The 144,179-nt window shown below is 40.6% G+C and overlaps 3 protein-coding genes across 4 annotated transcripts in view; all 3 read right to left on the reverse strand.

Moving 5' to 3' along the window:
- Window positions 1-6,449, reverse strand: part of ccbe1 (collagen and calcium binding EGF domains 1) — a 35,283-nt gene extending 28,834 nt beyond the window's left edge. The window contains exons 1-3 of one of the 2 annotated variants that reach the window (XM_089021029.1): window positions 6,427-6,449; window positions 791-1,512; window positions 641-724 (exon numbers count right to left, since the gene is read on the reverse strand). In XM_089021029.1, coding sequence (XP_088877155.1) covers window positions 641-724; window positions 791-1,008 — 302 coding nt within the window. In that variant the 5' untranslated portion in view covers window positions 1,009-1,512; window positions 6,427-6,449. Of the gene's footprint in view, window positions 1-640; window positions 725-790; window positions 1,513-1,719; window positions 1,830-6,426 lie in introns of those variants that run through there. The other variant, XM_089021028.1, reaches the window with a different exon arrangement.
- A 14,092-nt stretch (window positions 6,450-20,541) lies between these two features.
- On the reverse strand, window positions 20,542-93,950 carry hcn1 (hyperpolarization activated cyclic nucleotide-gated potassium channel 1). Its single transcript, XM_089020606.1, has 8 exons — window positions 93,322-93,950; window positions 80,682-81,105; window positions 52,663-52,824; window positions 47,709-47,927; window positions 41,277-41,423; window positions 37,340-37,580; window positions 29,667-29,831; window positions 20,542-21,854 (listed from the first exon to the last, which is right to left on the reverse strand). Exons 1-8 carry the CDS (start codon window positions 93,678-93,680, stop codon window positions 20,800-20,802), a joined length of 2,772 nt encoding a protein of 923 aa, XP_088876732.1. The 5' UTR covers window positions 93,681-93,950; the 3' UTR covers window positions 20,542-20,799.
- Window positions 93,951-117,044: 23,094 nt separating this feature from the next.
- Window positions 117,045-144,179, reverse strand: part of LOC148884493 (putative E3 ubiquitin-protein ligase HERC1) — a 49,676-nt gene continuing 22,541 nt past the window's right edge. The window contains exons 38-80 of the mRNA XM_089020294.1: window positions 143,309-143,534; window positions 142,953-143,223; window positions 141,984-142,666; window positions 141,629-141,842; window positions 140,765-140,934; window positions 140,356-140,439; window positions 139,979-140,165; window positions 139,781-139,908; window positions 138,714-138,931; window positions 138,386-138,645; window positions 137,724-137,776; window positions 137,458-137,652; window positions 136,386-136,551; window positions 136,082-136,316; window positions 135,449-135,683; window positions 133,731-133,996; window positions 133,517-133,644; window positions 132,517-132,647; window positions 132,120-132,347; window positions 131,835-131,962; window positions 131,487-131,686; window positions 130,454-130,568; window positions 130,246-130,374; window positions 129,968-130,066; window positions 129,660-129,833; window positions 129,142-129,426; window positions 128,681-128,746; window positions 127,665-127,790; window positions 127,451-127,589; window positions 126,128-126,309; window positions 125,888-126,043; window positions 125,681-125,803; window positions 124,672-124,773; window positions 123,957-124,124; window positions 123,714-123,852; window positions 123,471-123,640; window positions 121,630-121,799; window positions 121,378-121,543; window positions 120,210-120,286; window positions 119,870-120,122; window positions 118,422-118,574; window positions 118,043-118,348; window positions 117,045-117,479 (exon numbers count right to left, since the gene is read on the reverse strand). Of these exons, the coding sequence (XP_088876420.1) occupies window positions 117,294-117,479; window positions 118,043-118,348; window positions 118,422-118,574; window positions 119,870-120,122; window positions 120,210-120,286; window positions 121,378-121,543; window positions 121,630-121,799; window positions 123,471-123,640; window positions 123,714-123,852; window positions 123,957-124,124; window positions 124,672-124,773; window positions 125,681-125,803; window positions 125,888-126,043; window positions 126,128-126,309; window positions 127,451-127,589; window positions 127,665-127,790; window positions 128,681-128,746; window positions 129,142-129,426; window positions 129,660-129,833; window positions 129,968-130,066; window positions 130,246-130,374; window positions 130,454-130,568; window positions 131,487-131,686; window positions 131,835-131,962; window positions 132,120-132,347; window positions 132,517-132,647; window positions 133,517-133,644; window positions 133,731-133,996; window positions 135,449-135,683; window positions 136,082-136,316; window positions 136,386-136,551; window positions 137,458-137,652; window positions 137,724-137,776; window positions 138,386-138,645; window positions 138,714-138,931; window positions 139,781-139,908; window positions 139,979-140,165; window positions 140,356-140,439; window positions 140,765-140,934; window positions 141,629-141,842; window positions 141,984-142,666; window positions 142,953-143,223; window positions 143,309-143,534 (7,890 nt within the window). The 3' untranslated portion in view covers window positions 117,045-117,293. The remainder of the gene's footprint in view (window positions 117,480-118,042; window positions 118,349-118,421; window positions 118,575-119,869; window positions 120,123-120,209; window positions 120,287-121,377; window positions 121,544-121,629; window positions 121,800-123,470; window positions 123,641-123,713; window positions 123,853-123,956; window positions 124,125-124,671; window positions 124,774-125,680; window positions 125,804-125,887; window positions 126,044-126,127; window positions 126,310-127,450; window positions 127,590-127,664; window positions 127,791-128,680; window positions 128,747-129,141; window positions 129,427-129,659; window positions 129,834-129,967; window positions 130,067-130,245; window positions 130,375-130,453; window positions 130,569-131,486; window positions 131,687-131,834; window positions 131,963-132,119; window positions 132,348-132,516; window positions 132,648-133,516; window positions 133,645-133,730; window positions 133,997-135,448; window positions 135,684-136,081; window positions 136,317-136,385; window positions 136,552-137,457; window positions 137,653-137,723; window positions 137,777-138,385; window positions 138,646-138,713; window positions 138,932-139,780; window positions 139,909-139,978; window positions 140,166-140,355; window positions 140,440-140,764; window positions 140,935-141,628; window positions 141,843-141,983; window positions 142,667-142,952; window positions 143,224-143,308; window positions 143,535-144,179) is intronic.

Genomic DNA, 144,179 nt, shown 5'->3' on the forward strand with positions numbered 1-144,179 from the left:
GAAGAAAAATACTAAACGATTAAGAAGAAATTATGAGATTAACTCATTCACTGCTGTTCACAAATGTATTTGGGAATTGAAAATATGACAATTCCCGAATTTGTTCAGGTTTTGTTTTTGTTTGGGTGCAGATAAAGCGCTGGCGATGGCCTTTGGCGATGTTGTTTCCCTTCCACAAGGGGGCAGAATTTCTGTTTTTTCCATGTTGATGCTTCAGCTGTTGTTAAAGCGCTATATAAACCAATATGTATGTATTGCATTGTATTTGGGACATCATTTCAAGCTCACATAACTCCAGACCCATATAACTGAGTAATTAACTCTTTTTTTCCCCATGAAAGAGGAGAGTCTAAGATTTCTTGCGCTGCATTGAATGTATATGTCGTCCAAAAACTCAATCTTACGTGGGTCTTGGAATTCAGATTTTTTTCCGGAAATTTCAAAGCTTTAAATTATAATGCATGGTAAAATCCATATTGTACAAAGTTGTAATGGTCAAACAATCTCAAAAACCAAATGTACTGTCTAATAATAACCCGACATGTTTACATTTAGCGTCAAAAGTAAGTTTTGGGACACATTAAGCCTCCTCTGATAATTTGCTGCAAATTAGTGAGATTAAAGTCAAGAATGGACTCACCTGTAACATGTTGCAACTTCCCCAGTGGATTTGAGGCAGGAGTACTTGGTGGTGGAGATGTTATCTGAGCATTCTTCACTGTCCCTGTCAAAATATTTGAAGTCGTAACTATAACATACTAAGAAAGTTAACACACCCGCCGAACGTTACCCGAAGCGGGCGTCCTCCTGCCGGTGTGACAGCGGCGAGGCTCCAGAGAGGAGCAGCAACCATGTGACGGCAGCGAGCAGGTCGCGAGCTTGTCTGGGAATCATGACGCTCCAGTCACCGCGCCAACCGCTCGCGGAATGAACGCGGTGTGGCTGTGCGGGGGGTGTGCGTGGATAGAACCTGTCACACAGACAGCCGCAGAGCCTCCCCCTCGACATGCTCACATTGTTGGTCAATTGAGCTCGAAGCTCCACGGTGGCGTTTTGCGTGGATTAGTTTTCATTATTTGACTTTAATACCGCATTTGTTTTGGCTTCAAGTGAAAGTGCAGCGAACTTCAGGAACTCTGCTGACACCTAGCGGTTATCGTTGGAAGGTCAACAACAGAACAACGCGATCAAATGGGAGAGCACGATATTATTTTAGAAAAGAGAAAATATTTTAACGGCAAAAACTTAGCAAACTACAGTTTGTTAGATTTTGTGGAATTGGTCAATGGAGGGGTAGTCGTTTTAAAACACTCTCCAAGTAGATTTTTATCTGGACAGTCAGGTTTTTCTGCAGATTCAAATACAGGACAAGTACCGGTAGTTTACATTTTTTAGATAAATATTGAGCTCATATTCTACACAGACATTTGTGGACAGTGAACTTGGTCAATGAAAAAAAGTTTGCGAAATCTGCAGGTTATGTGCTGTTTGTGTGTAAAATTAAAGGACAACCTACTACACAACTACTACAACTATTTTCAAGGCTCACCTCAAAACCCACTTGTTTAAAATGTTTTCAATGTATAGTTCTATCTGCTATTTTATTATGTATCATTTTACTTATGGTTTTATTGTTATGTGCTTTGTTTTATTGTTTTTATTGTAAAGTGTCCTTGGGTGTTTTGAAAGGCGCTTGAAATAAAATGTATTATTATTAACCGACGTCTCGGGACAAGTTGTGTCCATAATTTGTGAAATCACATCAAATGACTTCTACTGAGCGTATTTTACAAAGATTCCACCGCATATAGCTATATTTTACGTTTTAAGACTCACGCTGAATATTAAGGAAGTCTTGTTTTTGAGTTGGTGACGAGTCCTCACCCTGCGTCACTGAAGGAACGCCCCTGACTGAGAAAGGACATACCTTGCATCACCTCAATGCATTTTGTGGTACTTTGTTTTCGTCTGAAAACTTCGTGTTGATCTGTGTTGATGGTGAAATTAGAAGGTAAACACATAAATAACGCAATGGTGAATTGTTGTATGTTAAACCGAGACAACTCTTTGATATTCGTTGAAAAAAATTCCAAGCTGAAGAATAAAACTATTTCCAACGGAGCTCTGGTGCCATCTTCTGCATTTTATGTGACGCTACACATCAGACGCTACACATCCCTCAAAATGACCCAGAAAATCTTCTTTAATCGATTGCAAACATGTATACTTTCCTCTTCAGAACTATTTGAATCATATTCATAACTGGATGAGTAACAAGAAAGCACATTCTCAGAATCTGAAGCCATTGTTTTGATTCTCGAGCAAGGCAAGACGCCTTCGCACGACGTCACGAACTGGGGGCGGGACTTTCTGAAAATGCCCAATTTTTTTCTGATTTTGGACACTAAGTCATTTTTATTGGTGTTTTGCATTTGACTAAAAATATCAGCCTGCATGTTTTGGGTATTTTAGATGTAATAAAAGTTTTTCTGATGTCAGTTAGGAAACAAAAAAAGTGATGTCAGTTGTCCTTTAAATTTTACTTCGCTGTTGTTTTGTCAACATGACATCCATATGGTAGAAAAATTTGTGATCATCTATAAATCCCTGCTAAATGTCAAAACGCTGCAGGACTGACTTTACCTATTTTTTCAAGCTCAAACACAACGAAATAAACACAAAATCTGGGTGACCAAACTGCGGTTCCAAGCTCGAGTGCCGTCAGTGGCCAGGTAGACCTATGTGTGTCATTACCTGGCAGCCTGCGGCCTGTAAGGATATCTGCGTGAAACCAGAGGTGCATGGTATCGCTTTACAGATGCGACCCGAAAGCCTCTTGAGTCATTTATTTTTGTTGCTTAGCTGAGTTGCAAGTTGACTCAACATTACAACTAAGATTTAAGCTTTTCTTGACTTGAAATCAGCCATTTTGCAGCTGCTTCTGAGAAGCTGATTGACAGTTATTTTTCTATTGTTGATGAGGCTCATGTACTCCCGTGATCATTTTTGTTATCATTAAGACAAAAAATAAAATAAAACAAGCTTTTATCGGCTGGCTGAGTTGAAGGGCCAAATTTTGTCTCTTCGGGCCAAGTGGTGTTACTACTACAGTCCTGTACCTTACTGGCTATGTTTCGATACCACTTTGACAAAAGTGGCATTTCAGTCATAGTGTTTAGACATTCACTGTACTAGCATATGAAATACATTAGCTGTACATGTATTTCATGGCTATTGAATAAATGCTCCATCCATGCCAGCGGAAGCAAGATTTGAGTAGGTAGCTGCAGTACTGCCTCCCTCCACCAAGTGCCACTGTAAACCAAGAGATCACTATCCCCTCCTCTGCCCTTCATTCCTCTTCTTGTTTCAACACCCTTCGTCATCAGTGGGCACAAAATGGATGACAGCTTTTAGTGAGAACAGGGTGCGTCACGATCCCGGCGGGCCGCAGTGGCGACGCTGTGCCATTTACCTTGCACCTGTTTCCATGCCTCAGCAATCTGAGCTGGCCGATAATGAGGGATGCTGCGTGTATAGTATATGCCACGTAACACTGCGAAGCCTCACAAGCTGACGACAACGGGGCAAGGATTTTAATTTTAAAATACATTATCGCTGCACTATTGTATATATATGTGTGTTGCAATAAACAATATGGAGTTTACATAACAGCGGTTGGAGATTGATGAATCCTATTGAAAACCCGTGGGATCGGCTGGGTCACCAAGAAGAAGCTTGAAACTGCACCCTAGAGCACCTGCCGGCTGCCATGCCTTAGATAAGTCAACTTGTCAAAGACATGAGACGTTTTTTTTGGGCACGGATGGGTAATTGAGACATAGTTTGTTGTTCTGGTGTTCCGCCCATGATTGTTCGCTTTTGTTTCATCCTTCTACTTCATGGAAATGTTATTAAATAGTATATTTTATTGAAAATATTAGGGCTGCGACAAACTAAAATTGTAAAAAAAAAAGATGACTCGGCTAAATGACAAGGATATGGATAATTTTAACTAACTCACTGCCCGACGTGCAAAAAATGTGACCACTCAAGTTCCAGGGTTTTTGTCATTGTCACTTGAATTCCAGAAACCACAGAATACTGAGTTTTAGGACTATATACGCATTCCATGCAGTGTGGGGAAACCCTGGATTGTCTTCTTTATCAGAAAAAAAAGAGTTAAGACCTAAATTATATGAGTCTGCAGTTATATGAGCTTGAAGTGGGGCGGCTGTACAAAATACAATACAATACATTCATTTATATAGCGCTTTAACAGTTGAAGCTGCAACAAAGCACTAACATGCAAAATTGGGAAATGCTGCCCCCTTGTGGAAAAGAAAAAAACATTGCCAGGGGCTATGACCAGCGCTTTATCAGCACCCAAGCATGAAAAAAAAAACCCGAACAAATTTGGGAATGCTGCTCTATGTCATATTTTCAATTCCCAAATAAATTCGAGAATGGCAATGAATGAGTTAAATATTACATTTTATTGAAAATATTAGGGCTGCAGCAAATTCATATTTTGACAAATTCATTGAAGACTCGGATAAATGACAAGGATTTTGACAATCTCAAAACGATTATTCAACTCTCAAAACTGACTAATTCATATACAGTAATAAGCAACCGCCGATTCATTGGTGCACTTCCACAAAATTTAAAACATCAAGATACTGCAAATAGAAGATTGCAGATTTCCCCATTGTGGGACTATTCAAGGCTTTCTCATTCTGATAATAACAAGACAACCTTCCTTGACAGTTCTGCGTTCACGCATGTCAAAAATTGTATCCCACGTGAGACGTCTCGTCGATTTTTGTGACGACTCATGGGCCCTGTGCATTTTGCACGCCCGTCTGCAGCACTGCAGTAATGTCGACCTGCACATGCCCAGACAAGAGCGGTGGGGCTCAATGCTTGCTGACTTATGGCAACAGCATACGTCACCTCGCTGCGCTCATCTAACTTGTCCAGCCGTCACATACTCACGAACACGCTATGCTGGCCATCAAGCAGGGAGCACATGAAAGGTGTGGGACACTCTGTATTATTTATTCGTTTTGATATCAATATGACATCAAGGTCACTTGGGTTTGTGTGTGTTTTTTTTTTTTTAAGGAAGCTGCTAAGTGCAGAAAGGACACAGCCGGGATCATTGGAACTCGTGTCAGTGTGTGTGTGTGTATGTGTGCCTCTCTCTCTTTTTTTTCCTCAAATAAAGCCACAAATTCTTTTTTCATTACCCTTGACTAGCTGAGCACTCATCAGTCCTCACTCGTTTCTGATCCTCTTACTGCAGTTTAAACATCACAGCATGCTACGCTAGCTCAGCCTTTCTATCAGTATGGATTTTTGGATTAAAACCACTGGCGATGGTGTTAAAACAAACACATGCATATGATAGATTTAAAACGCCAATGCACTCCTAACTGTGGAAATACTGTCGACCCCACTGCCCCACCATTCAAATCAAATTGTAATCAAACTAAACAGAAGTCAGAAGGTGTAATGTGATAATAAACGCTGCTTCTTCGTTATTCGACAGCGGGTAAGTCAAGAACGTCTGTCATTTCAATGCTTGGGTGGTTTCCCTGCAGCGCGTGCACTGGCATCATCTGTGCAGCCAGCGACTCATCTGCTGCCCAAAGAGACACTTATGATCTTATCGTTGTCATATTTGAACTCTATTATCATAAGATTATGCATTATTTTTCAAGCAAAGCATGGTTCAAGAGTTTTTGCTTGAACTAGAAAATTTTTCATTCTTTTGCTCTTATTAAAAAATGTAACATGATTAACAGTAAAGTTGTTTTGTCATGGCAAATAAATTACCAAATTTCCCAACGTGAACCAAAAAAATTCTCATGATAAAAAAGCTTATATGAGGCTGACATTGTATTTTGATTGTCATTAAAGTTGAACATGGAAGTCCAATTGTAAAGACTACAAGAAAATAAATAGAAAATCCCAAAGCCGATGTAACTCTTTATCAAGAGGCGACATCAAGCGGCAGATTGGAAACCACCGCCACATAACTATACGAGTTCTGATCAATATGAATAACGTCCCGTTGTCCTTGGGATCACTGCGTCCCACCCGTTTTTATTAGTTTTTTGGGATGAATGGATATGGACGTACCTTTTGTAATCACCCTTCCTCTTCCGGCACCATATCAGATGTAGATAACAGGAAAGAATTCCTTTGAAGCCGTTGTGACCAGGTAGAGAACAGAAATGGGACAAGCCCAGGTTTCCATTTAGAATGTCCTAGCGCCACAAAAAAAAATAAAAATAAATATATATATATATATATATAATCAAGTCAGAATATAGGAATTAATTTGTGTGAAGGGGTGGGGATAGGATTTTCATTGCAAGTGTATTCATGAAACAAATAACTCACATCTTAAAGGACAACCGACGTCTCCGGACAAGTTGTGTCCCTAATGTGTAAAATCACTTCAAATGACTTCTACTGAGCGTATTTTACAAAGATTCCCTCGTATATAGCTATATTTTACGTTTTAAGACTCGCGCTGAATATTCCGGACGTCTTGTTTTTGAGTTGGTGACGAGTCCTCACCCTACGTCACTGAAGGAACGCCACTGACTGAGAAAGGACATACCTTGCATCACCTCAGGACTTTGTTTGTTCTGAAAACTTTGTGTTGATCCGTGTTGACGGGGAAATTAGAAGGAAAACACATAAATAACGGGATGGTGAATTGTTGTGTGTTGCATCAAGACTTCTACGGTGTATTTGACATTCGCTGACAAAACCTCCCAGGAGACAATTTGCACAGAGCTTTGTCGCCATCTTCTGCCTTTTTTGGGTACTGTGAGTACTAAAGAGTTTGTCACTACATTTCTCTCCAGATGCATCAAAATGAGCGGAATAAATTCTTTAATCAATTGCAAACATGTATGCTTTCCTCTTCAGAACAATTTGAATCATATTCATGACTGGATGAGTAACAAGAAAGCATCTTTTCTGAATCTGAAGTAATTGTTTTGATTCTCGAGCAGGGCAAGACGTCTTGGCATGACAACACGAACAAGGGGGCGCGACCTTCTGAAACTGGCCACTTCCGGTTTCAAATTGAAGTACTTTTTAGACACTTTAAGTCATTTTTATTTGTGTTTTGCATTTGACTAAAAATATTTTGCGTGTTGTGGGCATTTTAGATGCTATAAAACGTTTTTTTGATGCCAGTTAGGAAACAAAAAAGTGATGTTGGTTGTCCTTTAACTCATTCACTGCCACAAAAGGACCAGTCATATGGCCGGAAAGAATACCAACTACATTTAGTGCCAGACGATGTGTCCACTCCAATGCCAGGGTTTTTGTCATTTTAAATCAAATTGCTGGACTCACAGAATATTAAGTTTTAGGACTATATGAACATTCAATAAATTGTTAGAAACCTTACTCTCTTCTTTCATCAGAAAAAAAGAGTTAATTCCTAAGTTAAATGGGTCTGGAGTTATCTAAGCTTGAAATGGGGGCGGCAGGACAAAATACAATACAATACAATACATACCTATTGATTTACAGTATATAGCGTATTAACAACATCTGAAGCTGTAACATGGACAAAAGGCAAATGGTGCCCCTAGTGGAAGGGAAAAACATTGTCAGAGGTCTGACCAGTGCTTTATCGGCACCCTCCTCAAGACAAAAAAAAAAAAACAAAAGACGGACAAATTCGGAAAACTTTAGCAGCTAATGTTTCTATGGTTAAAATGCTAAAGTGACGTGTTTCTGCAAGCTTAAAGCAACATTTTTACTAGATGGAGAAGTCCATTCATTGCCTTTTTTTTGTCGAGACAATGGAATACTGCATCCTTTGCTACTGAATTCACTCACTTTGAATATAAAATTAAAAAAAATCTCATCAAACCTCTTAATACTACAACTTAATTTCCAATGACAATTTAACATTTCCAACAAGAATATTTAGAATAGAAAGGCCAAAGTGAACTCTCTGCTTTAATACCTTCGGACGGGCAGAATGTGGTTGCGGCTGGAGATGCCGACGAGCAGATGGCGGCAACGAGGCAATCCATGCAGGGAAAATGTGAATTAGGAGATTTTTCCGGCAGGCCTCTTTGCACTAATGTGACATTTCACAGATCCTAAACAATGCTGCCCAAACACCACATCTTGAAAAAAGTAGGGGAGGAAGAACGCTGTTATACAAGAGGATTTTCCACTGCCAAAGTTTGTGTGTGTGTGTGTGTGTGTGTACTTTGCTTTTCCCATGCGATTAACGTCTTCTTCCGCTTTGCCGTGACTCCCACACAGACTGCTGCCATAGCCCTGGGGCACCTTGTGGACCGGGGTGATCTGAATGAGGAAAAAGATGATAAATAAATGGTTCCGGTGGCCATTGGCCGTGCAGTGGTTCACGTAGCTGACTGGGATGGGATAAATGTGACGCGCATCCAGATATTGTGAACATGTTCATGCTTGGTAAACAGAAAGATATCGACAAAAAGAAAAAAAGGTGAAGCTGATTTTTTGGGAGAATATTTTCAGGCGAAAAAAATCCTAACATAGGGGGAATTTCTATATCTCGCTGGCTTTTTTTGCACCTGTAATGGGCAGCATTTTCACTGCCCTGCTTTGTTCAACGGAAAGGTTGCTGTTGGACAATCTGCGGCTGGATGGATGCATGAGGAGCTCGCGATGACAAGAAAGGAGCGCCAGCGCAGAGCGCCGATGCGTTTGTGGAAACGCTGCGGCTTGGAATTGAAGCGGATTCACATGGGAGATGTGAAACGGTCTCTTTTCGTCAATGGATGTTGCAGCTTTGTGTTTGCTCTCATAACATAGCTTGTAGCAGACGTGAAACATTCCTCCATGACGTCCCTGATCCACTGGTGAAAAGGAGTATAAGGCGCAGGGTCATCTTTTGAAGAAAATCACGGCTTTAGGGTGCTCCTTATACACCGGAAAATACGGTTAATATCACTTGTGCAATAATAAAACATGATTCCACCACACATGATATGCTTTTAAAACATGCTTTTTTGAAAGCTGACAATATATTTTTTCTTTAATTTTAGTGAGGATAATGTCATAGAGTGGTGTTATTGAAACCGTTTTGATACAATAATTATGAATATTCACAAAAATGAAAACTTTTCAAACCTATCTTGAGTTGGAAAAAAAAATCCTATATAATGCCTTTTATGATAATGTTGTTGCATGTATCCTTATGGCAAGACAAAGCCCATGTTATTGTTTGTGTCACTGCGTTATGATATAATTGCGATGGAAAGGCTCCCATTAAAGATCACTGGAATAAGTCAAAATCAGGAAATGTACGGTCACTTTGGACATCATCAACAATCCTGATGGTTAGTGTTGTTTAGCCAGTTGTCAATCACCGGCCACACCTCCCTGAAGTCTTTGCACTTTTCCCCTTGTGATTGATTGAGCCTTCACTTCCGTCACTCAAATTTTTAAAATGTCAGAGGGAGGCAAGGGTGGATGAATATTTTGGGGGAAAAAAGTCAAACAAGGACAGCTGAAAGTCAACACTCTGGAATTTCAAGGCTTACTTACTGGCGGATGACTCATCACCGTGCAATTTATTGAGATAAAATTCATGATGGAAAGTCAAAGAAATAAAGCGGGCTCATTGTCAGAATATTTACAGTATTTTTTTTTTTTACAAATAATGTATCAGTAGTGCTTAGTTTATAATCACACAAATATGGTGAAATCCATATTTTAATGATTTGTTGTCATATGATGACTTCTTCTTTAATAGTTTGTAAACTCTTAGACTGTTTTACCATTAATTACGCTAAAAACAGTTCGCATATATTGCGGGTCAAGCAGCGTAGTGACCCACAAGCTCCAGCAGATGTAGCTGGGGTGGTGAAAATGTATGCTACTTAGCATTTAGCACGATTTTGTAAGTCGCCACCTAGAGGACTGGAGTGTAATAACATCAATATAGATTTCAATAATAATAATTGTAATAATTATAATAATAATACATTGCATTTATAAGCGCCTTTCAAAACTTTCAAGTCACAGGATATTTTTTGTGCGAGTGAGCAGCGGCAGCAAAACACGCGACAGCGTTCACTCAACCCAGTAACAATTATCTCGAATTGAATGGAATTGGCAAATCCGATGGCAGACATGTTTGGGGTTGGTGGTCCTCGAAAGATCGACTGAGCGGATTTTTCTTTGGAGAATTTTTGTGTCAGTGAACAGAAGAAAAGATCGGGTCATCTAAGGAGACTGCACCACATGCATCAGAGGTACTCAAGATGAATGATGACGCCATTAATTCATAAAACAAGAAAGAAGGAAAGGAATAAGGCTTGGCTAGTGTGACCTTAATGCCTCAGATTATATCTGGATTGGACATCTGTCATGCGAGCATCCCACCGAAGAACACAATATGACTTGGGGACAGATTAAAATACATACAATCTCAGCTCCATCAAGTTGGAGAGGACTTGTTTGAAAATCTTAGCCATGCAGGGGATCCCCTCAACTCCACACATTTTAAATAAGCACATAAAGCAGTATAATATTGCATAATGAATTGCATCACATCTAGATTTATCTTTGGGAGCAAATTAAAAACAATAAGAGAAATGGAAGCTTATTCCGTGTAAGAGAAGCTTGCGGTTTAGACAGAGGTCATTTGATTCATAACGCCGGGCAGATTTGTGCATGCAAACATCTCACCACACATCCAAGCGGACGTGCGGTGAGCAGACGGGATCCGCGGGTGTATTTGACCCAACCCCTCACGCGATATGATCATGATATTGTTAATAAAGTCATGGATAGGCCAATCAAAAGTGGGAGTGGATGGGGATTTGCTTTAATCTGGCAGGAGGTTTAGCCCTGGTGGGATTATTTACTGTCATGCAGGAAGCTTTAAGGTGTCACATGGCTGTGGCGTAGGGTGTTTTTGTTGGTTAACCAATTTATATTCGAAGAAGTGGCAATGATGAAAAAATATTGTTGACATGCAGTACCGTACATCTTCAATTTTCTTTCAAGCATAACTATTCGCACGATCATGCAATTTGAAAAAGCTAGCGAAATGATTATATCTGATAAAGCATATTTATTTTTGTCCCATGATGTGTGGCTCTCGTAGGCTCTCATCAGACTGACTTGCAGCAGCGCACATGCTCTTTTGGTCTATAGCCAGGCATCACTAGTTGAACATGCAAATACGATTTGCTCACATCATTACAGACATCACAATGATCCGCAATGAACTCAAGAATGAAGAAAGTTTTGTTTTACCGTTTCTGAATGTGGAGATGGGATTTGCCTCTTCAGAGCAGAGCTGGATCTATTCAGTCAGAAAGTTGTTGGGCACCCCAAACCTAGAGAGAAAAAAGCAACTATTTTCCCAACCTTCATAAGAGAGTTTATGAGATTACCTAGACAATACAAACAATATAAATGCGATGAAAATGTTTCTTCAGCCTTCATCTGTACTTCTTTGAAGGTGTCGGCTGTTTCGCTCCTCATCCAGCGAACTAAAGTTGTGCTGGTAACTCAGGCCCTATATATATATATATATATATATATATATATATATATATATATATATATATATATATATATATATATATATATATATATATATATATATAAAACTCCCTGAAGCTAATGTGATTACTTCTTTTGTACTGTCTGATTATTTTTTTACGAATAGCTCTGATTGTCCCATTCACTGTGGTATCACCTATATAAGGCTAGAGCTACCAGCACAACTTTAGTTCACTGATGAAGCTTTTCGGATGAGGAGCGAAACAGTCGACAGCTTCAAAGAAGTACAGATAATGGCTGAAGAAACCTTTTCATCGACTGACCACTCCAGTACGACAGAGCTTACACAGATGTAAACAATATAACATGCAATAGCTTTCTTGACTGACTTTCTAAACGAAAAGTTGAACAATTGTAAAGGGTCCTTTTTCATCATTTCCCCCTACCCCTCATACAAAAAAGGTTTGATACTCTGAATTAAAGCCATTTTAATGTCGCAATAACTTCCAAGCGAGTCATTTTCTAAGGCCGCAACACAATCTGAATGCTCGCAGTGGTCAAATCTCACAAGGAGGCAAAATGCTTTTGTCTCCCTCTTTTGTGCAGCCGCTTGGAGCGCCGATTCCTCTCGTAAAATGATGTGTGCGTGTGGATTTTAGGGTCATGAGATAACAAGAGGCCCGCAACCTCCATGCGGAGGTCAGCAGAGATGGCGGGCCTTGACACGCGAGGTTAAACGCAACGTGAAGGCAAGATGCCAGCTCCAAAGGTCAACTTTGCTCACGACGCATCTGGCAGCCGCACGAGAACCGAAAAATAAAGAAGGAAATAAGGAAATATGACTGAGAAAGAACAAAGAGAGGAATCAATGAGGAGTTAATGGGTCAACAGTTTGATAGGAATCACAGTTCTATTTGATTAAAAAAAAAAACATGAAAACATGCTAATGTTATCAGTAACATTATTGTGTTCATATTTTATGTATACTTTTCATATTTTACTCATATTTCTTTTTTTATCCTACTCTGTCTTAGCAAGTTAGCTTTATATCTAGAAGTGTTCTTAAATTAAGATTTTTTAACGTACAAAAACAAACAACGCAAAACATTTTGACCAAACGGTCACCCTGTGGAACATCACATTAACGACTTCTTGGTGCCCGGTGCCATTGTGCAACCACCTGAGGAAGGTCGATCACTTTCAAATGCCACACTACTCATTTCTGAAGAAAGATTACCTCCGGGTGTGTAACTGTGCTGATGAAAAATGATCCAAAATGTCTCCTTCGTGGGCGTTCCTCCATACAGTTGCACACAATTGCAACCTATGAGTCTTGCGTCCTTGCATCCAAGTCAATGAAGTGCCCTTACAGCAAGGACGTATAACACGCATGATGCCCGCCCGACCCTGCGAGCTATCACAGGTAATTGAATTTAAGGGATACCATCACAATGTGGGGAAAATGTAGTGGTACTCTCAATGTCGGCCAAGGTGAAGACAACAACAATTCTATGGAATCATCAGGACTTGATGAGCAGGGACCACCATCACTCTTCGACTTCATGTTGCCGTCAATTAAGACCACAGCCGCTGAAGAACATCAGGTTCAACGATCAATACAACGAACGAACACAGAACTGTATTACTGCTACGGATACGGACCTTCGCTTGACGATGAAAATTCAATCAACCTCTTAAGTAATATAATGTAAAACAACGATGCATTACAGAAAGACGGGCGCATTTTAGGTTTTATTTTTCTGTGTAAAAACACCATTACCGTACCTGTACAGTACTGTATTAGTAATAGCACGAAAAATAATCGAACCATTCTCTTCCAAAACACCATCTTCAAACGGGAATATAGTATAAAACGGGAAATCAGTTCACAATTCAGAGTTAACTAATAACATGACCAAAAATATTTTATTTTAAATTAAATAAATCATACTTACTAGAGATGGTTATTTATAGACACATCCACATCGTTGTGCTCATAATCAGATCCAAGCTAGCTGTCGTTGCTTCGGGAACCGCCAATAAATCATTTTACAAGTTTCCAATCACAACATTCGCCAACATATCGTCAAAAACTCCACTTTAACTTGAACTATTGACCGTGAAAATGTCATTTTGATAATTTCTGACTTTCGTCCGGCATTGCACACCTGAATGTAATTGTTTACCACCTTGTTTTGGTGAGCAGCTAGCTCCGATCAACCAATCAAAGAAGGCGAAAATAATGACATCATATGTTGCCATTAAAAAATGGCAAGAGCTGAATTTAATTCTACTCGCGTAAAAAAAATAATTACGGTTTATTTTATATAAATATAAAAAATATATAGATGACATTGAGTATAATCATTTTAATGTATTAATTTGTTCAAAAATTCCGTTGGATTGTCCCACGCAAATGTGTTAATTATTAGTGAAATACGAAAACGTACATCACACTCGCGCGCACGCACACACACGCGCACACGAATTTGCGTTTTCACAGAGATTTTAACACCACAACACAATTTATACAACATTATAACTTGTAGTATGAAGTAATGTCTGCCAAAAATCTTACCTCAGTGCTTCCCAGTGAAGATGGAGATCCAACAGAAGGCCGGCACCATGTGGCTTTCCCAGCGGCCCACCCAAGCTTTCACTCATTGCACACTTTTTGGGTGGGGTTCAGTCAACACACCAGAAACACCCCGGAACCTTGTAGCATGTCAATTAAGATGGTGACAGTTCTGGGGGGAATCTTAATGGGGTTCGCCTGCCATTTTGTGGATGCGGAAAGAGCACAAAGAAGTGACCCAAGGGAGGGATGTGGAGGAAGGGGAGGGGGGCAAGTAGCAGGCGATGCTCTTTGCTAAGAGCCATATGGTCCCTGGATAACTGCAGAGAAAGCTGTGTCACTCTGTGGCAGGATATCAAACCCGGGGAGTTTCGTCATGTTTTTGTTTGGAATCTTGGGTGGGTCCTGTCTGAAAATATTTGTCCTGTTCACAAGTAATGTAATCATAAAGGTCCCATGCTTTATAAAGGCTTCATGGTGAACAGATGCAGCCTGAACAGAACCAGCCTGTTAAACTGTCATCCTTGGGTAAGAAATCTAGCTTTGGGAGGAAGGGAGTATTTGTGGATATCTTGTACAGGGGAAAAGAGAGTACTTGGTACGCTACTATAGAAGAGCTCATTAGTCAGGTTACAAATCTATCAGTTCATGGAAAGGCCACATATTAAAATGTCTACGTTCTATATAACGAGACTTTACTGTATTATAAAAATGGTTACACAGTTATCTTATTGAATAGATTAGTAGTCCTAACATGTTTTGTATTACCCACCTAGTTCTTGTTATTTTAAAATGACACTACTCCAGCGTATTAACGGATGTAGAATTGAGCTGTATGCTTTTTTTCTTTTCATTGATTGTATGGACCTGTGAAAACATAATAAAACTGTAAATTGAAAAAAAAAAATCAGTCGAACCACAGAAAAAGTCTAAAGTCTTTTACACTCGTAATGAATCTTTCACGGTAGAAAGTCTTTCACCGAGTTCCCAATTACGAACTGAATGACAAGTGGCGTTTTGTTAACTTTGCGTTTTTAATTTGGTCCCATTAACCGTGTTTAGACATGCTAATAAGGTCACTTAGCTTGATTAAAGACAGCTACTGTGGGCTAAAAAAGGGGTGTAGCTTAAAAACAAAGTCAGTTCATAACCAGTTGAGAACAACGTGTTTTTTGCTGCTATTGTGTTCCAAGCCTAAAAGACACACCTGATGTATTGTTTTAATATTAAAAATATCCTTTTGATGGAATCACTAAGCTCGGAATTAAGGAAGGAAGTGATCCCTCAAAGATAAACTGTTAGGATAAATTGAAGTGACAAGTTGAAGAATCAATTTCCCGTACGTACAATTACTTTTCATGAAGGCCAAATAAGGTCATGTGTGATAACACGGCAGGCGCATAGCGACGCCATCGTTGGAATCTTTATGCCAGACAACTGTGAGTCGTTTGCTGTTGATGCTCCCAACAAAGAAATCGATTATTTGACCTACAAAGGAGGGAATGTGTCTATTGGGTAAGGCACCTCGATGACTTTGGTTCCTGGAACTTGAAAGATAATGAATGGAAATCCCTTCCCAAAGGCATTTCCGATATTTCAGTGAAACTGCTGATTCCGTCAAAACTTGTCGATTCAATCGCGACTCGCCTGCAACCAGGGAGACCACAACACACACGCTCGTTTGAAATGACAATATGTCCTTTATTTTCTATATCTTAAAGGTTTATTATTTACAAACGAAACCAAAAGAAAAAAGAAAAATCAAAAGGATTTTTTTGACAAACATTGTTTGTCTGCATATTGTTGTAAGAAAGTTTACATGAATCTTTCTTGTCCTCCGCAAAGAAACTCACGAAACTGAAATGTGGCTGTCGTCCTCTGCTTTAAAATCTTTTTGCATCTCTATATTTCTTCCGCCTGAAAACCAAACAAACCGACGAACGACAACGAAAAATGCAAAGAAAATGGAACCAAATCAGAATAGAGATACAAACATATGTGCTGGCTTGTTGAGGGTCTCTGTACGCGTTTAATGTGTAAGCTTGTTACGTCGCCATTAATGCCCGTCTAGTAGCTGTGATCGGTAGAGTGAGGAAAGAAAAAGAGAAACATAAATAAATAAATGAAAGCACATAGCTGGGAAGCACTCCCCCAAACCCCCTACGAAGGCAATTATATGTCAAATAAATAAATAAATAAATAAAAACGAGAAAATAAATACAAATAAAACTACAGTCTTGCAATGTATTGTCACTCATTCCGATGAAACGACGGCAGATTCATGTTTAAGTGCTCGAGTTGGAAACCTGCCTCCCAAAAAATAAAATATGTTCAGCTTTCTACTGGAAAAGTGCAATTTGTAAAGCAAAGACAATTACTTTTTTCTTTTTTTTCTCTTTTTTTTTTGTTAGTTGTTTTTCTTTTTTTGCTTTGGCCGGCTTCAAAAAAAGAAAAGGTAAGAAAGGTGCTTACAATGAGTACATTAAAGTTGCGTTAAAGGACAACCGACACTTCCACACAAGTTACGTCCCTAATTTGTATAATCACTTGAAATGACTTCTACTGAGCGTATTTTACAAAGATTCCACGGCATATAGCTATATTTTACGTTTTAAGACTCGCACTGAATATTCCGGAAGTCTTGTTTTCGAGTTGATGATGATGCCTGACGTGATGTCACGTCTGGAACGCCCCTGACCCAGAAAGCGACACACAATGCATTTTGGGTACTTTTTTGGTCTGAAAACTTCATGTTGATGGCGAAATTAGAAGGAAAACAAATAAATAACGCGATGGTGAATCGTTGTGTCTTGCACCAAGACTACTATTTGATATTAGTTGACACAAATTCCCAGCAGACAAATCAGCCCATTTCCAGCGGAACTTGGGCACCATTTCACATCGTGTGCATTTTCTGGAACGCTACATTGGAGTCCTAATGGCTCGAATTGAGGCGGAAGGACTTCTTTAATCGATTGCAAACATTTATGCTTTCCTCTTCAGAACTATTTGAATCATATTCATAACTGGATGTGTAACAAGAAAGCATCTTCTCTGAATCTGAAGCCATTGTTTTGATTCTCGAGCAGGGCAGTTTGTGACGGTGTATCCTGGCGTAACGTCATGAACAATCAAAGTGTCCTTTTCTGACTTTCTGAATCTGAATCAATTTAAGTCATTTTTATTGGTGTTTTGCATTTGACTAAAAATATCAGCTTGCGTGTTTTGGGTATTTTAGATGTCAGTTTTCTGATGTCAGTAAGGAAACAAAAAATGGTTAGATGCTATAAAACGTTTTTCTGATGTCAGTCAGGAAACAAAAAAATTGTGTCGGTTGTCCTTTAAGATTGCACCAACCCACGTATCACAACCCCCCCCCCCCCCCTAAAAAAAAACCTCAACGTTGCAGATAATAGCACAAATACAAGAAAATAAAGCTGCTTGAAAAAGCTAGATGCCGTGAGACATTTGGCCGTCGTCGCAAAGTCCTTTCCTGTCTGAAGAAAACGAACTAAAAAAAAAAGAGACATAAACACAAGAGACATAACAGTAAAACGGGTCAAAGAGGAAAAGTCAGGATGAACCAAAGAAGGGCGGAACATGGCTGTTGTTTAGGCACAAATACGTTAAGAATGTCCATATGAAAAGTCGATGCTCGCACAGACGACATCGAGGCGGACGCACGATGAACATAATCCAACAACATTTAACGTCAACATTGTTTTGGGGATTTTTTTTTTCTTTTTTTGTGACAGTGCATGCTTTCATTGACGGCGACGTTGGGATCATATCAGTACAGTATCGACACAAGCTGGTAGCCAAACGCACATTCCCGGTAGGGCTCGGATAAGCTTCACCGCCCGATTGACGGAATGCACCGGAAGCTATAAACTATCCTGAATGATCAGATCAGATGATCAGATGTGAAGTGCAAAGAACCGAGATCTTTGCTTGGACGGTTCTGCGGTTGTTTTTTTTTCGGGGGGGTTGGTTTAGCCCAAGGGTGTCAAAGTCATTTTTTCCCGCGGGCCACATTGTAGTTATGGTTTCCTCTCGAGGGCCGTTATGAATTTGGGGAACCCATTAGAATGTTTAAATCCCTTCAAATATTACATATAGAGCACACAGCAAATTAATGAATAACTTGTTTTCAAATCTGAATTCAAGAATAATGACTTTTATTGTGGTTGACATCGAAAAATATGAAATTTTGGCTCAGATTTTAGCAATCATCATGGAATTTAACAAGTTTGATTTGCTTTCGCGGGCCGAAAAAAATGATGTGGCGGGCCGGATTTGGCCCGCGGGCCTTGACTTTGACACCTGTGGTTTAGCCTATGCGAGCCCAAGGGGAAAGATTGACATGATACATTGAACCTTAATGCAAACAGCAGCAATATGCAGCCTGTTTTTTTTTATTATTTTTGGGGGGCAAAGATACAAATCCCGAATCATTTTTAAATTTGTAAAAAAAAAGCCAAAAGTTTTTAAGTTACATTTTTTAAATTTTCTGTTTATTTTACATTGAGGTGACAGTTGTGTGCTTTTGGATGAACCGTCATCTATCATTTATTGTTAATAGCGCTACATAACTAAAATTGAATAGATGTGCAGAACGCCGATGCGGATGTGGAAATGTCACGGCTTGGAATTGAAGCGGATTTACGCGGGACGGGAGATGTGAGACAATCGTGTTTGTATTCAACATTAATGTGCACATTTTACCATGACGTCCCTGATCCACTGGTGAAAAGGACATTTTGATATTTCATCTCGAACTGCTTCATGCAAAAAAGAGGGCACAGACAGTGGTTAAGATTGAATCACTGTCTGTGTCTTTGTGTTGTCATATTATTATTATTTTTTGTTCTTTTGACTTCAAGACGCCGTGAGACTGGCTGCCTTTCCAGCAGCTCATGCATTTGATTTTCTACTTCTTTCTTTCCTTTCCTCTTCCTTTCATAACTTTGTTGCTGTGAAATGTAAATTTCTCCACTGCGAGACCAATAAAGGCTAATCCAATCTAATGCTACAAAAATAAAATAATAAATTTGCTAAAGTTGCTCATATTTTTTTTAACCTTTTTCACCATTCCATTTTTTGCCCCTCTGCCTCCCTTCCTCATCCGCCCAAAACAATGGCGCTGTCATATCGTTCGAATGACGTCAACAGCATGCGCCGAGATTCGACTCAAAACTAAAATTAAATGGGGGTTAAAGATAAGGAAATATGTAACGGCAACAAAATTCAATTTAGTAAAACGGCCAATGTAGCATTGCTTAAAAAGATCACTTGATATTGTATGTGTATACAAGTTAGTTCATTTTAGATGTGTTCATGGTATTTTTTTTAATATATTTTTTTACTGTCCAAATTGTGTCAAAACTAAATTTGTGTAACAGGGCAAAACAAAAAGAAAACTCACTTTTGAGCAAATGTGGATTTTCATTGAGCCTGTTCATCGGCATGCTGCAGTCGTTATTTTTTAAATTTTGAATTAAGGTTCGTTTATCAGCTATGTCGCTTGCAGGTGGGTTAGCTAGGTTCCCCGACACAGTAAGACAATTGTTTATGATAGAGAGAATGCACCACACAGTATTTGTAAATACTAGCTCTACAAAAATTATTTACAGCACATGGAAAGGTATTTTTTTATGTCACAGTCTATTGCATAATGGTGATAATTCTTTAGTTTATAAATATTATAAATATACACATAGCTTTCGTTTTCTCTTTTGTCGTTATGTCACATTTCAACCATCCCAAATGAGGAATAGAAAACAAACGCACCCGTCATCCGTCCTTTCGTCCATCCGTCACGCGTGTCTTAAAGCAGCATTTTCTGTTCCCTTAACACTGTTGAGGTTGCACACACTTTCTGTTTGTTTCTCAAAGTCCAGAAAATTCCTTCATTTCGGTGTGTGCTTTGTTTTGTTTAGTTTTTTGTTATTTTTGTAAAGACTATTTGCAAGTGTTTACTCTGGATGTATGATTCCACAGTGGCGCTTAATGCTGCTTCTCCCCCTTCCTCGGTGGAAAAGGAAGTCACAATCCATAATGAAAAAAAAAAAAAAAAAAAACTAAAATGTATAAATCATACATTGTATATAATTCATTATATTTCTCAGAAAGGAAGACTTGTATTTTATTTTATACTATACAGCTTTTTCCCCCAATTGTCATTGCGAAATATATTAGAATTGGATTTGAACAGTCACATGAACTCTCTCAACATTCATTCATATATATATATATATATATATATATATATATATATATATATATATATATATACATACATACATACATACATACATGCCACGTTGGGGCATTTTGTGTATATATATATATATATATATATATATATATATATATATATATATATATATATATATATATATATATATATAGTCACAGTACACACACATATACACACACATACAGGCCATATACCAGATGTGTATATAGTCATCGTTATGGCATAAAATAAAAAGATTATCCGTCTAATATACATTCTTAAGTAGGGTGACAATGTGCCTAAAATATCATACAAGGGCTGCCTGCGTATGTACACGATTTCAATGAGGTTATCTGAGAAGGGAAAACAATGCCAAAGTAGTTTGGAGCTCCTCCCCGGTGAAACTAAAAATAATCCAAAAGCAAAGAAAAAAGGATCATAAATTGGACGCGAAGCGCATTTTGTCTTGCTCAGTCTCTGTACTGCTGAGGACAGAATCTCTCCGAGAGCCAGGGGATTCCCGATGCTGGCCCGTTGACGCCGAGGACGCTGCTGCCGCCGCCGCGGCCGCCGGTGTGGAGCGCACAGGGGGCAGGGCCCCTGACGACATTTGCCGGAACAAATTGACCCGCTGGGGAACTGTGGTGCGGATGCCGCTTTGGAGACTCAAGCCCTGGATGGCGCCCGCCGCCGCCGCCGTCGACGAGGGAGGCGCGATGGAGGCCAGCGAGTCGCCCGACACCTGGTGCGCCCGTGGCCCAAGAGAAGCGTCGTGGGGCAACGACGGCTGCGAGGCAGATAAGTGTCGCACGTCTCGACTCAAGCTGCCGGACTGCAGCGCCTGCGTGCCTTTGTGAACATCCCCTCGCTGGGGCGAAGGGACTTGTTGCTGCTGCTGTTGAGGAGATTGCTGCTGCTGCGTCGAGCCAGCGCCCGCCGCCGGCACCGGCGGCTGCTGGCTAAGTTGCGACGGCTGTCCGACGGGCTGCTGGATGAGCGACAGCTGGGACGCCGCGGGAGAGCCGTACTGGAAGCTGCGGCTGGCCAGCGGCGTCTGCACCGGGGGGCTGCACGCGGCGGTCGCGAAAGACATGACGGCCCCCTGGAGCGGCGTCTGCGGGTTGGCGGAGGACGAACCCAGGTGGGAAACGCTGGCGGCGGGGTAGAGGGCGGCGGCGGCGGCCGGCAGCATGCGGGCGGCGGAGGCGTTGGCGATCGCCGAAGCGCTGTAGGTCAAAGGTAGCGACGACTGCTGGAACTGACTCATCCCAAAGGCGGCGGAGAAGGGCGCTTGCGCCGGCGAGTTAATGATGGAATTGCCGGACATCGGCGTGGAGTTCATCCCGCCGAGCGACTGCTTGCGGTCCACCATCATCACCATCTCCCGGTCCTGACGAATGATCTGCTTCAAGATCTCGTTTTCCTGCGTGTTGAAGACGCCGGCGTTCAAGTCCTTCTGGAATTTCTGCAGCAACAATGAGTTCTTCTTCCCTGTCGAGGAGCAGTCAAGAGAGGTGAGCTGGCCTGGCCGAGGGCGGGCATTCCCGACGGGAACGCCAAATAAGATTGAGATGCAGTTTGAAGACTTGAACGCTGGCGCAGAGTCAACCAAATCTTTTGTTCGTACGTTACTCATTTTTCAGTCATTGTATTTTAACTTGAGTGCTTTTCCAACAATTTTGTTGTTGTTTTGACTTCAAAATGGCGTCCTAAGAGTGGCTGCCTTTACAGCATCTCCTGTATTTTGTTTTTCTACTTCTTTTGCTCCGTTCCGCTCTTTCACAATTTTGCTGCAATGAAATGTAAATTTCACCACTGTGAGACCAACAAAGGCTAATCTAATCTAATCTAATCTAATCTCTAACCTAATCTAATCTCTAACCTAATCTCTAATATAATCTAATCTGTAATATAGTGAAATATAATATCGATTCAAATGTAATCAAATGCAATGTAATCTACTGTAATCTAATGTAATTTCATTGAATATAATATAATGTAATCTAATGTAATCTACCCTGATATAATCTCCAATCTAATCTAATCTAATTTAATCTCTAATATAATCTAATCTGTACTATAGTCGAATATAATATCGATTCAAATGTAATCAAATGCAATGTAATCTAATGTAATTTCATTGAATATATAATAATAACGTAATCTAATGCAATCTAATATAACCTACCCTGATCTAATCTAATCTAATCTCTAATCTAATCTAATCTTGTCTCCAATGTAATCGAATTTAATCTAATCTAATCTAATTTACTTTGAATCCCTACATTTGAAAACACATCCATACTCTGCTTTTTACTTTGTAAAAATGGTTGAGATCTCAAAGGCTGGAAAAAACAAGGGGGGGGAGTTAACTGGATTATTGAACAAACTTGTTTAATCTTGTCGGTTATGAGATTCTCGTGCAAGATTAATAATGGACAATTTTCAGCGCAAAGGTGTCCAACTCATTTTTTTTGCAGCGGGTCATATTGCATATTGCGGTGTCATCGACTCATTTTGCCATCTCTAGACTTGATCAGTGATGACCACACAAATATCCTCATGTCTTCAAACTGCACCTTTGACTCTTCAGCTAAACTCAATCGTCACGAACGGGAAGTGTAAAGTACAGCGAACGGCGATGGTGACGATGGGAGACTACTGTGAGAGGAAAGGGGTGAAGGACACATAAGGAGACAAAGATTACGTGTGGCGTCGTCTGGCAGAAAAAGTGTTGACGTAAATCGGAATACTGATGAGTCGCAGCCACGCGTCATCAACTCTGGACACTTTCCCCTCACAACACAACGACACGTAAAAGTCACAGTCTATTCAAACCACAAAGACTTCACACACGTCACACAAGGACACCACCTACCATTTTCATTTCTTTGGAGAAAGTAAGGGAGGAAAAAAAGGTCTATTGGACTACTTTTACCACAGAGTGCTTTTGAGGTGACGTTCATATTTATGGATGAAACATTAAATCGTGCTTAGAACTGGATCGCACAATTAAATTCAAACGTGCATAATTCCTCCCATACAGATTTTAAATAGATCTCGCCGCAGTGGGTGTCATACGCATCGTTGACGCCCCCCCCCCCCCCCTTGATAAATAAGTCTTGATGAAACTCAATGCTTCTCCGCTCCGGACTCCATTTTTTTTTCTTCCCCGGCTCAAGGCTACCGGTATGCTATCAAACTCACGGCGGTTTTTAGAAGGATTGCTGTCAACCTCTGTGGACTCTGGTTTCTCACTAGCGGCTACAGCTAGCACCACCGATTACCCATTGACTTACAAGGCTGTTTTTATGGCGTTTTTAAAGGTGACAGGATCTAGTTCTGCGGATTGGAAGAACAATAAACAATTGATACCATTCATATAGCGGTAAAATATGTGGTGTCCGGGAAAAAAAAAAGATCACATTTAACAATATTGAGGTATAATTTTGATTTACACTATGTGCAATACATTTTAATTCAAATGTAACCAAATTGAATTTCCCTTGATGCAAGTGTCATTTTTAACGTTGAAAATGCCAACAGCATTGCTGTGTTAGAAGTATGAATTTGCTGTTTTCGTTTCAATCTCTTTGGGACAAAGAAAAAATGACTTAATGCCTGAATCAAAAACAAAAAAAAAAACAACAACAATAAAAAAATATTTTCTTCATTATTTGTGTTTTTTCTTTGCAGTTTAGATAAGAGCGACTAAACAGCGCCTCTGCTGGTTACAGCTCAGTGGTGCACTCCATTATCACGATTTTTACATTTTCATGCATAACATAATAATAATAATAATAATAATAATAATAATACATGATAAATATTCAGTCATAATTGTTACTAAATATATCAGTCTATACTAATATTTAAGTCAAAGTCAAGTCAAAGTCAGCTTTATTGTCAAATATGCTAATTGTCATTATTAATATTATGACTACTACTATTACTTTTACTACTGCCACTACTATTACTACTATTACTTCTATAATTACTACTGCTACTAATACTACTAGTACTATCAATACTACTTCTATTATTATTATTATTATTATTACTACTACTATTACTATTACGATTACCATTACAATTACCATTACGATTATTATTACAATTATTATTATTATTATTACATGTTAGGCAGTCATAATTATTACTAAATATATCACTATGTTAATATTTTATTGTCATTATTATGTTAGGGAAAACCTAGGGGTGACTGAGTAAGTGATAAAGGAAAATATGACTTGCATCTCTAATTTCAATCATTATTTACATTTTTAAAAATGTCATTATTTTTATGCACTGTAAATCAGTTCAATTGAACAATATTTTGGTGAACACAACAAACTGAATTTTCTGTTCATTCAACTTAATATTGTTGGACAGTGTACATACTTTATCGAATAAAGTTCTCGCAAAATTTGAGAGTATGACTCAGGAAAAATAACAAAGGAAAAATATAACTTCTTTGTTACACTAAATAATGAAGGGGTTAAGTGATGATGAAAAAAAATATTTGAGGACGAAATATATAAATATATAAACCCGTTCACGACACACATGAATCCCCCCCCCAAAAAAAAAAAAAAAAAAAAAAAATCTGGTACATATCACACAAATAACACAAAAAAGCACAAAAAAAGCATAAAAAAACAAATATGAACACACTGGTAACAAATCAGAAGAATAATGGCGAACCCATGTTAATCAAACAAGTCAAGCGTGACTGAAATTGTAGCCAATGTGCCTCATTAAAACAAAACAACTATACAAATAAATATGAGATATTTTTTAAAACAACACTGTCATTTTTATTTGTAAGCATGGGAAAACCTGCGATAAAGGAGTTCCCCCCTGTTCCATATTGGTTACATATGAAAATATTCCAAAAATAATGGATATTTACTTGGAGGATTTGTACATTTAAAGCGTTTGGCCTTTTGATTCTGGAACAGGAGCTGAATTAATAAGGAATAGTCCACCTTAATTCAGAGCTCAATGTTCTAAATCGATTGAATAATGGTCAAGCTGCAGAAAATCAACTCCTTGCTTCTGTCCTTGGATACGTGTGACTGGTGATTCTTTCAAGTTGGAACGTGTGACTGAAACAAGCAAAGTAGCTGTCTTCTCCTCACGCAAAAGTCAAACCATTTGCCTCTATCATGAAATGGAACAAAAACAAGATGGCGGCAGGTTGCATTAGCAAAGTTTTACTAATCTACAGATTTTAATACCCTTGAGGGGGGCGAGGGTCAAAATAATTCAAAGATCAATCAGACAATCCGGGTGGCTATTTAAAAAAAATGGCATGTGAATGGTGTGTTTTTGTTTCCTGGATTGTCTCCCTCGTTGTCGGGATTTCAAGTGGATGGTTGGAATTATGTGTATGTAGCCTAGTGGGGAGGAGGGAAGAGGGGTGGGGGACAAGAAGTTTTTGGAGGATGAATTTGGGAGCGGCAGGTCCAACTAAGCCAGCCTCTAGTGGAACACATTTTTTTTGTTTTTCGTAATTAAGCCGCTGTTTGAATGTTGCAACTGGAAGGAAGTGTTTACCTGGTGCCGACTCGTCGGCCAGGACACTCTTGAAAACGAGATGAGCTCGTCTCAAGACGGACTCCTGGTCAGGTGATTTTTAGATAGATAAAAGATCACGTCAAATGTGCAACATGTTACTTGTTTTTTTTTTTCTCTTCTTCAAGAAGAGCAAGGCAAGCACGTGACCAAATGCAGTTGATAGATAAATATGGAGAGAGAGAGAGAGAAAGAGAGAGAAACGAGACAGGCATGACAATGCACGCGTGCGTCTTCCCTTGTATGAGGCAAACTCCCCTCTTTGGTGGTGGGCGGGACAGGAAGTGAAACCGTTCTGAGAGGTGTCACTCAGAGTGGGCGCCTGTCTATTTTCCTTTTTTAAAAAAAAATATAAGGCGGGAAAAGGGGCAAATGCAGACTTTCACTAAGACCAAGGGGCATCATGTTGAAAAATGTCAACGCCTTACTCCAAAGTGACGAATGCAACCCTGTCTCCTCGGACTCACATCGTGATACTGTCATGGGAACAGGAGAAAATTCAGATTTGATATTAATACAAATATTAATCCACTACTGAAAAGGATGCTTTGATCCTCTCCTCTTTCATGTAGAACTGCTTCATGTCACAAAGAGGGTACAGCAAGTGCTGAAGAATGAATGAGTCTTTGTGTCTTTGTGTTGTTATATTATTTGTTATTTAGTTTTGTGTTACTTCCGGGTAGAGTGAACGCTGGTGCGAATGGCTGCCGCTGCTCACCCGCAGAACAACAACAAAAAAATGATTATCCCGTGACTGTAAAGTGTCCTTGAGAGTTTTGAAAGGCGCGTAGAAATTAAATGTATTAATATTACTATTAATAATAATATTACATTTCATTTATATTGCTGCTGTCGATTGCAAATTTCCCCATTGTGTGAATATTAAAGGGTTTCTTATCTTAACTTATCTTATCTATATTTTGATATTTTATATTGAATTTTGTACTGTGTACTGTTAATCTTTTTGTAATCATTCTCTATATTAATCAATATGTATTGTATTGTTTTTTTCTTTACATCCCCTTCATTTCTGCTGCTGTAGAATGAAAATTCCTCAATTGTGGGACAAATAAAGGTTTTCTTGCATTTTGTACTGTTAATTTTTAGGGAAATAAGAATTTGCTATATTAATCAATATATTGCATTTTATTTATTATAGTACCTATGCTTGTCTGTGACTGTAAATTGTCATTGAGAGCTTTGAAAGGCGCTTAAAATATAATGTATTATTATTATATGCATTGTATTGTTTTTCTTTAAACCCCCTTCATTTCTGCTGCTGTAGAATGCACATTTCTTCACTGTGGGATAATAACATCTATTATTATCTTATCTATATTTTTCATATTTTATATTGCATTTTGTACTGTGTACGGTTATTGTTTTAATAATACTCTATATATAAATCAATAGGTTTTGTATTGTATTGTCGTTTTTCTTTGACTCCATGTGGCTGTTGACTCCATGAAGACATCTCAAATAGACCCTTCCTTGATATTGCATGGTTCCCGAGGAAAAAAGGTTGCCTTCATGATGTGAAACCCGCGTGTCATCTTGGCTCGAGTGGCACTAATCAATCTGTTATCTTGCACCAGAGCAGAGTGTCCTGACACGGTGACGTAGACCACAATCGCTCATATTGAAGGACGCACAAATACATGGACATGACAATGAAAAGAAAACAGGAACAGGAACACTGACGACGTAATAGGCACACTGCAAACTATACCTATTAGCGCATCAAAAAAAAAAAAGAAGATTGAAAAAGTAGTTTGCCACCATCGGGTGGTGTTAAGACTTAAATCACCGTGTGCTATTTTTGAAAGGTGACATAGGACAACACCCGGATACACGGTGTGCTTCGCTTGCTTGTGTGAGCGCGTAATTAGCCGCAAACAATGCTGAGCTGAGCGAACGGTTGGAGGAAGACACTGGGCCTTCTCAACTTTCGCCAAAAAGGTCGCCCAGCAAGCAAAATGTCTTCCGTATGGTAATAAGGTTAACATCTAAAATTAATTAACTCATTTACTGCCAGATGTGCAAAAATGTGTCCACTCTCTTGTCTCATCAGAAAAAGAGTTAATTACTAAATTATATGGGTCTGGAGTTATATGAGCTTGAAATGAGGGTGGATGTCCAAAATACAATGCAATACATATATATTGGTTTTTATAACGATTTGAACAACAGCTGAAGCTGGAACCAAGCGCTAACATGGGGAAAAAAGGGAAATGATGCCCCCTTGTGGTAAAAAAAATATTGCTAGTCGCCATAGCCAGCGCTTTATCGGCACCCAAGCATGAAAAAACAAAACCTGAACAAATTTGTGAATGGCGCTCTACGTCATATTTTCAATTCCCGAATAAATGTGTGAATGGCAGTGAATGAGTTAATTGGGGTATACATGGAAAATACAATTGAGACAATCTTCTTTTTATTGTCTCTAAGTGATTTTATATAATATCTGTGAGCTCCATTTCTGTGAGCAAAAAGAGTAAATAGGCAATCAGGATTACTTTAAAAATATTATTATATATTAATAAGTTTTGGGTGATATCAAATAGGTATGCGGTGCTCTACGTCATATTTTCAATTCCCGAATAAATTCGTGAATGGCATTGAATGTGTTAAAAAAAGGTCTCAAAACGATTATTCAACTCTGAAAACTGATTAATTCATATAAAAAAACAACCGTCGATATATCGGTGCACTTCTACATAATTTAAAACATCAAGATAATACAAAAAGATGGAATTATTTGTTTTCTACGTCATATTTTCAATGTCCGAATAAATTCATAAATGGCAGTGAATGAGTTAATTTCATGTCCATCAAGGAGGTTCCAGTGCAACGACCAATCCAAAATCTTGGTGAAACCCAAATGACAAATTTTAAAAAATCCCTGCTGAAAAACAATATCCGGTTTATTTCATACATGTGCCCCTTTTGATTTCATACCTTGTTTACTATTTAGTGGCCAGGTTCTGTCGATGTATGTTTGATAAGCAAGCGAGCGCCGTTCTGGCTGAGTTTCTAACTGGATTATTCGAGAGATGGGGAAAGTGGGGACCTTCCAGCCTGAAGCGACTTCCTGTTTCCTGTCGCTAGCTTTGATTTAATGTTAATTTGGAAAAGGGGTGGGGAACCTTATTCCTATTAGGGGCAATAAAATCCTCCCAAGTCTGTACAATGTGATTAAAAAAACTAATGTGATGCAACAATCGAACAATATTTTTGTTAGCATGATGTAATATGAGCATTTTTCTTTTTCTTGTTTGGGGTATTCAATTCATATTTTAGGTTCCCCACCCCCTATTTAGACCTTCTTATTTGGGGGTGGGGTGCTGCTCATACCCGGGAGTCCAGATGAGTGGGGAGAGGGCCACACAACACATGCATGCGAGTTTAGCCAGCTTCCATCCACTCGCGGTCGTCCATTCAAGGTGGGCGGGGTCAACGCCTCCCCCACCCCGACCACCAACAGGATGGCGGCATGCGCTTCCTCCCCAATTAATCAACCATAAAAAAAATTGTTTTTTTTTTCAAGGATTAATGCTGATTCGTGTTAATTCATCACACAGCATCACAAGGACATGCGGTAGAAGATGACGGACACGATGCTTTCATGTTTGGAAGGCGGCAAACGACACGAGGGTTTGATGACGGGCAAAAACAAAAACATAACAAAAAAAACAAGATGAAATTGCCGACGTGAGGACACCTTACCGATACGATCCAAGCGGTCGATGGCGACAGTTTCAAAAGCCCGACGCATCATGGGGTATTCCTCCAGAACTTCATTAAAGTGGTCCACAGACAGCGAGAAAAGGCGGCAGTAGGTGTCGGCTCGCACGCTGGCTGTCCGTCTACCCTTGGTGAGAAGGCAGATTTCTGCAGGGTGATGAGAAAACAAGCCTTTTAACTCATTCAGTGCCAGACAATGTGCAAAAATGTGTCCACTCCAGTGCCAGAGTTTTTGTCATTTTCACTCAAATTGCAGGACCCACTGAATATTGAGTTTTACGACTACATAAACATTCAAGACAGCGTTAGAAACCTGAGACTTACTTCTTTCATCAGAAAAACAGAGTTAATTCCTAAATTATATGGGTCTGGGCTTATATGAGTTTAAAATGAGGGTGGCTGTCCAATATACAATGCAATACATACATATTGGTTTATATAGCGCTTGACCAATAGCTGAAGCTGGAACAAGCGCTAAGATGGAAAAAAAGGGAAACGCTGCCCCTTAGTGTGAGGGAAAAACATTGAATGTAGCTTTATCTTAATAGCGGTGCATAGCAGTTCTGTGCTGCACTTTTTATCAGTTGCATTTGCAGACTGCGGCTTAACTAAACGTCTAAAAATTAGCATGTAGATTAACCTTCAAAATAAATGTATAAAAGAAACCACATACAGTGGGTTCAGTGTAAATAAACTGTCACTTAAAGGACAACCGACGTCTCTGGACAATTTGTGTCCATAATTTGTAAAATTGCTTCAAATGACTTCTACTGAGCGTACAAAGATTCCACCGCATATAGCTATATTTTACATTTTAAGACTGAATATTCAGGAAGTCTTGTTTTTGAGTTGGTGACGAGTCCTCACCCTACGTCACTGAAGGAACGCCCCTAACCGAGAAAGGACATACCTTGCATCACCTCAATGCATTTTGTGTTTGGTCTGAAAACTTCGTGTTGATGGCGAAATTAGAAGGAAAACACATAAATAACGTGATGGTGAATCGTGTGTTGCGCCAAGACTTCTACAGTGTATTTGATGTTCGCTTACAAAACGTCCCAGGAGACAATTTTGTCGCCATTTTCTGCCTGTTTTGGGGTAATGTGAGTACTAAAGAGTTTCTCACTATTTCATTACGGGTTCAATTTGAAGTAGTTTTTGGACACTTTAAATCATTTTTATTGGTGCTTTGCATTTGACTAAAATATCATACTGCGTGTTTTGGGTATTTTAGATGCTATAAAACGTTTTTCTGATGTCAGTTAGGAAACAAAAAAGTGTTGTCGGTTGTCCTTTAAGCAACACGAAAACCATTTGTCATCCACCGCACGGCTAATGGCCTCTTAATGCAATGCAGTCGGATCCTGTCAAGCATCACACTGCATCGCTGCATTGCACCAACAGAGCTGACTCTTTTTTAGTGGTGAAGGATTTCTGCGCAATGTGAAGGGAATGAACTCTTTCGGATGAGCTGATCTGCTGACTCAATACCACGTGTCAGCATGTCTATAGCGTTTGTCTCTGTATTTGCCAGGAACATTGGAAATAAGCATTGTATGTCAGTCAGACATACCTTTCATTTTGTGAACATTTACATGGCGATGGTATTTGGCATTTATTTTCATGAACGTTTTCCGCACAAAAGACAGACTAAAAAACAAACAGATATTCCATTTTATTTGGCTTGCGTGTTATTCGTGAATTCCTAGTTATGAAACAGCATTCATGCTAAAATATGGACGTAAACATTTTTGACTTTGGAAGGATTTTAAGCAAATATAGTAATTTTCTAAAATTAATACTGTTTAAAAGATGAAAGTGGCTGTTGGTAGTCTGTTTATTGTTAAATCTGTAAAAACTAAACTTGTGGTGTTTCACGTCCACATTTCATGATAGCTTAAAAGTTAGCATGGGTTCTCCGACTTTCCCTGTTAATTACTCTTTGCCCTAAATTATTGATAACAATATTAGTCATAGGAATTTCTTATTTGAAGCCATGGAGGCAAGTATTAACTTCGAGTAGCAGCTCTGTACTGGAAAAGGAATGTTCTGTTGTGTTAGCTATTCACCCGCAGATAGCAGCTAGCAGCTAGCAGCCAGCTAGCTGATTGGATTGACCTTTACTAGTCTCCCAGTGGAGACATTTACATTTCACAGCAGCGAAGTTATAAAAGGAAAGAAAGAAGTTGAAAAACAAAATACAGGAGCTGCTGGAAAGGCAGCCATCCTGAAGTCAAAAGAACAACAAAAACTAAATAAATAATAATAAGAAGAACATCACAAAGACACAAATCATTCATTCTTAAGGACATTCTGTACCCACTTTGTTACATGAAGCAGTTCTAGATGAAAAAGGAGATATCAAAGTGTCCTTTTCACCAGTGGATCAGGGACGTCATGGTGGAATGTGCACGTCTACTACAAGCTAAATGTTGAAAGCAAGCATGAAGCTGTATCATCCATTTAAAAGCTCGTACTTTGACAGAATTTGCCCAAAATAGCCACAAATCAGGGCGAGCAATATATAAATGTAAAACAATCCCTGTTTTCAAGTTCAATTCTTCCTGTTCAACAATGCATTCAAACCCCCTGATAAATTTGAGCAGGATATTGTTCGCACATTTGACAGAGAGCGTCTCTTCTTTTGCCTCAAATCAATCTTCATCATCGGACTTTGTGCTGTGATCTTTGGCAGGAGCGTGCTGTGAAAAGAGAGCAGGGTGTGTGCGCCGCGTCGGAGCAACACCTTCACGCTGAGGGTGTGAATGGTGCGGATGCTGGAATGAAACATGGAATTAACGCGTACCATTTTCAAACGCAAGGTGATTTCTAAAATGGGAGGCTTGAGTGAAGGCTGTGACATTTATTTTGCAATCATACAAAAATAGAAAACCAGTGAGCATAGGGAGGTTCTACAGCTGCCTGTGCAAGTTGGGTTAAAATAAAAGATAAGATACAATTTTATAAAATTGAGAAATTAGTCACCAATGAACATTCATATTCATTCACATTCATATATGGAACGCAAGACGATTAGGGCCAGCAAAGAAAAAAACAAGGTTGGCAAGATTCTCACTTTATTCTCAGAATTCTGACTTTAAAGTCAGAATTCTGACTGTAACTCATTCACTGCCAGACATGTGCAAAAATGTGTCCACTCTAGTGCCAGGGTTTTTGTCATTGTCACTTGGATTCCAGGACCCACAGAACATTGAGTTTTAGGACTACATCAACATAGCGTTAGAAACCTTAGTATCTCTTTTTTCATCAGAAAAAAAGAGTTAATTCCTAAATGATATGGGTCTGGAGTTATATGAGCTTGACATGAGGGCGGCTTTCCAAAATAATGGTTTGTAAAGCGCTTTAACAACAGCTGAAGCTGGAACAAAGTGCTAATATGGAAAAAGGGGAAAGGCTGCCAACTCGTGGAAAAGAAAAAAACATTGTCAGAGGTTATGGCAAGCGCTTTATCGGCACCCAAGAATGACAAACCAAAACCCAAACAAATTCAGGTGCTATACGTCATGTTTTTAATTCCATTATTACTTTATTCTCAGAATTCTGATTTTAATCCCACCAAATCAGAATTCTGAGATTAAAGTCAGAATTCTGACTTTGAAATCAGAGACCTGAGATTAAAGTCAAAATCTCAGTAATATTAATTTTCTTCCGTGGCCATAAGCCTCTTCCGCATCCCTGTACTATATGTGTTTTACTGACATATATGGAGAAAATTATTCATCACTAATTCATTGAAATTATTTCAATAAAAATATGAGTTGCCATTGCAGTAGGCCAAGGAGTGATTTCCCTGTGCTAGGCCTGTGCATTATTGACCGTGGTCGCTTTGTAACCTACTATCCTCCTCTGTGTCCAGCTCATTAGCATTCTAATGGTGTCCCATGGCTGCGTTTTGTTCCTCGCTCGCCCTCCTCCCTTGGCTTTGCGTCTTGGCGGACTGCTTTTCGCCCTTGCTGCATTGGCGCATAAATCATCCAAAGAAAAAGGAAGAAGAGAAAACAAGGAAGGTCCCTGCCTTGCTTTGTTCAGGCCAGCTGTTCCTGACCGACCGACCGACCCGGGGCTCGCTCATCCACATGCACGCGGGTGGCATTACCAGCTGGGTGGCCGGGCTACAGCAGGTGGCTAGCTACAGGCAGGTAACACGGCGAAAACCCGTGCTATGCTCTTATAATTTTTGACAAACGCATGTACCCACCCCAATTCTGATTAAATTGGGCTATAAGCAGAATACAATGATATGAAATTCATTTTCAAGTGGTATTTTAGCAAATATATCACAATATACTAGACAACTATACAATGTTAAAACTGATTGGGTATTTTTTATGTACAGTAAAGTCTCGTTATATCGATATCGGATATATTGATAGTCCCGGTTATATCGATACTATTTCTATGCACGCACAGAGAAAATTACATGCAAACAGGGTCAGATATATCGATAGTCCCGGTTATATCGATATTTTTTCGGACTCCCTTGAATATCGATATAACGAGACTTTACTGTATTTAGTTTTGGAAATATTCACCCTATTTCAAATTTCATGCATCACTTTTTTGAAAGGTTTTGACACTGTGATTTGAAAGCTACGCAAATATCCGACATTTTCAAGCAAATACAGCAAAACTCTTGTCGGATATCGGAAAGCCGCAAAGCCAAATGCTACTTAGTGTACGAAAACACACATTAATAAATGACTTTGATCTAACGTCGAGAATGAAACAGTTTTTGCATTGGATTTTTTTGGGGGGTTTCCATTCAATGGACATCTTGCTGCTCACCTCACGGGCCAGCATAAACGATAAATTCGGTGAAAAAAATAAACATTAAATTAATCTCAAATAAATCTCAATATTTCTATCTATCTAGCTAGCTATCTATTAGCTAGCTAGCTATTTAGCTAGCTCGGTATCTAACTCTCTATGTATTTGTTAGCTAGCTATTTAGCTAGCTCGGTATCTAACTCACTATCTCTTAGATAGCTAGCCAGCTTTCTAGCTATTTCACTTACTTCTGGGTTATTATTATTATTATTATTTATTATTATTATTATAGAATGATGAAACATAAAGACTATTACAACTTCTTTGCAGTAATAGTAGCTCTTGTGCCCCCGGATTAGTTTCATTGGTCAGTCATTGACATTTTCCATGATGCGCTAGCACTAAGCTAGTAAATTCATCTTGCTTGCAGTTAAAATGGCGGCCTTTGATGGTGTAACAAGGGAACATATACGTTTTGATTTGGCGTGTCTTGATTCACTCGATTCATACAACAATTAGTACTAAAAATGGCCACGATAACATTCAAATCAACCAAGATGCAATTTCATCACTCACATGTTTCTTGATTTGTTATCTTTTTGCTATCTATTAGCTATCTGGCTGGCTAGCTTTCTATCTATTACTTATATGGCTATCTAGCTGGCGACCTAGCTGACTAGATAGCTGGCTATCTATTAGCTATCTGCTAACTAGCTTTCTATCTATTTGAGTTACGTCCGGGTTTAGTGAACGCTGGCGCGTGTGGCTGCCGCTGCTCACCCACAGAAAACCTTATCCTGTGACTGTAAAGTGACCTTGGGAGTTTTGAAAGGTGCTTATAAATGAAATGTATTATTATTATTATTATTATTATTATTATTAAAGACTGGTCCAAGTTAAACGTTTAGTGACAAATCGAATTTCCACTGCCTCAATGGCTGATTTTGCACATTCCTTCCAGACTACCTTCAATCACTACGCTGCGCACACCTATTTAAACGCTTCACTTCACCCGAGCCGCATATCCGGAGTCTGATCTGCGACGTCATATCCGGAGTCTATGATTCGTCGGAATGAGCCGTTCTGCTCGACGTGTCCGCTCCATGCAGTAGCTCAATGAAAAGCCCCGCAGCTTGGCTCACTGGCACATGAGCAGACACTTTCTGACAGCACCCTCCCACTCCCTTTATTTTTTTTGAACATGTGGTAGCAAACTGAAAAAGACAACCACATTTCACTCTTTGAATCTAGTCTGCGAGACATGAGTCGAACCAAAGCGGAAGTATTCTTAGAATCACCGCCTGTATAGGGCCTCTCGAACTCAGCATAAAATATGCAGGCGCGTCTTAAAATAGGAAATTTTGCCGTCACGCTGGGACGACACAGATTTTGTCGGAGTAAACAAGAGGCGGCGGGGCTAAAACATTGATGGCATTCATACTGAGATGAGTAGGGAAGGAAAAGAACAGCAGAGCGGAAGCTTCTCTCCCGCAGAATAGAAGTCCAATTCGTTATTCGTCAGTGCCAAGAGTGCGGCAGGGACGTGTAGAGGTGGTGGGGGGGAAGTGAGTGAGTTCATGCAGTGTATATCTCCTCTGTGTGCGAGTGTGGTAGTGATGGTATGGGTGGGCGGTGGCGGGGGCAACCTCTGTGTCCTCGGGGATGCCTGATCCACGCTTCGGCCCCCTCCAGCGACCAGATGAACGCTTATATAACGACAGAGGGACTGACGAGCGGCCAACGCGGCTGCCTAATGAGAATCTGCATTAATTTGACTTCAAGAGGCATCCAACGCACGTGCGTCAGTATGTACACTAACTCTATAATGCTGGAGCACTAGTTTGGTGGGCGAGGTGGTGCAGTGAGTTAATGTAGAAGATGATGACTCAAGTAGTTTGTTAAATAAGTAAATAAACAAATCTTAAATGAATAAATAAAGCACAAATAAATAAATAAATAAATAAATAAATAATAAATTGGTGATAAAAATAAACAAATAACTGAGTGGATAAACTAATATATACATAATTAAATATATACATAGTTGCATTGATCAATAAATAAAAGTAAATAAACAATTGCATAGATAAATATATAAATAGTTGCATCGATAAATAAAAAAATAAATAATCAATTGCATCGATAAACATATACGTATATAAATAAATAACTGGGTGAATGAATAAATAAATAAATAATTAACTGGGTGAGTAAATAAATCAATAAATAACTGGGCGAATGAATAAAAAAATTGATAAATGCATCAATAAATTAATAAATAAAGAAACCACAAATAAATAAATAAACAAACAAATAAACAAATAAATACATAAATAAATATTAATAAGTAAATAAGTATAAATAAGTATTAATAGTGGATGGGGGAAAAAACACATTCTTGCCTCCCCCCATTTACATTGAATGCACGCTGGCACTTTCCAAAAGATCAATCCAGGAACGTGAAGGATAACTAAAGACGGCTTTACTTTTTTGGGGGGCTTTTGTCTGTTAAGTGAAGATAACGCCACAGTAGCTCAAGGCTCAGGAAAAAAGTGAGCTATGATTGGTTGTTACCTGAGCCCTGGAATGGCTGTGATGTCATTTTCGATTGACGGCAAGTAGCAAAATGACCTGCAGAGCACTGCAGGCGACACAAGTGTGTGCTGAAACAGTTCCATAAATAAAAGCCATCATCTTTTGGTCAATGGTTTCATGTAATATACTGGAAGCCCACTCGAAGTAGCGATGAACCACTCAGACATTGATAAGGCAACACATACCATAGAAGTTCAAATGTGATTGGACAGTGAAAAATTAACCCACAAGTGACCAGAAGTCGAACAGAAGCATGATCAAAACAATCTCACCTCCAAAGTAGGACCCGTCCGTTAGCTTCATCTCCTTGTTGAATTTGGTGATGACACTGGCGACGCCATGTTGGATGAAATACATCTTTTTGCCGACGGTGCCCTCGCGGATGATGTAGTCGTTGGGTTGGAAGACCTCAAATTTTAACTTGCTTAGCATCCCCGTCACGAAGTTGGGGTCTGCGTTTGCAAACAGCGGCATGGTGGCCACCAGCTTACGGCAGTTAAAGTTGACAATTTCCTGGCGGGAAAGAAAAAAAGAACGTGACAAATGTGATCCCGGGAGAGATTTCGATGGCCAAAAAAAACTACTTGGAAAAACACTTGGTGCTCCAGCTGCTATTATCAGACGGCCCAAAATGAAGTGGACCCATATTGCCGCTTGATCCCTAAAACCTCCTAAAGCACTGCTGAGGAAAACATTTTGGCACTGCTGTCAGCTCTTGATGAGTTCTGCCCCATGCCGGACCCTCTCGGCCCAGCTAGAGATTAGGTGTTTGTTTTTCCGTTTTTCCCCCAACGGGGCACAGATTGAATGCGGCTCAGTACGTGTCGTGCGTTTGACTCCCTCACCTCCCTTGTGCCACCCTTGCGGCGTAATGAGACATTAACAGAGAGCCGCGCAACCTCTGGGGCTAACTACGTGATGGCTAGCCGTGAGTCGGTGAGGGCGATGACCTCAATCAGGGAGCAGAACTAACGAATCATATCGTGGGCAAGTTTCATGCTTCAAGGAGGCCTCGCGGCGGTGAACGATCTTTGCGTGTGCGATACCTATTTCAAGATTTGTCGCATGCCGAGGGAATTGAACAGTCGCGATATGAGGTTACATAATGAGCTAAACATAATGAAAGAGTAGCATGCCACTCAGCTTAAAATACGTCAGGGCGAAGCCTACTGAACTGTTATACAGTGAGACCTCAACTTACAAATACCTTATCTTACAAACTTTTCGTCTTACAAACGTCACATTTATGAAAATTAAACCTTATAATAAGCTCTATTTTCATAATACACACCCACCACGGCTGGCGGAGTGATCTTCGGTGGAAGCACACGACCGAACAGCACCAGAGGTTAAGTTACCAACAGCCCTTATGGAAAGTGACTCTCCTTCCATAAGCCATCAACGACCATCAAAAAGGTCAATAAAACTTTATTTTACAGCACAGTTTATTTCTTTAATTACAGTCCTCATGTAATGCGCCTCTCTTTCCAAACAGCAATTCCCTTTGACCTTCGACCTCCAACGCCATTCCATCAAGCCATAAATGACCATCACAAATGTAAATAAAGTGACTTTATGATACAATGCAGTGTATTTCTTTCATTACAATACAATAGCACATTTATTATACATAGAATATGGTATGTTGTGTGTAGTTTTAAGGCTTATTTAGTTGAAAAGTATATTTTATGGAAAACCGGGAACGGATTATTCCATTTTAATGGTTTCCTATGGGATTTTTTTTTTTAGATACACACTTTTCGCCTTACACACTCTGTCTGGGAACCAATTACGTTCGTAAGTTGAGGTCTCACTGTATATTTTTCAGCACTGGCAGTGAACAATTACATTTACAGTCTTCAAAACAGATTCGTGCATCAGGGCAAGCAGAAATGCAAATGACAAACAAGCCAAATCAAAATATCATGATATCGACGGTGCATTTTCTGACGCTAATTCTGAGTCTTAGCGGCTTTTGATGCTTCCCAGGTGGTCACGCTTGCTTGAGACACCAGTGTAGGCAATGACTTTAATCTTGCGATAAAGCGACATGTCAGATTCTTCGCATAGTCTGCTGAGTGGAGAGGATCTTCGCTCCCACTATGACCCGCCCCCCCTCCCCCACTCCCTACACCCACCCCCATTTTCCCCGCACTTCCTTCCAAATTTGGCTGGGAAGGCGAAGCGCCAACAACAGTCAAGTGGCCGCCAGCCAAATATCTCGACTCAGCTCTTGGATGTAACTGTGGGAAATCTGGATTAGATGTACTCCACTCACCGCTAAAATGTCCTGCCAGGGATGTTCAAACTGGGCACGTCCATAAAAATCAAGTGTTTGGCAATGAAATGATGATGTAACCCGTTGATGTGATTCAGTGTGTCTCTACTAGCCAGTCCCGTGAGGGACATTTTATTGTGTGACGCTGTCACCAGGCAGATTTTGTGGACTCTGCATAGTGGACAAAAAGCCTGTAAGGATTTTCCGCATCGTAAATAATAATCATAAATCCCATGCGCGTCCTTCCTCTGTCTGCAATATTCGATCCTACGAGGGCGCTGGATGGGGAGAGAGGCACGAATGGCACGCTTGCATGGGTTTTACGAGGATCCTCACCCGTATCTGCCAAGTGTAATTCCTCATGTAATCCTTTGGATGTGAGGAGTCGCAGGGAAGAAAACTGATCAATGGCTTCAATGTAAATTTCAATGAGGCTCGTTCATAGAACGGATCTGATTATGATGACTGAAACATTATGATTACTGCCAGTATTTCACTGAGATGAGTGCATTGTAGTTTGTTGACGTCACACTTGTAAATATCAAACAGACAATTTTCGGTTACAGCGTCAATGTGTAATTCCGCTTGAAGGGGAAACATTTGGTGCAAAGTAAATCATGCACGGCCCAATAAACAAAACAGATAGAAAAGTTTGCACCGATGTGCCCTAATAACATTCAAACGGTTTACAATTTGCTGTCAACTGAGTCAGGTGGTCGCGACTCTAATTTGGTATTCATCGAATAATATCAGGGACGGATCCAACTTTGAAGGACCCCTGGAAATAGCCAAAACAACCCGGAAAGAGACGACTTGCTGTAATTTTTCGGGTATAAATTCTTGAGCTGTTTTGTGGGGTTTATAGATTATTGACAAGACTATAACATTTCATAACACAAAGTGAAACTGGCTTAAGGTACCGAACTTTTATGGGGCAGTATTGAGACAAATGTGGGGCTTAAGGCTGCTAACATGACTACAAATACATTTTGTGGAAAGTAACTCCCCCCCTTCCTGTTTATGTTTTAATCTTCACAAATGCACCCAAAGGCTATTCTCTGAAAAACGCTCCAATTGAATGTTTCTGTGCTCTCTGTAAAGCGACACTACAATGCTAATGACCAAGAACAATGGGAACTCTGATGAAAAGGTTTCTACAGCAGTCATTGGTACTTCTTTGAAGGTGTTGGACGTTTCACTCCTCATCCGAAGAGCTTCGTCAGCAAACTAAAGTTGTGCTGGTAACTCTGGCCCTATATGTAACCCTAATGAACAGAGGTGGCGGTGCCAGACCTCTGCTCTGATAGGTCCCTGGCACCGCCACCTCTGTCCATTAGGGATATATATATATATATATATATATATATATATATATATATATATATATATATATATATATATATATATATATATATATATATATATAAGGCCAGAGTTACCAGCACAACTTCCGTTTGCTGACAAAGCTCTTTGGATGAGGAGAGAAATGTCCGACACCGTCAAAGAAGTACAGACGACGGCTGAAGAAACCTTTTCATCGATGGACCACTCCTGTACGACTGAGAGCCGACAGAGAAACAATGGGAACGTAAAAAGTTGCGTCAAGGAGGTATGTTGACGTCATACATCATGGCTCGGGGAATCCGAATCAAAATCAGAAAGCATTTAATAGTCCCACAATTGGGAAATTTGCAAGGGAATGGTGATGGACTAATAAATTTGGGGCAAAGGTAATTTTAGCTTTGGTTGTTAGCAGAAATAAGGTAGATTCTTCAATGCATGTTTTTGCTTTGCTGAGTGGCTATTTAAAAGTAAAATTAAATGTCGGGGGAATGTGATGAGATGAATTCCACACATCTTTTTGGACATGAATTCTTGTGTAATTATGACAAAAGTATTTTCCAACCCGAATTCAAAGTACAAAGTCTCACCTCTTTCAGCGGGTCATTGAGTTCGCTCAGGATGTTATCCTCGTCGAAAATCTTGCCCTGGTAGCGGTGTTCATAATAGTCGTGTATCTTTTGCCGCATGTCCGCCGGAAGCTTGTGGAAGGACATGTATTGCTCCACTTGTTTGTACTGTGGGAGGCAAAGACAGACAAATGCGTATGAGTTTCGGGTCATGCTTTCCGTGGATAAATATGTCAATAAGACAGCAAATGACAGAATGACGAGTTATGCATTGATCTATCCACAAAACACAAGTTGTAATCTCAGACTGTTTTGACTCCTTAGTCCAATAGGCGTAGGAAGGCGGGGGAGACCGGGAGGCGAAGTCCGGTGGTGGAGAGGGACGCGGAGGGTGGCAGTGGGGGAGTAGAAACAAATCGCTCCTCGGGGCTACATCAATCCAAGGTTGCATTTGCCATTATTTCAAGAAAGCATGTCGCTCAATGCTGATGGGCAGCTAAGTCATTATCTTAATGCAAAGTTGCCAGCTACTGTACATGCAACATCCGACTGGCATATTCCGGTTATGGTGCTTAAAGGATAACCGATAGCATTTTTTTTTGTTTCCTAACTGACATCAGAAAAACGTTTTATAACATCTAAAATACCCAAAACACGCAAGCTGATATTTTTAGTCAAATGCAAAACACAAATGAAAATGACTTAAAGTGTCCCAAAACTGCCACAAAATGAGCTCGGAACTGGGCAGATTCAGAAAGTCCCACCGCCTTGTTCGTGACATCACTATTGGTCACACACTGCCTTGCTCCAGAATCAAAACAATAGCTTCAGAGAGTTCAGATTCGGAGACTATGCTTTCCTGTTACTCATCCAGTTATGAATATGAATCAAATAGTTCTGAAGAGGAAAGCATAAATGTTTGCAATCGATTCAAGAAGTCCTTCCGTATCAATTCGAGCCATCTGGACTCCAATGTAGCGCCCAGAAAATGCACAAGATGGCACACAAGGTCCGTTGAAAATGGCTGATTTGTCCGCTGGGAATTTGTGTAAACTTACACATTATTGATGCGTGTTACCGCAATTGGCTGCGACACACAACGATTCACCATCGCGTTATTTATGTAGTTTTCCTTCTAATTTCGCCATCAACATGGATCAACACAATGTTTTCAGACTAAACAAAGTACCCAAAATGCATTGTGTGTCGCTTTCAAGGTCACAGGCGTTCCCTCCGTGACATCATGTAGGGGATCGTCATCAGCTCGAAAACAAGACTTCCTGAATATTCAGCGCGAGTCTTAAAACGTAAAATATAGCTATATGCCGTGGAATCTTTGTAAAATGCGCTCAGTAGAAGTCATTTCAAGTGATTTTACAAATTATGGACACAACTTGTCCAGAAATATCGGTTGTCCTTTAATATTCTCAACTATGGCTAAAAACAAAACAAAACAGAACGATTTCATTCATTTGTTTTCACTTATCCATTCAAAATTCACTTCACTTATCCATTGTTTTTCAGCTTCCTTTCATTGCTTTTCCCTTGTTGTCCTGCGTCCAGATGTGTGTTCTCGTATTTAAACATTTAACCAATCCCGTTTCAGCCATCATTTGTTACCAGGGTCAGAAATGTACGTGGATGCCTTCACAATCAGTCCTGCGGGCCCTCTAGCATAAAAATCAATGGTGATAAAAAACATGCTTTAACCAATAAGAGTTCCAGTTGGCAACTCAAGCCAATCATAGTATCACTAGCCTCTAGTGGTAAGAGCATACTGACCAGCGCTAGCACCAGGATATGTAGCGAGCTACATAAGCAAATCTATTGTTGTTTTGATTTAATAGAGATTTTGTCAAGCCACAATGGCTGAAGGAGGAGAAGAAATTGATTTGGTTGCATTTATACCATGAAAGCCATTTTCAAGAATGACTTTTCAAGAATAGATGGACATCATTAAGAAAGGTTGGACAGCTCTGAAGCTAGCAAAAATAGCCAATACTATAGCAATTTTATGATGTTATCATGAATCCACATGTTCATAGTAAAAATTTGAACAGTTTAATGACAGTATTTCTTAAGTTTCTTCAAGTCCCAAGTTATTTCCTGGCTAACGGCATCCTCTAGTGGATATGTTGTAAATCACACCACACCCACAGCTGTGGCCAAGGGTTGACATGCACAGTCCGCCACTGACATCAACTACTTTCAATGAACAACAAAAGCTATTATTGGTCAAAAAACTAGCTTGGGGGGTTGCACAAGATCAAATTTCAGGGCATGCCAAATCCCAGTGTTGATCATTAGGTGGTTTACATAAGTAACTTTCAATTCAGGCCTGTGGAAATGTCGTGGTGATTGCTGTGCAGGGGTTCACAAAACCAATTTAATTGGAAGAGCATTTTGTGGCATCACTACCTTTCTATTTCCATCAAAGGGCAGTGGGTGTCTCGCGGTTCACATCCTGACTTAGGTTTTAATTCACATCCAAAGCCATCTTCCATTTCAGACTATTGTAAGAGAGTCATTGTTTTTAAAACCTGATTTTCTATGCTTGCCAAAGGCAATTAGTAGCGGTTTATGGAACTGGTTTTCAGTTCCTGCTATAGGGCACTGCTAGCATCTCAGTTCATATCATTCACTGTTTATGTTCACCAAAGTCTTTTGGTAGTTCAGGGAATTGGTATCCTCGCTGTTCACATAATTGTCTTAGACGTAGTGATACTGTGGGTCCTATAACAGTCTTTCAACTGCCTTCAAAGGCCATTGGCAGTCCAGTTGTTCACATTGGTGGTGAAACACAGGTAATGGGTATTATTAGCAAGCATGACACAAACCTCACCGTGACATGAAACTGGCACAGGAAGCAAAGAGACTCACACGGCGTCTCTCATTGATTCCTTTCTCCCAGCTGTAGACATTTGATAAGAGCTTGGGTCATTGTTTAGCAAGATGGATGGGGGGGGGGGGGAATTTATTTGGACAGTGTCATACAAATTGGAATGTAGCTCAGGCTATTCGGTGAGACTGGGATGGCCAAGGTGGAACAGAAGTGGTGCAAGGGGAAGTGTGCACAGCATCACTAAAGAGTCATTTTCGGTCGGCGGAAAGCAGCAAACTGGCTGCCCCCTGAGGGGGATTAAAATGGGTGGATGTTGCTGCTTAATTCAAAAACCATAAATACAAAGGCAGTCAATTATAGTGTTTTGACTAGGGGGCTGCAGAGAGCATATTATTGCATATTCATATTGCAAAGAAGAGTTTTGGGTTGAATTCCACTTTACGTACTGTATGTGGAAGGGCAATTTCGGGAAAAGTGTCTGATGATTTTGCGACACGCAGCACCATTTTGGAAAAAGCATCAAGCACGATTTGTCGAGGATGGCTTCAAGTTTTTAAACATGCTAAAACGCATTTCTGGGTTTTGAATGACACACTCATACACACACATTGGTCAGTGAGTGTCACAGATTATAGATATTACCAGTAATTTATCACACTTAAATTACCTTCGCATAATATGGCAGCAAATACCCCACAATTTGGACCACATATGAAGATCACAAGTTAGGTAAAGCTAAAGGCGTTCAAAGAGATGCCTGACATAAAGGGAAGTCAAAAGAAAAAAAGGACCATGACTAATACATTACTACTACTAAGTTTTGTCTTCATATTACACAAAACATCATATTTTCATATTTTAGCAGGATATCTGCAAATCATTATGGGCCATATTGTTAAGGAGGAGGGCCAGGTCTTCATGTAGCTATCGGTAATAAGCTAATACATAGATGCCTAATGTACATAAATAAAACAACTATAGTCATAAAGTGATGGCATACATCTAAATATCATACTGGCAAAAATATTTCTGACATTTTCATCTTTTAATGACATGTTTGGAAGAAAATCTACAAAATCTGGGCTGCCAAAGTCAAGAATGTTGACTTGCTTTTTACTCATAGGCGTCCAAATAGATGCCCGACTGAAATACAAATGGATCAAAATAAAACAATTGGTGGCTCATGTTGACTACTATTTAGCTCGAGCTAACAGTTGCCTGAATCAGTGCCTTGAGATCGTCAAAAACAGTTACACTTTGCAATATAGTTTTGAAGAACACAGCGACATTAATAGCAACCATCATTATTCAAACAATTTTGCTGATGAACACAATGACAAAAGCCCAAGGCGGTGGTACGAAAACGCCACGTGAATGTAAAACGGGTCCTTCACGGTCCCTCTAAAAGTTTCCAAGCCCAGAAACCAATGCTAGGAGGATGAAGTCGAAATGGGATGAAACAGATTTGCTGTACAACAGATGCACCGTACATTCATGCAGAGTAAAAGGCTTGTCACTAATTCAATGACTTTCAATGTTTGCTGTGGGCGACCTGCTGTCATTAATATTCACTAGAATGCACCGTGCCACTGATGTGTGAAGCAAAGGGCAAATTATGGAAGTACAGTGACTCGATAAAAAGAAAATGCAACTTTTTCCCCCTTTTCCATAATTCCATATTTGTTTAATGGATGAGACAATTTGTAAATTTTGCCACATGCAGCACGTTACAGAAATATTGCTGAAGATGACCAAATAGAAAGAGTTGGATTTTAGAATTCCCTCATGGAAAATTGGCAATTTGGGGAAGAGAGAGTGAAAGAGGTTGAGATAAAGAGAGAGACAGACATTTCTCTTATTTTTTTAGTGTTTCTTTAATATTATTGTTCTGATTAATTTAATTGTTTTGTCTTTAAAATAACTCATTATTCAGTGATTGGCAGAACAATTTACCATATTTAAAAACCTTTTCCATACAAAAGGTGCACTGTATTATAAGGGGCCCTTCAATGAATGACATTTTACGTTTTCCATAAATAAGGGGCACCGGATTATGAGACGAATGATCATCTTTTGAAATAATATTTTCTTTTAGGTGCCCCTTGTGGTGCAGAAAATACGGTACATAAATGTATTGTGATGTACGTATAATCTGTGCAAAGGTCAACCAGTTTGTTTGTTTTTTTCAATTGTTGGTCAATCATAATCTTAAATCCACACATGCCAATAATCCCCGCACGACAACGCTGCATATGTACATTGAACGGGTTATGTTCTAACGGGTTCACCGGGGTTATCTGATTGCTGCGTATATGCACAAAGCACATCCGGAACGTCCACGTGCAAAGCTTCCAGATGGTAGCTTGGCTGGGATGCTACATAATCACCACGGGGGTACATTAAAGGACAACCGACGCAAGTTGTGTCCATAATTTGTAAAATGGCTTCCAATGACTTCTATTGACTTTATTTTACAAAGATTCCACCGCATATATTAATATTTGATGTTTTGAGACTCGCGCTGAATATTCAGGAAGTCTTGTTTTTGAGTTGGTGACGATTCTTGACGTGACGTCACGTCAGGAACGCCCCTGACCGACAAAGCGACACAAAGTGCATTTTGGGTACTTTGTTTGGTCTGAAAACTTTGTGTTGATCCGTGTTGATGGCGAAATTAGAAGGAAAACACATAAATAACGCGATGGTGAATCATTGTGTGTTGCACCAAGACTACTATTTGATACTAGTTGACGCAAATTCCCAGCAGAAAAATCAGCTTGGCCGCCATCTTGTGCATTTTCTAGGCGCTACATTGGAGTCCAGACGGCTCAAATTGATACGGAAGGACTTCTTTAATCGATTGCAAACATTTATGCTTTCCTCTTCAGAACTATTTGAATCATATTCATAACTAGATGAGCAACAAGAAAGCATCTTCTCCGAATCTGAAGTCATTGTTTTGATTCTCAAGCAAGGCAAGACGTACTGGTGTGATGTCACGAACAAGGGGGCGGGACCTTCTGAAACTCACCATCTCCGAGGTCATTTGAAGTAGTTTTGGGACACTAACTCATTTTTTATTGGTGTTTTGCATTTGACTAAAAATATCAGCCTGCATGTTTTGGGTATTTTAGATGCTATCAAACGTTTTTCTGATATCAGTTCGGAAACAAAAAAATGGTGTCGGTTGTCCTTTAAAATAAGATATATACGTATATTAAGTCACCATGAGTGATATGGAAGACAAGAATCCCATTTGTTGATCGGCCACCCATCCATCCGTCCTTCCAGGCATATAGATACCATTTATGACATTCTGGAATGAGCTGAGTTTTGACGAAACGAATAATACTTTAAGACCATCTCAGCTCTAATTAGCATTATCTTTATGGCGCAAATGTGATTATATGCATCAAAGGGGGCCATGACGGATTAGTGCATAGTTACGTTAAGTCAACAAACCAGGGTATGAGAGAAAGCTGTCATCAAATCGTAAATTTCCGGAAAGTTGTCTGAAAAATATGCTAATGACCTTGATTGGAACCTTCCAAATCTCCCGTGACGATGTGCCTCAAATGACGAGCATCCAAACGTGGTCATCCGGCGCTTACCTTCTCTTGGTACTGCCGTCGCGAGGAGTCCAGCGACTGGATGAGGGCGGTGGCGTGGCCCACGAACATGGCGTAACACGTGGCGCCCACGATCATGCTCAGCATGGTGATCCACAGGTCCGACATGCTCACGGGCGCCCGGGCGCCGTAGCCAATGCACAGCATGTGGCTCATGGCTTTGAAGAGGGCGTACGAGTACTGCTTGCCCCAGGAGACGTTCTGCCAGGGAGAGAGAGACAGAAGGAGACCAAGCACCGGGCAAGTTAGTGTGAGGCCGGGGGCTTCATGTCGATGGGCGACTACACTTCCATGCGTAAAACATCCACTCCAAATGCTTCGCCGTGGCCTTTAGTACAACTTCTACCGGCTTTCATTGTTTCCATAATTGCCAAAGGGTGAAAAGCAGTTCGGTTCTGTAGTGCTAAAAAAGAACAAGTCACATTATTTACACATCTGATGTGTCTGTTTTGCTTAGGGAAGTAGGAGGAGAGCCTTCTCTTCCTTTATCCTCTTAAAAATGGCCGGCAGATTCAAAGTGCGCTTGTGAGAGCTCAGTTCAGTGAGCGACAAGGTGGATTCATACTGGGTTTTGACGATACCTGAAGATTGAAGATAAATTAAATATACATCTGTTTATTTTTGTGAGTATTTGGAGTTTCTGTGACTACTAGTTAGAAAAGATGCACCAGGGACTTTTTCGTGACCCCTAGTGCTTTGTTTTTGGCCATTTTTTGTAACATTGACTTCTTTTTACTCTTCTACGACAGCTGAAAATACTTAAACTGCAGCTAACCAACTTCAAAAAAATTCAAATTTGTGTTTGACTTGAATATTTAATGGTTCAACTGTAAATTTTCCATTACAATGATTTGAGATCGAAATTCAACAACGTTACGGCCGCCTAGGACATTTTTAACAAGATGACCGTCATTTGTCTCTCATGCTACTAACAGCATCATAGTGACCCGTCTTGTATGCTCTTTTTGCATCGAGGTCTCCAGCTGTGCATTTCATTTTTCACGCCCTTGTTGACTCGCCATCATCAATCAGACTAAAGCTGAGCAAACACCATGCGTGGAGCGATAAGGGGGAACAGCAATGATATGAAGAATGCAGGTAAAATCGTCGTTGAGCGGTTTTTGAGGAGCTTTGTCAGACTGTATTTCCTTGGAATATACAGTAAAGTCTCAGTAAAGTTATATCGATATCGGATATAACGTTAGTCCCGGTTATATCGATACTATTTCTATGCACACACGGAGAAAATTACATGCAAACAGGGTCGGATATATCGATAGTCCCGGTTTATATATATATATATATATATATATATATATATATATATATATATATATATATATATATATATATATTATATATTTTCGACTCCCTTGAATATCGATATAATGAGACTTTACTGTATATATATATATATATATATATATATATATATATATATATATATATATATATATATATATATATATATACAGTAAAGTCTCGTTATATAGATATCGGTTATATCGATAGTACTGCTTATTTCTATGAACGTAAGGAGAAAATTAACATGCCGCAGGATCAGATATATGGATAGTCCGGTTATATCGATATTTTTCTGACTCCTGAGAATATCGATATAACGAGACTTTACTGTATTTGTTATTTGTGTATTGTTGGATTAAATACACGGAGAAGAAATTCATAAATTGTCTGATGGTGTTGTCAGTACTGTTGGGCAATATCAGAACAATATTAGATTCGAAATGACACTGTGATTCTCACCCCTTTGCTTCCCAACCACCATAATCGATATTTGTGTTATTGTAGTGTTGGACGCTATTCAGTCCATATGGGAATTTTGCAAGTGACAAAATTCAACAGCTAATCATCATGACTCGTCACTTTTCATCTGCTCATTCGTTGCTACTCACCGAGACAGATTAGTTTCTCATTTTATTTGCCGATTTTTGGCTAAGACGTGCTAACCATCTTTTTTTTCTTCTCTCGCTTTGATGTCATGAAGCATAAACGCCGAATATTCTTTTCTGCACAAGAGGCTGGAACCAAAAAGGCAGCTGATCATGACGCCGGAACAAATAGCATTTGGGAGGCCGTGAGGTTGCCTTCGCACGCGTTCGCTGAATGTTTGCATTGACATAATTTGCATGGTTGAATAAAATACTTTTTGTTGTTGTAGTTGTTGTTGTTGTTGTCTAATGCTACGCTGAGTTGACACATCGCACCTTTTTTGCCTCATGGTTCTGCGGAGGGAGAAGAGCTGCGTTGGCACCGTGTCACGCATTGTCATCGCTTTGTAATACATATGTGTTTGCACCACGGGTCACGCATGAGCTCCTAGCAATTGATTTCACATGGAATTTTTGCCGTCTGCTTTTTTGTCGGGCTAAGTTTTTCGATTAGACTCAGAGACCAGATGCAATTTCTGTAGAAACCGCAGGTTACGTACGGACTGCTACATTAGTTTAGCTGTGTCATTTTAGCCAGATTATTACATGAATTTTGCTTGAGTTTATTTTACCAAATTTGTGCACGATGACCAGGACCAGGTAATTTGCAAATTCGAGTCAATGTGTTTGAGCTGTTTGACAAGAAGGCGCACCGGGTGAGGTTGCATTTTTGCTATGTTAGCTTTTCAAGCTAGCTAATACTGTTGAAATGCTTATGGATGATACTCCAGCACTTGTGAGCAGGAAAATCAAATTCAGTTCTTTTATTTTTCACACCCCTGCGCTGAACTAACCTGATTTGCATTACTCATGCCCCCTCGACCCCTACAGACCCCCCCCTCCATCTTCGCGACTCACAGTGCGTCTTGTTTCACGATGAGGCCAATCATAGACTTTGTATATATTGATATTGTTTCACCAGTCAAACGTCATGATATTTTCCATCTGTGAATCATCGGGAAGAATTGCAGGGATTGAAACAATCTCTCATTACGTAATGCTCGGTCATCCTTGTATGTGTGTGTATGTGTTTTATATGCGTGTGTGTGTGCGCGTGTGTCTGAGTAGAAGGGGGTGGGTTGTGACTCATCGGTGTATTCACACTTCTCCAAAACACAGCTTCCGCTCGAAGTAGGGCTCCTAACAAATGAAGCGGCTTGCTCTAATTAAACTCGCATGCATGCTGCCAAATAAAGAACGCGCAATGCTTTTGTTAAAAAAAAATATAATAAAAATAAAGGGGCAGGGGTTATATTGACTGGTGTAAAATAATGGTTCTTTGAACATACCTTTAAAGTGTTGGACAAAGAAGAGACAAACGTCCTTAACTGTACACGGTCAGGGCAACAAGCCCAATCACACTCTCACCTGACGGCAGCATTATCTTATCTGCTGATTAAGTCAATGCGGGCGCTTGGGACTCAGAAGTTACACTAGGGCCATTAGTCAAGCTGATAATATGGCTATGGGCCCACTCGCCACTATCGCCAGTTTTTGTTAGGCCTGAATTCTGCTTTGTGCTGAACAACATGCATCCGGGCAATATGATCAATGACGCAATTGACATTGGCTAGAAAACCCTGTTTCTGTCATGCCAATGTTACTGAAAGGGGATCTGATAGAGAATAGACAGAAAATAAATTATCATATTTAAAAGTTTCATGCCACCAAACACAAGGCCAACAATGGAAGCACAGAAAACCTGGGGTCAATCTGAGGTGAACAGACACTGCATGTTAAACTGTTTTCTTCATGTTGGAGATCTGGCCTTGGACTAATTTGCGACTTGATAAACCCCTTCACAGGGAGAGGTCATTATCCAGGTTACAAACCTATCAGTTCATGGAAAGGACAACCAATTAAAATGACTATGTTCTGTTGTTTTATAGTTGTTGGTGCTTGGGGCGTCCAGGGTTGTGGTATTCAAATCAAGAAGAGTACGTTTTACTAATGTATCACTTAAATTTGCATATACTATAAAAAGCTTGGCAGAGGGCTTCAGAAGTTGGGCGGCTGTCATGACTGGCTAGGTCCCCTGCCGGCAGTAAATCAAAGTCAGCTTTATTGTCAAGTATGCTAATATGCATGACATACAGCACAGATGACAATCTTCCTGGGTTCGAGCCTTTGTTCACAGTCTCCAACCGAACATCCCTGACAGGAGCAAAAGCCAATTTAACTTGCGACATTAGCTCTTGTTGGGGAAACCTCCCATCGTGGCTAAAAGTGCTTGATGCAAATGAAGCCTCACCGGGGTGCAGCTAATTAAGTCTTTTACATGACTCCATATCGATCCGCAGCTGGATATTAAGATACATTTATTCAGAGCGACAGCGCGCGGTGCAAATTTGGGCTGACCGTGAGGCTTTTGGGATGACTTTGTCGTCTTTCAATAATGTGCGGGCGAGTGTAACGATGCCGTTCGCATACTTTACAGTAGACCGTCATGAGGATGAACGGCGGCAGGCGTCGGAGAAAACAATTTTCGTGTTTTGCATTTGAGTGAGTCATGCACAACAAGCTCGGGCTGACGTGAAAAGTAAAGAGACCCGACACTGAGGGGAGTTGACGTTAGCACCTCAAGCCCGGATGCCTCGCGACAGTCGCTTTGCATGTGGGGCGTTTGTTGGAGGAAGAGGCTAGACGAGGAGGCAGGGGATGGCCCGAGGCGAGCGTTTACGATCTGCATCGCCTATGAGGCGCTTCATGTGAGTGCCGCACACGTTTTCGACCCTGCTGAGGAGGTGGACACCGGAAAGGAGGAGGGAAAAAAATCCCCAATGGACCATGTCACTTGAAATAAAACTATCATTAAATCTTACCCAAGTTCTTGGTTAACACCCTGTGAAAACACACAATAGGCTCACCAGCCACCAATTTGGGGGAAAAAAACCAAGATGAAAATATTGAACCTTGCATTAACCATACGCAAAACACATTCTCGGCAGTTACAGCGTAACAGAAAAGAATAAAAGTGTGATACTTACAACCATACCATTTAGCGATACCCAACAGTCAGGGGGAAAGTCTTGGAGAAGAGGCACCAGGTACTGGAGGCAGCCATCCCAGTGGCACAGCAGTAGCATCATGCCTATCAAGTTAAATATTCTTACCACGGCGCTCGCCAGGTCATAGGTCATATGGAAGATCTGGAGTATAGAGAAACGGAGAGAAAACAAAAAACAGATGTTGGTTAGGTTCCAGAACGACGGTGACGAAGCGAATGCTTAGCGATGACGGAAGTGATGCATTGACAACTGACGGACTAGCTTGACATAATCGCAAACTGACTATGACAGGTGGGTGTCTAGGCCACCGGCAAATGATGAACGATGGACCAGTCAAATTTACTTACATGCTAATGCCTGGAAATATTTACGATCAATGTCCATGGATGAAAGCTAAGATACAGTCAATGACTGCACTATATTTAGTTTCAATATAAGTGACCTATAATGTAGTCAGACTTAGGGTCTGTGATGTTGTCAGAGATGTTGTTTCGGACACTGTGGACAGAGACTCGAACCCAGAAGGATTGTCTTCTTACTGCCTGCAGGGGACGCAGCCATTCATGACAGATGTCTGAATTCTGAATCCTTCTGCCATTTATTGAGATTACATGCAAATTAAAGTGATACATTAGTAAAACATAGTTTTCTTGATTAGAATACCACACCTCTTGAGTTCGAAGCTCCAACAGCTGTAAGCAATAAAACATTGTTTTCCATGAACTGATAAATTTGTAACCTGGCTAATGAGCTCTTCCTATGAAGGAGTTCGAAGTTCTAAATTACTTCTGTGATAAGGAGTTTCCCAAGTCCTAAATTCTGTGCGGGGCCAGATCTCCTAGATGAAGCTGACAGTTTAACATGCTGCGTCAGTTGACCTGATTGACCCCAGGTTGTCTGTGCTTCAATTGTGTATTGAGTCACACATGTTGACTAAGCATATAACAGCATAAAACTTTTAAATTTGATAACTTCTTAATCTGTATCTGATGTCTAACGATTTGGACAACAATGGCCCCCTTGTTCCTCCATTTTGTGGTGTCATTGCCGATGCAATACAAACCCAAAATGCTAGCTAGTGCACGTTGCATTTTTTATTTTTTGTGTCGTCACAACATTCTGTATCTGCCAAATTGTTTCTATGACAAAGAGATGTTATGGTTCATTTTCAGTAGCTGTGAATTGAAAATTTGTACTGCTCCAGTCAGACCAGCTAGCATTTATGTTAAACCCATGGTCCTGTACATCCGATAGTGTCAAGAACCAAATCAAACGCTGGTCCCACATCACACTACCCATACAGTATATCCTAATGATCTCATGATGAAGAGCTATTTTTTTATTCTATTTTAGTTAGTCCATAATTCCAATAATAAAACTGAAATCGTGAAATGCAGATGTGATGCTAGCAGATTGGTGCACTTGGGTAATAAGCACTCCAAGATCTGCCAAGTGAAATATTTCGTCGAATTGCGATCTATTTTTAAACTCGGTGCTTTTACATTTCCCCATCAAAGCGCCCGTTTTAATTAATCACTGCTGAAATTACGCTTAATTGGGCCTCTTCCGTTGGTTAAGTGGCGGATTTCACGTTCACCTCCAAAACGGTGTGAAAACATTAATTCACATCGAGTGATAGATTAAGACATGACAGATGTGGAATTAGAAAAGCCAAAGGAGTGGGGGGGCTCTTCAACTCATTTGTGAAGTTGGCACTATTTTATTAAGTTTCATTTACCAAATAATGACACACTAGCCCAAAAAAAGGGAATGCTGTGTGACTAGCTTGAGAATATATTGAACCTTAATGCTGCCAAAAAGGAATTATACAGTGCCACTCGTAATTTCGCAACCCCCAAATAAAACTGTCCCTCCGCCAATATGCAATAAAATGGCCCATTTTAGTGCTGTCCATCTGTCTAGTACACATAGTTAAAATTTCTTATTCTTAGTAATCACACAAGCTCTTTCAGTCGAGTCGTTTTTTGACGGACACCTGGATTTTCCTGAAATGACCGTGGGTCACAAAAACTGGTTTGACTCTGTATTGTTTTCTCCAACTTACTTATTAACTCATTCACTGCCAGACGATGTGCAAAAATGTGTCCACTCCAGTGCCAGGGTTTTTGTCATTGTCACTGAAATTCCAGGACCAGCCGAATATTGAGTTTTAGATCTATATAAATATTCAATGCAGCGTAAGAAACCTTAGACTCTCTTTTTTCATCAGAAAAAAATGAGTTAATTCCTAAGTTTATATGGGTCTGGAGTTATCTGATCTTGAAATGGGGGCGTTTGTACAAAATACAATACAACACAATATATACATATTGATGTATGTAGCGGATGAAGCGGGAACAAAGCACAAACATGGACAAAAGGCAAATGCTACCCCTCGTGGAAGGAAAAACTATTGCCAGACGTCTGACCAGTGCTGTATCGGCACCCCCGCAAGAAAAACCAAAACCCGAACAATGGCGCTCCACGTCACACTTTTTAATTCCCGAATAAATTCCAGAATGGCAGCGAATGAGGTAAGGTTTCACTAGCAAAACAAAAAAAAATGGGTTGTACGAAAGCTAGCTTTGAATTAGCAATTTGATTGGACAAAATTCATTTCCCCTCAAATTCCAGGACCCATAGAATATTGAGTTTTAGGACTATAAGAAAGAAATCTTAGAGATAATTCCTAAATTATATGGGTATGTCGGCTGTATAAAAAAAGGCAAAAGCTGCCCCCTAATGGTAGGAAAAAACTGACCAGCGGTTTATTGGCAGTTCCCGCAAGAAAAACCAAAACCTGAATGCCGCTCCACCTCATGCTTTTCAATTTCCGAATAAATTCTTGAATGGCAGTGAATGAGTTAAGTTGCTTGACATCTTGCTCGAAGTTAGCTACATTTCACTGTAACACCTGATGTAACATTAGCACTCAATCACCCAAGCACTTATTTTGATATTTTGTGACTGCATATTTACAAATTGTAGCTTTTTTGCTGCCGTGGTAGGCTGCAAATGTCCCATGATGACCCCCGGCCACGACCTAGTCCTCTTCCCAGCTGGTGAAAAGCCCTCAAAATGGCAATTTTGGCCTGAGAATGATCAATAAGCGATGCTGCTAGAAACCAGCACGTCGAAACAAGTCCCAACAAGTCCTTCTAGATTAAAAATGTGACAGACGCAAGTGGTTTAAAATCTCTTTGAATGGCCATCATCTCCACTGCAGTCCATTGTGATTGTCCCGTGACCTTTTTGCGACAAAAGGACAGTGACCACACACACACACACACACACACACACACACACACACACACACACACACACACACACACACACACACACACACACACACACACACACACACACACACACACACACACACACACACACACACACACACACACACACACACACACACACACACACACACCCGTGGCACGGGGAGAACAAGAGGTCTGGGCTGTTGCTCAGATCCCTCCATGGTTCAACTCATCCGCTGGGACACACTGTGCACTGCCCTGCAAGGCTAAAATTAGCCAGTAGCATATGCCAGAGGAGAACTCTCATCACAAACGCACGCTGACTCTCTTTGGCTGTCTTTTATTCTTAATTTCGCAGAACTGTCCCGCTCTCTCGCTTGCTGCGTTTGCCTTCACGTTCATCACTGGCTGATGACTTAATGAGACGGAACAAGTGACACAGAGAAAGTTGGAAAACAAAAACAAAAAAGGGAATAATGGAGGAGATCGAAGGCAGATATCTGATTGTTTCTGAGACAATTGGGAAATGAGCAGAGGCTCTTTGTGATTCTTTGAGAGGGACACAAAGTGAAGAACAGAACCTCTTTGTCTTTTCTGTGATACCGTACAAGCTATCTGGCGGGCTGGCTAGCTATCTAGCTGGCTAGCTATTAGCTATCTATTGGCTTGCTAGCTAGCTTTCTATCAATTTGACTTACTATTCTATCCGAGTTACTTCCAGGTTGAGTGAACGCTGGCGGGTGTGGCTGCCACTGCTGACCCACAGAAAAACGTATCCTGTGACTGTTGATAGTTTAAAGGCAGAGTGTAAACTGCAAGGTTAAAATATCCCATCAATCAGGCTCCACAAACAACCCGCACAAGTCATCTGTACACTTGATGCAAAAAGCTAACAACCCAGCTAAATCGAACACAATTGATGAGAAACTAGATACATTTATAACAGAGAAAGCAGCTACAAGGGATCATTCCTCAAGATGGTGAAAGAAGGTTATGTTCCTCATCAAGTGTTTATTGCTGATGAAACCGGCCACTCTATTCCATCAAGCCATCAATTGACATTACAAAGGTAAATAAAACGACTATTTAACAGTACAGGTTATTTAATTATAATACCATAGCATGTTTACTATACATAAAATAAGGTATATTTTGTGTAGTTTTAAGGCTTAGAAAATTAGAAAGTAGAAAATTATGTTTCATGGGGACCTGGGAACGGATTATTCTCATTTTAATGGTTTCCTATGGGAAACTTTTTTTGGGGATACACACTTTTCGCCTCACACACGCTGTCTGGGAACCAATTCAGTTCGTAAGCCAAGGTATCACTGTATGTCACAAAGACACAGTCAGGTGAGACCAAAAGTTAAAAAGTGGGAGGTAATTGAGAGTGAGAATAAGCATCTCTCCCCGAGAGGTTTTTCACTAAATTTGCGTGAACGGCTTTGCCGGAAAGCCTTGCAAGCTGTGGGGGTCATCCCATCCCCGAGGACATCAAGAAGAGACGTAGAAAGTCATTAGCGGCGTCTGAAATTTATTTAACTCACAATTTCATGGGTTCTAATCAAAGAAGGAGGGCTTCCTAACAAAAAGGTTTTGGATCGGTGGTCTGGGTCGGGGCGAGCTTTGTTATGATGAAGGGGGTGTCCATTAGGGAGCTTTCACTTTGGAAATTGGGATGCAGTCATTTGTGGAGAAAGGCGTACGTTGCAAAAGTGGCCGTGAAAACAAAGATTTTAAAGTGGAGTTGAAAACCGAGTTGGGAAAAGGGAGGAGGGGGGTTGGGCATAAAAGGAGGCAGAAATAACTTTTTTTTTTCATGAGGGTTCATTTATCGGGCAGAACAACAAACGAGTAGTTTGTTATGTCTGCCTCAATATTTGGAGGTTTAGGGGTTAATAGTATGTAATACCATTCACGGTCGGTTCAAAATTTTAGCCCTGGGCGTGAATGGGGTTTGTCTATATATGCCCTGTAATTGATTGGCAATCAGGTTATTAATACAAACATTTTCAGTGAATAACTGAGAATATTTAACTCATTCACTGCCAGATGTGCAAAAACATGTACCCTCCAGTGCCAAGGTTTTTGTCATTGTCACACAAATTCCAGGACCCACAGAATATTGAGTTTTAGGACTACATAAACATTCAATGCAACGTTAGAAACCTTACACTCTCTTCTTTCATCAGAAATAGTTAATTCTTAAATTATATGGGTCTGGAATTATATTAGCTTGAAATGAGGGTGGCTGTCCAAAATTCAATGTAATGCATTCATATTGGTTTATATAGCACTTTAACAACAGCTGAAGTTGGAACAAAGAGCTAACATGGGAAAAAAAGGCAAATGCTGGCCCCTTGTGGAAGGGAAAAACATTGCCAGAGTTCTGGCCAGCGCTTTATCAGCACCCAAGCAAGAAAAAACAAAACCCGAAGAAATTCGGCAACGGCACTCTACGTCATCTTTTCAATTCCTGAATAAATGTGTAAATGGTACTGAATTAATTAAAAGAAGAAAAAAATGTGAATAGACGATTTCTCAAAGAGCAAATTGTACCTATGTGGATAATTTATCAGATATTTTTTTTTCCAGAACTAAAGCAAGTTCATCGTGAAACAACAGCAGTGCGGCCCGGTCGCTCTCATTAGCTAGCAAAATAGGATTCATCAACAACCAATTCCATTCAATTGACCGGATTCTTGACAATCCAATTATTGGTTAATACGTCCTTATTATACGATACCGTCATCATGACAAGGGCACGGGAGAAGATGGCAGTCGACCAAAAATCCAACATTGAGGTGACGCTGACAGGCAGCCAAAAGCACGGCCAAAACACCCCAGCCTGGCATCAGCAAAACAGAGGCTTATGGTGCACCCGGCTCCACTTTGACCAGGGGCAAGGGCAGAGGTCGGCATAATCCTCTAATACAGCAGAGACAAAGAGCCAAGATGTGATGTGATAGCAGCAAAGGGTCACACGGCGCTACGGGCCGGCCGGCTCCCTCTCGTCGGGAACACTTTTTGCCAGCGTTGCGCATTGTCTGCCTGTAGGTGCTTTGCGATTGATGGACTACCGCAAATGTACAAGCAATTTGTGGCTTTTGGGCGGATTTTGTAGACATTTGTTGTTGTATTCTTCAACCACAATACAAAAACAAGTCATCATGTGAAATTAGCAAAGCGTGTGTCTTCAATTGGATGTCAGTGACCTCTGCTGGAGGTCAATAGGATGTTGGATTGGATTAGCCTTAAATCGTCTCGCATTGGAGAAATTTACATTTCACAGCCGCCGAGTTATGAAAAGGAAGAGGAAAGGAAAGAAAGAAGTAGAAAAACTAAATACAGGAGCTGCGGGAAAGGCAGCCACTCTTGCGGCGCCATCTTGAAGTCAAAAGAACAACAAAAAAGCTCAATAATAACAATAATCAATCATCATCATTTCATTTTTAAGTGCCTTTTAAAACTCTCAAGGTCACTTTACAGTCACAGGATCAGTCTTTCTGTGGGTGAGCAGCGGCAGCCACACGCGCCAGCGTTCACTCAAACCGGAATTCAAAAAGATAGAAAGCTAGCTAGCTAGCTAATAGAATTCTGGATAGCCAGCTAATAGAGAGCTAGCTAACTAGATAGCTAATATGTTTCCTGACTCAAATAGCTAGCTAGGTAGCTATATTGCTAATAGCTAGCTCTCTAGCTAGCTAGTTAGCTAATAGATAGCTTGCTAGCTAGATAGCTAATATGTTTCCTGACCCGTCCTGTATAATGTGACACAGCACAAAATACACAGACAGTCATTCAATCTTAAGCACTTTCTGCACCCTCTTTATTGCATGAAGCAGTTCAAGATGAAAGAGGATCAAAGCGTCTTTTTCACCAGTGGAACAGGGAAGTCATGGTGGAATTTGCATGTCTACTACAAGCTAAATGTTCAAAGCAAACTCGAATCTGTAGCATCCAAGAGATTGTCTCACATCTCGTGTAAATATGCTTCAATTCCAAGCCGCGGCAATTTCACATATGCATCACATTGTATTTTTCTTGGTTTTGCTTCATCACGAATGGCAGTATGCTTAGTTAAAAATATGTATATATACAAAAAAAACAAAAGTGCATCTTCCAGTAGCATTACTGCGTTTACTGCATTCTTGTCGAAGAGTATAAAATTGGCTAGTTACTTCCCACCAAGAAATAATCTTGTATGACTAACGCACGGTAGACCATTAACAATGAATAGGGCTCAAGAGTTCAAAGCAACCTGTTTGCTTCAGGAACCTACTTAGTATGCAAATGTGTCTTGGTGGAAAAGAAAGAAAGGGACGGGACAAAGACTTCAAACTACATTGTTGAGGTAATAAAGCAGCGGGGGGTGGTGAGAGAGACTTCATTGAAAGACACATGGGTGATAGATGGAGTCATTACAGGTGGAAAAAAGGCGCCAGCGAACCACCTAAGAAAAAGTGCTGCATCCATATTATAGTATTAAACAAGTCTTGAATGAATAAGAGAGAGAGAGAGAGAGAGAGAGAGAGAGAGAGAGAGAGAGAGAGAGAGAGAGAGAGAGAGAGAGAGAGAGAGAGATTTGTAAAGATAGTTCCAGTCATCGTTCTTGCAAAACACTGTATAATATCTTCATATACTATTCATTCATTCATATTAGAACCCGATTTATCTTTTTCCCAATTATACCTGCTGTTATCTAATTTACTTTATGTCAGTGGTGAGGCATGCATGTCAACCCTAGGCCTTCAGTAGTGCTACCTCTGAATCAAGCTACAGCTGCGAGTGTGGTGTGATTTACTACACGTCCACTAGAGGGTACCATTGGCCAGGAAATAACTTGTGATTTGAAGAAACTTCAGAAATACTGTCAACCGGTTTGAATTTTTACGATGAACGTGTGGATTCATGAAAACTTCATAAAATTGCAATATCATTTGCTATTTTTTGCTAGCTCCGGAGCTGTCCAACTTTTATTATGGATATCCATCTATTCTTGAAAAGTCAGTTATGAAAATGGCTTTAACAATGTATCTGTAACCAAATCCATTTCTTCTCCTGCTTCAGCCATTGTGGGTTGACAAAACAGCTATTAAATCGACACAACAACAACAACAACAATAATAATAATAATAATAATAATAATAATAATAATAATAATAATAATAATAATAATAATAATAATAATAATAATAATAATAATAATACTTGCATGCACAGTAATTGGCAAAGAAGGGGATTGTAACACACACACACGTGCACACAATGTTTTTGTTTTTTTGCCCCAAAATGTTAGTCTTTATTTTCGAGGCAAGAGCGCCTCGTTCGCTCTTGCCCGCCGCCTCACCCGTTCTCGATCTATTTTAGTCGTGTGAGCGTGATAACCTCACCACTTTTGTTCTGCCTTTATAATCTGCGGGCGGGTTTGCATTTGGATGGTTGGCGTGCAGTTTGGAGCGATTGCGTTGGGAATGAACGTGAGGCCAGAACATTTGGAACTCATCATGATGGTGGTTGGTGGAAGAAGAAAATAACTAGATTTAGTATTGTACAATGGCAATTTTTTTCTTGTAATGTTATGAATTATTTTTTTAATCACAAAATTCCCCTTATTTGCTAGTATGTGTGTTCTTGTATAACTGCATATACGGACCCCCCTCCACCCCCAAAAAATAAGAAAAAACCCCTCATAATATCCAGGCCACGTTTGTTGGATATGCTTTTATAAATCTTGCATGTCTCTCTCGACACGGGCACCTGACAACGCATCGACATAGCAGGAAGAAGAAAAAAAAAACGGAGGCGTGACAGATGAAGCAAGATTTGAGCGGACATATTGTCTGAAAAGCTGCCAGTGGGACCGAGAACAACTGTTTTCCCACTTGACCCATTTTCTCGATCGCAACTGTTACGCAAGTTGGTTTCGGCATGACAGTTTGAGAACATTATCATTTCAGGAAGTCTTTGCATGACATGAGCAGACATGGCAAAAAAACAACCAAAACAGTCACTTATAGTCTCGAATCGTTCCATCACGTCAATACGCCATACGTATCCTTGTAAAACTGTACATTTTGAGGCTCCTAAAATTTGCTGTTGAAGCTATCCCGAATTTTGTTGAAAATTCAACCCTGAAAGATCACAATAGGCAACATGGAATTTGGTAGGCATATTAAACATAAATAGAACCCAATAATAAGGTCAGAATGTCATGGCACAAAACATGTAGTTAGTCGGCCATTTTGATTCCACGTGGCCATTTTGAGTCATTTGAAGACATCCTGAAAATGTAATTTTAATGCCGAACACTGAGTACACACTATCATCCTGAACTCTATTTTTTTCTGCAAGACTTCACTTCAACCCTTTTTTTGTTTGTTTGTTTTTGCATTACTCCATTACGCCACTTTACATACGACACTACCTCACTTTACATTCAGAAATTACATGTATTGTCTGTTGTCAATTGTCTTTTTTAGCTACATTATAAGTGCCTTGCACGCTGGGTCCGAAAGGACATTAATTTCATCTGTGATGTATGTCATGCATATTAGCATATTTGACAATAAAGCTGACTTTGACTTGGATGATTTATAAACATATAAAAGTTTCCCAACTTTATGATACACTACATTATAAGGTAACGCACTACTTCCACGAAGAAAAATTGAGTCAGTGGTTGCTGACAGTTATTGCAAGATCTGGTTTGGCTCAATATTACTTCACATACAAGGTGTATCTGCGTATAAGGCGCACTGTCATCTTTTGAAAAAAGTCAAGGCTTTTGGGTGTGCCTTATACACCGGAAAATACGGTAGGTTTAGTGTAGACATTGCTTTGTCCATTGATGTGAATGACCGGTTGTTTGGTTAAAACAGTGGTAACCAAACTATGGTGTAAGGGCAGCTAGTCAGATAGCTAGTTAGCTAGACAGCTAGCAAGCAAGATAGCTAGATGGCTAGCTAGATAGCTAGCGAGATAGATAGCTAGATATCTAATGTTGATTGTTACCATTGCAAAAGGGGCAACTTAATGCCGTTTTGATTGGTGCAAATATTTTTTGTTCCTAAGATGATCCATGAATGTATGGAAAATAATTTAAACCTCATGCGAGATATTTTAGTGTCATTTCCTCCTAAAAGAACCGCTAAGATGTGACCCAGAAATGTCTCGCCTAACCAAACTTGAAAAAAATAATACAGCAAGATGGAAAGAGAAGTGCTGTTTTTGCAAATATGGCTGTCACTGAGGCAGGAGAAGAAGGGGAATTTTGTTTGAGCCCAAGTTGTGTTTGTGCTAAGAAGGCAGTCGGGGTGGATTAGTGCCCATGTGAGAGCAGGAAGGATTTGACTGGATTGTACAGGATGACCCGCTGCGCTCATGTTAACATCAGGAAGATGAACCCTTCCCGCCATGTACATAGGAACGTAGCCATCCTCCAAGGCCGTGTATGGTCCCACAGTTTGAGTCCAGGCATCGAAAGTAAAAGGTGCAGGCGATCCATCCACCCACTGCCCACACGAGCTCATGTTGAATGTGAGCCGTCTCTAAGGGATGTCGGTAAGCAACGTTCGCCCTTATCATGGCGGAGGCGCGAATACCGGTACTGGCTGACTCATAAAAAAACAACAACAAAAAAGTTTGATACTAAGACACAGATACAACTTCATCACCCTGACATTTACCTTCCAGGCAGTGGCCATGTAAGCCCTGTGGAGAAAACTCTATCAACCCTCCACGCCGCTCAGTACCGTCTGACACATTTGTTAAATTGCTGTATTTTCCGGTCTAGAAGGCACACCCAAAAGTCTTGATTTTCTTCAGAAGATGACCCTGCGCCTTATACGTAGGTGCGGCTTATATGTGAAGTAAGATTGAGCCACAACAGGTCTCGCAAATACTGTCAGAAGCCACCGACTTCATTTACCCCACACCTCTCAAAAAGTATTGCATAACCCCGGCTTCTACTGTAGCATCTTATAATGTTGTGTGCCTTAAATTTGCAAAACATTTATATATTATATTGGGAAATCTATTTTCATTCATTGAAGGTGTGCCTTATACTACTCCTTATATTTGGAAAAAGTTTGAAAGTACACCATTCATTGCTGGACTGCACTTCTTAAGCCCTGAATTTAGAGACTATCTAGCTAACTAACTAGATATAGTAGCTCGATAGCTAGATAGCTACATATCTAATATTGATGATTACCTTATACTCCATTGCGCCTTATACATCGGAAAATACAGTAACCGTGTGTGTGAGATTTTTCAAAATATTTGTTTTAACATAAGAAACTTTATTTTAGGCTGCTATGAGCCAACGCAACTATTAATATTTTTTTTAAGATGACAATAACAAAATTATATTATAAGACCATTGTTGGGAATATCTTGCTCCTCCAAATGTCGCTTTATTTGCTTTTTTTAAAGCTCATGCCATCATCCACAGGGTTTAAAAAAATTAAATTAAATAAAAAATAAGGAAGAGAAAATACAGTTATTAGTTTTCAAATGTAGGGTGAGATTTTGCTCAACAAGGAATAATTTTGCAATACTCATGTATAGTTTCAGCAAAAAAAAAAAATGTATTAATCTCACTTCCATATTTTGCTTTCACGAGTTAATCTTAGACTAAAATAAAGGCAAATGAACATTGAATTAATCAGAATTTACCAAACGCGTCATCTCGCGTGTTTTTTAAGCGCTCGCCACGACAACTTCACAAAATGCCACCAAACGTGGCGACGTCATAAATCGGTAAACCATAAATTAGATTAGATAAATAATACAAACAAATCTTCAGCTTTATCATTACAACTTTCCATGTTTTACGAAACAGAGATTTGCAAACATCTGGAGTGCACTTCTTAAGCACCGAATTTCGAGACGATAAAAAAATACCTAACTCCCTTGCTAGCTAGATAGATAGCTAGCTAGCTCGTAGCTATTGGTGACAGCAAGCTAGGACCTAGCTAGCTGTCGCCACTGTTGACAGCTGTTGACAGTCCACACTGCTTCGTTCTGGCTGATCAACCCTAATTTGTTAAATTACTGTATTTTCCCCGTGTATAAGGCACACCCAAAAGACTTGATTTTCTACAAAAGATGACCCTGTGCTTTATATGCAGGTGCGCCTTATATGTGAAATAGTTAGCTAGATAGCAATATCGCTCCATAGCTAGATAATGTTGATCATTACCTTTGCAAAAAGGGCAACTTAATGCCGTTTTGATTGATGCAAACGGCTGCGTAGAATGACTAAATGATGATGATCGCAGGGCAACGTTGGCAGAGAGAAGGCGCCTGCTCGAGCAAATCAAGCGCAACATTAACTCCCGGGAAGTGAAAACGCAAAGAGCTAATAGGCGTCATTACATGACCGCCGCCGAGACAAGCCCCACACATCTTCATGAGAGAATAAAATAATTTAAAGCCTGTGTGGAGAATCTTTTTACAGTGCAAAGATCAGCGGAACACAACAGACCCTGGTCGGAGTGCCCCCCCCCCACCCCTCCTTGTCCCAACAGCCTCCTCCACCTTCGCGGGCCAACCGCCACCGTCTGACAAAAATAAACCAGATTAGCCTAATCGCCACACTTATCACTTCAGCCTGCCCTCGCAAGACCATTGCTGTCATCCGTCTGCTTACTGTTGCACGTACACTATGCAGCAGAATGGCTGTTGGTGAGTGGGTATATCCCACAGTCACCGTTTAAAAAATAATAATAATAAAAAAAATGATATCAACAACAACAAATAAAAAAGGCATGACATGAGTGTCGCTTCACATTGAAACTTCCAGCTCTACTGTGACGGAATGTAGGAAATATTTTTTTTGTATTTTTTTTGCCCATGCCATGCCCAAAAATAAAAAATAAAAATCTGTGCTGGTAATTCTGGCCTTATATGACTGTTTATCCCTAATGGACATAGGTGGCGGTGCCAGACCTAATGCTCTGATAGGTCCCTGGCACTGCCACCTCTGTCCATTAGGGTTACTTATAAGGCCAGAGTTACCAGCACAACTTTCGCTCAATGATGAAGCTCTTTGGATGAGGAGCGAAACGTCCAACACCTTCAAAGAAGTACAGATGACAGCTGAAGAAACCTTTTCATCGATGGACTACTGAGTTCCTACACAGACACATATAACGTCTGGTGGAGATACTAAAAATAAAGCAAGCCGCTGTTCGACACACTTGCACTACCGCAGGGCAGATAATAAAGGAGTGTATCTTAAAAAAATATATAAATCCACAATTATTTTTGTACAGTGATACCTCGGTTTACGAACCCCTTGGCATACAAACTTTTTGGTTTCCGAACATTTTAGCTTGGCATACGAACTATTTACGAACTATTACACATGGAGCGCCACAAACCAGTGATGTGTCGTTCGCGAACGAGCCCGTTCTAACAAGAAAATGGCAGCCGACTGTTTTTGTCCTCTATTCCCCGCCCCAAGTCTTCGGTTAAAGCCACATGATCGGTCAAGAACGCAGCAGTGAGGGGAAGTGGTTTAAAAAATAAAGAGACGGGCAGACGACAGAGAGACAGTGACAAAATGGATAGAAAACAGTGAAATTTGGCCCTTTCATACAATTTGATAATTGTATGAAAGGGCAAAAAAGCATTGTTTATTCCAGAGGAGAAGGACACATGGTCACGGAAACTCAGGATGAAGGCAATCTCACGCCGTCCATCTGTCAAATTTATGTATTTCAGATTTAATTGATAAAATTGGAAAGACAAGTTGCTTTTGGAAGGGCCTGGCAAAAATGACACACTTGACCGTTGTCTTTTGAGATTTCATGGTGAGTCATCAAATCTCGCTGCCATGTTGTGCCCACACAAGAATGAAAAAATAGTAACAGTTTGGTCATTTTACATCATGAGCAATCAGACAAAATCTCCAAAACAGGTTCACCTCTGAGGACATTGAAATGACCCTAAAACGCCTCATCACTGGTCTTTAATTTTAAGGGCGTGCTTTTGGTTTCTAACGGCATTCGGTTAGATTCAACACTGCCTGTAAAATTAATCAACAGAAGAGGCACTAGGAGCTTTGGGGAAAAAAAAGGCTCAAATCCAAACTGGTTTCGGAAAAGAGAAAAAAAAATGGAGTCCTCCGGGTGGCAAGCGACTGGGATTTTCCGCCTCTCGGGCCTGAGAAGCGATGGCTTGCCCCCGTCAGCGAAGCAAGGCGAGGCGTGCGAGATTGCCACTTGAGGCGTGTTATGTTCATCGTCATACGGGAATCGGGGGGGTGGGCAGGAGGGGCGGTTTGACAACGTTTTCAGTACACGTGCCATGAAGTCCATTCGGCTGGAGTCTACTTAGTGACAGTCTTTCTGCATTAAAGAGTCAACGGCAGGACGGCAAAAGATTATAATAACAGGCCTTCACTTCCAAGAATAAATAAAGAAATCAACAAACCGGCAAATGTTAATCGTTCTTTGCAAATAATTGGCGTGATAAGCAGATTACGCCATCACTAGCTGCGCAAATCTTGGACTAAGTTGCGCCGTTCGCCAAAAACAACCTCTTGCAAATGACAAAATAATGTGCTGAATACATACATGCGGTAATCACTCTGGCTCTATGGCTCTCTGGCTCCCCGGCTCATTGGCTCCTCAGATCAATGGCTCTCGGCTCTCGGGCTTTCGGGAACTCTGGCTCTCTGGCTCTCTGGCTCATTGGCTCCTTAGCTCAATGGCTCTCGGGGACTCTGGCTGTTTGGCTCTATGGCTCACTTCCTGCACTTTAATCAAGCCGTATGTATCAAAGCGTGACCTTTCAAGAAGACACGGAGACGCTCACGGGCTAAGTGTAGCAACACGCTAAGAGTGTCCGAAACATGATCCTGTGTCATTTTTTTCCAAGGAAAAAAAAAATCATTCACTGGTAGATGCAGTATTCATTTTGTCAGTAAAAGTATGATACATTGATGAAATTATTTGGTTTGCGCGCTAATTTCATCACAGTCATGTAAATGACTTGCGGTCAAGTATTTCCAAAAACCTAGTAACATTTTTGCATTTCCCAATCGTCAGATGCCTCTCAAGGTAACAGGCGAACCTGTGGACCTGATAAGTGACTGTTTTCAAAATAGCTCCGCAGTGATGAGAGATTGTGACTTCCTACGAAGTCCTCTTTTGAAAAACCAAAATCCCATCCAAAAATCCTATCCTAGACACTCCATGACTGTAACATGGAACCAAATGATAGCCAATGAGCAAATGGTATGAAACCGAGTTGCCCAAAAAAAGACAAGATTTTGCAAGCGCAGTGCAGTGATCACAATACAAACAGGCCCTGGCGGCAGGAAATGTTCTCCTGCTGCTCTGCGTGTCCTTGTTGCAACTCCCTTTTGTTTGCCGTGACGCACGGACGATGACGTCTTCTTAGTATAACATTAAATACACAGGTTGCAGCTAGCCTGCGCTGCTCCGCTCGGCAGAATTATCCAAAAGCTAAGCTAACCCACCAGAAAGGATTTCAAGGCCGGAGAATTTGACCGATTGCGTGCAAGTGGTTATGGATTAACATATGGATGAAGAAAATAAAATAAAGCAGATGCATGTTGGCACGCTACACCGCAATTTCGTTCATCCGATTAGTCGACTAATTGCAACTTGATGTTGTTTACGTGCATTTGCATACATGCACTATTTCATCACTTCATTCACTGCCATTTCCAAATTTGTTCGGGTTTTGGTTTTTCTTGCGTAGGGGGTGCCAATGAAGTGTTGGTCAGACCTCTGGTAATGTTTTTTCATTCCACAAGGGGCAGCATTTTCCTTATGTACAGCTGCCCCAATTTCAAGCTCAGATAACTCCAGACCCATGTAACTTAAGAATGAAACAGAAAAGTGGGAGTTTGCGCCGTTGTGGGGATTAACACATGTGCCCCTTCAATCCAAGAAAGTTATCACTGCACAATACACATGATTTTAACTCATTCACTGCCATTCCCAGATTTATTCGGGGATTGAAAAGCAGGACGTGGAGCACCATTCCTGAATTTGTTCGGGTTTTTTAGGGGTGGGGGGTGTATGGGTGCGTTTCAAGCTTCGGTCACACCTCTGTCAATGTTTTTTCCTCCCAATATATAAACCAAAATGTAAATATCGTATGTATTTTGGCCAGCCGCCCTTATTTCAAGCTGAGATAACTCCAGAGTCATATAATTTAGGAAGTAACTTTTTTTCTGATGAAAAAAAAGAGTACAGTGATACCTTGGTTTATGAACCCCTTGGCTTACGAACGTTACATTGATGAAAATTTTACCTTGGCATACTAACTTTTTTCGTACACAGAGCTGCCTCAATGAGTGATGTGTCGTTCGTGAACGAGTCCGTTCTTCTAACTACAAAATGGCAGCTGACTGTTTTTGTCCTCTATTCCCCGTCCTCAGTCTTTGGTTAAAGCTACGTGATTGGTCAAGAACGCAGCAGTGAGGGGTGGGGGCTTTACACATTAAACAAACAGGCAGACGACAGTGAGAGAGTTTCAACTTTGATAGTTCAAAGGCAGAGTGTAGACTACAAGGTTAAAATATCCCATCAATCAGGCTCCACAAACAACCCGCACAAGCCATCTGTACACTTGATGCAAAAAGCTATCAACCCAGCGAAACAGAATACAATTGATGAAGAATTAGATACAATTATCACAGAGAAAGCACCGACAAGGGATCATTCCTCAAGATGGTGGAAGAAGGTTACGTTCCTCATCAAGTGTTTAATGCTGATGAAACCGACCACTCCATATTCCATCAAGTCATCAACGACCATCACAAAGGTAAATACAATGACTTTATTATACAGTACAGTTTATTTCTTTAATTATAATACCATATCACAGTTATTATACATAAAATAAGGTATATTTTGTCTAGTTTTAAGGCTTAGAAAATTAGAAAGTAGAAAAATGTTTTATGGGGACCAAAGAACGGATTTTTCACATTTTAATGGTTTCCTATGGGAATTATTTTTTGGGATACACACTTTTCGCCTTACACACTCTGGGAACCAATTAAGTTCGTAAATCAAGGTATCACTGTATAAGGTTTCTTACGCTGCATTGAATCTTTATGTAGTCTTAAAACTCAATATTCTGTGGGTACTGCAATTTGAGTGACAATGACAAAAACAATGGCACTGCAGTGGACACCTTTTAGCACATCGTCTGGCAGTGAATGAGTTAAGCTCTCGAGAACCACCAGCAATTCCAGAAAGGCGAAATAAAGTCCACTAGTTAGCCAAAAGCAGCAGTTCTATCGAGTACGCTTTCTTGTTCACACTGATTCATTGCGCTGAAGTCTACTTTGTCTAAATGTAGCGCCTCACAACCGATGGAACGCAGACGGCTGCTGATTGCAGAAAAGACGACTCGACTCAACGCGCTCCCTTGTGAGAATTCAAATGTTGTTCGTATTGATCTATGTTGCCTTTCAATGGACGTGATCTATTCTACTGCTTCGGTGTTGTCGGATTGCATTCTGCTGTTGTCGACAAGGATACTGAAGGCGAGTAAAGAAATAAATACATGTACAAACATGGTGTTTTTTTTGGCCTGACGAAAGCATCTACTGTTTTTTTTTTACCATTCAATCAATTTGATTGATTGCACTGCAACATTGCAGAAATCAATAGTGGGAATGCAGAAAGGTGCATATGCAGAAACAACTCTTCGGTGAAGGCAATTCGAATTAATTCACGCCGCCTTTCCGTCCACGATGTCACTCGTACTGCCTGGTTGTTGGTTATAATAATAATAATAATAATAATAATAATAATAATAATAAATTTCATTTCTAAGCGCCTTTCAAAACTCTTAAGGACACTTTACAGTCACGGGATTTTTTGTGCCGGTGAGCCGCGGCAGCCATTCGCGCCAGCGTTCACTCTACCCGGAAGTATAAGACCCAAAGTGAGAATGAGTAATTAAGCAACACGGCAGATGAATCATCATTTCAATGCAATTATAAGGGAAAAAGGTGTGTGTGTGTGAGTGTGTTAGTATGACTAGTATTGTGAGGACCGCTAACATTTTATACCATACGGAGTGAGGACATTTTTGACAAGTGAGGACCTTTTGGCCGGTCCTCACAAGTTTTTCATTATAAAGGCTTCTAGAGAGTCCATATATGGATCTGTTAAAGTTTCAGAGAGGTCCTCACAAATTCACCCAAAATGATTTTTTGGTGTGTATTTTCATTTCACTTGGATACATACATTTTTTACTCGCTGTGTGTGTGTTTATTTGTGCGTGCGTGGTTAATGAGAGGAAAAAGTTCATACCACAAAAAGTAAAACGATATTTTAACCAAATTCACGACAGAGGTGAGGTTTGAAACCTCACTCCTGTTGTTATTTCAGGCCCGGGGAGAACATGCAAACTCCACACAGGGAGGCCGGAGCGGGACGCAAACCGGCGACCTCTGCACTGTGAAGCCGGTGTGCTAACCACTTGACTACCGGGCCGCCCCGCATGCTACTTGCGGCGCTAATATGACACGTTTCATCAACCGTTTGACAAACATCGTCTGCCTCGCTATAATATAAGTGACGGCTATTCAATGCAAATAAATGATGCAACAAACAATTTTTTTTAAAGCTTTGAATGAATTCCGACTGCTTTGTTTTCACTGAGCGCACCGGATGTCCGCACATACTGACGCATGCTACTTTGAGGCGACGCGATTTGATAGATCGTTACGCTAACACGGCAGACACACACATGCACACACACGGTCAAAGATGTCGCATCCAATCACGTCGCACCACAGGAAACACACACACTGTGTGTCCTGCCACTAAATGGCATTTGAGCGGACATGCTAATGAGGACTGGCTGCCTCTTTTAAATGTCACCGGCTGGCATGTGTGATCTATGCAATGTGTACACTTGCAAAGATTCACCGCATCTGTAGAATTAATAGCCCGGCCCTTTAAATAGAACACGGGTGGAACAAACGGGACTCCGAAATGCTTAATTTGGGGTTATTTCACAAGGTGTCATTACAGATAGCAACCAAGAGCAAATCAATCCAAGTAACAAACACCCACTTTCTTATCATGAGTCAGCATTCATGGGGTGGAACCTCCATCAAGGCTCGTCAAGCATCATATTAGTTGCAGAGAAAATGGTTACAACTGGATTGGCCGTTTCATGATCTAGGAGTGCACGTGCACAAGCGTTTGAGAAGACGCTCAGGCAATACTTAAGTGGACGGCAAATGTAGTGGCTGTAATGCGGTTAGGAGTCGTTTAGATACTTGACTCAGCTGGCTCACATTTTCCTTCCTACGGATCAATCGAGCGAGCGGAAGTTAATCTTTTCAATAAGGGTCCAAGATCCGAATCACCTTCATCCAACACAGGCTCTTAGGCCAGGCTGCTTTGACACAATTTCAATCATCCCCTCCCGTAGTCTGTAAATCAATCATCAAATTGGCAACGATCGGTAATCCACCTTTCGTGCCATGATGAGAGGACACGGCTCTGCTACGCTTGATGTTCCTGCAGTGACGACCAGTCAGTGAAATCACAGGAGGGGGAAGATTCATCAGTGATCTAAAATTTGCTGGTAGTTTACAACAGAATTCTTAGATCGTTAGGGATGTATATACCAGCAAATTTTAGTTCATTGACGAAGCTTCTCGGATGAGAAGCGAAACGTCCGACACCTTCAAAGAAGTACAGATGACGACTGTCGAAACCTTTTCATCGATGGACCACTCCTGTACGACTGAGAGCTTACACAGACAACATCACTATGAGGGATTGCGCTAATGACAGGAGGGACCGCGGTGACAGAACTTCGAAGTGAAAAATGGCATAGAAATCGACGTGTAAAATGCGACTTTATTGATATATGGGACAAAGTAATGTGCGATCAAAAAATTTAAAATCCATTTTTCGAGGCTAATTGGTCAGTTTTGAGATTTAGTGTTGAAATGAGCTCTGGGTGAGGCTATGTAGTCATCCGAAAAAGACACATGCTACATTTATCATCATTTGGCATGCCAAAGAGTGACATGAAATGAACAATGTATCATAACAGTCAAACCGGTCCGTTTTTTTCCCCCACTGGAAGACTCGAACACTGAAGTAAGCGCTGGATGAAGCTGTGAGGTCATCGGAATGGAGTAAAGCTAGCTAAATGCCATTTGTACTTTGGCACGCAAAACCATGAAATAAACATTTTTAATGCATTTTTTTTCCTGCTTAACCACATTGTCCTTCCCCTGCTGCTGTAAAAAGTAACATTAACGAGCCATTCATGAACATCAACCATCCATGGATAAAGCAATGGGAGCCGCTACCTGCTTATTCAGTGATGCTTGAGAAATGCTATTTCACTGTCATGTATGCAAATAACGCTGCCTGTGTCGACGCCAAAAGGAATAATTTGCCTCACAAAAAGTGAACATTAAAATGGGGAAAATGCTATTAGATTAGATTAGCATTTTTTTTGGCTCCCAGTGGAGAAATTTACATTTCACAGCAGCAAAATCAAAATACTGAAACCGCTGTAAAGGCAGCCACTTTCACGGCACCATCTTGAAGTAAAAAAAAATAATAATAAACTAAATAATGTGACACAACACAGGAGACAAAGACAGTCATTCAATTTTAAGCACTTGCTGCACCCTCTTTGTTGCATGACGCCGTTCTAAGTGAAAGAGGAGAGGATTAAAGCCTCATTTTCACGAGTGGATCAGGGACGTCGTGGTGGAATTGTGCACGTCTGTTACAAGCTAAGTTTTGAAAGCAAACATGATGCTGTAACATCCAATGACGAAAAGAGACTGTCGCACATCTCCCATCCCACGTAAATCCGCTTCAATTCCAAGCCGCGACAGTTCCACATACGCATCTGAGTTTTGAACTACCTCATCTATTTTCTTCAGCTTTTAAATCTGGATGATTCTATCTCTTGTTTCTATTTATAATTGTATTTTATTTATTGTATTCTATTTATAATTGTATTTTATTTATTATTGTATCAATGCGTGTCCGTGACTGTAAAGTGTCCTTGAGAGCTTTGAAAGGCGCTTGAAATAAAATGTATTATTATATTATTATTATTATCAAATGGTATCATGGTCAGTAGTGTGTTGACTATCCAGCCTAAACAGATTGGTGATGTTAAAAGTGTCAAGCATAAAGAGAATTTTGAGGATTGGTTGTGAAAAAAATGGTAGGTTTTTGTAATATTCCTCCAGTAAAGACAGTTTGACTAAGAAGCATTAAACTGGGTGTATATTTTTTTATCATTCCAGATATATGAAAACCCATGGCCAAAATTGAACAGGAAGTCCTCCATTTTAGTTTGAAGTGGCCTTTATAGGTGAATTCCAGGGTTAGTACTTTGATGCTCCGTGACAAAGGAATTTACCCAAGTGAGCTCAAAATGGAAGGAGGTATCCATGAATTTCAAGGCTTTTTTTTGTCAAAGCTAGCTTACGTGTGCAGACGGTAACACATTTTGAAGTTCCGGCATGATTTTGCATCTTATATTTTGTTGGTGTGAAAATAAACAGCGATTCATTTTCACATTCTGAGATCGTCCCGGAGTGGATTTTGGTTTGACATCCAAATTGTTCAATAGTCGCATAAAACATTATAAATGCGTCCAGATCTATTTTGGCACACATTGGAAGCAGACAGATTATGCCGGGAGCTCCTCCCGAGGGGGAGGCCATGCTGCTGCCACCAGACCGACCTGAGCCCATGCGGCTGAGCTGGGATATGGCAGCAGGCCTGATGCTGCTGCTGCTGGTGGTTAGGAGTCAGATGTGCCGCTGGTATCATCGGTTACACTGCAGTTACATTTACAGGGGAGTCAAACCTCGGTTTTCGAACGTCTCGGTTCTTAAACAATTCCGTTTTTGACCAAAAATTTCATTTGTTTTATGCCTTGGTTTAAATTTGTGAGCACACCTGAATGCACCACTCGACTCCCCTCCGCTTCCTTGTACATCACTTCCTTGTGTCACGTCTCATTGTGACCTACTTTCAGGTAGCGTTCTGTCGTGAGCAGGTGTGTTTGTTTTGTTCACTAACAATAAAAAATAAACAGACGAAATTTCGACGAAATTCGTTTTCTACCAGGTTTCTGGAACGGATTATGGTCTTAAAACTCAGGTTTGACTCTAAATGTATTCACCTCTTCAAGCTAAATAAGGCAACAAAGGGCTGCCATATTTGCTAGGATGCATCCGTGGAATGTGACCGAAAGAATGTTTTATTTTAATGGTCGCAGTTGGTGATCAGTAAAACACGTTACTATTGTAAGCTCATTAACTTATTCACTGCCAGACAATGTGCAAAAATATGTCCAAGCATGGTGTTGATGCTCTGAGGTTTGAGCGCTACGAGCTGAGCGTGACTCATCTAAGGTGTTCCGTTACAAAACTCTGTTTAAATATGTCCTCTGTAGGCCACCGTATCGGATGTAAATAAACAAAATCATCATACTTTCTGAATTTGTCTTTTTTTTAATCCTTGTTTGTTTTAGTCAGCATGCCAAATGAGCAGTCAACTGCTCGGCACGACCTTCTCTGCGTAAGCTGCAATTTCCCTGAGCGCTGCACATCGTCATAATTACGTGCGAGCAAACAAACGAATGAATGATTGAGCACACGGGGCATGATGGCCCACCGGCTACACATTGCCTGGAAACTATAGTACAAACATGCATGAACGACAATTGCAGTTGACAGGAAATTTCTGAATAATGAAGCTCATCATTTGTTTTGGGCCCAACCTATTAGGAATTATCAGTCAAAAGCAAGGGAGATGCTTAGTAATCCATTCATGATTACTCAATTGTTGATTCATCGCTTTTCGATCAGTCCAATTGGGTTGCACGACTTGAAAACCTGTCCAAGGTGACATCAACTCTGGGAAGTTGAGCAACATTTAGGTTGATGAACACTATCTAGATCCAGCATGGTATAACAGAAGCTCAGAACATTCAGAGTTCTCTCCTTTTCAAAATAACAGTACAGTACAATACAATACATATTGATTTATATAGTGCTTTAACAATAGCTGAAGCTGTTTGTTGTTGAAAATACCTCTTTTGAAGTTCACAAAACGCAAACCGTTAGTGCTATTTTAAAATGTTTATTATTTTTTTTAAATGTGAGATTGTTATTCCAATACATTTTTTTATAAAACCAATTTCCTCACTAAATTTGAGAAGACATTTGTAATGTGTATTTTTTTTAATGTGAAAATATTTTTATATTGTTATTCAAATAAAATATATAATATTATAAATTGCATGAAAAAAAATACTAAATTTTAGAAAAAAATTAAAATGTTTACTATTTTTTAAAAATTAAAAATATTTGACATTAATATCAAATGACATTTTTAATAAAAAAAATACTCACTAAATTTGAGACACATTTTAAATGTTTTACTTTTTACAAAGAACATGTTTAATAAAAAAAATTACTCACTAAATTTGATGGAAAAAACTAAATGTTTATTTTTTACAAATGTGAAAATTTTGAGATTGTCATTCAAAGAACATTTTTAATAAAAAATGTACTCGCTAAATTTGACAAAAAAATTCAAATGGTTATTTTTTTTAAACGTGAAAATATTTTGAGATAGTTATTAAAATACAGCTTTAATTTAAAAAAAAATACTCACTAAATATGAAAAAAAATGTTAATGTTTATTATTTTTTTAAAACATGACATTGTTTTCAGCTTTTTACTCAAAAACCTTTTTTTTTCAATAAAAAATTACTAAATTTGTAATCAAATGTAAAATAGTTTGAGATTGTTATTTAAATATTTTTAGTTTTAAAACTTACTAAATTTGAGAAAATAATATTTCTTTAAAAATGTGAAAATAATTTTAGATTTTTATTCAAATATTTTTTAATATTTTTAAAACCTACTAAAAATGTACAAAATTAAAAAAAACTGTGTTAGCACATAAAGGTGATATATTGCAGCGCATTCCGATATACGTAAAAATTCAGGATTTGATTCTATCGGCTGATTAGGTCAATATGCGATACTAATAATTCATACATGACACTTCCCCCCCCTCTTCCAAGGTAACGGTCATATAAGTAGAGCAAAATATGCAGGTTTCAGCCCTGTTGTGACTGAGTAAGACTCTTGATGAGGCAGATGGAGCAAAGAGGTGGTGACAAAGTGAGGAAGGGGTTCACACTGAAGGACGCTGACGTGCATACCGGATGACGATTTATCGTCCACTTCCGAGTGGGTGACTGGATGGTACGGACGACGGTTGACTGTATTACAGCATGCGTTTGTTTCCCCTTTTTTAAACACAAATCCTTTATCTGACCTAACCCTACGTGACGGCTCAGAATTTTCCCACTCTCCACACTCACAGCGATTCCTGCCAACGTGTCGGATCCGTTGATGTGTTGGCGTACTGGATGCGGAGGGCTACGACATCTCAACGCCTCCGTTTTATTGTTGGCTGCAGAAACAACACTTGCGGGAAGGACGTTCATTCATTTCTTCGTTCATTAAGCATCATTCTTGTTTGTGGTTGTGGCCTATGCCACCTTGCCATCCTCCCACACAGACTCCTCGTGGCTCATCTGGAATGCTAATCAGCTTCCCACATAGCCAGCATGCACAGCACATGACAACAGGAGGCATTTGGTGAAAAAATATATATAAATAAACAAACTGCAAAATGATCTTTCGATTGCCCAGTTAAGATCGAATGAAATCATCATATCTGACTACGCAGCTATATCCTCAAAACATATGCGGCTATAATAAATCCAAACATGAATTTTTGCCACAAAAGACATGACTAACATATCCATCTCTGTAACGTGCGTAGCTAAGATAACCTCGTACCACATTTCTACGCAGCAGTCATCGAATCAATCCTGCGTTCTTTCATCACGGTTTGGTTCGGGGCCGCCACAAAAATGGACAATATGTTCAACGGACAGTTACGATGGCGGAAGAAAAAAAATCATTGACAACGCCCTACCCACTCTCAAGTACTTGCGCACTGCAAGAATCAAGATAAGGGCGCAGAAAATCCCACTGGACCCTCCGCACCCTGCTCACCACCTTTTCCAGCGACTCCCCTCAGCCAGGCGCTAACGATCCATGTGCGGCGAATCCAGAAGACATTTAAACAGCTTCTTCCCCCTAGCCATTAACTCCAAATAGTAACAAAATGGAACTGTATAGTATCTTTGTCATGTCTTTTTTTAATGATGATACTAGTGCAGCGTGTTCTATCAGAGTCAAATTCCTTGTGTGTTCGACATACTTCGCCAATAAAGATGATTCTGACCACATTTGACTAAGACATATCTAAGCGCTACGCATTGGTTTGCTACATGTGAAATAAAACATGGCCATCCAGCATCATACACGGCTGCAGTACTTTAAACGCAGGCCTATATGCAGTTATGTTATAATCCAGCATGATGGTGAATAAAATCAGCCCATCTCTTAATAATGATTCCAGACGTTTCCCTACCAAAAGCGGTAATTGAAAATATGTTTTGAAAAAGGGCTGCCTTCGTAGTTTGAAGTACTTTTTACTTCATTGGGTCGCGTCACAAGAGCTTGAAATTGAACTCACGGACTGGTAGGTTAATCGAGGCGGATTCATTTAGGCATGATGTTTAAGCTAACAAAAAAAAAATGCTCCCGATTTCACCTAGCAGCCATTTGGACCCTTGAATCCATGTTTGGTCATGCGTAACAAGCGCACCAAAAGCACGTCCACTGCATGAGGACGATGACATTAACAAACAAGGAACAAGGTTGGACAAGGACGCAGAGGATATGTCGGGAATAAAGAATACAGTAGAGGAATAGGTATGCCAAACAGCACTCCAATTAGTCCACTTTAAACAAATAAATGCCACCGTTATCCCATCAGGAACCGTAAGCCTAATTATCTCCGATGAGAGACACTAATATTATCATACAAGCATCTCATAATGCGTTTGTATGAGCAAATACAACCTCCAGCCTAATGCTCTGTATTTGCAGAATTTTTGCAGAATAGTCCATGATATATTATAATTCATTGGTAGAGGGATGAAACAGTCTTAAAAATACTGTATGATGTTTGGTATTATACTGAAATACTCCCCAAAAATGAAAAATCACCATTATAGAGAGCCCAAATTTTATAGAGAGTCCAAATTTCACTGATTTCTATCCATTTTGTCACTCTCACTTTGTCGTTATCCTGTCTCGTTAATGTTTAAACCACCTCCGCTCACTGCTGCCTTCTTGACCAATCACGTGGCTTTAACCGAAGACTGGGGGCGGAGAATAGAGGACAAAAACAGTCGGCTGCCATTTTCTTTTAGGAGAACGGGCTCGTTCGCGAATGACACACCACTCATTGTGGCAGCTCTGTGTGTATCCTGAAAAATTGTTTGTATGCCAAGGAAAATGTTTCATAAATTTAACGTTCGTAAAACCGAAAAGTTCGTAAGACAAGGGATTCATAAACCGAGCTATTACTGTACTACGATGCGGCTTATACACCGGAAAATACAGTAACTGTTTGTGTGAGATTTTTCAAAGTAAATATTTTGTTTTTACACAAGAAACTATTGTTTTGTTTGGGAGTGTGGCTTATACTCCAGTGCACCTTATACACCGGAAAATGCGGTAAATAAATATAGAGCACCCCAACATATCCGAAATGATACGCACACATGGCTGCAGTACACCGTGGACTGTCGTATATCCTGCACATGCCGCAGCTATTGTATAATCGCTATATCGCTACACTATATCCGTCACAATCTGGAAAACTCAGAATATCTAGTACTCTACGATACGTTATATGTATCATGATTTGTGGCGATGGCTTCCGGGGACAACACACAGCAACCATAATCCAACACGCGACAGTATATCTAGCAGTAAATCCAACCGTATAGCTTCCATAACACACAAGTATTTGATATCCAGCAGAATTTGAGACGGTGGTTTATTCGGTATGATACGTTACGGTATATCCAGCACAATGGAAAGCCTAGAGGGTGGTATAACTAGCATGATTCGGGGGATTTGGTGCATGAACACAATGCACTGTCGTATCATCGATATCCGACATGGTCATAGTGCATCCAGAATGATACGAGGATGTGGTATTCGATAATTGGCTATGGTACTACCCGGTTGATGGTATAATAACAATAAAAATAATACATTTCATTTATAAGTGACTTTCAAAACTCTCAAGGTCACAGGATAAGTTTTTCTGCGGCAGCCACACTCGCCAGTGTTCACTCAACCGGAATAACTCAAATAGATAGAAAGCTAGCTAGCAAAGAGATAGCTAATATATAGCTAGTTATATAGCTAATAGCTAGCTACCTAGCTAATATCTAGCTAGCTAATAGAAAGATAGCTAGAGAGCTAACAGAAATCTAGCTAGATAGGTACAAGAACAATTGCTAGCTAGCTAATAGAAAGCTAGCTACGTAGCTATTAGCTCGCTAGATAGCTAATAGATCGCTCGCTAGACAGCTAATAGATAACTAGCTAGACAGATAATAGATAGCTCGCTAGATAGCTAATAGATAGCTCGTTAGATAGCTAATACATATACAAGCATGATACATGATCGCTCCTGGCATTTCGACAGTTATAATGCTAGCACCAGCAAATACAAGTTGAGCAGAAAGTTGCGCGTAGCTAGGCAACGGTTGAGTACCCACCTCCTCCCACTGATGGATGTATCGGATGAGTCGAGACAGTCTCAACAGTCGCAGCAAACTGAGGATCTTGGTGAAGCGGACGATGCGGAGGGCGCGCGCCGTCTTGTATACCTCTGAGTCAAAGCCTTTCTCCACGATCAAAAAGATATAATCCACCGGTATGGATGACAGGAAGTCTACCACAAACCAGCTCTTCAGGTAGTTCATCTTGATGACCTTGGGGTCAAGGATAATCTCGGAGCTTTCCTCGTTCACGATGCCCGTCCTGAAGTTCATGACCAGATCCACCAGGAAGATGGTGTCCGAGGCCACGTTAAACACCAACCAGGTGGTGGTGGTCTGCTCTGAGAAGAAGGTTATTCCCACAGGAATGATGATTAGATTCCCCATCATCATGATGAGCATTATCAAGTCCCAGTAGAACCTGCAAAAACGGGCACCTGCATTAGTATTGGAAGTCAAAACAACCAAATAACTAACTAAATAAATAAATACAAACATAGATAATAATAAATAAAAAACAAATAAAAACAAATAAATGAATACCAAAATACAAAATAAATAAATACATTAATTACGAATTGCTGAATAAATAATATATAAATCATAAATAAATAAATAACACAAATAAACAAAAATAGCTGACTGAATAAATAAATAAATGAATAAATACACAACAAATAAATAAATATATTAATAAGTAAATTAATGAATAAACAAGTAAATGAATAAAAACAAAAATAAACAAACAAAAAACTAATAAATAAATAACACAAATACACACACACAAAAATAAATAGCAGATGAATAAATAATTACACAAATACACAAAAACACATACATAAATTAATAAAGAGATGACTGAATAATAAACAAATAAATGAATAAATACACACATAAACAAACAAACAGATATATATGCAAGTAAACAAACAAATAAATAAATACAGACATAAAAAATAAATAACCGGCAAACCACGACATTTTGATGTGGAAAAAAATGGTTAAGGAACAACCGACGTCTCCGGACAAGTTGTGTCCATAATTTGTAAAATGGCTTCAAATGACTTCTACTGGGCGTATTTTACAAAGATTCCACCACATATAGCTATATTTTACGTTTTAAGACTCGCACTGTATATTCAGAAAGTCTTGTTTTTGAGTTGGTGACGAGTCCGTACGTGACGTCACTGAAGGAACGCCCCTGGCTGAAAAAAAAGGACACCTTGTAGCAGTCCTTCCATCACGTCAATGTATTTTGCTGTACTTGTTTGGTCTGAAAACCTTGTGTTGCACCAAAACGAAGAGGGCATCCAAGCTCCATGGAAGGAATTTATCAGCCTGTGGAAACCGGTGAACTAATTCTCTACACGGCTTTGTCGCCATTTTCTGCCTCCCTTGGGTGCAACATTTCCCACTCCTGATGCCTCAAAATGACACGGAATAAATTCTTTAATTGATTGCAAACACGTATGCTTTCTTCTTCAGAACTATTTGAATCATATTCATATTCATAACTGGATGTGATTCTCCAGCAATGCAAGACGTCTTGGTGTGACATCACGAACTGGGGGCGGGACTTTCTGAAAATGCCCAATTCGCAGCTCAATTTTTTTTGCAGATTTTGGACACTTTAAGTCATTTTTATTGGTGTTTTGCATTTGACAAAAAATATCATACTGCGTTTTTGGGTATTTTAGATGCTATAAAAGTTTTTCTAATGTCAGTTAGTAAACAAAAAAGTGACGTCACATATTTTCATATAAAACAGAAACAACAGTATGATCGATGCCATCTGTAGTACAGCCTGGACACTAAATGTGCAAATGCATTATATAAAATTGGTTTGATGAAGTGAAAGCTTTGTGCTAGTATGCGATACATCAGCAAAGAATACAGAAATCAGAAGAAGGTTGAGGGGGTGCAAACACTCTCTCACAGCATTGTATTATGCAGACGCTATGGCGGAGAGGCAAACGACTGAGCCGATGTGCTACCTCGACCTTGACAAGAGAACAAAATATGTCCAGGTTTAAAACACAATCCTGGTATACCAGCTTCACCAAAAATGATTGTGACAACTACAGGGTAAGACTTATGGACTATTTCATAGAGACAAACATAACCCTGCCCTTGGTCCAGGGTTGTCCGTGGCTGCACAAGCAATTCGCCAACCCCTCGGAGCATCCCGGGGACCGCCGATAAGGTCTGTAAATAGATGCTTTCAGGCATTGTATCTAGCGACTAAAAACTCCACCATGACGCCATCCTCCGAGGGTGAAAATCGACGAGATGGGTGGCGGGCGGTGTGCCTTTGCGCTGCCATTCTGGATCGGGCAGTAATGGATCTGTATGAATTCATTAAGGCACGACCTCGGCTTCATAAATACCCACAGATTGCACGTCCGATAATTGTCTTCACTTAACGCTAAATAGGAGCCCTCCAGGCGACGCAGGATATAGCCGCGGCTGGGTTATTTTTACACGGATGGACATTGACATGAAGCCTCTTCGGACGTGTGGCCGTGACTCAACAAAGAACCTTGAGGGGAGCGTCCGGGTTAATATTCTTGTGGCCGAGCGGCAGCCAAATGGGCCTTGAGCCTGACAGCCATGTTATTTGTCTTTTTATGAACAGGTGAAAGGTCAAATACAAACTGTACGGGAAAAAAAAAAACATGTTCACGTTGGACTGCCGCATGGCCGTTTGGTTATTCAGGAGATGGTCACCAAACGTGACGATGCAGTCAGCCACACTTAACGGTATGTGCGCTTCTCCCGACATCTCATTGAATTAAGCGCTTGCTTTAACACTTGGGCCGCAAAGGCTCGAACACAGGAAGATTGTCTTTTACTGCCGGCAGAGGACGTAGTCATTCATGACCGACGCACAACTTCTGACGCCCTCTGCCAAGCTATTTATTGAGAGTACAGTGATACATTGGTTTACGAACCCCTTGGCTTACGAATTTTTTGGTTTCCGAACGTTAAATTTATGAAACTTTTACCTTGGCATACAAACTATTTTTCGGGATACACACGGAGCTGCCACAATGACTGAGAGCCCGTTCACCTAAAAGAAAATGGCAGCCGGCTTGTTTTGTTCCTCTATTCCCCGCCCCCAGTCTTTGGTTAAAGCCACGTGATTGGTCAGGAACGCAGCAGTGAGGGGAGGTGGTTCAAACATTAAAGAGACAGGCAGAAAACAAAGTGAGCGTGACAAAACGGATAGAAAACAGTGAAATTTGGACTTGTTTCAACTTTGATAGCTCAAAGGTAGAGTGTAGACTGCAAGGTTAAAATTCCCATCAATCAGGCCCTACAAATAACCCGCACTAGCCATCAGTTCAATTTGAAATGAAATAAGGTATATTTTGTGTAGTTTTAAGGCTTAGAAAATTAGAAAGTAGAGTTATGTTTTATGGGGACCAGGGAATGGATTATTCTCATTTTAATGATTTGCTGTGGGAAATTAATTTTTGGGACACATACTTTTCGCCTTACACACTCTGTCTGGGAACCAATTAAGTTTGTGAGCCAATGTAGCACTGTATATGCAAATTTAAGTGATACATTAGTAAAACATAGTCTTCTTGATTTGAATACCACGCGCCTGGACGACCCAAGCACAACTACAAAACATCAGAACATAGACATTTTAATGGGCTGTCTTTCCATGAACTGATAGATTTGTAACCTGCCAAATGAACTCTTCCTGTGAAGGAGTTTACAAAGCCATAAATGAGTCAAAGGCCAGATCTCCAACATGAAGATGACACTTTAACAGGCTGTATTTGTTCACCTCAGATTGACCCCAGATTTTCTGTGCTTCCATTGTGGGCCTTTTAAATATGGTAACTTCGATTCTGTCTATTATCTATCACCGCCCCGGATGGGCAAAGGTTCGGCGTGCCCAGTTAGGACCGGCAGCGATGCATTGAGATCCGGCGTCGACATCTAGTCCACTTTGTAGTGCATCAATCAAGAGCTATAACGGAAACAGTTTGTTAAGCGGCTCGGGTAGGCAGCGGAAAAACTTCAATAGGGATTGATGGAAGCCAGAGACGTCATTACCTCGAAACTGTTCAGGAGGCGGAAAAAACACACACACAAAAAAGACTGCAAATCACTGCCAACATGGTTGCAATGCCGGCCAAGTGACTTCATTAAATCAGCCGCTTTCTCCACCTTGAGTTCTGAATAAAAAGGTGGAGACAAGATCGACCACCATATTTTTCACTTTCAAAGCTAATATTGTAGCCATGGCTGAATCGGGATGTCACTTATGTGTGAAGTGCCTTTTACCACGTTCGGAAAAGCCAGCGTTTTTTTTCAATCACTTAGATAAAGCAAGATTCTGCTTTCGGAGATATTATCAAAACTGCGAATCAGAAAGGGGGCGGGTCAACGTACTGTAAAGCTCGGATCAGAGTCAGAGATGATGAAGATGACACCTCTTGTGTAAAGCTCCTTTTACAATTGCCGGAAAATGCTGGTATTTTTTTTTCATTTGATCTTGCAGTTTTCTGCCTTTTGAGGTCGTATCACAGCAATTATATGGGTCTGGAGTTATATGAGCTTGAAATGAGGGTGGCTGTACAAAATACAATGCAATACGTACATAAGCACTAACATGGAAAGAAAGGAAGTGCTGCCCCTTGTGGAAAATAAAAAACATTGCCAAAGGCCATAGCCAGCACTTTATCAACACCCAAGCATGAAGAAACAAAACCCGATCAAATTCGGGAATGGCGCTCTACGTCATATTTTCAATTCCCAAATTAATTGGTGAATGGCAGTGAATTAGTTAATCAAGGAGTCCCGATTCAAGTACTACAATTCCCACTATAGGTAAGAGTCCAAAAAAAAAATGTCCAAAACGCTCATCGTCCCCTTTCTGAAGACACACGGTGTGCACGGGTGAGCTAAGAGCTACAGGAAGTTATTTTTCTTCTTTTTAGTTTAAAATAACGTTGATATTTGACACTCATGTCTCCTGTTTGTATCCATGTCACGCAATGATGACATCACCTACACGTGATTGCGGGGTAACGTGTGGCCAAATGTGACTGTAAAGTGTCAGAGTTTTGAAAGGCACTTATAAATTAAATGTATTATTATCAAAACACTCCCTTTGCCGATTTTATATTGAAGGCAGGTTTGTTTCTTATTTTATTTTTTTCATCGGCTTTCCATGTGAAAAAAAGTCTTCAGTTGGGCCGAAATATTAGCACAGGCGTTCCAAAGCAAGAAATTCATCGCCATTTGCTTTTGACGCAAGCATCGATCTGAGCTGATTATCAATCATTGCGTGGATAAACACCAATGCATCATTATTGCCCTCTTACTGACGGCGGATCAATACTGTGCTATTTATAAAACCCAGAGAAGGAAGCCTGAGCCGGGAGGAACAAATGCAGATGTTTGATAATGTTCGAGTCGCGTTAGCTTAGCCATGTACGTTAACTCGTTCACTGCCAGACATGTGCAAAAATAATAATAATACATTTTCACAAGAGTTGCAACAAAGCGATTCACATAATAGCCAACACAAAGCAAAATAATAAACACAACAGGAACTGAAAAACAAGGACAGTTGTGCAATCTTAACGACTTTCCCCATGTACTCGATGATGTTTGAGTAAAATGTGTCCACTCCAGTGCCAGGGTTTTTGTCATTGTCACTTGAATTCCAGGACCCACAGAATATTGACTCTTAGGACTATGTAAACATTCAATACAAAATACAATGCAATACACACATATTGGTTTATATAGCGCTTTAACAACAGCTGAAGCTGGAACAAAGTGCTAACATGGAAAAAAGGGGAAATGCTTCCCTCTTGTGGAAGGGAAAAAGCTAGGTCTAGGGCCAGAGGTCTGGCCAGCTCTTTATTGGCACCCAAGCAAGAAAAATAAGACCCGAACAAATTTGGACAATGGCGCTCTACGTCATATTTTCAATTCCCGAAGAAATTTGTGAATGGCAGGGAATGAGTTAATATCATCCTGTATGTTTAAGGAGCTGCGCAATACTGGACCACGGGCAAGTATGAAAACACTAAGAAGGCTTTTAAGAAAGTAACATGAGCAAAAGGTAGAGAAGGCCATGCATGTGGGACCTCTCCAAAAACGTCTGAATAACGGATACTACTAACTTGCCATTAATCTTTAAGCAGTGGGACGCAAAAAGGACATGCCGGGTGTTACGTGAAGGGATATACTTGAAGTTTTTATGGAGATTGAGAAGTTGTGCTTTTTGGGATGGTGGGTTAGCAGGAGGGGGTTCCAGAGGACACTAAATGTGAAATGAGAGAAGAAGAAGGAAGGCAATTTCCCAAGCGACTTCGCTTTCAGAAAGTGGCCTTTAGAAAATGTCAGGGCAATGGTACGGAAGTTTGGGGGGCGGGGGGATGGGGGTGGATGATGGGGAAGGGGCAAATGTCCGACCTGCTTCTTGGAGTTGGAGGTTGTTTTCCACATTAATAAAGGATGAATAATTGTCTATTCTTTTAAACAAAATAAAATAACAAATTAATAACATTTTGACAACATCTCCCATTTATAAAACTAACACAAGCTAACTAGAACCACTGCGATAAAGTCTAAAATACAATACATATTGATTTATATAGCGCTTTAACAAGAACAAAAGGTGTAACAAAGCGCTTAACACGGACAACTATCACACACAGAAAATAAAGCAGTCACAAAGATAGTAGAAAGCACCAGGGAGTGAAACCAAGATCAAGTCAGAATCATAGCGAGTCAAATGCCAAAGAGTACAAGTGAATTTTGAGATGGGTTTGAGAGCTGGGCAGCGATGGGGCTTGTCGAATATTCACTGGCAGGTTCCAGAAAGTAGGACCAGCAACGGAAAAGGCTCCATCCCCTCCGAGCCTTTGTTTAGTTTTTGGCACATCTAATAAAGACCAGCACGGGTGGATGAGCTCAGGTAAGGAGGAGTGAGGCCATTTAAAAAATTGGAAACAAATAATAAGATCTTGAAAAGAACTCTAAAATGTATAGGGAGCCAGTGAAAGGAAGCCAAAGTAGGAGTTGTATGCTCCCTCTTACGAGCACCAGTCAAGAGGCGAGCGGCAGCATTCTGGACCAGCTGGAGACTCTTCATAGAGGATTAGCTAACTCGAAAGTGAAGCGAATTACAGTAATCGAGCTGAGATGTGACAAAGTCATGAATTACTTAGCTAGTTATCTATTAGTTATCTGTTAGCTAGCTAGCTTTCTATGTATGAGATATTCCGGGTTGAGTCAATGCAGGCTCATGTTGCTATCTATTAGCTACCTACCTAGCTATCTGTTTGCTGTCTAGCTAGCTAACTATTAGCTATCTATTTGCTAGTGAGCTAGCTTTCTATCTATTTGAGTTACTTCCGGGTTGAGTGAACGCTGGCTCGTGTAACTATCTATTAGCTATCTACCTTGCTAGCTGGCTATTTGCTATCTAGCTAACTACTTGTTCATTATCTATTGGCAAGCTAGCTTTCTATCTATTTGAGTTATTCCGGGGTGAGTCAACGCTGGCTCGTGTTGCTCTCTATTAGCTATCTACCTAGTTAGCTATTTGCTATCCATTAGCCATCTAGCTAGCTATCTATTAGTTATCTATTAACTAACTAATTTTCTATCTATTTGAGTTATTCCGGGTTGAGTCAACGCTGGCTCGTGTTGTTATGTATTAGCTATCTACATAGCTATCTGTTTGCTAGCTAGATAGTTATTAGCTAGCTTTCTATCTATTTGAGTTACTTCCAGGTTGAGTGAACGCTGGCGCATGTGCCTGCCGCTGCTCACCCACAGAAAAATTGATTATATGACTGTATAGTGTGCACTTGAGAGTTTTGCTTAGAAATCAAATGTATTATTATTATTATTATTATTATTATTATTAAGGTGCTCATGGGAAAGGAGAGGTTTTATTTTAGGCGGTTCGTTATGTTCACCCATGCAAACAATGGAACGTTGAACGGTCATTTAAGAATTAGTGTTGAAATGATTCAACCATACTTGCGCAATGGTGACTTTTTTTTATTTGCACTCAACAAATAGTCCATACATCTATAAAACAAAACTAATAAAATCTAAACTAAAACTCAGCATAACTTTTTTTTAAATAATTATTAAAAAAAAATTAAACTAACCGAATTTAAAAAGCAAGCGCTATTAAAAAAACACCAAATAGAAAACAACTATAATGACAAATTGCGTGTTCTTTATAACTTTGATGTGCCACAAAACGGTGGCATAGGTTACACAACATATTCATTTCCGTTATGCTCCAACAAAATAAAATAAGAAAATTGGCTAAGGTGCACCCTTTGCGTATCTTCTAGCAGCATAGGTCAATATCCTTACATAATGCTTTACAGAGACCACTAAGCTCATTGACTGCTAATCCTTGACCACTACCATGTGCTGCGCATACACTGCATGCACATCCCATCGGAGATCTCCCATAAACCTGCTCATGTCATCATCGGGATCAACTCCAAACACCAATTACAGCCAGAAAAATGACGACTGAAGAATGGCAAATCTCTGCTAAGGTTGAATTCTGATTCAAAGCACTTTTGGTCATTATGAGAGTCACGGCAACATTAGCAAAACTTGGCCAAAATTATTCCAATCGGAATTAGTTATGACAAACTTTTCTCTCCCTGGATGACATCCAAGGCCTGGAGTTGTTTTTGTCCTCAAAGTAGTCAAAAGGTTTTTTTTTTTTGTCATAACTTCGATGTGAACACATGAAATTGACAAAGCGATGACAAGCAAAACGCAATGTGTTTAATTTTACTCACTTATTTGAGGCATCTCACCATTTTGCAAATTTCCCCTTTGTGGGAATATTAACTCATTCACTGCCAGACATGTGTCCACTCCAGTGCCAGCGTTTTTGTCATTGTCACCGGAATTCCAGGACCCATAGAATATTGAGCTTTAGGACTACATAAACATTTAATGCAGCATAAGAAACCTTAGACTCTCTTCTTTTCATCACAAAAAAATACTTTACTAAATTATATGTGTCAGGAGTTATATTAGCTTGAAATGAGGGTGGTTGTCTAAAGTACAATGCAATACATGCATATTGGTTTATATAGCGCTTTAACAACAGCTGAATTGTGAAGAAAACGGCAACATGGAAAAAATGGAAGAAAAAAAACATTGTCAGCCGCCATGACCATTGCTTTATCGGCACCTAAACAAGAAAAAAAAAACGCCCAAAAATTCCGGAATGGCGCTCGACATCTTAATTTCAATTCCCGAATAAATTTGTGAATGGCAGTGAATGGCTTTCTGATTATGCGTTCAAACTCACTATATTCACCTGGTTGCCAGCCAATCACAGGGTACCCAAACAATACGATTAATACTACATGCACGCCTTTCACACATGGGGAGAAACCACAATACCCGAAAAAATCCCTAACTCAACACTGAAAGGCCGTTGTCATAGGGTTCGAACACGGAATCTGAAAGCTGTGAGGCGGATGTGTGAACCACTGCTCAAGTATGTAAAAGTACATTTGCTTGAAAAATAAATTAGTTAAAAGACATCTTGATCCCTAACACACAAATAAGAAAAGCATGTGGCAAACGGTACAGTCCTCTTGATTCGTTTTGACATTCGACAAAAATGTAAACCGGGGACTCACCACACCCGGCACGACAAGGCACGACGGCCAAAATGTAAACTGGGAGCTCTTCCGTTTTTAACTTTTATGTAAAAATTCAGCATAACGGTTCAGGTTGAAGCACTTCTGCAGACTGCCTGGCTCTGACTTCAGGACCAAGGCCAGTTCTCAGAGACAGGAGCAGGCTGCAGAGTGGAGCAAAACTGGCGAAGAGGGTGGGAGTTGGGGGCGTATGACGGATCCCACTGTTTCTGCTGAGCCACACGGCTGATGGCACGCAGGATGAGAGGCCCGGATGCATTAATTGATGAAGTGGACCATGACACGGTAGCCAACCAGCACCCGATTTCACTGGTGGAATTAAATGAGGCAGTGGGAGCACCGGGGGGGGGCTTCATTCATTCCACCGTGACACCGATTTCCATCACATGACAGCAGGCAAGCCAGAGACATTTCTGGTTTGACAAGATTATACACCGCCAACAAAGTGTCAAGAGAGATCAATTAATTGAGTTTTAATCAAACAGCAAATTCATTGATTAATTTAACTCGTTCACTGCCAGACGATGTGCAAAAATGTGTCTACTCCAGTGCCAGGGTTTTTGTCATTGTCACTCGAATTCCAGGACCCACAGAATATTGTGTTTTAGGACTACATAAATATTCAATGCGGCGTAAGAAACCTTAGACTCTCTTCTTTCATCAGAAAAAAAGTTAATTCCTAAATTATTTGGGTCTTGAGTAATATGAGCTTGAAATTAGGGTGGCTGCCCAAAATACAATGCAATACATACATATTGGTGTATATAGCGCTTTAACAACAATTGAAGCTGGAACAAAGCGCTAATATGGAAAAAACGGAAATAATCCCCCTGGTGGAAGGGAAAAAAACATTGCTAGAGGCCATGGCCTCCTGCGCCTTACCAGCACCGAAGCATGAAAAAAACAAAACACGAACAAATCTGACAATGGCGCTCAACGTCATGTTTTCTATTCCCAAATTAATTTGTGAATGGCAGTGAATGAGTTAAGAATAGATTAACCGCTGCGATTAGCAGTGATGCTAATTACATTTGTTTTTATTCTTCATGAGAGCAGACTTTGGTGTTTGGTGTTCAGTGAATCAGCGTTTGATGAGAACAAACTTGAAATTTGTGGCAATTTTCTCACACTCTGGCTGAGGTCGAACTAAAAGTATTTTTATTGCCGACAAGCTGGGCCGCCTTTCCTTTGCGCAACGTCATCGGCAGTGAGCTTGAAGCCGAGAGAGACAGAAAGAGTCAGAGTGCACCGTGGCTTTATCACGTGTCCACTGCTTTTGAGTGCTCTAATTTACAGATCTCCGATCAACCTCCATGCATGTCGCTGAATAATAAAAAGACATGCTAAATCAGTATGTTTACAGACGCTCCCCAACTTACGAACGAGATACGTTCCGAACGGCTGTTCGGAAGGTGAATTCGTTTGTAAGTTGCTTCAGTGCTATATTTTGTATGGAATGTATGTTTAAGGCTTATATAAGTATGTTTAAAGGACAACCGATGCCTCCGGACAAGTTGTGTCCATAATTTGTAAAATCACTTCAAGTGACTTCTACTGAGCGTATTTTACAAAGATTCCACGGCACATAGCTATATTTTACCTTTTAATACTTGCGCTGAATATTCAGGAAGTCTTGTTTTTGAGTTGGTGATGATTCCTGACGTGACGTCACGTCAGGAACGCCCCTGACCGAGAAAGCGACGCACAATGCATTTTGGGTACTTTGGTCTGAAAACTTCGTGTTGATCCGTGTTGATGGCAAAATTAGCAGGAAAAACCATAAATAACGCCATGGTGAATTGTGTGTTGCGCCAAGATTACTATTTGATACTAGTTTACACAGACAAAGCAGACCATGTCCATCTTGTGCATTTTCTGGGACGCTACATTGGCTGATGGATCGAATTGATACGGGAGGACTTCTTTAATCGGTTGCAAACATGTATGCTTTCCGCTTCAGAACTATTTGAATCATATTCAGAACTGGATGAGTAACAGGAAAAGATCTTCTCTGAATCTGAAGCCATTGTTTTGATTCTAGAGCAAGGCAAGACGTCCTGGCGTGATGTCATGAACAAGGGGCAGGACCTTCTGAAACTCGGCATCGCCGAGGTCATTTTGACGTAGCTTTTGGACACTTTAAGTCATTTTTATTGGTGGTTTTCATTTTACTAAAAATATCAGCCTTCGTGTTTTGGGTATTTTAGATGTTATAAAACGTTTTTCTGATGTCAGTTAGGTAACAAAAACATGGTGTCGGTTGTCCTTTAAGGGCTATATCAGTATGTTTAAGGCTTGTACAAGTAACCTGTCTTGGTTTGTACTGAAAAATAAACATTTAATAAAATATATGTTCTATAAACATATGTACATGTACGTATGTTACTACAAAACTGTTCGTATATACCGTTGTTCGTAACTCAAGTGTTCGTAAGTAGGGGAGCGTATATATATACAGTACATTCCAGCCCTCGCCCCACTGCTTACCCGTCGTCAAAATGACATCACACGGGAAAAGTAAAATAGAACCCCCCCACCCTCCCCCATCACCCTGCAAACCTCTCCTTGGTCCGTCGTCGACTACCCCCCCCCCCATCCTTGCAGCAGAGTAATGTTTACAATCCACTATGCTGGTGATGCTGCATTGGCAGGTAGAGGGGATCCTGCACGAGCTGCAATTTGGAGGGGGGTGGCTGGGTAGGGGTGAGTAAAAAAGACGAGACACGCGCTCGCAGCCAGCGCGAGAGCTCGAGCGTGTTTTTACCTCACGTCCAAGGACGTTCGTTGGTGCGATGCAGCAAAATGCCGCAATGAGACGCGCGCTTGGGTGCAAGGTGTGCGCGGGGGGCGGGGGGGGGGTGAAAAAAAGCTCTCAGACCTACGGGTGACCGGAGCCGGGAGGAGGGGAGGAGGGGAGAGGGGGTGCGTTCAGGTGTTTTTACCTAAAATCGCTATACGGGTGAATGATCCAGTAGCCGGCCGTCTGCACCCGCTCCTGCTCCTTCTCCACCGCTTTCTGGCTGCCGAACATCCGCAGGGAGAACTTATTGACTCCGGGCTGCATCATAGCCCCGAATTGCCTCTGCATGAACCCGTGTTGCCTGGACGCCGCCTCCAGGTCGTCGAAGCCCACCATGGCCTCGTCGCGCTCCCCCTTGAAGCCCACCGAGTTGCCGTGCTCCTTGGTGTTCTGGCCGCCCGCGCTGTTGTTCTTCTGGATGGAGTCCTGCCGCTGGAAGGCGTTATTCCCGTCCGCCTTCTCCTCCTTGGCGCCGGAGAACGAGTTGGCTTTGTCCTCCATGGCTGCGTGAAGGAGGAGGGGGCCAGGGGAGGTGGAAAGGGGGGGCTTGAGCCGGAGAGGTGCCGCTCTCTCCCGGTGTCCTTCACAGTGCGTCGGCTGCCGCTGCTTCTGGTGCTCCTCCTGCCGCAAACGCCGGAGCCCGAGTGGCCGATAGCCCTCCCTTGCTCGCCTGCTCAGCTTGCTTGGGTTACCGCCATCTACCGACGGGCCGAGCCGCCCGCGCGTGCGACATACGCGCGCGCTTTCACACACACACACACACACACACGCACACACGCACACACACACACACACACACACACACACACACACACACACACACACACACACACACACACACACACACACACACACACACACACACACACACACACACACACACACGCACGCACGCACACACACACACACACACACACACACACACACGCACGCACGCACGCACGCACGCACACACACGCACACACACACACACACACACTGACAAGCCGCTGGTCTCACTGCGGTTTCGCCCTGCACACGCTCTGGCCTATTTTGCATAATCTTGATGGACAAGACCCCCCCATTCCCACCCACAATTAACACATGACGCCTTCAGTGAAGTTCATAAAAAAAATCATATTGTAAAATAAGTATGAACACTGTTTGCACGCATTAAAAATATATTTCACCGACGTGAATATGAAGAAAAAAACATGCATGGAACAACACAGATCAAAATATTGATGACTTTCTTATCCATGAGAGATTTTTGTTTGGAATTTCCACCCATACGACATCCCTCCTCCAATGGTGAAAAGGATGCTTTAATCCTCTCATGTAGAACTGCCCCATGCAATAAAGAGGGTGCAGAAACTGCTAAAGATTGAAGACTGTATGTGTCTTGTGTATTTGTTTTTGACTTCAAGATGGCGCAGTGAGAGTGGCTGTCTTTACAGCAGCTCTGTATTTTGTTTTTCTACTTCTTCCTTTCCTCACTTTTCTCCTGTAAAATGTAAATTTCTCCACTGCGAGACTCATGAAGGCTAATCCAATCCAGTCCAAAACTGCAACAACAAAATACTAACAGAACTAATGTGTTTTAATAAGAATAACAATCTGGGAGGTGTACTAATAATTCATTTCATTTATAAGCGCCTTTCAAAACTCTCAACTTCACTTTACAGTCACGGGATAAGTTTTTCTGTGGGTGAGCAGCAGCAGCCACACCCGCCAGCGTTCACTCAACCCGGAAGTAACTCAAATAGATAGAAAGCTAGCCAGCGAGCTAATAGATAGCCAATAGATAGGTAGGTAGCTAGATAGCCAGTCATCCATATAGCTAATAGATGGATAGCAAGATAGCTAGCCAGCTAACCAGACAGCTAATAGATAGCTAGCTTGACAGATATATGTACAACTATGATCACAGTTTTCCAGCTATTGTGTGTGTGCATCTGTGAACATACACTCCACCTCCCCACAATATTTTACTTCACAATACAATAATGTAATAACGCACCACCTACGTTTGACCTTCATGAATGTCATTAGATCAACCGGGGTCCCCTGCCCCACAATGTAAAATCTATTAGCCCCCCCCCCCAAAAAAAAAAAACAAAACAAAACCCAACACGCTAATGTTTCATGCTAACCGATAGGGCTGCGACATTCAATCACACCACATTGATGAGATACATTGGTGCTACGATGCGCGGATATGTTGGGATTTGGTGGTAATTGCATGCGGTGGTAATAAATCAGTAGAATAAATTGCACTGTGTCCCCCCCGCCATTTCGATGGGGCCCACACAGGTGTTACTAATGGCTTTAATTAGAAGCTCTAGCGACAGCACTGGCAGCACCTGCGTTACCGGTGGAGCTCAGTAAAATGGCCGATAAGTCCATCTTGATTCGCCGCGTTGTCCATCGATCTTTCATTACGTCACGACATCAAATTTTTCAAATATCTCAGCTGTATTTTTATTCATGGGAGTGTCGCCAAGCAGTTTCCTGGTTTTGGGTGAACTGAGAATACTTTGTGAAGCGCGCTATCGGAATATGATATTCGTCATGATACTTTTGGAGCAGCTAAAGCGCTCTCGTGGTACCGTCGCAATACAAAACGCCAGCATGTAATATGACTACATGGATCGTTTAGTCAAAATTTTAGTCACGTTTCGGTTTGCGACCAACGGATGGCACTGTAGGGGCCTGCCTGCAGCTGCACATGTGTTTTGATCAGTGACAGTTAAAAGGACTCCTGGCACGACCATTCAGTGTCGGTTTCACCCTGTCAGTTTTGTTTTGTCTAGTCATGTTCTACTCATGGTTTTGTTTGCTACTTTGGACCTTTTTGTTCTGACGACTTGTTTGAGATTTTGTTCCTACCGACTCTATGGAATACGAATGGTCAAATGCACCCCGCTACTCCATCCTGTCTGCTTTTTTGGGGTCCACTACCACAGCCACCACATTGCAAAACGTGACAGTTGCTTTCACCCAGCCAAACATTTTGCATGAAGAAAGCCGTGAGAAGAGGGGGGGTGTTACTTTGTTTAGGACAACAGACACCATTTTTTTGTTTCCTGACTGACATCAGAAAAACGTTTTATAGCATATAAAATACCCAAAACACGCAGGCTGATATTTTAGTCAAATGCAAAACACCAATAAAAATGACTTAAAGTGTCCCAAAAGTACTACAAAATGACTTTGGAGATGCCGAGTTTCAGAAGGTCCCGCCCCCTTGTTCGTGACGTCACGCCAGGACGTCCTGCCTTGCTCGAGATTCAAAACAATGGCTTCAAATTCGGAAGATTCTTTCTTGTTACTCATCCAGTTATGAATATGATTCAAATAGTTCTTAAAAGGAAAGCATAAATGTTTGCAATCGATTAAAGAAGTACTTGCGTATCAATTCGAGCCGTCAGGACTCCAGTGTAGCGTCCCAGAAAATGCACAAGATGGCGCCCAAGCTCCATTCGAAATGGCTTGATTTGTCTGCTGGGAATTTGTGTCAACTAGTATCAAATAGTAGTCTCGGTGCAAAACGCATTATTTATGTGTTTCCTACTAATTTTGCCATCAACACAGATCAACACGAAGTTTTCAGACCGAACAAAGTACCCAAAATGCATTGTGTATCGTTTTATCGGTCAGGGGCGTTCCAGACGTGACATCACGTGAGGAATCGTCATCAACTCGAAAACAAGACTTCCTGAATATTCAGCCCGAGTCTTAAAACGTAAAATATAGCTATATGCGGTGAAATCTTTGTAAAATACGCTCAGTAGAAGTCATTTGAAGTGATTTTAGAAATGTTTACGGAGGCGTCGGTTGTCCTTTAAAAAAAGTGGTACTAGCTAAAAAGGAGTTCCCAAGTTTTGATTTCTCAAGTATATCATATAAATATGGAACAACAACAAAAATAATAAGCGTAAGCAACATCTCATTCAATGCAGCTGGCTCTCTAGATTGGGTGTTTTGCATGTTTGCTGTTGGATTATTACGTAATGATCCAAATGTTACCCTAATTGAAACAGACATCCCTTCATTTATTTCCTCCTGCTTTTTTTTCTTTCACCACCCTGTTTTCATTGAGTTGGATTAGTTGGCATGCCAACTGTTCACCCCCTTCGTGTATAACTTGACTTCCACAGTTCATTGTGCCAGGGAAGGGGAAGACGGGTTACTAAAAGAGAAAGATTGCATAAGATTTATGGCTTAAAAGTAATACCGATACTGAACAAAGTGCAAATGCTGGATGTACGCAACAAAATAAAAATAGATTTACATGGTCAAACATTCACATTCATTCACGGAGCGAAAGGCCAAATTTGTCAGAGAAACTCAGAAGGGGTTTCTCTCTGCCATATTTCATGAAAAAGGTTGAAGGAACAACATCCATTCATTTTGTGATACACATAAAGGTCGCTTGGGGTGATCGGGCAGTAGGCGGGGGACAACCCGAACCAGCCAATCGCAGGGCATACAGAGACAAATTGACAGTCACACTCACAATCATATCACTTTAAAGTTCAATCAGCCTGACATTAACGATTTTGTAATATGGGAGGAAACCGGAGTACCTGGAGAAAACCCAAGTGTCACCTGATTATTGATTTGATTGGATGAGATTAGATTAGCCTTTATTAGTCCAGCACTGGAGAAATTTACATTTCACAACAGCAAAGTGATGAAAGGGAAAGGGAAGGTACAAAAACAAAATACAGGAGCTGCTGTAAAGGCAGCCACTTACGCGGCGCCATTTTGATGTCAAAAGAACAAAAAATAAATCAAAATAAATAATATAACAACACAAAAGACGCAGACAGTCATTCAATCCTAAACACTTTCTGCACCTTCTTTGTTGTATGAAGCAGTTCTAGATGAAAGAGGAGAAGATAAAAGCATCCTTTTCACCAGTGGATCATGGACGGCACGTGGAATGTGAACATCTGCTACAAGCTACGTTTTGAAAGTAAACATGAAGCTGTAGCATCCATTGAAAACAGACTGTCTCATATCTTCTGTCCCACGTAAATCCGCTTCAATTCCAAGCGGCGTCAGTTCCACATATGCATCGGCACTCTGCCGCAGACTGTCTAACAGCACCGACCTTTCTGCTGAACAAAGCGGGGCTGGGAACGTCCTACTCATTAGAGGCGCAAAACAAGTGCAATCACCCCAAAGCTGTCCAGCGATGAGTCAAATGTCAACAACATTCCTCCCAATCAAACACTGTGCTGGCATTTTTGTGCTGCCGAAAAGGCGCAGCCGCTCAGCCAAGTCTCCTCCATAATTCATTCACTCTGAAAATAATTGTAGCGAATCATCGTCGCCAGACAACACTATTTTGTGCACATTGAATTGAGGTTCGGCTCATCCTTTTGCTTTCATTCAAAATAGCCACTGAAATAAGAACCGCCAGCCACAAATATCTTGACGGTTAAAACTTGTAGGAAAATGCACCATGAGGTCTCAGAGTATAAACACAGCGTCCGACGGATCACAATGTTCCGTAAGAAGCCGTCTGAAATTGCATTGTGTCTCTAAGATTACATCCCAGTCATCTCTGCTTACGGTCAATAGCTCATCTTGACACGAACCATTTCATAGGCCTGCACCGGCAGCTATTACTTATGCCGCAAATAGCATCAGCCGCCATCAGAATGGCAGCATTGTGTTACAGATCCCCCTCCCCGTTTCATTTATTATTATGTTTTTGTCTTTTGTTAAAACTATTATAAAATGCATACGGTGACCTTATGTCGGTAGATTATTATTTTTTTTCTGGCGGGACTACTCGTCACATCTAACTCTCCTGTCGTCGTTGGACTTCCGCCCGCGCTGGAATGATAATTTTAATTAAAGTGTGATCGGAGTTGGAAGGAGAGTAGTGTTTTAATAGGATTGCAGGGTTTGGTCCATCTCCAGGTCGAGGCTATCAGGCTATCACGGAGCGCAGGGGGATGAGGTTGGAAGGAAACCAGGAAGGAAAAAAATTAATAAATATCACGGTTGGTGAAAACCACAGGTGTCAAAGTCAAGGCCCTGGGGCCAAATCTGGCCCAACACATCATGTCATTCGGCCCGTGAAAGCAAATCAAACTTGTGAAATTCCATGATGCTTGCTAAAGTCCGAACCAAAATTTCAAAATGTCTCATGTAAACCACAATAACAGTCATTATTTTTTACTTCAAATTTGAAAACTCGACTCATTATTATCTTTTTATCGCTCTCTATGTAATATGTGGAGGGGATTAAACATTCTAATTGCTTCCTTAAAGTCATAATGGCCCCTGAGAGGAAACCGTGACTACAATGTGGCCCGCGGCAAAAAAATGAGTTTGACACCCTTGAATTGTCAACAAACGGAGCATTGAATATGTGAAGGTCATAAATATCAAAAGTGGCTAATATCGGGGCTCACCAAGGTCGATTGATCGTAAGTACAGTAAGAGTCAATAGCAAACTGGATGTGAAAAACTATCGTTCCCAAACCGATGGCATTACCCTACTCAAGGTATTAAGTGATTGCGTTTGGAATTGTACTAGCGCTAGGAAGCTCCGCTACTCGCGGTTGTGAACTCATGTTTCAAGTCTCATGTTACACCAAAGGATTGGTTGTCATGATGTGTCAGAGATTTCTTTACATGGGGTACACCTCACAATTTGTAATGTGTCCAGCCATCATTTAACTCATTCAGTGCCAGACGTGTGCAAAAATGGATCCACTCCAGTGCCAGGGTTTTAGAATATTGAGTTTTAGGACTACATAAACGTTCAGTGCAACATAAGAAACCTTAAACGGTCTTCTTTCTTCAGAAAAATAAGTTAATTCCTATATTATATGGGTCTGGAGTTATATGAGCTCGAAATGAGGGTGGGTGTCCTAGATGCAATGCAATACATAAATATTGGATTGGATTGGATTTGCTTTTATTTTTATTTTATTGGGTTATATAGCGCGTTAACAACACCCATATACCTCTCTCGGACGGTGGCTAGCATGGCGAAAACCCAAAATTAGTACTTTTGCAAAATTAATTAATCGATTAGAAATCAGTAAAGTCGATTGAAATTGTTGAAGTGAGGGTAAACAATATAACAAAATGATTGTAAAATCTCAACATTATATATATATATATATATACAGAGAGAGAGAGAGAGAGAGAGAGAGAGAGAGAGAGAGAGAGAGAGAGAGAGAGAGAGAGAGAGAGAGAGAGAGAGAGAGAGAGAGGGGGGTCTAGTGTATGCTGTCGCGTTTTGGCTGCCGCTGCTCACCCGCAATTATTTTTAGCTTCTACTTTGCTTTTTATTATTTTATTTATGATTTTATTGTTCTGTGTATTGTTCCTTGAGTGTCCAGAAAGGCGCCTGTCAATTAAATATATTATTATTATTATTATTATTATTATTATTACACATGGCTATATAACATTTCCGTACAAATTTTAGGCCCCATAAAATGACCTGGTGGACCAGATCTGGCCCCTGGGCCTTGAGTTTGACACATTGCCTATTAACTTAGGTCTGTTTCTTCAAATATTGCTGCAGTAATGAATTGTGGCTCCTCCAAGCATTTTTGTTCATAAAAGTTGATCTAAAATAAGCTTTGCTAAAGGCGGCTTTGCTAAAGTTGCATCCTACCACCTTTCTGATTTTTAGAATTTAGTAACCTCTCTTTGGAATTGCTTGTAGTTTCCTTGCAAGTGACCAAGCGGTGAAACTGTCGTCACAGGCGCCTAAGAACAATGAGCGGGTGTGGGGAAAGCCAACCAGTGCAGTTAACGGTCCGGAAACGTGTCTGCATTGTGTGGAGAGGTGAGTTGTGTTAGCGTAAAGCCAAAGCATCGAGCGGTAATAATAATCGGTCGACCTTGAGGGGTCTGTGGTGCCTCTCGGAGGGCATTCATTCGTCAAATTGGCAATCCACTTCCAAAGACCATTTCGCCAACGTCCCCCACGTTGTTTACCATTTGCACTGTGTCTCAATATTGAGGTGACTGTGACTCACCGCTCCTCCAGTCGGCCGACTTTTTTTTTTCTCCCACTAAATCAAGAAACTGCCAACTCCAAACAGCACGATTATCAGGATTGCGGTAATGGAGGTGGTCATCCTTGATGGCTGGAATAGCTGAACTTTCATTTCTCCAGGAATTCAAGGTGCAAGGCGGGTCTCACCTATCATGTCTAGTCGTTTGAGGAAAACTTTTGTTGTTGAGATACTAGCTGATCCAATCCATGGTTAGATTTTGCAAGAAATGCAGCGGGAGGCTGGTGTCAGAGTTAAGACGGGTGGCTACATGAAACAATGCTAAAGGGATGAGCGGAGCATTGGAATATACTGCATCTGTGGAAGGCCGTCAGGGCCTGTAAGGCCTTCTCTGCTGGCCTAAAATATCTTAATCACAGACTGATTAATTATATTTTGTCCATAAAATCTTATTAAAGAATTCCAAATTGTCTTTCAGCTTCCTGTCATTGCTTTTCCGCTGTTGTGCATTTAACCAATCACATTTCCGCCATCATTTGTTACCAGGGTCAGAAATCTACCTAGACGCCTTCACAATCAGTTCTGCAGGCTCTGACGCATTAAATGCTGTATCAAATGGCTCTGTTGCTTGAACTAATGCATGTTGCTTTAACCAATCAGATTTCAGGTTTGTGACATGCAGGGCTTTTTTGAAGGCCTGGGTAATGCCAGAGATTTCGCAAACTATGATTGGCTAGTCACGAGCCACTCTGGGTGAGTGAAAATGACAAAAAAACCCTGGCACTGGAGTGGACACATATTTGCATATCATTGGACAGTGAATGAGTTAATATATATTAGAAAAGTTCCAGGACTGACATAGTAAAATACGTATTTGAAACAGCAGCTTTTGATCCATTCAGCGCGTAAGAATAGACAAAAGATTTGGCCGGACAAGTCGTAGCTGCTTTAGCATGACAACGTGCCTCCTCAAAATTGCCCTGAGCACCTGACAGTTCCTGGCCACGAACAATATCGGCCGTGCTTACTTGAAGATGGATGCCGCTAGCATCATGAATGTCGTTATTAAAGATTACGACCGACAGTAACATGGGAGCTGGGGGGGTTAGCAAGAAAAATCTCAAGGGAAATAAACAGCAGCAGTACTGGTTTTATAGTTTTTTAAGAGTAACCACGCGTTTTATAGTGATTCGAATCAATCATTGAAAGTCAGGGTTGTTTTCCATTCCAGAAACGTTCAGGTCACCATTTGGCACCTGTCAACCGAATTTACTCCATCTGACTGTGCCTTTGCAATAACTGGACCGTGGATCAGGTGTTGATGTAGAGCAGTTGACAGCCTTTCACTGCCTAATTCCAGATTTGTGGCATACACAGTGTCCACTTGCTAAACATAGTAATCCCAAAGGATTGGCAAGTATTTTTAGTAATGGATTTACTGACTGTCCGTTGATCCCTTGATGGGTAGTAGAGTCACCCAAGTCAACACCTTCGACACCTTGCAAATATCGCATGGGGGGACTCACGGCCGAAGTAAACGATAGTGGGAGTGATCAAAGAAAGTAGAGAAACAGAGTTTTTGATCATTGTAGCTCTGGATTAAGATTTTTTTAGAGTGGGAGGTAGGGAAATTCTGAGGTTTAAGAAACGCTAATGTACAACTAGGAACTTATGGGACATAAACCTTGCGACTTGAAGTTGAAGGTATCTGCTGGTCAAAAAAAATAAATACACACAACGGATCAAACTTGAAGGTCACCAGAAAGCCACTCTAATCACCTCATAGCTTTGGTAAAGATCCCCCAGCATGGCTAAATACCAGGAGCGCCCCCCCCAAGCAAGCTTAGCTGGTCCAGTGTTTGTGGTTTCGCTTGAAACGAGTCAACATTTGTACGCAGGACACATGTTGCCGAGGAAACGATGGATGTGACAGGAATTCTGCTGCCGAATGTTTACAAATGAGACCTACGTTCGCTGCAATTTTGCTGCAGATTTGATCCTTTCTTTTATCTGGATTTCTGCTTTTCCATCAGCCTATGTTTATATACATATATATGCGCATGCATGCAAGCGCATATGTTTATATATACATATATACATACATGCACACATACACATATCCATGCACGCACACACGCATACACATGCACATATGTATATATACATACACATATACTGTATACATACATAAAAAGACATACGGTACACATACAAACATACTGTACACATACATAGACATATACGGTACACATAACATACTGTCCACATATGTACATATATACAGCATACATGTGCATAACACACACACACACGCACACACACACACACACACACACACACACACACACACACACATGCATATATACATATACATGTACACATGTGCACATACACGCACACATATATACATATACATATACATATGTACACAGACGTACACGCATGCACACACACACAGTATATTCATACATATTATACATATACATATATAATATACATATATTAGACATACACACACACACACATACATATTATACATATTTGTATATTTTTGGGGGGAGGGTAACATCTTTCGCTGTGTTGGTTTCAACTCAGTCCAATTTCAGTTCTGCTAAAAGGCAAGAAAACGAAACCTAACAACTTTTTCTTCTCTTCCCATTCATAAAAGGGACCACCCTTAATTCTGTTTTATGGTGGAATATCCAGCCATCCATTTTCTGTCACGCTTATCCTCATTCGGATCACATTTGAGCAGGGACCAATCCTGGGCCAGCGACACCCTGCAATCAGATCTCTTAGAATTAATACGGTGTTCAAGAATGGACATTTCTAACAATTTTCTCTGTCATCGGCCCTTTTAATGGTCGTGAAGTGAAAAATGGTGAACGAGGAGGCTTTTATTAAAGCCATAGGTAACACATTGAAGTCTCTGGTGACCTTCCGGGATAAGTAATTAGCTAATCATTGTTCCGCAAAAGTGAACGTTGCGCGATTTGAGTTTGAGGTTGAACTCATTCCATCATTGCTTTTTCAATCGCGTATCCCCCCGACAGAGTTCGCTGAAGTCGGCAAATTGTGATAGAACAACGGCCAACAAGTGCTCGCGGATAATTAACTATTCTCCCTTAAAATGATGTGACAGCGCTCTGACAGGAAGATATTGATCCAACAGTCTCCATTGATTGTTTTCGGCTCACAACACTTTATTGTGAGAGGCCTTGGGCGAGTCTTTATCTCCATTTTACAACGTTCTGTTTCTTAGTCCTCTTGCTTTTTATTAGTCCCCAAATGCAATTCGTAAAGTGCGATTATCGGCAAGGTTATCAAGTCACATTGAGCGTTATTATGGAGTTTATCAAACCGCCGCCTTCAACATTGTGACTGCAATCATGCCAAAATGATCACACTGTTTTTTTCATGTAAACAAAAAGGGCAATACTACACTACTCCGATGACCCCATTAAACATATATATTTTAAATATGCATACAAATGTTGCGGTGTGCATTTAATATTAGGGGTCAAACACTCCAGCTCCACCACAATCTTGACATGGAGGAGCAGAAGAGTCAGGGGATAAGGCTTTGAATCCAGGCCCAATTGCTTTACACTGATCCGTATGAATAATACAATAGCTGACAGTGGCAAGGTGCCCCAATTCGATACTGCGCTAATGAATCGAGCACTTCACTTCGCTCTCAGGTTAAAACAAACATTGTAGGAGCAACCATGCCAGCACGGTTTTTGATTGGGAGGAATGTCAGCGCCATTTGACTGTCATTATTGGACAACTCTGGGGCGCAAAGTGCCGATGGGTATGCGGATCTGTCGCAGCTGGGAATTGAAGCGGATTTACGTGGGACAGGAGATGTGTGACAATTTCTGAAGAAACCTTTTCATCGATGAATTCAGCTGTTGTTAAAGTGCTGTATAAATCAATATGTATTGCATTGTATTGTGTTGTATTCTTTCAAGCCGGGTGTTGCACGGAAAAGAAGAGCAAACGGACCAGCTCAGGAATCAAATGCTCCCTGTTCGCGTTTCAGACGGGTTAGCGACGTTTCTCTCTAATTGTTTCTCCGCCGCGAAGCAATTGCCATTTTGATAATTAATCCGTCTGGCTGGAGAGTGGCGAGCGCTGGGCACCCAAGCTCATTGATTATAACCTTGTTGTGTCACTTGCATATATCCGTAGCAGGCTGCTGCAAATATGCCGGGTGTGGAAGAATCATCCCAACGCTTACGTCAGGACGTCACGTGCGGACGTCACGTGAGCGAGTCGGCCGGACCTTGTGTCATTGATGGAAATCCATCAATGGATCCAGAGACGTGTCTGACGGGATGCCGTCAGTGACTGATGTTCAGTTCGCGCCGATGCTTTCAAGAAAATGAGCTCCTGGCAGTAAGTGTAGACAGTCGCTTGATGAACGACTTCAACTTTTCACCTTTAAGGAGATCAAGCGGTTAAAGAATGATGCAGGAGCCTTTGAAGCGGCATTTCCTGGTCTTGTCGGTCTCCTGGATGCTGGCATGGAGTCATCCCAAAAGGCCCGAGTGACGTTGCGCAGAGCACAACAAGCAGCAGCTGGATGGGACACGTGATGGTGTTCCTGTCGCACTTGAAATGGGCTCGTTCGTGATTGATAAGCCCAAACGTCGTTGGAATGAAGGACAACGCGAATGCCGAGCTGGGCTCAGACCTGCATTGATTTACCAGAGGTCAATTTTCAGGGGGAGCGAGGGGATGGCAGGGGGTGAGGACTTTCTCATTCTGGTCTTGAAATTGTTTGCTTCAATTTTTTTTGCTAAGAATGACTTTGACACCCTCATTTAACTCATTCACTGCCAGACAGGTGTAAATGTGTTCACTCCAGTGCCAGGGTTTTTGTCATTTTCACTCGAATTGCAGGACCCACAGAATAATAAGTTTTAGGACTACATAATCATTCAATGCAGCGTAAGAAAACTTAGACTCGCTTCTTTCATCAGAAAAAAAGTTAAAAATAGTTAATTCCTAAATTATATGGGTCTGGAGTTATCTGAGCTTGAAATGAAGACGGTTGTCCAAAATACAATGCAATACATACATATTGGTTTATTTAGCGCTTTTAATACCGCTGAAGCTGGAACAAAGAGCTAACATGGAAAAAAGGAAATGCTGCTTCCTTATGGAATGGAAAAACATTGCCAGAGGTCTGACCAGCGCTTTATTGGCAAGAAAAACTAAAACCCGAACAAATTCGGGAATTGATTGGATTATCTTTTATTAGTCACGCAGTGGAGAAAATTACATTTCATAGCAGGAAAGTTAGGAGAGGAAGAGAAAAGGAAAGAAAGAAGTAGAAAAACAAAATATCGGAGCAGCTGGAAAGGCAGCCACTCTCGCGGTGCCATCTTGAAGTAAAAGAAAAAAACAGATAACAAATAATATGACAACACAAAGACACAGAGAGTCACTCATTCGTAAGGACTTTCTGTACTTGCCGGAGACCATAGCCAGTGCTTTATCGGCACCCAAACCAGAAAAAACAAAAGCGAACAAATTCGGAAATGCCGCTCTATGACATATTTTCAATTCCCAAATAAATTATTGAATGGCAGTGAATAAGTTAATTGACACCTCCTGTCACCTTTGACACCTTAGTGGGGGACTTTGAGACCCCGCCCTACATTACACAATAGGGCAAACAACACACCCCATGATAGATTATCTAACGGCATCCTCCCTCATCATCATAAAGTAGCCAGAGTAACACGCGGTGAACAGCTGGCTGAGCAACCGCTTTAAATATAGCTACTTCCCCCCACCCTTGCCCGTGTTCTGTTCCCCTGTTTTAATCTTATTATGCAATTTTTGTTTTGGCAAATGTTTCCCTGAAATGGCACTTTCAGGACAGCTGAGCGCTCACAAAGTCGACACGAAAACGAGGAAGAGTTTTTACTGTTCTTATGAAATGTGAACGTTCAAAACGTAGTTATGAAAATGACGTACGTGTGAGTGCACACCTGACATTGCGAGATTTGTCATTTGCCATTCTGATCATGACGGGAGGGAGCATTCGAGTTTCATGTCGAGAACAGTGAAAAAAACAAAAGAGAACAGTGAATAAAATAAATGTGACTAAATGCGCACCCCTTTCAACATCCTCACCAAGCTGGGAAGCAATATCCCAAAATTTCAAAACAAATCAAATTTACAGTAAACCCGCACCACCTTGAACATTCTTGGATGGATAGCGCACCACAATTTATCCCCCAAAAAATAATGGCACAGCCCCGTCAACATTGTGATAGAGTATTTAAAGGCGACATTGAAGATTTGGAGGTGCGCACGCCTTAAATATCCCGAACCCTCATCCCAGCATACCACCTTCAAAAGTTAGTCTCCTATTTCAAGCTGGTTTCTCTTTAACATGCTTACATGGAGGACAAAACCTCTCTCTTACCTGCATGCAATCTTAACAACAAATAAACAAATAAACCTAAACTAATAAATAAGCAAACCAATAAACATGTACATAAATAAATTTAGATTATACCCGGGAGAGGCCACGCCATGTATCTATGGCCTGCCAAAAATACATAAAGAAGGGTTCCCCCTCCGACCCATTGTTTGTAGCATTGACTCCTCTACATACAATGTAGCCAAATATTTAAAAACTATTTTAGCTCCGTTGGTTGGTAACACAAAATACCACGTAGAGAACACCACAGGGTTTGTAGAGAGGATCAAAGACCTCATATTGGAACCTGAGGAAACTTTGGCATCATACGATGTGACTTCTCTCTTTACATCTGTCCCAACCCCAGCAGCAGTCTCAGTGGTGAGGACGAGGCTGCTGGCGGATGTTTCTCTGCATGAAAGAACCAAACTGAAACCGGATCACATCTGCCAATTATTAGAAATCTGCCTTAATACTACGTATTTTCAATTTCGGGAAAAATTTTATAAACAAATCCATGGTTGTGCTATGGGCTCACCAGTTTCACCCATAGTGGCTAATCTTTACATGGAAGAGATGGAGAAACAGGCCCTCACATCCTTCCCAGGGACAAAACCTAGACACTGGTTTAGATATGTGGACGATACTTTTGTCATAATTAAGAAACAAGAAATTCAATCCTTCACAGATCATCTCAACTCTGTAGACTTCAACATTAAATTTACTCGTGAGGACATTCAAGAGAACCAACTAGCCTTCTTGGATTGTAAAGTAATTATAAAAGAGGACAGAGCGCTAAAAACAGAAGTCTTTAGGAAGGCTACGCACACTGACCAATACTTACTTTTTGACTCTAACCACCCTTTACAACATAAACTAGGAGTTATCAGAACCCTCCAGCATAGGGCTAAACTAATACCAACTAGCACTGAAGGTAGAGAAAAGGAGTCAAAACATATCAGGAGAGCACTCACTAACTGTGGGTACCCTCAGTGGTCATTCAACAAATGTCAGAAAGAAAGAATAGCGAACGAAACCAATAATTCTCAAGATTCTAAAAGGAGAGGAGTAGCAGTACCGTACATTGCAGGAGTTTCTGAAAAATTACAAAGAGTCCTTTGGCAACATAAAATTCCTACTTATTTCAAACCGATAAACACGTTAAGGCAAAAATTAGTGCATCCAAAAGATAGGCTACCAAATGAAAAACAAAGTAATGTAGTTTATTCCATACATTGTAAGAATGAAAATTGTAAAGAGCAGTACATTGGGGAGACTCAACAAATTCTCAAAAAAAGACTTTATCAACATCGCAGGGATAATACTAGTGGGCCTCAATCGGCAGTACATTTGCACCTAAAAGCTACTAACCACTCATTTGACGACAATGAGGTTAAAATCTTAGCGAAAGAACATAGATGGTTTGAAAGGGGGGTAAAAGAGGCGATTCTTATAAAACAACAAAATCCTTCATTAAACCGGTCTGGTGGTGTGAGGTTCAATTTGGATCGTTCATACAATAGCCTGCTCAGGCAAAACAGGTTAGGCAACTTTCGCAATGCTGATGAGGGTCGTTATGCTGATGAGGTGATACCGGAGGGAGTGGGGGTAATAGGCCAATCGTTAGTCAGGAATGTAGGAACAATCAGTGGGGCCACAGGGGGGGGTCCCGCGCCCCCCCCAACCTGAGAGTAGGGACCTATCATAGCTGTGTCCGGCACCACTAGGTCTGGACATTAGGGATATATAAATGGGGCCGATACGACCAGTCAGACTTTAGTTCGCTGACGAAGTCTCTTGGATAGGAGGCGAAACGTCCGAAACCTTCACTTTTGTACAGATGACGGCTGAAGAAACCTTCTCATCGATGGACCACTCCTGTACGACTGAGAGCTTACACAGACATAAATAAAGAGTAATAAATAGATAAATAACATAAATAAATACATCATTTTAACATTGATAAATAAATAATAAAAATCAAACTATATAAATAACTACACGAATGGATACACAAATGAATCAATAGATGAATAAATAAACAGATAAATAAAGTAAATAATTTTAACAATGATAAATAAATAAATACAAATGATACTAACTAAATTAATTAATACACAAATAATAAATAAATAATAAATAAATAAATAAATAAATAGGTAAATAAAGTAAATAATTTTAACAATGATAAATAAATAAATACAAATGATACTAAATAAATTAATAAATACACAAATAATAAATAATAAATACATAAACAGGTAAATAAAGTAAATAATTTTAACAATGATAAATAAATAATTACAAATGATACTAAATAAATTAATAAATACACAAATAATAAATAAATAAATAAATAATAAATAAATAACATAATTAAAACATAAATAAGTAAATAAATAAAGAGAAACAAATACGTCAATACATTTTTAAATAAATAATAAATACAAAATTAAATAAATACATAATTAATAAATAAAAATGATAAATAAAACATAAATAATAAAATAGTAAATAAATAATAAACAAATAATCCAAATAAAAAACACAAATAAATAAATACACAAATGAATGAATAAATACATAAACAGATAAAATATTAACTAAACTTAATAAATGAGTACTTACAAATGATAATAAATAAATAAATAAATAAATAAATAAATAAATAAATAAATAAATAAATAAATAAAAGTAGTGCATGCCCCAGAATATATGCACATATTGGGCCTGTCCAAAAAAATCCTATGTACAGTCAAAGGCAACCCCCCCTTGTGCATTCTTGCCTCAATGGCGCACCACAACTTCCCTGCACCCAAACAAAAAAAAAACAACAATACAAAAAACGCAAACGCTTCAACATAGGTGCGTGCGCGTCTCAAGTTGTTTGCAGATAATACGGGAGGGAGGCACGACTCCCGGCGTGATTAATGCTGCCGTTAACCATGTAGCGGTAGATAAATCATGGGGCCCCCTGCTTAAAATATAATCTTGGTGGCTTTGTCGTCAGCACGCAGCTGCATACAAGGACTTTTTTTATGTAGGTCAGGTTAACAAATTGCACTTCCGTGATGTACTAGCCAAGATCACTGGAGGACAAATGTCAAAGTTGTTTTTTTTAATAATTCGGAATGTTACCACTGTTCACTAATATGACCCAACCTGCCCTCCCTAAAAAAGTAACATAGAGTTTTGATTTGTTTTTATGGTTCTGGGACTTTGAGTAAAACAAAACTAAAACTCCAAAGCACACGCTTTGTGGAGACACAGGTGGCACAGGGTTAGATGGCGGTTGTGGCTTAGGTTCAAGTCATTCGAGTACACTTAGCAAGGGGGTAAAGTGAGGTTGGGAGTCAAGTTAAGGATCACAGAAGGCCTCAATGGACGTATCCGCATCCACGGATACAGTTCAGTGGTTATTGCATTAGAAGTGCCCACTTGAATGAATTTGCAGTGCATGTGGAGAGCACTTGACCGCCACACCCTCGAGGCTAATGAGACGACACCTGAGCTGCTTTTTTGAAACGAGTCACCAAGTAACCAGAAATGCTTCCATGTGGAGTCGGTGACTTCTAATAATAATAGTAATAATAATACATTTTATTTCTAAGCGTCTTTCAAAACTCTCAAGGACACTTTACAGACACGGGATAAGAATATTTCTTTGTTTCGGCGGACGAGCAGCGGCAGCCATTCGCGCCAGCGGTCACTCAACCCGGAAGTAACACAAACTCACGCCACTAGTGTGAGTGTGTTTATAGACAGACAGTACAATACAATAGATCCTGATTTATATCGCGCCTTCACAACAGATGCAGCTGTAACAAAGCGCTTCGCATAATAGTCAACACAAAGCAAAATAATAAACACAACAGGACCATAAAAACATGGACAGTTGTGCAATCTTAACGTATTTCCCCATCTACTCTCTGATGTTTGAGTACAAGACAAATACTTTATTACTTAAATCAGTTCTTGATGAAAGAGGATGAAAGTGTCCTTTTCACCAGTGGATCAGAGACGTCACGGTGGAATGTGTATGTCTTCTACAAGCCAAGTTTTGAAAGCAAACATGAAGCTATAGCATCCATTGACAAAAAGAGATTGTCTCACATCTCCTGTCCCAGGTAAATCCGCTTCAATTCCAAGCCGCGACAGTTTCACATATGTACTTTTGTACGCACCTCAAATGTTTGATGGCATTACTAGCCAAATGGAATTATGTCAACATTTATCCTTTTGTTGTTTTTTTTTAGACAGCATGATTATTTTTCTGTTTTTAAATATGGACCGAGGGGGCGTTTGGATTGAAAGGTTTGGGAACGGCAACTCCATTAGTCATAGAGCGATAGAATCACAAAATTTGCTGACGTCAAATAGGATGGTCCAGTTTTGAATTTGAAGAGCGTTTTAACCCTTTATTTGTCTTAAATCTTATGCCGTAATCAGAAATTTAAATGCAATTATTATAAATCATCCCTTGAAGAAGTTTGTAACTCAGCGATTGAATAACAAATCAATAATCTCCAATGAAATGCATTGAAATGTCATTAATCCGTTCCAACCCCCCCAAAACAAGATTATTTTTTTCATGAAGAAAAATAGCAATGTTTTGCAAAAAATAGTATATGTTATATGTGTTTTGTAAAGTTTAATTCTTCTTTTCCTTTCGGCTTTTCCCTTCAAGCGGTCGCCACCACAAATCGGTGTCCTAAATCTTGAGAGATTTGATCCGCATGCTTGTTTGGCCAAGCTTTTACTTCGGATGCCCTTCCTGACACAACCCTCTGTAGTTATCCGGGCTTGGGACCGGCACAAGAAGACTTATGTCCCTTTGTGGCTACAGAACAAGCAACTTGCTCAGAAAAAGGCTCCCAAACACAAAATGGTCATCGGCACAGTAACATTCAAAAAAGCAAAACTATCAATTAAATAAGCGGCTCAAAAAATGGATGCATGGATGGATGGATGGATGATGGATGTTTCACCTTTGGCAAAATGAGATAAATCGTTCATAAAATGACACAAAGATATTGCAAATCCTTCAGTTTAACGCATGCGGAATTATGCATTGATAGGACCACCACCCTCAACCCCCCCCCCCCTCCACTTAATAACAGCAAAACCCATTAACAACAACATCGGCAGATGGCACACACCAGATGTTTATGATTACCGGGAATGCAAAAAATGTCAATTTCAACATCATTAGCAAATAGAAAGCGTAAAGAAATTCCTGTTCTTGGCTCTGAGTCAAAGTACACAGGAATGTCCTTCATGTTTTGATTCCATGGATTGCTGTTGATGTAATCACTGCTGCGTTATTTAAAATAAATAAAAAAAATAAAAGGGTGGGGAGGGCGGTGGCGTCTTGTCCAGATGTTGTTGCATAACCGCTCAATGCAAGTGAAAGCTGTGTTGTTTAATATTGGCTTCCAGGCCCAATGCGGATGTCTACTGCCAGCCGAGGAAGGTTGTTGCCAACGCATCGACCGTCTGGCAGCCAGATGACGGATCCCAACAGAGCTCACAAGATCTGCTGTTTTGTGAATACTGTATTTCCATTCACCACCAGAACTGTCCTTCAAACTCCAGACACAAGAACGTGACTTGAGCCTCTCATAATAATGAAGTGATTTATTCTAGTCAGCGATATAATTTCATGCCGCAACAAAATTCCTACTTTCACATTTTTCAAGCTTTGAGTGGTTCTGTCATGGACTGACGACCAGTCCAGGGTCTTACTTGCCTCTCACCGTTCTGTGTCCAAATCAGCTAGGATGGGTTTTGAGACCATTCTAGCGCAATAAAAAAAAAAAAAAAACATGACGAAGGGCTAATTTAAATCACACACTCCTTTGGGAAGGTTTGGGATGTATTTGACCAAACTCATATATCAAAATCCTAATGGCGTTTGTGTCCTCACTTAGCGATTGCATGTCAAGATAGCGTTAATACATTGAAGTTAATTCCAAAACAATCCACTTTATGGAGACAAAATGATGGCGGGAACATAAATCTATCCTGGTGTTTTTTTTTTTTTTTTGTCTGATGGCGCTCATGGGAAATTAGCGTGTGCTAGCAATAATGCATGGCAACTTATGAGAGAGGGGGGGGGGATTCCCTTCTCAATAATCGCCATCATGGCCCATGTTTAGTCTTAAAATGACTTAGCAAGCTGTCATTTGAGCTGGAGGGGAAGGCAAGCCATCAATAGCGTTTTGCTAACCAATATAGTGAGTGGCTTATGTAGACATTAGTAAGCTTTATTGTGCTAAGTCAATTCTCTTTGTCTTTTCTCAAATACCGTACAATAGCTATCTGGCTGGCTAGCTAGCTGGCTATTAGCTATCGATTGACGAGTTAAGTAGAGCATTTTGTGGGATAGCTGCATGAAATTGACATGAAAATATTGTAAAAATCACTCAGCTCCTGTTACTTTGATTATCATTAACTCATTCACTGCAAGACGTGCAAAAATGTCTACTCCAGTGCCAGGGTTTTTGTCATTTTGACTCAATTTGCAGGGCCCACAGAATATTGAGTTTTAGGACTACATAAACATTCAATAAAGTGTTAAAAAAAAACCTCAGACACTCTTCGTTTAGAAAAAAAAAAGTTCATTCCTAAATTATATAGGTCTGGAGTTATAGGAGCTTGAAATGAGAGCAGCTGTCCAAAATACAATGCAATACATACATATTGGTTTATATAGCGCTTGAATAACCGCTGAAGCTGGAACAAAGTACTAACATGGAAAAAACGGAATTGCTTCTGCTCTTGTGCAAAGGAAAAACATTACCATAGGCCATGGCCTGCGCGTTATCGGCACCCAAACAAGAAGAAAAACAAAACCGGAAACAAATTTGGAAATGGCCCTCAACATCATATGTTCAATTCCTGAATAAATTTGGGAATGCCAGAGAATGAATTAACCTGAAAAAATAGGATGTCAAGATACTTAATTTGTGTCCCAATTCTCCATCTTGTCCTAATGTTTAACCGCTAAGAAACAGCTAGTGAGACCAAATTAAAAGAGTAAATTGATAATTCATTGTTAATTTCCTTAATTGTTGATTAAGCAAATGAATTATGAATTATATATGAGAGCCTGCTGGTGTTCTAGACAGGGTAATAAAAAACGAAGGGGCCTCAAAGTTAACAAGTTAAAGAGGTGAACATGATCTTAGGGCTCTAATGAATCCTTCCAGAGATCCTTGACAGTCGAAGGAGAACTTTTCCTCCCTTCAAACACTGCTAAATTATTTATCTAAGCAGTTTCTATTTTCCCCAAGAGGTACAAAAGAGAAATTGTGTAATTTAATTTTCAAACACACAGAAAAGAAGCAATATTCAACGACATTAAAAAAAATGCCCACCCCACCACAGTGAGCTGCAAAAGCATAAATTCCCTTTCAAAGTTCACACATCTACCTAAATAGCAACCCTAAGACATTTTCTGCATGTTTTCACGAAAAAGAACACATTTTAATACTGTATAACCATTTGCTTTTCGTCCATTGTATTCAATAATTCCGAAATTAACAGGTTGGTTGACTCACCTGCGTCCTGGAAGCATCCCGTCAAAGGAGGGCGAGTTCATCACAGTCGTTTGTCCAATTACGCCACCAGACGGGTTTTTAACACAATTATGAGTTGAATATATTCATTTTTTAGAGAAACTCGACGCTGTGGGTAGGGGGTTTAAAAAAAAAGTGTTTTTTTTATGTACTTTGGAATCGATGTTGTCCAGGCTATGACATACGCTTCTTCACAATGACAGCCTCTGTCTGGTTTGGAGTCGCTGCGTGGATTGCCTGCCATCATGTGGCTATTACAGGTATTACATCTAGGAAAGGCTCTACACCAGGTGCGTCAAACTCAGGTCCTGGAAGGGCGCCGTCCTGTTTGTTTTCCCATGTCTGCCTGTTGCAACGCACTTGATTCAAATGAGAAGGTTCAATGTCAGGCTTCCGCGGAGCTTGCTGATTATCTGATCATTTGAATCAGATGTGTTGTAACAGGGAGACTTGAAAAACATGCAGGATGGCGGCCCTGATTTTGACAACCTTAGAATAAAACAAGGCCTAGAAATATCTGAATCCCACACTAACATGAATTTTATTTTTTATTAATTCCAAATTGACTATCAGCTTCCTTTCCTACTTTTCCCCTGTAACCCTGCCTTAAGCCTTATCAGGTTTACAGGCAGATGCCCCATCTGAATCCAGCAATCCTCGTCTACGAAGAAAAACAACAACCAAATAAATATAGGACATATTAACTCATTCACTGCCATTCATGAATTTATTCGGGAATTGAAAATATGATCAAGAATACCATTCCCGAATTTGGGTTTTGTTTTTTTCTTTCTTTGTTGCCGATAAAGCGCTGGCCAGACCTCCGGCAATGTTTTTTCCCTTCCACGGGAGGGCAGCATTTCCCCCTTTTTCCATGTTAGCCCTTTGTTCCAGCTTCAGCTGTTGTTAAAACGAAGAAAAACAACAACCAAATAAATTTAGGACATATTAACTCATTCACTGCCATTCATGAATTTATTCGGGAATTGAAAATATGATCAAGAATACCATTCCCGAATTTGGGTTTTGTTTTTTTTCTTTCTTTGTTGCCGATAAAGCGCTGGCCAGACCTCCGGCAATGTTTTTTCCCTTCCACGGGAGGGCAGCATTTCCCCCTTTTTCCATGTTAGCCCTTTGTTCCAGCTTCAGCTGTTGTTAAAACGCTATATAAATCAATACGTATGTATTGTATTGCATTGCATTTTGGACAGCTGCCCACATTTTAAGCTCATATAACTCCAGACCCATATCATTTAGGAAATAACTTTTTTTGATGAAATAAGAGAGTCAAAGCTTTCTTACGCTGCCTTGAATATTTATGTGGTCCTAAAACTCAATATTTTGTGTGTCCTGCAATTTGAGTGACAATGACAAAAACCCTGGCACTGGAGGAGACACATTTTTGCACGTCTGGCAGTGAATGAGTTAAATTAGATACAGTAAAGTCTCGTTATATCGATATTCAAGGGAGTCCGAAAAAATATCGATATAACCGGGACTATCGATATATCCGACCCTGTTTGCATGTAATTTTCTCAGTGCGTGCATAGATATAGTATCGATATAACCGGGACTATCGATATATCCGATATCGATATAACGAGACTTTACTGTATCTACATCTTATAAATCACCATGTGTGTAATATATGTACATATGGAATGATCCCTATTTTGAACATTCTGGTTTTGGGTAGCATGGTGGACGAGTCGATAGGAATTGTGCCTTATCATGTCATTCTGGCGTTCAGGATTTGAATTTGCTCAAGATCTATAAGAAAAGCAAAGTGTCAGTTATAAAGAATAATAAATGAATTTGCTCAAAATCTATAAAGAAAAGCAAAAGTGTATGTTAAAAAAAAAGATAGAAAAGAACAGTTACAAGTAAGCACTCTTTATTTTAGAGTCACGCTGCCTACATTGGACAGAACCTTAAATGACATCTTCAAACAGGCACATTGATTCAGTGGCTTATATGATAAGAAATTGTAGTTTATAATTTCCCAGTGGCTACTCAGCTCAAGCGCTGTAATAAATACACAATATCTCACACAAATTCAAAACAACACTCATCCAAGGGTGAATACATTAAGTCAGTGCAGATATTGACGTCATCACTCTTCTGTGTCGGAGGTCTCTAAGGGCTCCGTGTTGTGCGTCAGCATGTAGTTGTCCATGTCGATGGAGGGGCAGTTGTGTATCGAGTAGCGCAGACGCTCGGCCAGCAAGGCCTGGCTTGTATATGGCGGAAGACGAAGCAGGAAGAAGCACGTTTGGGCGGTCGGCAGGCCATTCACGGGCTTGGAGAAGAGAAGATTACACTTGGTTGACTCACGGAGAGGAAATTCAGGAGAATATTTAGAAAGTAATCATAAAAGCAAATTATTTTAAATTACAGTGTTTTGTGGAATATAAGGTGCACCTTCAACGAATGACATACGGTGATACCTTGGCTTACGAAATTAATTGGTTCCCAAACAGAGTGTGTAAGGTGAAAAGAGTGTATCCCAAAAAATAATTTCCCATAGGAAACCATTAAAATGAGAATAATCCGTTCTCAGGTCGCCATAAAACATAATTTTCTACTTTCCAATAATAATAATAATAGATTTCATTTATAAGCGCCTTTCAAAACTCTCAAGGAAACTTAACAGTCACAGGATATTTTTTCTGCGGGTGAGCAGTGGCAGCCACACACGCCAGCGTTCTCATTATCATCATCATTGTTATTACTATCATCACTATTAGCATCATTATCATTACTATTATTATTATTATCATTACTATTATCATTATTATTATTATTATTATTATTATTATTATTATTATGGGGGGAATCAGGCATCCTTCATCTCTGACTCACCCGGTCCACCTTAATGATCTGAAACTTCTGCATCATATCGGCCGGGTTGGACGGCAGCCGGGACCTGCCGGAGACGAAGCGCAGGAAGAGCACGCGTTCCTCGTTGGTAAACTCCTCCAAGCTCTGCCAAAACCAGGCCACGAGCTGATGGCTCTCCGCGATGTCTCGATAGCGCACCAGCTTCTTCAACGTCTCCACAGACACTTCGGGCAAGCCGCACACAAGCTGCTCCAGCTGTTGGGCGGTCAGGAGTGATAGAAGCGGAACGGGGATGATGGCCGACATGCCCTCTCTGACCGATGCCACCTGTACAAATGATATCAGCTTGTGAACAACGTTTGGGGAAGTCATCGAGCCACATCGAGCCTTTGTTGCAAACCTGAGAGTCCATTTCATGAAGTCTATACTGCAATGCTCTCTCCACATACTCTGTGCGGTTGGAAAAGTTCAGGGATATGTTTTGGCCTCCGGGTACTACGGGAACCAGCCTTCCGTCTGCACTGTGGGCCACGAACGAATCCAGTGGAATCATCTGAACAAAGATACACAGTAATATTCATTAAAACAAGCGAGAAAAGTATTTGAGGTAGAGATGATAACATTTTTGTTTCTGTGTTACATAAGCACTGTATTTTCTGTACGATAAGGCACGCTTAAAAGAAAAGATTTTTTTCAAAAGCTGACCATGCGCCTCATAATCAGGTGTATGGAAAATCGATGAAAAGTTTTCTTCAGCTGTCATCTGTACTTCTTTGAAGGTGTCGGACGTTTGGCTCCTCATCTGAAAAGCTTCATCAGAGAACTAAATTGTGCTGGTAGCTCCTATATATCCCTAATGTACATATTTTTCATTAATCGAAGGTGCGCCTTATAGTCCGGATTGCCTTAGATGGAGAAAAGTTTGTAAATACACCATTCATCGGGGGTGAACCTTATACACTGGAAAATATGGTACTCAAAGTAGGTATCTATTAGCTATCTAGCTACAGTAGCTGGCTATTAGCTATATATTCGCTAGTTAGCTATTAGCTATCTATTCGCCAGCTAGCGCGCTTTCTATCTATTCGAGTTATTCCGGCTTGAGTGAACTCTGGCAAGTGTGGCTGCCGCTGCTCACCCACAGAAATCTTATCCTGTGACTGTAAAGTGACCTTGAGAGTTTTGAAAGGCGCTGATATTATTATTATTATTATTATTATTATTATTATTATTATTATGAAGAAACCTTTTCATCGATGGACCATTCCTGTACGACTGAGAGCTTACACAGGCGTATTATTATTATTATTATTATTATTATTATTATTATTATTATTATAAATGCGGGTGCAGACCTCTGCTTCGATAGGTCTTAGCTCATAGGTTGGGGGTAGCAGTGGACTACTCCCTGAAGGTAATCTGATTATTTCTTTTGTTCTGTCTGATTATGTTTTATGACTGGCCCTTATTGCCCCATTCACTCTGGTTTCACCTCATCAGCATTTTTTTTGTAAAAGAGCAAAAAACCTCATAGGGCCAGAGCTACCAGCTCAATTTTAGTTCACTGACGAAGCTTTTCAAATGAGGAGCGAAACATCCAACATCCCATGACGGCTGAAGAATCATTTTCATCGATGGACCACTCCTGTATGACTGAGAGCTTCCACAGATCTTTTAAAATATGTCATTCATTGAAGGTGCCCTTTTAATGCTTATGTATGGAAAATGTTTTTTTTAAATATGTCGTTCGTTGTAGGTGTGCCTTTTATTCCAGAAAATACGGTATTTTTTTTTTTTTCTTGGATTAGGATTTGAAAATGGAAGGACCAAATCATCAAGACATCTCACCACATGAAAATTCTCCTCCGTGATGCCGCTATTTTCCAAGTGCAGAATGCCTTGCAAGGTGCGGAAGGTGAGGAGGTCAACCTCCTCTAAGTCGGGTTCTCCCAGTGGCATGGAACAGAGTTGCTTCCACACCCACGGCGCAAGATGCAGGTCCAAAGGTTTCTTTGTGCGGATCGCCACCGCCATCAGGATGCCCAAAAATCTAAACTGGACCATGTGATCTTTGGAGACAGCAGCTGGGTTCAGCAGGAACCTGTCCGGATATAAGACCAAAGCTTCATCATGGATGTCAAAGGGACGCTGGGGTGAGTTAAGTTAAGTTGGAGAAACATGCACGGACCGGTCGGTGTGACTTCCCACATCTGCAAAGCTGTTGGGTGTACGGATCAGAAGGTCCACCACGGCGGACTGCAGCTCCTATTTAAAAAAAAATAAAATAAAAATAAAATGGAATTTCTCAGTTTAAGGTTCTCTTCACCCCAAATATGATCCATCCAAAGTGCATGCCAACAAAGACAGTACATCAAGACCATAGGAAGCTTTTTTTTCAGTTCACCAGTACAACCAAGTGGACCAAGTCCTTTGTAAGAAGTTCTGATTAACTCATTAATTGCCATTCCCAAATTTATTCGGGAATTGAAAAGCATGATGTGGAGCGCCAATCTCTTTTCGTCACAGTTTTGTGTTTGCTTCCAACATTTAGCTTGGAGCAGATGTGCTCATTCCACCATGATGTCCGTGATCCACTGGTGAAAAGGACACTTTGATCGTCTCCTCTTTCATTTAGAACTGCTTTATGCAACAAAAAGGTGCAGAAAATTCTGAAGATTGAATGGCTGTTTGTGTCTTTGTGTTGTTATATTATTTGTTATTTAGTTTTTTTTTGTTCTTTTGACTTTAAGATGGCGCTGCGAGAGTGGCTGCCTTTCCAGCAGCTCCTGTATATTGTTTTTTTCAACTTTTTTCTTTCCTTTCATCACTTTGCCGTGTGAAATGTAAATTTCTCCACTGTGAGACTAATAAGCGCTAATCCAATCCAATCTCGAATGTGTTCGCGTTTTAGTTTTTCTTTTGTGGGGGGTGCCGATAAAGTGCTGGTCAGACCTCTTTCAATGTTTTTCCCTTGAGCATTTGGCTTTTGTCCATGTTAGCGCTTTGTTGCGGCTCCAGCTGTTGTTAACGCACTATATAAATCAATATGTATGCATTGTATTGTAATTTGTACAGCCACCCCCATTTCAAACTCAGATAACTCCAGACCTATAGAACTCAGGAATTAACTCTTTTTTTCTGATGAAAGAAGAGACTGTAAGGTTTCTTACTCTGCATTGAATGTTTATGTAGTCCTAAAAATTTATATTCTGTGAGTCCTGCAATTTGAGTGAAAATAACAAAAACTCTGGCACTGGAGTGGACACATTTTTCCATATCGTCTGCCAGTGAAAGAGTTAAAACCCAAGTGTGAAGTATGGTCTCAGTTTCTGCAAATGATTTCTTTTTGTCTTTACCTGGCACATTTCTGTAATGGTGTCATCAAACACTCCGCCAGCGTCGTCCGCTCCCTCGCCGATGAGCTTAACCTTCCATGCTCGGGACGGTAGGCGGAGCTCCATGGGGTTCAGACTCACCACTTGCTTGGCAATTTGCACAAAGATGGGCTTGCTGGAGCGCCCTCTGAAAGTTTGGAACAAACACACGTACAGTACTGACTAGCGTAAAAAAAAAATCAGTCTACAAACGTGGAATCCTCCTCATAATACCTTGTGGAAATCCGTTTCACTGTAATCTGTGGCCCGTACGTTTTTCCCTGGGTCATAGTTCTGCCAATGGATCGCACCAAAGGCAGAGTGTTGACTTTCGGTGATAGAAGACCTCGGAGCTCACCACGGACAATAGCTGTTGTGCCCAAACTATACCTTGAAGTAGATACCTGAATGGAGATAAAAAAAACAACAACAAAGTTAACGCAGATTTGGGCTCGGAAAAGCCCGAGATATCCTCTACCACGACTTTGGAATGCACCGAAACCAATACAAGGTGATTATGGCTTGATATCGGTAAGGCAAAATGGGAGACAACGAAAGTTATAACCACTGAAGGAAAACGAACAGTTTTTAATTACTGTTTAAGCAAATGTGTTTTGTTTAGCTATTGTAACACAAGTATGTCATATGTGGTGCGGATCATGTAGCAATATGCGCTAATCACATACATGTTAAAGGACAACCAACGTCACTTTTTTGTTTTTTAACTGACATCAGAAAAACGTTTTATAGCATCTGAAATACCCAAAACACGCAGTATGATATTTTTAGTCAAATACAAAACACCAATAAAAATGACTTCAAGTGTCCAAAATCTGTAAAAAAATGAGCTGCGAATTGGGCATTTTCAGAAAGTCCCGCCCCCAGTTCGTGACGTCACGCCAAGACGTCTTGTATTGCTGGAGAATCCAAATAATGGCTTCAGATTCAGAGAATATGCTTTCTCGTTACACATCCAGTTATGAATATGATTCAAATTGTTCTGAAGAGGAAAGCATACATGTTTGCAATTGATTAAAGAATTTATTCCATGCATTTGAGGCAACATTGGGGCAACAATGGATCACCAGAAAAGAGGCACAAAATGGCGACCTCCAGTGGCCACCTCCACAGGCTGATAAATTCCTTATATGGAGCTTGGACTCCCTCTTCTGGCGGCTTTTGGGTGAAACACGGTTCTCAGACCAAACGTGTACAGCAAAATACATTGACGTGATGGAAGGACGCTACAATGCGTCTTTTTTACGGTCATGGTGCGGTCCTTTCATGACGTCACGTACGGACTTGTCACCAACTCAAAAACAAGACTTCCCGAATATTCACAGCGAGTCTTAAAACGTAAAATATAGCTATATGCGGTGGAATCTTATTAAAATACGCTCAGTAGAAGTCATTTGAAGCCATTTTACAAATTATGGACACAACTTGTCCGGAGACGTCGATTGTCCTTTAAGTCTCACGATTTGATCTGGAGACTCCCGATTTTGATCACAATACTCACATTATAAAGCATCTATTGACACAATACAGACAGTTAGTTGATTTGTAAGGTGAAACAAAAGAAAATGTAAAAAACAAAATATGTACATTTTTATACTAATTGAACGTACAAATAAATAATGACAGCATTTTTGTGTTTTATTTACTTCTAATTTAGACATTATTTTAACATGCATCACAGAGTCGCAAGTACGAAAATCTTCTGATTTATGATTTCTGAAAGTTGTAATCGTAATAGACTGGCACCAGTCCTGGCGCAGTGGAGTTACAAAGTTGCGCTAGTGGCTGTTAAAATGGGTAAATGGCGCAAGGGCGCGGCCCAGATGCATCCCGAAACATATCTTGCATAAAAAATGAATGCTATAAGGTGATATTATCAGAGTGTATAAAAAACTGCAATTTCCACGCCCAAGCACACTATGAATTATAAATGCCGTCCGCAATATATTGATTTGATTCGGACGATCAGAATCGCTGGCAAAAAAAAAAAACAAAAAAAAAAAGAATGTTTTTTTCTTTCCCCTTCTTCACACATATCGCATATGAAACATGATTACCATATTCTTGGCATCCAGGTTAAGCAGCCGCCACGATTTATACATAAGATCAGAGAAGTGGTGAAGCACTCGGAGGCGCATGCTGAGTAAATGAGGGCTGCAGCCTTTCAATGTGTTGTACTGCGGAGGGACACACTGCGGAAGACCTAGTTGGAAATTTCCAGAACCACCTACAGAGGAGTTTTAAGAACATATCAAAGCTAAAGTATGAGCAAGCCGCGGGAATGTGAAATGTGGGCGTACCTGAGGTTTTAATGGACGCAGTGGGCGTCGTCCAGGCCGAGCTGTGGCAGCGACCCGCCGAGATCTGTCGGATGCTTTTCCCTTGGAGGGATGTCACCAGTGCGGGCTCCTTCACTGGGTTGGGATGTCCCAGACCAAGCTTGTAATCACACAAAAGAGGACACTCAAAATGTATGTCTTGAACATGCAATTTGAAAATGGATTTAACACTTTTAGGGAGACTTTCAAAATAATACAACTTACCTGTCCGTCACTGTTGCAGCCCCAGGCATAGACGTCCCCAGTAGAGGACAGGGCGAGGACATGCTCACATCCCAGGGCCACGTCCTCTATGAAGTGTCCATCGAGGGCCGGAACCACCTGAGGACATGACTTGTTCTTGAGCATGGAATCCGGCAGGCCAATCAGACGCTCTGTTGGACATCAGAATCATCTTTGTTGGCCAATGATGTAAAACACAGGCTCAATTATTTTTTCTGTAGTCGGATAAATATAACCATGACGTCTTCACATTTTATGCATGTTATTGTATTTTCCGTAGAATAAGGCGCACCCAAAAGCCTTCATTTTCTTCAAAAGATGAACCTGCGCCATATACGCAGGTGTGTCTTATATGTGAAGTAATATTAAGCCTAAACAGGTCTAATTTTTAATTCCAGCAGCCACTGACTCCATTTTCCCACTGTAGAAGAAGTAGTGTGCAGTCCATGCTGGCATATAGAAAACGTAACCCCAGCCTCTACTGAAGCGCCTTATAATGTGACTTGCCTTATATTTGGAAAACTTTTATATATATATATATATAGTATAGTTGGAAAACTTTTTTCTTTCACTAAAGGTGCACCTCATAGTCCGGTGTGCCTTATACATGGAAAAAGTTGATAAATACATCATTCATTGGGGGTGCACCTTATATCCGGAATATATAAAAAAATACAGTTTTTAAATGTCAATATACCTTGTCCAAAGTGTAGACATGTCCATCGCAGGCCAAGGCAACAGAAAATTGAGTTCCACAGCTGACCTTCTTGACTCCTTTATTACATAGCTGCTCCACTTTCTGAACAGATGGAAATTAAACACCTGTTATCGCGGTCTATTTGGTTTTTCTCAACTTTTTTATCAAGGACCAAAATATTTTTATTGAGTCACCGGTGGGCTTTATCTTTAAGAATAATAATAGGAATGAGAATAAAAAAAAGCCTTTAATTGTCCGACAATGGGGAAATTTGCTTTAATTTGATTGTATATGTAAGTAGCCCTGATTTGATAACATTTGTTCAATACCACACACGATATCGAGTTATCATTTTATGACAATACAATTAAAATTTTCAAGGGAGAAAGTTTCATTTTATGATAAGGAAGTTGTCATACCTTGGAAAAAAGTAAATATAAAGTGGATGAGGGGTTTTATTGAGGGAAAACATATATAGAATGTTTGTAATACAACACATGGAGCAATATAATGGGACAAAGGTAAGTAATCTTCCAAGGTTTAAAAAAATACATAAAAATGAGGATTGACTTCACTACGATCAGGGCTGTGAAACTCATTTTTTGCCCCGGTCCACATTGTAGTTACGGTTTACTCTCGAGGGCCGTTATGAATTTGGGGAAATCATTAGAATGTTTCATCTCCTCTACATATTACATATAGAACACACAACAAATTAATGGATAACTAGTTGTCAAATCTAAAGTCAAGAATAATGACTTATTGTCGTTTAAATTCAACTATTTTTAATTTTGGTTCAGAATTTCGGGAGTTTAATTAGCTTTCGCGGGCCGAATAAAATGATGTGGGGCTCCCGGGGGGGACTTTGACACCTGTGTCTTAGATTGTAAGACACAATGATGAACCCTTTACACCTAATAGTCTTTTCTTCAAGGCCTCTAGAGTGTGCACTCGAGCTACAACATGATGCTAAAATAAAATACGCTTGAGAATTTGCTAACCATCATACCTGAGGGTAATATTTTGCTGATGAAGAACCAATCCCCAATTTTCCATAATCTCCATCTCCAAATGCCCATACAATCATTCCGTCCGTAGACAACACTAGAGTGTGGTTGAGTCCACATGACACCTGAGAAAATATGACCATTTATGCCGTTTCATTATTCTGCAATGTTCATATACAAGCAAAAACTAAATAAATATATATGTTTACCTGTCCTACATGGTAACCCTCCAATGCGGCGACTCTCTCTGGCAGCATCTTGTTAGACGTTGATCGTTGACCTAGACGTCCGGATTCCCCGCTTCCAAAGGTAAACAGTTTCCCGTCAGATGTCACCACAGCCGAATGCCGGAAACCACATGCGAGCTGCAACGAGAAAGGAAAACGGGAATGATTATATAGAAAGAGGCGATTTTAGATTTACCTACAATGAAATAAAATCATTTTCACCTGAACGACATCTTCACCCTGCAACGCCTCAATTTGTTTGGGTCTCCTTTGCCTCTCTGTGTTCCCGTGTCCTAGTTTCCCGAAATCTCCATCCCCCCAACTGAACACTTCTCCGGTCTCTGTGAGCGCCATGGAGTGTCCGTCAGAGCCGCAGGATGTCACGAGCTGGGTCACCACGTAACCTTCACGTACAGAAAGATGCGAAACTCAGATTCAGCACGGAGACATTTTTGGAGCGATGGGGGAAACTGACTGCTTTATTCAGGCGAAATTTAACTCCTTCCTAACAAATAAAGTACCGTATTTTCTGGTGTATAAGGTGCACCGGAGTTTAAGGCTCACCCACAATGAATGCTGTATTTTCAAATGTTTTTCCATATATAAGGCGCACCGGACAATAAGGCGCACATTCAATGAATGAAAAAAGGTTTCCAAATATAACACCATATTTTCCAGTGTATAAGGTTCACCAAAAAGACTTGATTTTCTTCAAATGATGACCCTGCGCCTTATATGCAGGTGCGCCTTATATGTGAAGTAATATTGAGCCACCAAAGGTCTCACAATTGCTGTCAGCAGGCACCGACTCAATTTTCTCCCTGTAGAAGAAGTCATGCGTAACCCCAGCATCTAATGTCGCGCCTTATAATGTGGTGTGCCTTTTATTTGGAAAACTTTTATCTATTTATATATTCTATTTGGAAAACGTGTTTCATTCATTGAAGGTGCGCCTTATCGTCCGGTGCGCCTTATATATGGGAAAAGTTTGATAATACACCATTCATTGGGTGTGCGCCTTATACATCGGAGCGCCTTATACACTGGAAAATACGGTACATTGAATTTGGGTGGAATTCATTCTTAAAAATGCATTTGTGTTGCTAGATTTAATTAAATAGTGGTTTTGCTCCTATACACCTCCCTCCGCTAGGGGGGTAACACACCCTGAATCTGAGCGGAGAAAAAAAACCACCTCCCCCCACATATGAAGTCTTCTGAGAGGCTAAATTAATGAGTGTTGGTGGTGCGTCTTATACCTCGAAAAATATGGGATATAAATATATAAAGCTGTGAGACCTGTTGTGACTCAATATTACTTCACATATAAGGCGCACCTGAGTATAAGGCGCAGGGTCGGTCATCTTAGGAAGAAAATCAAGGCTTTTGGGTGCGCCTTATACACCAGAAAATACAGTATATGTCAGTCTCTATGTCACTTCAACATAGTTCCTTAATTTCAAATTACGTTCATTTTCTTTTGTACTGGTCGGCATCCTGGTAACATTTTGAAATTCTGGATATTTTTCAGACTCAATGGTTTACCTTGAAAAGCACAGATAATCGTCGGGACATATAGATCGTCTGAATTTCCTTGGCCCAGCCTTCCGTACTGTCCTTCCCCAACAGCCAGCACAATTCCATTGGACTGAACCAGGAAGGTGCAATTTTGACCGCACACCACCTAGAAGGTTGGCCAAAAATGGAATGTGACGAACTTCAGTCACCAAGGGTGCATTTCTTGCAAATGTTACGCAACCTGTTGTGTCTGAAGCAGAGAGGGTGCTAACGTAGGTGTCATGGGATTGGTTCCCATACCCGCCAGCTGTCCATAGCGTCCACTCCCCCACAAGTACACCTCACTTTTGCCCCCTCTTTGCCAGTCCTGTGGACAGTAGAGCATGGCATTTCCCCTTCAGTTAAAAGTATATTCATCACAGAAGCAGAATTGAAGTGCCCTCCGCTCTATGTGATTTAAAAACAGCATTGGCAACCATCCATTCCACATCTGACACCATTTCCCATAGAGCAGGGGTGTCAAAGTCATTTTTTGCCGCGGGCCACATTGTAGTTATGGTTTCCTCTCGAGGGCCGTTATGAATTTGGGGAACCCATTAGAATGTTTAAATCCCTTCAAATATTACATATAGAGCACACAGCAAATTAATGAATAACTCGTTTTCAAATCTGAAGTCAAGAATTTATTGTGGTTGACATCCAAAAATATGACATTTTGGCTCAGATTTTAGCAATCGTCATGGAATTTAACAAGTTTGATTTGCTTTCGCGGGCCGAAAAAAATGATGTGGCGGGCCGGATTTGGCCAGCGGGCCTTGACTTTGACACCTGTGCCATAGAGGGAGAGGAGTAAAAACATGAACTCAGATGAACTTGTAGCTTAGGTAAATACAGACGCTCCCCAACTTACAAATGAGATACGTTCTGAACAGTCGTTCGTAAGGTAAATTGGTTCGTAATTTGATTCAGTGCTATATTTTGCATGGAATTTGTGTTTAAGGGTTATATAGGTATGTTTAAGGTTTGTACAAGTCTGTTTAAGGCTTGTATAAGTAACCTGTCTTGGTTTATACTGGAAAATAAATATTAAATCAAATATATTATCTATAAAGACATGTACATGTACAACTGGAGAAAATACTACCTATGTTACTACAAAAATGTTTGTATGTACCGTTGTTCGTAACTTAAATGTTCGTAAGTAGGGGAGTGTCTGTAATTGTATTCGACTGCAAAGTTAAGACACTAAGCAATTACCTCCGGCAGGGTAGTTGCCCAGGACATCAGTTGTTCATCCATCCTGAAACTCCATTTACTGTTGTCCTAAGAGACACAACAATTGATCCACTGGTGAAAAGGACGCTTTGATCCTCTCCTTATTCATCTAGAACTGCTTCATGTAACAAAGAGGGGACAGAAAGTACTTAAGAATGAATGATTGTCTGTGTCTTTGTGTTGTCATATTGTTATTTATTTTTTTTGGGTTCTTTTGACTTCAAGATGGCGCTCCAAGAGCGGCTGCTTTTCCAGCAACTCCTCTGTTTTTTTCTACTTCTTTCTTTCCTTTCATCTTCCTTTCAGAACTTTGCTGCTGTGAAATGTAAATTTCTCCACTGTGAGACTAATACAAAATAGGCTAATCCAATCCAATCCAATTAGATTTCAAATGATCCACTCAATAAGATTGTCATCTACGTCTAAGATGACCTGTGGCCTACCAAAGCCTTTGAGATTTCATCCTCATCACCCTCTTCAAACTCTCGAACTTCAAAGGACTCTGGGAAGACAATGCCACTGGCGATAGCCTCGGCGCTGCGCACGGTTGTGGCGTAGGTGGCAAGCCAGCCCCATTCGGCTGGACAAGATTGATCATCTGGGTTGGCGTGATGCGGCGGGCATGGGTAATGGCACAGGTGCTCCTCTAAGGATAAACCGACGGCGAGGCAGGCCAGGCTCTGCAGGAAGGCACTGTGGACTAATTGGTCACCAGCGACCACGTGGGCCTGCAGAATCAAACAATGGCCTTTGATTGTAAGACGCAACAAAGTACAGTAGGAGAAGATTTCAGTCTAGCTTCATATGTGATGCACTGTGTTGACTATTAGGAGAAAGCGTTTGTTTTAAGATCAGCATCTGATTTGTATCAATTATTATTTTTCAAAATCGGTCATGAAGACATGTCAGAACAGAATGTGTATATCAGCTGCTTTTATTTTGTAAGGTAATCATGAGTTACCCGCTCGTAGCTATACTGCTCTTGCAGCAAAAGTGGCAGCCTCTCCAGCAGTACCGCGAAACAAGGTGCCCGATGAAGACCCAGGATACCCTGGCTTCGAAGGACCATGCGGCATGAAGCCAGCACATGATTTTGAGTGATCCAGTCAGGAGTGCAGCAGATCAACAAGACATCCTGGATGAGGAAAAAAATGCACCCGACATGTTACGCAATATATGTTAAACTTGTAACAGTGCGACAAATAGGCTAACGGCTAGCTGACCGTCATGTAACATTAACTTTTATGAATTTAAAATTAGCCAAATTACCTTTGACCTCCCGTAACAGGCGACAACGCCCATTTTGGGGATCCACGTTGTACTGACGACTGATCCCAAGCCTGTAACGGTCTGTAACACTGAACCATCCTGCAAACACACATAGCGATATTACGAGAACTTCACTGAAACCCCACGATGGCTTCTCGTGATGTATCTTTCGTGTCATTGCAATACCACAAATTCATCTTTTTTAATTCAATAGAAAAACAAACGTGGGTTTACTGTATATGTCGTATTTTAATGGCAAGCAACTCATACTCTCCAACCTGTAAAGACCAGATGTTGAGTAGTCCCCCTATCCCTCCAGAAACCAAAGCAAGACCGCTGGAGCAAAACGAGAGCGACTTCACCGCCGTGATGTGACCGAGGAGGACAAAGACACACTTTGCACTGTCCTAAAACACAACAACCTTGTTATTAAAGTCCTGATATTAAATATTATTTAGATTCTAAAAAAAACAGGCTAAATTATACCATGACACTGGCACTTCTATGCTCAATCGAAGATCTGTTCGGCATGGCTGGTAGGGGCACCGCAGCACTTCCTTGTGGCAACGTCCACACGTGCACAGATCCATTCTGACAACCTCTGAAAGGAGAAGCATTACAGTTATGTAACTATTTCCACAAATCCTGAAATACTCAGAAGAGGTAGGTATATGTGATGGTCTGAGTGGCATTGCTTCCCAAACATGGATGTACACAGCGTTGCAGATTTACAAATGTTGAATATAATAATATTGTGATTATTATTATTGTTATTATAGCATTACTATTAGTATTATTATCGTCAATATATCCCGTGACTGTAAAGTGTCCTTGAGAGTTTTGAAAGTCGCTTAGAAATAAAATGTATTATTATTATCATCATTATCATGATAATCATTACCATTGTTATTATTATTATTATTATTAATATCATCATCATCATTACTATTATTATTATCATCATTATATCCCGTGACTGTGAAGTGTCCTTGAGAGTTTTTGAAAGGCACATAGAAATAAAATGTAATAGTATCATCATCATTATCATTCCATTATTATTATTATTGTCATCATCGTCATTATTATGATTATTATTACTATTATTACTATTATTACTATTATCACTATCATTATTATTATTATTATTATTATACAACTTACAACTATTAGAATGTTAACTGTTTTAGGACTACATAAACATTCATTCAGCGAAAGAAATCTTAAACTCTCTTCTTTCATCAGAAAAAAAACGTTTATGTTGATTTTATTTGGCTCTCGAGTTATCTGCAATGGAAATGGGGGTGGCTGTACAAAAGGCAAATGCTTCCCCCTCGTTCGAGGGAAAAACGCTGCCAGAGGTCTGATCGCAGCTTGATTCGCACCCCCTCACAAGAAAAAACAGACCGAACAAATTTGTGAATGGCAGTGAATGAGTTAAAGATGAAGTCTACATTGCTGAGAAAAGCAATTATTTACGGTATGGAGAGCAAATGTTAAGACTCAAGGACATGAAACTTACGCTGCAATCATGAGCATGGGGTCTGGAGCTCGGCCGGCGAGCGGGCACCACTCAGCCACGTTGACTGTGCTGGAATGGGCGAGGTAGTGGAAGGTCACCCAAGCGCCCCCTGAGCGTCCCAGAATCTTCAGCACCTCGGATCTTCCGAGACAGAGCAGGAGATGCCCTGTTGGATCCCACTTGAGAGAAGTCACACCATCCTACGTGTACAGGACAATTTATCTTGAGATGAGATAAAACAATTGTAAAAAAAAAAAAAAAAATTGAAGTAGGTTTTTGGGAAGTTCAGTTATGATGAATCCAGTTTTTACATTTCCCACATATCTAATTATATTATTTTAACCACACCTGGTAGATGGACAACAACACCAAGGGCTCATTCTCGTAGGTCTCGGTAGTCGCCAAAAGAACTTTGCCACTTTGGTATCCAACTGCAAACGGCTTTTCTTCACTATGCCAGGCCACACACTGCGGAGCTAGTCAAGATCAGAGGACAGGCAATTGACATGGTAAGATATACCGTATTTTCCAGTGTATAAGGCGCTCACAAAAGCCATGATTTTCTTCCAAAAATGAGTCTGTCTTATACTCAGGTGCGCACAGACAGTACATAAAAAATTAATGTCACCTCACCCTCCATCCTGTAACAGTGTGCGAGCTCTGTGGCCTTCACAAGCAAGTCAAGTTCCTGCATGGTGACACGCAGCCAGCAGACAGAACCGTCCAGCCGACCCACCAGCAAGTTCTCGGTGGGTCGGACTTTGTAAGCTTCCGTCTGATCAAGAAGCCATAAACTAAATGTTGCGGCCCAACACAGCGCCGTGACTCGAGATGGTTGTGCCTCCGTGTGACAGTGAGAGCCTGCAGACAGTCGGGAAGGACACACAAGGCTAAAGCTGACCAGAGTATCCCTAACAAATTATGTCGAGAATGTTTTTTGGTTGTTAATACTCCTGCATCTTAATCAATATTTCTTTAGAATTTGTTACTGCTCAGGAGACAAAAAAAGCCCTGGCATTGATATGTTAACCTCTGATGTTCATGATGGTGATGTGTTTGTTCTCCGGGGCTGCCAGGAAGTCTCCGCCTGTGCTCCAGTAGACGGGTGATGACACGTGATGACATCTGCCTGCCCGCTCTGAACTCGTTCTGTCTGTTTTACTGCAGAAAAGAAAAAAACAAGGAGAAATGTGTCTTTTTTGTGCGTAATGCCATCACAGAAAACTGGCAGTGATTGAAAAAAAAATACACCACTGTAAAATATACATTTCAGATAGATACACAAATGTCCAACAGAAAAGAAAAAAATGACAAAAACCAAAGAAAAAATGAAGCATATCACACATTTTTCACTCATTCACTGCCTGACGTGTGCACTCCAGTGCCAGGGTTTTTGTCATTGTCACTAGAATTACAGGACCCACTGAATATTGAGGTTTTTTTGACTAAATTAACGTGCCATACAACGCTGTAAACCCCAGACTCTCTTCTTTTATCAGAAAAAAAGTTAAGTTAAGTTAGTTAAGTCCTAAATTATATGGGTCTGGAGTCATATGAGTTTGAAATGAGGGCAGCTGTCCAAAATACAATGCAATACATACATATTGGTTTATATAGCGCTTTAACAACAGCTGAAGCTGTAACAAAGCATACATGGAAGCTAACATGGAAAAAGGGGGAAATGCTGCTTCCTTGTGGAAACGAAAAAAACATTGCCAGAGTCCATGGCCAGTGCCTTATCGGCACCCAAGCATGAAAAAACAAAACCTGAACAAATTCGGGAATGGCACTCTATGTCAAATTTTCAATTCCCGAATAAATTCCTGAATGGCAGTGAATGAGTTCAATAATGTCAGTATCATTTGCTTTTTCTATGGTGATAATTTCTGATATTTTTAGGCTGTAATGCCACACACACAATTTATGGTGTTCATGTTAGCAATACATACCGAATTAAAAATCAGGCATAAAAAAATTATGAGTAGTTTTACAAGATTCAAAGTTTTAATTAAAAGTGCAACTTCTGTCACCTGGTGTTGCAGGAGAAGGTGGTATGCAACTGGGCGTTGTTCTCACTGATGTTCCATAGCTGGACCACTTTATCCTGGGAGCAAGTCGCCAGCAAACTCTGCTCATTGTTCCACAAACAGGTGGCCACCTGAACAACACAGAAAAATTAACAGCAATTTTTCCCTCACATCCACGTTACCAGATACACACATACATGCACGCGTGCACACACACCTTATTATAATGTCCTTCCAGCCTCCTAACGGGACATTTGCGTAAATCGCCGACGAGGTCGCTGTAGGTCTGGGCTACTCCGGGTCTGTCTCGCCCTGTTGCCGCCAAAGCCTGCACTAGCCGCAGCGCCGCCCACTGGCGGTGTTGGCTGCTCAGCATGGCAGACAGGACGCATGCTGCCAGGGCGTTGGCCAGCTCCAGGGGACCCACTTTTGAGCCGCGGTGGGCGGAGGGGCAGGTGGAAGACAGCACCTGGTGTCCTACATCTTGGTTGGAAAGATTCAATGATTTAATTCTATTGTGTTTGTCACACATCCATTTTCTAAAATGTCCTCAATAAGGTTGTGTGTCTCGATCATCTGATGCTATTGTGGGTATGCCAGGTATGGTAAATTTGTCAGTAAACTGAGATGATCATTTCCGTATTTATTTCGTTTATATTTTTGTTTGGTGCTAAGTGTGTCATTGTCCAACTGAAAAATACACCGTACTCACAAATAGTTTGACCTTTACGATTTTAGGTGTTTCTATGCTTTTTACATAACTTGCTATTGTTATTAATTACTTGTATTACACTTTTAAGTGCAATGCATTTGTCTTGAAATGTTGCATTCAAACATTTATTTGGATCCAATGTGTATGTTTTAATCTTGACGTATGATACTTGTCCATGTTAAGCGCTTTGTTACTTCAGCTGTTGTCAAAGCATTATATAAATCAATATGTTTTGTATTGTATTGTGTTCTGGGACTAGTTACGGATCATGCTTGGGATCTATAAAATACATAAAAACGTTTTTTTGAATAATACAAAATATGCTCTACCTGAATGTGTGGTTTATAACTCTATAATGGCGCCACCATCTAACGGGCGCAGATGGAGTTTTGCATTATGAATTTGCATGAACTCATTCACTGCCATTCACAAATTTATTCGGGAATTGAAACTATGACGTAGAGCGCCATTCCCCAATTCAGTTCGGGTTTTGTTTTTACATGCTTGAGTGCTGATAAAGAGCTGGCCATGGCCTCAGGTAATGTTTTTTTTCTTTTCCACAAGGGGGAAGCATTTCCCTTTTTCCATATTAGCCCTTGTTCCAGTTTCAGTTGTTGTTCAAGCGCCATATAAACCAATATGTATATACGTATTGCATTGTATTTTGGACAGCTGCCCTCATTTCAAGCTCATATAACCCCAGACCCATATAATTTAGGAATTAACTTTTTTTCTGATGAAAGAAGAGAGGCTAAGGTTTGTAATGCTGTATTGAATGTTTATGTAGTCCTAAAATACAATTTTCTGTGGGTCCTGAAATTTGATTGACAATGACAAAAACCCTGGTGCTGGAGTGAACATATTTTTGCACATCGTCTGGCAGTGAATGAGTTAAGCTCGTGAAATTTTCAAAGGCAAAATTATATGGTAAATACACAATGTGTAGTTTTCTTAGGTTTATATTTGGTTTAACGCTAAACTTCAAATAGAAGTGGCAAAACCTAATCATCTATCAGCAAGCAAAGTGTGTATCGAGGTGAATAACTTTTCATTGGTTTACATCACTAACTGCACACAACCCGCTCAGGGTTGGCAGAAGATATCAGCCATTTTTTTTAGTAAAAAAACCTCATCAATCACATCCATGATTGTAATTCAAACCAAAACACACAATCAAACAAGCTCACAAGCCACATGACCATTCATGTGTTGAACTGACTTACCATGAGTTTCGTGTTCAGCCTTCTCTGCGCTGTAGCAGTGAGCGCCCTTCTGTGTGAGCAAAGCCACAAGGCTCTGCGTGACCAGAAAGGATGCCGGGTGCTCGCTGCAATCCCTCACCTGCTGGTTCTGCTGCTGCTGCTGGGTCACATTCGACACCAGACTGACTGTGAGGCATGGTCGCTGCTGCACATCACTACTGGAAAAACGCACTCCTGTAGCCGCTGCCATAAGATCCTACAAGAAGCAATAGAGGTTTGAGTCTCCTTACTTGAAATGTAACCATTTGCTTAATATTTATTAATGTTCTTTTTTTAAATGGAATCAGTCTACTCATTTTATTAAAACATAATTGGGGAACGAGGTGTGTGTGTGTGCAATATAATATAAAATATAATAATTTTAAGTCATCAATTAAAAAAAAACTTATTTTATAGTTTTTTTCTAAATTAAATCAAAAGTAAATATTACCCCACATCTAAAAAAGAGAAAATGGACTGGCCGAAATTTAGAATAAATATCCCATATATTATATGTTGTAATGGGAATGGGATGTAAATAAAAAAAATGTCAATACAGATAATGTGACACAACCAACTCTCTATGATAATAAGAACACAGCATGACACACCAACCTGAGTGCATATCTCCACCAGCTGCCTGTAAGCGGCTGGGCTGTGGGACACGACAGTGCCTATAGCTGCCGTCAGGAAGCTAAGGCAACCGGAGTTGCCCCGTTCACAGGTTGGCCCCATGCCGTCAGACTGCCCTTCCGCGCACGTGTTCACCCTACCCGCCGCGGCAAGCGTCATCAGACGCACAAGGATGCGGATGTCTGCCAGACCCAAAGAGTCCAGTCCACTGGACGGACTAGTCAAGAGGGAAGGGAGAAATGAGGAATAGCAACACATTTAACCAGAAAAATATTGCTGGACTTACCTGCAAGCGGTCTGAGAAAGAGCTCGCATCACCATGCTGTACGCCAGCAAGATCTGAGCTGTGGAAGTCACTCTCCTCAGCGCTTTCAGTCGGTCATGAGAATCCCTTAGTGATATGGCCTGCTGCCCGAGACTCAGGTAGCTTTTCTTTCCCACCACATCGTCTCCTTATATTTACCAAAAAAATATTGGTAAGGGAATTATTTTTGGAAAAGTACATGTGCACTTATAAGATAAATTGCTTTACATATGGTACACATTTTCAGTACACATGTTGCATAGCTTCACTAACTATCCTTTACACCACAGGTGTCAAAGTCAAGGCCCGTGGGCCAAATCCAGCCCGCCACATCATTTTTTTCAGCCCGCGAAAGCAAATAAAACTTGTGAAATTCCATGACGCTTGCTAAAATCCGAGCCAAAACTTCATATTTTTGGATGTAAACCACAATCAAAGTCATTATTCTTGACTTCCGATTTGAAAACTAGTTATTCATTAATTTGTTGTGCGCTCTATATGTAATATGTGGAGGGGATTAAACATTCTAATGCCTTCTGCAAATTCATAACGGCCCTTGAGAGGAAACCATAAATACAATGTGGCCCGCGGCAAAAAATGACTTTGACACCCCTGTCTTACACAATGCAAATGTCAATCACTCCACATGTTACAGACGCTCCCCAATTTACGAACGAGATACGTTACTAACGGTCGTTCATAAGGTGAATTCGTTCGTAAGTTGATTCAGTGCGTGATTTTGTATGGAGTGTATGTCTATGGCTTATATAAGTAGGTGTAAGGTTTATACAAGTATGTTTAAGGCTGGTATAAGTATGTACATTAATATGTACAACTGAAGAGAATACTACATATGTTACTGCAAAACTGTACCATTGTTCGTAACTCGAATGTTTGTAAATAGGGGAGCGTCTGTACATATTTCAGGTATTTTCGATTTTTCCAGTCAATTAGCCCACAGTGATTGTGGTGATGAGATTAGGAATGTGTGGAATCGGTTTATTTTGGCTGCAACAGGAAAACTAAGAACAGATGCTTCCGATAACTAGATTACCTTTGGGATTATCCCTCAGGGGGTCCGTGGAGTTATAAACCGTAGCCCCCAGTGGATCGGGCTCAGTGAAAGCGATGGGGTCCGGCACCAGCTTCTTTTCAGTCAGGCCGAGCGGTCTCAGCAGAAGCCCAAAGTCCTCCAGTCCTGTCAGTCTGTCTTCGTCACTTTCATCATGATGGTTTATTTCCCAGTCATCTGAGCAAAGAGGTGCACTGCTCACTTAAAATTAAATGATGGATTCAGCTGGAGTAAAAAGTACCACTCACCGTCAGAAGTGCTGTCCAAGCGGCCAATTAGATCACTCGTCAGTCCTTTTTTTCTAAATTAAATAAATGAGGCAGCAATAATGAGTACTGTATTTTACGGTATATAAGGCACAACCAAAAACCTTGATTTTCTTCAAAAGATGACCCTGCGCGTTTTACGCGGCTGCGCCGTATATATGAAGTAATATTGAGCCTCTACTGTAGTGCCTTATAATGTGGTGTACTTTATATTTGGAAAAGTTTTATATATTTATAGTTTGTAGTTGGAAAATATTTTTAATCTATTGAAGTTGCACCTTATAGTCTGGTGCGCCACATATATGGAAAAGGTTTGAAAATACACCATTCATTGGGGGTGCGCCTTATACTTCGGTGCACCTTATACACTGGAAAATGAGGAGTGGCGCCACATGTAGGAAGAATCCAATTTCTAGCGGAAAGTAAGAGCAAGTTAGTATACTACTCATGTCTGACAACTCGAATAAAAACAAAATCCTCCAAAATCCTGGACTTTGTTCTTCATCATCTGCTATTCTTGTTTGTAAATATAATTACATAATTAAAATACTGTACATTCGTAAAGACATCAATAAATGCTTTGCATATCGTTACGACCACTGAAGGAAAAAAAATATCTCAAATAAACAACCCATCACGTGTACCTTTCACTCCTGCAAACCGGATCGCCGGTGTTGGCGGCGAGATATTTTTCCCTGCAAGAAGTGCAAAGAAGGTAGAAGGGGAAGTTTGAGCCGCACTCTCCTTTGAACCAGACGTCCACATAGGCGCCAGTGCTGTCATAGCCCTTGCGCGCGGCGCTTTGGCCGCAGCCGGGATGCCGGCGTTTGATGTGGTTGTTGAACTGCAAGGTCAGAGTGTTGCACAGCTCACACTTGACCATCGGATTGTGTTCCTCTACGCCCTGATTGGGAAAGACGGGCGTTGTTTGATTTGACGGTTTAGAGAACAGAGGGTCCATTAATGTGTCACCTCCACTATGTGAAGAGTATCTCTTTCCAGGCTGAAGAAAGGAGTGAGCAGGTCTTCGTATGTCTCTTCGTGATACACGTCATCCATGTAGCCCAACTCGGACTCCTCTTCTGTGGAAAAGGGGTGAAACTCCACATATTCAGGCCAATCGCTTGCGTTCTGTTGGTACAGCTGTGGGAGGGGATTCGGTGACGGCAAATCTGAGGAGACTGGAATTCCTTTCAATTGAAACAGAGGGTAAAATAAAATATTTGGAATCAACAAAAAGATTTGTGCATCCAACAATGAGCGCCTGAATTTAGCTTTTGTTGCCTTACTTAGATACAGACGCTCCCCACCTGATGAACGAGATACGTTCCGAGCGGTCGTTCCTAAGGTGAATTTGTTCGTAAGTTGCTTCAGTGCTATATTTTGTATGGAAGGTATGTTTAAGTCAAACACTGAAAGGGGAAGTATAAAGCACAGACGCTCTAACAGTTGCAAAATTAATTCACACCTACTGTAGTACGACGACATACAGTATATCTTTGGGTCTTCACTAAGCCATTGCTGAAGCTGCTGGCACATAATTACTAGGTTACGTGCCAACAGCCATTACTTTTTGTTATGCATCATGTCCTCCTGAAGCGTCAACTGTGAAGAGAGATTTCCTCACATACCCACATACTCTTTGCAGCCAATTGTAAGCGAGCTTACAATTGAACTCAGCGGATCGGGACCTGAACTCATTGGCAACACTCCAGCTGATTGGTCAGCCTTGTTGTTTGTCGCGTAAACATCCAGCTCTTGAAACCTCTAATGTGTCTGTGTGCGTGCGTGAGCGTACAGCACGGTACGCCTCCAATCACAAGCGAGCTCGGCCGGAAAAAGTCCGAACATGCCCGCAAAAAAATGTTTGTATGTACCGTTATTCCTAACTCGTAAATTGGGGAGCGACTGTAGTTCAAAAGTTTCACAATGAGCATTTCTACACTACTTGCATTCTATTTCAATTTGACCCTTTCAGATTGATAGTAAGTTTCAAACCAGCCTACTCAGTCAGTACTCAAAAACGGTCTAACCCTGACCTGCCCTCTGAAAAGACGTCCTCTGAGTTGGGCCTGAACGCCGCCGCCTTGCTGGAGGAGGCCTGTTCCTTGTTAGGTGGACATCTAAAAAGTTCTCTCGCTCTATCCAGTCCAAACCAGGCAGCAAGCTGTTAAAATTTAAATCCTTTGTCACTTTGCTCTTATTAATAATAAAATCATGTTTTGTGAATTACAGACCTCTCAGTGGGTTGACTCGCGGGGCGTTCGGGACACTGCACTGTTTCAGGCCCGTCCGAGGATGGCGTGTCAGGCTCACCCTCATGTCTGGGTAACTCGATGGTCTGCTGTTCATCCGTTTGGGGGTGCTCCAGCATCCAGCTGGCCAGCACCTCAATAGTCCGAGAGTCCAGCTCACCCGTTACATCTACGGGAGCAGTATAGAGTTTAAGCGTAACTACATTTTGTGACTTTCTTTTCTTTTAACTTGAGAAAACAGAAGTTTAGTTTCAGAAATAGATTGCAATCTTGCAATGATGAGCATGCATCTTCAAGCGTGTGTGTTTTGAGAAAGCATGTGAAACAGACATTGCAGTGGCACAATGCAGTGGCAGTACCTGCTGCCTCCATGGCGCAGTAGATATGTCTCATAGTGAATCCCATTTCCAGCAAGCGGCTCATGACAAACATTTGTGTCCGTTCTGGTGGTGACGGAAAAAAGTAAAAGTGCACGCACACATAGAAAAAGAACAAGAAAAACAACACCAAAGTTGAAAATAGCAAAACAATTCTGAAATAATACATAATAATACGGACAAAAGTGATGATAGTGTGATACAAAAGCATAATTTGTGTCGACTTGCAATCATGAGAAGTGATTTTTTATTTTAGAAATGTGGTTGACCCCCCCACCCCCAAAAAACATGCTATTTCTGAGGAACAAACATTAGAAATACTATTAAAAATAGTTCTGACTTTTAAAAAGATCGCTCAAAGACAACTAGTGGACCAGTGGCTAACTCTTACCCAGGCTACTCCGCGCCTGCGTGTTGCACGGACCAGGTTCCATAAAGCTGGTCTGCTGTTCAGTGAAGGCATCGCACGAAGCCGAACTTGCCAGGCTGAAGCAGGGATGCACCACAGGGGGGTTGTTAACCAGTCCGCTCCGCGTGGGGAAGCGAGTTAGCACCATGTGTCTGAAATTAACCACAATAAAATATACTGTACATGCTTAGTATACGTGTAAAAAAATCATTTAACTCCATAGTGTTACACAATTGACATTTGATCTTGAATAATGTTTATAAATATTTAGTTATGAGCAATATAGTTTCGGTGAATCAATACTGAAGTGTCAAAATATTATCAAATCCGTATACTTTTTAGTCATGGTTGTTGATGAATACTTGGTCCTACTTATGCCATAGGATTTTAACTCATTCACTGTCAGACAATGTGCAGTGCCAAGGTTTTTGTCATTGTCACTCAAATTGCAGGACCCGCAGAATATTGGGTTTTAGGACTACATAAACATTCAATAGATTACAGTGTTAAAAACCTTCGAATATCTTCTTTGATCCGAAAAAAAAAGTTATTTCCTAAGTTATATGGGTCTGGAGTGCTAACATGGACAAAAGGCAAATGCTGCCCCTAATGGAAAACATTACCAGAGGCAACGGCCAGCGGTCTATCGGCACCCAAACAAGAAAAAACAAAACCCGAACAAATTCAGGAATGGCGCTCTACGTCATATTTTCAATGCCCTAATAACTTTGTGAATGGCAGTGAATGAGTTAATGTTGGTCATAGGTGTGATGCAGAATATATTTTTTGATGTTGTACTTAGTGTGAAACATTGCAGCATATGCAGCATTAAAACCGAACACTCACTGAAGGAGGCTTATGGGTAGAAAAGGGTTAAATTGATCAAGACCATCCGCCTGCATGTTGGTCGGAAGGGACGAGGCCAGCTCTGTATTAGACGACGACGCAGAGGCTCGGTTGGAATGGCTGAAAATGGCCGTGCCTTCCGATCCGACGCTGTACAAGGAGACGGAGCTGGAGGACTTGGAAATTGGCCGGGAGGTATAATGGTGGCTTGATTCTGGAGGGAAAAAAATCGAAACAACATTTAAACATGCTACGGATCAATATTCAGATCTGGCGGATTTTCACCTCGCCAAGCTGCCAAGTGATGTTGTAAGAAACTCACGTTGCAGAAGGTGAACCAAGCAGATCGAGATACCTTTGCGGTCTTGATCCTGTCGTCGACTCAGTGCGCCTTTGTAGATCATGACTTGAGCCCTTTCCAGGTCTGCTAGAGAGACTTTCTGCTTTATGGGACAGGGTCGGACCGCCCACTTGACCATGCTCTGCACCACGTACTGCAGCACGGACCTCAGTTCAGCACTCTCGTCCCATTCCCTCCCACCACTCCCGTCGTCTTTATCCTGGTCAGAACTGGGACTCGACAAGGTGGATTTCAACTTGGGCCCGGAGAGCAAATGTGACCACTTGTCGCAGCTGAAAATGACAGCGAGGGATTTCAAGGCGCCGGTGAGAAGGTAGGAGACTCGAACGGCTCTGAGCTCCAAGGCAAAAGTGTTGATTTTGGTTTGAGACATTTGCAGCGCCTTCCCATTGTTCTCAACCTTCTTCGAGTCCTCTTCTGCAAAGCATTTGAGATTGTTTTCCTCATCCGGGCAGTATTGCATCTCGCCCTCTGCCAGGCTCTCCTGTGACAATTTCCCAGCGGCTGCCGTACGACTCCCGAGCCAGCCACGATCCTCCAGCAACCCCATCAGGAAAATCAAATCCAGTAGCACCGTAGGTTTGAGGCCTCCCAGTCGTGTCATATCACAGCAGGTCGTTTCGCAGGCCTCAAGTGAGATGATGGGAGTGTCGCTGGGTGACCAAGAATTCGCGGAGCTTAGTTAGGAAGCCACAGATATAGCGAGCGACACTGGGATGGATTAGTAGATTTACGAATGAAGGAGAAGAAATTATTAAAATCAAGGAGAAGAAAGAAAAAAAAACACAAAAAAATTAAATTGAATAGTCACAAGACAATTGTTATGAAAATTGAAGATAGTTAAGATATTCAAATAGTGGAGATGGGCTTTCAAAATGGAAACAGAATTTTGAAATCCTGCAATTTCATATTGACATATTTCTTATGAGCCCATCCCTATTTTTAAACTTTTATTTGGGATACCTGATCGAAAGGTTTGCCTCCTCCCATTGCAGTTTGGCCAAAGAGCTCCTCTGTTTCAGGACCCCCAGCAAGACGGCTCTGCGGCCGCTTGGCTTGTGGAGACACAAACCTCCAGCTCGGAGACCGCCATCCACGCCTCCGATGAACGCCAGTACAGGCCACACTTCAGTGCACAAGGCAATCAGCTTGGACTCAGATAAGAGGTTTTGATGAGGGTCTCCGGATGGATCTTTTTCACTGTCATTTTGCTCAAAAGGTGGATCGAGGCCAGCTGATGCAAAAGCGATGAGAAAAAGCTTAGAATGAAAATTCTTAAACCAGGCTGAGAGGTGAAATGAGTTGGGCTTGTAACCGACCTGGGGCAAAGTGTCTCAAATGGTCCTCCTTCAGCATAGGTCCAATGAGCTCCAAGTTGGCATGGATGTACTGGTTGATGTGCGGGGTCCATTGATCGCACTGGTGGAGTCGGCGCAAGAGCTGCACCGTGGACTCAACGATGGCAGTGCTCTGCGGACTGCATAGCGGCTCGCCAGGTAGCAAGTTACTTGGCATACCTCGCATCTGAAGGTCCCCCAGTGTTACCTGTTAGGAATGTATTAGTCTGGTTTAGGGATTTATAGTCTGATGCTGATTGGCAGAGCCATTGTTATAATCAATACTTGGGAACGAGGGATCTTGATTTAGGTGTGATGGCTGAAAGGTCGATGATAAATGAACTCATTCGCTGCCCTTCCCGAATTTATTCAGGGATTGAAAAGTGCGACGTGGAGCGCCATTCGCAAATTAGTTCGAGTTTTGGGTTTTCTTGCGGGGGGGTGCCGATAAAGCGTTGGTCGGGCTTCTGGCAATGTTTTTCCCTTCCACGAGTGAGCAGCATTTACCCTTTGTCCATATTAGCACTTTGTTACAACTTCAGCTGTTGTTAAAGCGCAATATAAATCAGTATGTATGTCTTGTATTTGGTACAGCTACCCCCATTTCAAGCCCGGATAACTCCAAACCCATATATAATTTAGCAATTAACTCTTTTTATGATGAAAGAAGAGAATCTAAGGTTTCTTACGCTGCATTGAATGTTTATGTAGTCGTAAGACTCAATATTCTGTGGGTCCTGCAATTTGAGTGAAAATGACAAAAACCCTGGCACTTGAGTGTAAACATTTTACTACATTGTCTGGCAGTGAATGAGTTAATAAGGAATATATAATTAACCAGCTCTTAATAAAT

The sequence above is a fragment of the Hippocampus bargibanti genome, linkage group LG18 (genome assembly GCF_051943395.1).
Source record: "Hippocampus bargibanti isolate YZ-2025 linkage group LG18, ASM5194339v1, whole genome shotgun sequence".
In the NCBI taxonomy this organism is placed as follows: Eukaryota; Metazoa; Chordata; class Actinopteri; order Syngnathiformes; family Syngnathidae; genus Hippocampus; species Hippocampus bargibanti.

Coding starts and splice junctions, on each gene's coding strand:
- hcn1 (XM_089020606.1), bottom strand. CDS start 93,680: ATGGAGGACAAAGCCAACTCGTTCTCCGGCGCCAAGGAGGAGAAGGCG. Junction 52,825..80,681: donor ACATCCATCAGTGGGAGGAG/GTGGGTACTCAA, acceptor TCTATACTCCAG/ATCTTCCATATGACCTATGA. Junction 21,855..29,666: donor CGACCGCTTGGATCGTATCG/GTAAGGTGTCCT, acceptor GCTCCTCGACAG/GGAAGAAGAACTCATTGTTG.